We start from the raw sequence: 129690 nt of genomic DNA on the forward strand, positions 1-129690 counted from the left end.
ATGTACACAACTATTTTATGTGAACTTATGTAACAACTTTAACTCGTGGCATCTCTGTAAAGTCTAAAGGGTTATCTACATTCATCTGAAGGGACTAGACAATGTCTTTGTTAAATCCATTCTTAAACACAGATGTAAGTTACACAATATACACAAACAGATATCTTGCTGTTCGATGGAAATTTCTTCTTCAAGATATTTATTCTGATCAAACTAAAGAAGGTTTAAAACAATATCAAATTTCACAATGTTATTTACTGAATATATTTCATTCTTTGTTAATTTAAAAAAACAACTTTTCTTAAAAAAAAAAATTTATCTTGTACACTGATTTTGCATTAAGACAAGAATAAAAATCTGCCAGTTACCCATTCTACACATTCCAAGCATTATTAGTGGCTTCATGACTGTGTACTTGGTTAGACCCATAATTGAAAGAGACAGTTTGTTCATCTGTGTCACACAGAAGCCTGGTCACTTCATCAACTTCATGTGGAAGCTGTACCAATCCAGTGCTTGTTCCAATCCTCTTACGAGGATTTTCTCTCTGTATATTTTGGTTCAGTTGTTGATTATCACTTTCAAAGTCAATTAAAAATGGCGGAGGCTCTGAATCATACCGAAGCCTGCAGGTTCCATCATGGTCATTATTTTGATTGACATCTGTATCAATAAGAGGACTGTCATCTGTCTGCACAGCACTATCAGAAACACGATTCACATGCTCTTGTTCATGTGGTACTACCTCTGGTGCTCTGTATAAGAATTTAAATTAATTTGTAAAAAAGGATATATCTTAAAACACCATTTCTACTTTTGATCACAAAAAGCTCAACAGTAACTAAAATAGTATAGCATGAATGTTCTAATGCAGCATCCTCCATTTTTCTAAGTGCTGGTTTATATATCAATACAAAATATGATACGAAAAAAGTGCTTGGCAGATTTAGCTGCACATATAGAGAACAAATATTTCAGGTCAAAATAATTATAAGGTTACATGAACTTCTTTAAACTACATGTTTCTGAGTTTGAAGTGAATTCCTTTGATAGTGTATTGAAAAATGGAACTTGGCAAAAAAAGTGACTTTGCTAGAATGAATTTTTGGATTATTAATCCTTTCAAGATGAAGTCATATGTTTTGATAGTAAGCCTGCTTGTTTAGCTTAATTGATTAACTTTGATAGTTCCAGAGCAAATGTTCCTTATCAAACAGGTTGAGTAGGGGGAAAAAATCTAAGTCAATTAAGGGGCATGACTTAATGTGGTCCTTTCATGATAATAAACATGGATACTGAGTTGAAAGCTTTTCTAGTTCCTAAGAAAATTGATCTTAACAAAAAGGTAACCAACACCAATGAAAGGGTCATGACAATAGCTCACTTTATTTTCGAAAAGTGGAGGTGAAAACATATCATAACTGCATTATTGTGTACATGTAATATAAAATACTATATTCATGCCGAGTGAGATTCAAACATCATTCAATCTATTTCAGTACATGTTAAAATCACAATAAATCAAACCTAGAATTAAATTGATTCTGGTGTTAAAAATCTTATTCCACCATTTAAATGTCTAAATATTCAAAAAATTGTTTAAATTTGACTTGACATATTTCTGCCATATAAAGAAAGCATACCGTAAAATTCCTAATAAACGCCCCTCCCCTAATAAAGCCCCCCCCCCCCCCCCCCAGGTCTTTTTGATAATGAAAATAATCTACTCATCAGTGCTGAACTCATAATTAAATACATAGTATTATTCAAATCATTCAGAATCCATTTTATTTTATAGTAAACACAAATATGTATAATATGAACTATAAAACCTTTATACTTTTTAATGTTATTACCAACACTTGCTAACACTAAATGTATTTACAGTGATTTTTTCGATTTAGGAAAAATGTATTTTAATAATAGCCCCCTTTCGGAAAATGTTTAACTCCCGGGGGCGTTTAATAGGAATTTTACGGTAATATTGTTTTATATAATCATGCTGTATATGTCCAGTTCAATATATTCAGATACTGTATATACATGTATACCTAAAATGGCTATACATGTATAATCAAATTAGTTTAAGACATCAAAGAGAATAATTGCAGCATTGCATACTTTAGAAGATATGTCTATTTCCACAACTCTTTCATAAATAATTTAAGGAAATGATGGGTAGAACCACTTGCTTTCGACAGCCAGACCTTTAAACACCGACATATTGAATCCACAACAATAAATTGGTTCTAAGGGCAGGAGTACTGACTTCTTGAATGTGGAGTCTCAACAATACTAATACCTGACCTTCTCTACCATTAAATAGCCAGACTCTTCACTGTTCACCACTCAATTTAGAAATTTGAAAATTGAAAATTACACTATTACCACTATTTACCATTATGTATTTTTCCAAAATAAAAACAGGACAAGTTTATTACAAAAATTGAGTAGTATAATGATATATGAAGTTGGAACTCACCCTGTATCATAGATATATATGGCTGGTATCATGATACAAAGTGCAGCCACACTGAGCCACGTGGACAAGTACGCATGTGGATGCCATTTTAGTGGATTTTCATCAAATAGTGTGAAGAAAATGAAAACAACTGGTGTCTGTACCGCCTGAAAAGTTAAAAACATGTACTTTAACTTGTACAGTGTTACTACAATAATTAATAAGCAAAGGAAAGTGTCACAAAACTTATATATGAAAAAGCTGCAAAAAAGACTTTAATATCCCCAAAATGATTTAATAAAAACACTCAATGATATGCACAAGTTCACTTAAAGACAACAGTTCTAAGAAACAAAGAAGATTATTTCTCTTTCAGAAAAACTGTTAAAAATTGATGTGTTTTTTTCCAACATATTAAGCATGAAATAAAAAATGTGGTTCATAACTTTTTACTAATTACTGTGTAAAATGTTTTATAAAGAAAACTTAAAAAATCCTCTAATTTTCGAGCAATGAAAAAACTTCCCGTATATAACTAAAGTATCATATACCATGACTTACAGTTATAATGGATAGATAGTTAGCACCTTCAAGATATCTCAAGAAATAGGAGTTGGTTATACGATTCAATAACAGTAACACCACACAGGTTCCAGATATCACGTTAATTGTACCTCTACAACCCTCGTAACCAAAAAAACATTTAACATTGAACCAGAATCTGAAAATATATCAAAGAGTAAATTATCCATATCAAAGTTTGTTTGGTGTACAACTGAAGGCTGTAGAAAATAAATTTTCATAACCTAGTGGTGGTGACTTTTCTTTTACATTCTGCTTTTGTAAAGAGTAACTTACATGTACATGTAGTTTTAACTATATGAATAACTAGAAATGTGTCCATAGGACACGGGTGCCCCCACCGCGGCACTGTTCTGTCAATCTTATGACTCTAGGTCAAATATTTTTTGAAAACTAAAATTCTTTTCTAAGTAAAGGGCAAGAACTTTACAAATACTGAATAAATCCACAAGCAAACCCCGAGGTGCATAAGTACACATGCTGACCAACATTCTTGTAAACTTTCAGGCCTACAAGTGAAATACTTTTTGAGCTACGCATGAACAAGTTGAAAATTGCAAATTCATACTACTGTAAGTCAAGGGCAATAACTCTAACAAAACTGAAAAAAATCCACATGCAAAATCCCAGGTTCATAGCTTCACAGTGATGTGAATCATTATTCCTGTAATTTAGTTATGTTGAGCATTATATTCCTGTAAAGTTGGTTGATTTTCTAACTCAAGCACTCAAGGAACAAATAACAACATAATGAAACGGTTTTTACTAAGTCAAGGGAAATAACTCTACAAATACTGGATAAATCCACAAGTGAAACCCCAGGTGCAAAACTAAATATGCTGAGCAACCTTCCCATAAGGTTTAATGACTAATGTCAAATCTTTTTTGAGTTACATGCGACACAAGTTGAAAATTGCATAAATTTTCTAAGTCAAGATCAATAACTCTAAAAATACTGAATAAATCCAGACAAAAATACCCAGGTGCACAACTAAACATGCTGGTCAATGTTCCTGTAAAGTTTCATGACTCTATGTCAAATCCTTTTTGAGTTACATGCGACACAAGTTGAAAATTGCAAAATTTTACTAAGTCAAGGGCAATTACTCTAAAAATACTAAATAAATCCAGACTAAAATACCCAGGTGCACAACTACACATGCTGACCAACATTCCTGTAAAGTTTCATGACTCTAGGTCAAATACTTTAGAGTTACGTGCAACACAAAAGAGAACGGGCGGACAGGCCGGACGGACAAGGGTAAATCTAATCGCCCGCCACTAAAGTGGGGGCACAACAAGAGTCAAGAACGTTCCCACCACCAGCACCTTTTATTTTCCTTAGTGCTTGACAGTTCCTACATAATTACAGATATAACTTGAATTCCAAGTAACATTAACCAATGATAATTTGACCTGTCAATAGATGTAGGAGGTAAAACTCATCAAAGTACATCTATATACAAAGTTTGAAAGTTCTAGGTCAAAGCATTTTGATCTTTAAAATTTCAAAATTTCAAAATTTTAATTTTCTAAATTTCATAAAACATGAAAAAAATTATCCTTACAACAATCATAAATTGTTAAAATTTTAGCACTAGTTAAGGAGAGGTTCTCCTTTAAAATAGTTGTTGATATACAATGTTTAGGCAACAGGTCTGACAACGGTGAACCAAATTAACAAAAACATTATAGCCTACATTCTAAATTCTCTTAATTGACAAACTTTACATTTTTATGACAATATTATATATACCCGGTTGAAAAATCTACAATGTTATCTGACATTCCAAATCCAGGGATAATGTCAGTCCAAAACAACAGCATGAGTGAGAGAAGACTGAACAAGTATGACCAGAACAGGAAGTAGGCGATATTGATGTCCATATCATCATCATTGGGCCGTCTCTGTGCAGGTAATGATGATTTTACTGTTTTCTCAATGATAATCGAAACTAAAGCCATCGGAATCTGAAAATAAAAATTTAATAAGTAATATCATGTAATAATAGTTTTACCTTCTAATGCAAAAGCAATAATTTTATACTGAAAGTAAGTGGAGTCTAGTCAGATTGCATTCAAGTACAGACTGGTCCGACATTTTAATAGAAGCATAACTCTTGATCGCTGCTAAAACTCAAAGAATTTGAAATTCCTTTCAGTTATTATTATGTAATGCTACTGTCATCATATCACACTCCTGAGAAGCAGATCGGTGGTTCATTGTTAACATACTGGACTAGTAAGCCAGAGGTTGCTGGTTTGATCCATGGTCCTCCTCTATCAATACTAATTATCCTTTTGATGAAACTTCTAAAATTAGGTCCCATGTAAAAGAACCTGGGTTGCCTTTGAAATAGGGCAACTGTGGATCATTTACCTTACAGGGTTCGTACAGACATCCAATGCCAAAATTCAAGGACTTTTTAAGCACTTTTTAAGCACGTTTTCCCATTTTTCAAGCACATTTGTTGCACATAAATCAACAATCTTCATTCTAATAAGGATAGTTTTTTCGCCAATTTTTGTTGAATACGAATTTTCTGGCCACAATTTTAAGGATGTTATAGAAGAACTACAAAGGGCATAGCAGATAAAGATTAGTTCGAAACAACTGCAATTTTTGTCCACTTACTGTTACTTTGAGCAAACATTTAATTGATTCTGATACTAAATTGTATATTTTTTTATTTTGTTAACTGTTGATTTTTATCGACACTATGTCATTCAATCATTTTTAAGCACATTTTCAGCAAATTTAAGCACTTTTTAAGCACTTTTCAAGAGAGTAATCAAATTCAAGGACTTTTAAGCACTTTTTTACATTTTTAAGCACTTTTTAAGAAAGGGACTCAAATTTCAGCACTTTTTAAGACTGTACGAACCCTGCCTTACTATGTCATAAATGACTAATTATTTCTGTACTTAATTGTACTTTTTCCATGGCAAAAATATTAATACACCAGTTAAGCTTTCATGTATATAATGTGTTATGCTAAGTTAAGAAAGACATAGTAAAACTTTCATCACAGCTTCAGCATATAACAAATTGTCATGCTATAAAAAATTAGCTATTTTCTTGTTATATTTTATATTGTGTATATTAAATAAGTAAGTAAAATATTTGTATTAAATTTCATTTTAAATTCTATTTTGTATTTTCTAATTTTAAAATAATATACACAATATAAAATATAACAAGAAAATAGCTAATTTTTTATAGTTGTTATATTTTATATTGTGTATATTAAATAAGTAAGTAAAATATTTGTATTAAATTTTATTTACTTATTTAATATACACAATATAAAATATAACAAAAAAATAGCTAATTTTTTATAGCATAACAAAATTATAAAATCATTTGTAACAGTAGATATACATATAACAGAAAATGCGTGTATTTAAAACCAAGAAATCTTAAACACTGTATGTCTTAAATGCTTGCTAATGAACAGTTATTTTAGTTTTTGTTATTCAAGTCTTTCATACCTCAAAAGAGTTTAATCTATTTCACAATGATATCATTAAACTTACAAAACCAAAGAAGAAGCATAAAGGCCAAAGTATTCCAGGAGCACCTAGAGTGCCACCTTGATCTTTCCGAGCTTGTTGACTCTCTAGGCCAGGGAATATGTCCGGTAGTAAAGCTGTAAACTCCGCAAATAACACCAATACAGCGCAGAATGTTTTACGACAAGTGGGACGCTTTCTCAACACAAGGAATCTGTAAAATAAATGTAACATTAACAAATCATATTAATATACTATAAGGTGAAATAACATTAATATTATAAAGCTAGTATCAACCAACAAAAAACCTTACTTACAAAACAACACTATGATATATATCTGTCCTATAAAATTTCTACTCAAAGTAATAACATATCAAGTCATGAAAGTAAGTAGTTTTCAAATTGTAGCAAGTGTTTCAAGTTGTAGCAGTCATGTTTCAAATTGTAGCAGTCTTGTTTCAAGTTATAGGAGTTGATTTTCAAGTTTAAGCAGTAGTATATAAAGAATTGTTTCAAGTTGCAGCAATCTTTGGTTATTTCATCAAAATGTTTGTTATATATCATTTACCTCTGATCAACAAAATATAAAAATAGTAAAAACGAAAAATAAAAATGAGAAATATATAATTTACCTTATTATAAATGTGACTGGTACAGAGAAGTTAGCTGCTAATGACTGGAGGTATGGAGCAGTGCGACAACCACTACTGGCATATACAAAACAAATACCGGACACTGTGTCAGACACACCAATCAATGCAAACTCTTTCTTGTTATACTTAGTCTCTCGTTCAGTGATCAAATACGGACACACAAACTTTGTGACCAGTAGAACAACGCCAAAAAGCATGACAAAGATGAAATTAGTAATGAACATGATTGTGTAGGCGTCAATTTGGTGATCAGAATTTCTGGTGTCACAGCTTGTTGTAACATTGTCTGTATGATTGTTTTCAGCATCTAACCATAGTGGTGTTAATATAGAGGTACCAGATCGTGATAGAATAGAAAAGACAATAAGGAGGCAGGCCCCTACTGCAGGGATATGTCTGGACCTACTCGGATGGTTGTCTTCATCCATCTTTCATTACCCTGTTTGTGTCATAAATCCCTGCAAAAATATAATAAAATTTTCCATAATTCAAACAGCCTTAAATTTATGAGAGAAACTCTGAAATTGGAAATGATGCAAACCTTCTCTTTAATATTAACAGTGTAATGTCTGCTATATCAACAAGCATGGGTAGAGAGATTAAACAATGCAGCCGTCTGGTTTCTAAATCTATTTACTAATGATACTACAGAGAGGTGATGCCAGGTGAATTTAGGCGGGGTTATCAGCTAGTGGCTAATACTAGCTGACCAATAGCGAGTCAATATATTACAAACAGCATTTGTTCTTCTTCTAAATGTTCATTGGTATTTTGTAATATTAAAGGTTGAAGAGGGAAAAGAAAAAATGTGCAAGAAGGGACAAAAATATTGAAATACAACTTATACGAGTATATTAAATTTATAAATGCCTCTTGATTTCTAATTTGCACATTAAATGATGCTAGATATCTTACTGACATAACTATATACAACTCAAAATTTGCTAAGGATCACCTTTTTGACATTGCATATTTCAGTCCTATTATCATCATATTAAAATCATATTTCCGCTAACGATACACCTGTACAGGGACCTCATAATCGTGTACTTAAGTTATTGATTTGTCACGTACACCTTTCACTTAAACGTGTACAGGCAGCAAGACTTTTCGGTTTTATTGTAAAAATGTGTTCGAAATTAACAAACTATGGCTAATCGACATGTTCGACGCCATCTTAGTGAAGATGAGATGAACAGGGGTAATGGAATGTTGGAGGCTGGCCGTTCACAAAGACACTTTGCCCATGTCCTTGGGGTATCCAAGAGCTTTGTCTCCAGTCTGTGAAATGATTCCTTGAAATGTCTTGCAGGGCCACGCCTGAGGTTAGGAACGTTCAACGACTCAAGCCCAGGACTGATTTATTGTCCTTCAGGTCAGGCGCCAACGGTTCTTGAATGCAACCACCTTACGTAACGACTTCCAGAATGCAACTGTGCATGTAAGCACACAAACTGTTAGACACAGGTTGCATGATGCTGGGTTTGAGTTCACGGAGGCCAGCAATTCGCATTCCTTTGACACAACGCCATATTCAAGAGCGTTTGCAATAGGCACAGACTCATGTCACACGGACTGTTAATGATTGGACTCTGGTCCTCTTTGAACACTGATGAGTCAAGTTTTTGTGCGGACTTCATGGACAGATGGGCTAGGGTTTGACCACAAACTGATATCTTGGAGAGACAACTCTAGTCTGCATGGATCGGCCAGGGAGGTCCCCGGATTTAAATCCAATTGAGCATGCTTGGGATATGCTGCAGAAAGCCATTTCTTCCTGCCACATCCAATCAACAACAGTTCAGGTGCAATCATAGAGGAATGGGCTCAGATTACTAATCACAAGGTCCGCAGCATTAAGCGGCAATGCCAGGCCGTAATTAATGCCCGCAGACACCATCCTTGGTATTAAACACCCTACGCCAACCATTTCCTGATTTGCAAGATTTTTTTTTATTTCATTATGTGATCTCCAAAAGGTTGATTTTCATCCAGCACTCTCTTTCCGCAAATTTTGATTAGTATATATAGCTTTATTTGATTTTTATATCTGAATTATCCACCCAAATTGCACTAATATTAACTACACTTCACATGACTAAAGTTGGACAGGTTCTGTATAAGTTCAAAATGTAAGAAGAAAAACAATCATCACTGATTTTTTTTCAAATTTTCAAAACAACCTATAGCCTTCTGAAGGGGAGAATATTAAAAGCATGAAAAATCAGAAAAGGTAGAAAATTTGAAAATGGAATATACCTACACTTCTAATAAAATTATCAATTTTAGTTCAATTTAACATGCATGGTACATAGCTTAGGCTATCTATAGGGACAGCTTTCTGTCTTTCAGACAATAAAATTTATCGAGTAGCTGATAAAAGTCAGCTGCTGTTAAGTCATGGTTCTGGCGAAGAATGTGCATAGGGCATTTCAGGAGAAAAGATACCTGTTTTGGTCTAGGGCAAACAGCCTTTATTCAGCTGTAAAATATAGGGGGAAAAATCACTGAATCATTGCCCTTCTGTAATTCTTCTACCACTTGCCATCGTTTGCCATGGCAAATAGAGTGGCAAACAATACAGTATTGAAACAAGCATATTTGTGGCATATTATGGGGGGGAAGTGCTGTACGTGGGATGATACATGTAGTGTTACGGTTCAGAACTGTTCAATTATTAGGGGAGATATTGTGTAAGCGGTCGGATAGCTCAGTTGGTAGACCCACAGTATGGTATTCTAACGGTCCATGGGTTCGAGACCTGGTCAGGCTGCACATTTTTCTTAACATGTGACATTTGGCGCCCAACTGGGGACTGTGATTTTCTATGCTGAATTTTTCATATATAACACGTTTTAATAGTCAAAATGAACACAGTAGTTTGAACACTGTTGATTTTATCATGTATTGATACACTATATCTATATATGTATAATGTACTTTACAAAGCAGAATGTATCAATACATGATAAAATTCAACAGCTAGTGTTCAAAGATGGGGAGGAACTGTCTGCTTATTTGCAAATATGCAGACGGTTCTCCCCCAAAATAGGGAGAGAACCGTCAGGGAGGAAAGTCAGGAAAGAAACTGGTAAGGGAGAGAATAGTCTGACTACCTGTTCAAACTACTGTGTACATTTTCTTATTTTGACTATTAAAAACGTGTTAAGTCTTGTTGGATATTTAATGAATAGTTACCCTATTAATAAATGTCTAATTTTTGGAAAAAAATAAATAAATTTAAAAAAGGGTAATAACTGGGTCAGAAAATTATCTGAAAATAAGCACTGATAAGCTGATAAGAATGATGAATTATTGAACACTGTTGAGTATATACATAAGTTGAACAATGTTTACAAGACCAGAATCAGCTGAAGGTAAATGAAAACACATTTAGTTTTAATATGAAAGGCTACGTCTTGGAGAAGCACAGTTCTTGAACAAAATGGGTTTACCTGCTCAATTTCCGTTGTATTTCTTGAAAATCCAAACCGAAAGTAAACTATTTTGGTAACTGGCGTACGCTCTTTGCCACCTTTTGAGAACGAGAACCAATATTTCAAGGGGAGCAACTCTTATGAGCCTGTCAGTGGTGCGTTTCACAACCAATTTTGGAAAATGAAAATAAAAAACAGGAAATTCCAAATTTCGATTTCATTCGGCGGATTGTACTTGTGGCAAAATGATAAATTGAAAAAGGTATATGTATATGATTTTATTTTAATAGTCTGTGAAGTTTTTCAAAGTCATGGCAGGTGTTTTTTATTTTATATTTTTATCAGTTATTGAGTTAATCATATTGAACAGTTGAACTGTTGAAGAAGATATTTATCAGGTTATAGTAGCGCTGTTTAACAGAGAATTTGCTCCATATATTTGTCATTTATCCAAAAATGAGTCAGGAAATTGAATAATTATATTCATACAGTACCACTTGAACAAGAATGGTGAGGGGGTAGCATCCAAGTCGTATTCCAGAGCACAATCAGCACATGTGACGATGTGTTTTTGCACTTGGTCACACTGTCAGTACTACTTGTCAGAGCCATCAGGATAATTTTGACTGGCAATGTCTTTACCAACGGCATAATAGCACTGTAAAATGGGTCATTCCTGTTAATTCCATCACAAGGCTAACAGAAATGGCATTATAATATGGTAAAGGGTGAGTAATATCTTGGCACGGGTCAATTGTCGAAATTGGCCACGGAGCTATATTCAAATGGAGATGAAGCTATGATGTCATACAATTAAAATCTGTATCAATGATTTATTATCACACAAGTTCACATTTTTGTGATATTTTCCGAGACCATGTTAGGCAAGAGAAATCTTACAGATACGTGTACATGTTTATCCTCTGGTGGCCATGAATCGTTACCCTAAGCATTTTACAGTGCTAGTTTGACAGACTATATTTCCTTATTATCCAAGCGCTCTATGATAAGAAATTTTGCAGATACAATATATTTACTTTTATGTATAAAAATATACGACTCCCTGTTTTCTTTATTAACGGACATTTGTTGAGACTTTCTAACATACACAGTAAGGGTGTTGACTTTATGACAGGGACGAATTAAGGGCACCGACAATAAATGTATGCTGCCAAGTAAACTGAAATTTGTTGTGGTAATCTAAGAAGTTGCAAAAGTGTATTTAAAAAGTAATACAGAACAAGAAGATGTAAATTATTCTCTGTAATACTGATAGATGAACATGTAAGCAAATTTGGTTATGTAAAACAAGATGTTGGAAACTGATCAACTCCAATTAAGGGCCAATGAATCTGACATGCAAAGGATTGTGGGTCAGAATTTGAATTCTTTTTATATTTAGCTCTACTATTCGCAGAATAATCGAGCTAATGCAGTCACCCATTTGTCGGCGTCGGCGTCCCTGTGGTTAAGTTTTTGTGTGTAAGTTGGTATCTCCATAACTACTGAAGGGAATGGATTGAAACTTCACACACTTGTTCTCTGTGATTATCTAAGATGATTGGCACAAGTCCCATAACTCTGATTTGCTTTTTTACATAATTATGCCCCTTTTTCAACTTAGAAATTCTTGGTTAAGTTTTTGCGTGTAAGCTGGTATCTCCATAACTACTGAAGGGAATGGATTGAAACTTCACCCTCTTGTTGTCTGTGATTATCTTAGATGATTGGCAAAAGTCCCATGACTCTGATATGCTTTTTTACATAATTATGCCCCTTTTTCGACTTAGAAATTCTTGGTTAAGTTTTTGCGTGTAAGCTGGTATCTCCATAACTACTGAAAGGAATGGATTGAAACTTCACACACTTGTTTTCTGTGATTATCTAAGATGAATGGCATAAGTCCCATAACTCTGATTTGCTTTTTTGCATAATTATGCCCCTTTTTTGACTTAGAAATTCTTGGTTAAGTTTTTGCGTGTAAGCTGGTATCTCCATAACTACTGAAGGGAATGGATTGAAACTTCACACTCTTGTTGTCTGTGATTATCTAAGATGATTGGCACAAGTTCCATAACTCTGATTTACTTTTTTGCATAATTATGCCCCTTTTTCGACTTAGAAATTCTAGGTAAATTTTTGCTTGTAAGCTGGTATCTCCATAACTACTGAAGGGTTTGTACCTTTTCGGACAATTTTATGTATTCATATAGGTAAGCATTATTATACTCAATAAAAAACACCCTTGTGACAACTTTTCGAATAGTCGAGCGTTACTGTCCTCCGACAGTTCTTGTTAGAGCTTCTTATCCCTCTGTAATAAAAGTCTCTGACTCGGCACAGGTCAACTAGACCTTATAACATAAATTTATTACCATATCAGGGTTTTAATTAGGAGGCAGCTAGCGGCTGATTTGACTGACTAAAATGAAATTCGGGCCGCCTCAAATTTGCAAAAAAAAATATTGGTCACCAGCAAAGAGAGACTGTCAACAACAATCTATTTATATGATTTTATTCAACTTGTTCAATAAATTTAGTATTAAACCTACACTCATTCAGTATCCTACTTTTTAGCTCACCTGAGCATGCTCAGGGTGAGCTTTTAGGATCGATGATTGTCCGTCGTCCGTCCGTCGCCCATTCACATTTAGTTGTTAACACTCTAGCGGTCACATTTTTGCCGCAATCATCATCAAACTTGCTCAGGATGCTTATCTAGTTGATAGCTCGGATGAGTTCGAACATGGGTCATCTCGGATGAGAAACTAGGTCACAAGAGCTAAAAATAGAAAAACCTTGTTAACACCTAGAGGTCACAGTTTTGCCTCAATCATCATCAAACTTGGTCAGGATGTTTGTCTAGGTGATAGCCCGGATGAGTTCGAACATGGGTCATCTCGGATGAAAAAGTAGGTCACCGGAGCTAAAAATAGAAAAACCTTGTTAACACTCTAGCGGTCACATTTTTGCATCAATCATCATCAAACTTGGTCAAGATGCTTGTTTAGGTGATAGCTAGGATGAGTTCGAACATGGGTCTTCTCGGATGAAAAAGTAGGTCACCGGAGCTAAAAATAGAAAAACCTTGTTAACACTCTAGCGGTCACATTTTTGCATCAATCATCATCAAACTTGGTCAGGATGCTTATCTAGTTGATAGCTCGGATGAGTTTGAACATGGGTCATCTCGGATGAAAAAGTAGGTCACAGGAGCTAAAAATAGAAAAACCTTGTTAACACTCTAGCGGTCACATTTTTACATCAATCATCATCAAACTTGGTCAAGATGCTTGTCTAGGTGATAGCTCGGATGAGTTCGAACATGGGTCATCTCGGATGAAAAAGTAGGTCACCGGAGCTAAAAATAGAAAAACCTTGTTAACACTCTAGCGGTCACATTTTTGCATCAGTCATCATCAAACTTGGTCAAGATGCTTGTCTACGTGAAAGCTCGGATGAGTTCGAACGTGGGTCATCTCGGATGAAAAACTAGGTCACAGGAGCTAAAAATAGAAAAACCATGTTAACACTCTAGAGGTCACAATTTTGCCTCAATCATCATCAAACTTTGTCAGGATGCTTGTCTAGATGATAGCTCGGATGAGTTCAAACATGGGTCATCTCGGATGAAAAAGTAGGTCACCGGAGCTAAAGATAGAAAAACCTTGTTAACACTTTAGCGGTCACATTTTTGCATCAATCATCATCAAACTTGATCAAGATGCTTGTCTTGGTGATAGCTCGGATGAGTTCGAAACATGGGTCATCTCGGATGAAAAACTAGGTCACAGGAGCTAAAAATAGAAAAACCTTGTTAACACTCTAGTGGTCACAATTTTGACTCAATTGTCATCAAACTTGCTCAGGGAAACTTGTCTAGGTCATTGCTGGGAATAAATTGAACATGGGTCATCTCGGATGAAAAAGTAGGTCACCAGAGCTAAAAATAGAAAAATCTTGTTAACACTCTAGTGGCTACTGTTGTGATCCAAAATATTCTGTTAATTGGTCTGAAAGTTTGTTTTGATGATTTCTAAGTCAAGTTCGAACATGGGTCATCTTGGATGAAAAACTAGGTCACACCGCCCAAATATGGAAAAACCTTGTTAACATTCTAGTGGTCACATTTTCAACTCAACTATCATCAAACTTGGTCAGGATGCATGTCTAGGTAATTGCTTGGATGAGTTCGAAATCGCATGTGAAACTAGGTCACCGGAGCTAAAAATAGAAAAATCTTGTTATCACTCACTCTAGTTGCTACTGTTTTGATCCAAGTATCCTGGAAATTGGTCTAAAAGTTTGTTTTGATGATTTCTAGGTCAAGTTTGAATATGTGTCACCTGGGTAAAAAACTAGGTCGCACTGCTCAAATATGGATTATCCTTGTTAACACTGTAGTGGTCACATTTTTGACTCATCTGTCATGAGACTTGGTCAGAATGCTTGTCTAGGTAATTGTTTGGATGAGTTTGATAAGTCAGGTGAGCGATCTAGGGCCATCATGGCCCTCTTGTTTTAATGTATGATTAACTGGGAGTTTCCACTCATGCAATTTAAACTATGCTGTAAATGTTAAAGGAAATTGCTCAAGTAAAATAGGACCCAAAGTATGTCTCAGACTAGACTGACATATTTACTTCTTTTTTTTTTTTTTTTAATGCGTTTATTTAAGGTCGCCGCCGGAAAGCCCATATGGGCGACCGTACACTCAAGTCGGGCCATCCTAGAGCGTCCCGCCGAGATTTTTTCGTCGATTTTTTCCAGCTTTATTGGTGGAGGAAGACCCCAGGTGCCCCTCCGGGCATTATTTCAGGCACAAGTGGGCACCTGGGTAGAACCACCGACCTTCCGTAAGCCAGCTGGATGGCTTCCTCACATGAAAGATTTCGACCCAAGTGAGAATCGAACCTACAGCGGTGAGGGACCTGTGATCTCAAGTCAGCGACCTTAACCACTCTGCCACGGAGGCCCCACATATTTACTTGAGAATGTTATCATAATTATAATGATGCCTAAAGCTAAATTTAATCAGTGTCATAAGATAATAACAAATGGCTTGTGTGGTACAAAGAGATTGGCAATTATTTTTCTAACTTAATCAAGCCATAAGGTGTGAAAATTACAAGGTAATATTGACTATTTTGACATGTTTATACATGTATATTGTTAAAAATAGGATCAATTGAGAATTTCCATAAGTTATGAATATCAGAAGATTTGATAAAATCTAAATAAGTATAAAACAATAAAATTGAATATTGATATTATCAAAATTATTATTGTATGCATCAGCAGGTAATGCCGTGTCATGTATGCATATTCTAAAATAATTTCTTTTTAAAATGCATACAATATGTTAGCTTGAACCAAAAGAAAATAGGAAAAATAAGCAAAGCTATTTTAATATTCACTTTAAAAATATTTCGTAATGGTAATAGAATCTACACATATCTAAAAGATATTTTTTAGAACTTGTCTTTATCAGAAACTTTTTAATAGGAATTTGAAAGACTCTGCTTTCATGATAAGCAGTAAATGCCTGTACTTAGTGGAAATTTTATGAATTTCAAATTTTAACATGTTTTTTTCTTCTTTAATTTCAATTAATATCCAGTATCTAATTTATGTAATATACAACTGTTTAAAAAAAAAACACACACACAAAAGAACACTTTCGGCTTCAATGATAATATTGAAGTATACTGATATTTGTTTTCACTCTATAACAATGTCAGTACCCATTGGTGAGCAAACACAGAAAATTTATTTTAAGAAATTAATGGTATTAATACAGTACTTTTATATATATTATATCTTCAAATATTTCAGCAAATTTGTGTTTTTACAATTTCATATTTATTCTGGAATTATATTTAAGTTTCTTTTTTTTTCAGCTTTCAAGTTGTTACATTTGTTAAGAAGATTTCTAACTCCAAATTCTCATAGATCTCATTTGACTAGTATCAGTAAGTGATTGTTATTTCTTAAATTTTAAAGTGCATATAAATATTTGAACCTTTAATCGGCTTGATAAGTCTTTGCCGGGAAACAGACAAAAGCGCTCTCGGACATTCTCACAGGAGGGCATTTGTCCACCCTGTCATTTTCAAGGGTGGGCTTTTGTCCGCCTTGTCATTTTGAAATCTTCCAGGAATTAGATCTTCTCCCCTGAATATTACCTTTCAAAGTCATATTTTTATGCCACTGCAGCATCTGTGTGTGTGTGTGTGTGTGTTATATAGATTAAATAGTGAACTTAAAAAATCTTCTTGTGAATAACCACTAGTCAAATTTCAACCAAACTTGGCAGGATTGATCCTTGGGTGAAGGGCTACCAAAGTTATTCAAAGAATTCCATTCCATGCAGAAATCTGGTTGCCATGGCAACCAAAAGGAATTATAAGAATAAATTTAAAAAATCTTCTTGTAAAGACCCAAAAGGCCTAGAGCTTAGATATTTTGCATAAGGCATTGTCTGGTAGACCTCTAACAACAACAACAACGACAACATGTTATTTGCATACATGTTATAACAACATTATAGCCATAAAGTATATACATATAATGTAAACAGTGATACAAGTTCAAATATAAAAAGTACAAAAAAGTTAGCACGGGAAGTATAAAAAACCAAGATTGCTCAAATTATAGCCCCGGGGTCACAATCGGCCCCGCCCCGGGGGTCATTGATTTTCACTGTAAGTGCATATAGTAAAAACTTAAAATACCTTCTTGTAAAGACTTAAAAGGCCTAGAGCTTAGATATTTTGCATAAGGCATTGTCTGGTAGACCTCTACCCAGATTGTTCAAATCAAAGCCCTGGGGTCAAAATCGGCCCGAGGGTCATTGGTTTTCCTTATATGTATATAGTATAAAACTTTAAAAAAAATTCTTCTAGCAATTGAAAAATGCTAGAGGTTAGATATTTTGCATGAAACATTGTCAAGTGAACTTCTAGCAAGATTGTTCAAATTATAGCCCTGGGGTCAAAATTGCCCCCCGCCCTGGGGGTCATTGATTTTCAATATAAACATGTAGTAAAAAATCAAAAAATCTTATTGTCTTAGAGCTTTAATATTTGTTAAATGATATCATCTATAGGTACTGTACCAAAGTTGTTCAAATTTTGCCTCTAGTGTCAAAATTAGCCCCGCCCTGGGGGCCATAGGTTTTCCTTATATGTATATAGGAAAAAGTTAAAAAATCATCTTCTCTAAATTTACAAAGGCTAGAGTTAAGATATTTTGCATGAAACATTATGTAGTGAACCTCTAGCAAGATTGTACAAATTATAGCCCTGGGGTCAAAATTGGCCCCACCCCCAGGGGTCATTGATTTTCACTATGCACATATAGTAAAAAATTAAAAAATCTTCTTGTTTTAATTATGCTCCTAGTGTTAAAATTGCCCTGCCCCAGAGGCAATAGTTTTCCTTATATGTATAAAGTAAAAACTTGAAAAATCTTCTTCTCTGAATTGAAAACTTCTCTGAATTGAAAAATCTTCTTCTCTGAATTGACAAAGGCTAGAGGTTAAATATATGGCATGAGACTTTGCAAAGTGAACCTTTACCGAGATTGTTCAAATTATAGCCCTGGGGTCAAAATAGGTTCCGCCCCCAGGGGTCATTGATTTTCATTATGTACATATAGTAAAAAATTAAAAAATCTTCTTGTTTTAATTATGCCCCTAGTGTTAAAATTGCCCTGCCCCAGAGGCAATAGTTTTCCTTATATGTATAAAGTAAAAACTTGAAAAATCTTCTTCTCTGAATTGAAAAATCTTCTTCTCTGAATTGACAAAGGCTGGAGGTTAAATATATGGCATGAGACTTTGCAAAGTGAACCTTTACCAAGATTGTTCAAATTATAGCCCTGGGGTCAAAATAGGTTCCGCCCCCAGGGGTCATTGATTTTCATTATGTACATATAGTAAAAAATTAAAAAATCTTCTTGTTTTAATTTTGCCCCTAGTGTTAAAATTGCCATGCCCCAGAGGCGATAGTTTTCCTTATATGTATAAAGTAAAAACTTGAAAAAACTTCTTCTCTGAATTGAAAAATCTTCTTATCTGAATTGACAAAGGCTGGAGGTTAAATATATGGCATGAGACTTTGCAAAGTTAACCTTTACCAAGATTGTTTAAATTATAGCCCTGGGGTCAAAATAGGTTCCGCCCCAGGGGTCATTGATTTTCATTATGTACATATAGTAAAAAAATAAAAAATATTTTTGTCTTAAGGTACAAGGCATAGAGCTTTGATGTTTGCTATATAATATCATCTATAGGTCCTCTACCAAAGGTGTTCAAATTTTTCCCCTGGTGTCGAAATTGGCCCTGCCCGGGGGCAGTGATTCTCATTATGTACACATAGTAAAAACAGAAAATAAAACAAACGTTTTCTGAATGGGAGAAAGCTACAGCTTAGATATTTGACTTGAAATGTTGTTTGGTGCACCTGTATCAAGATTGTTTTGAATTAAACCCTTTGGTCCAAAATTTTGCCTTGCCCAAGGGGACAGTGACCTACTTTCTTGTCCAATGAAATTTTGACCATGTGCACAGTTTTAGTTGTAAAATTGAACTTTGTTATCAGGTGACCTAGATTTTGATGATGTGACCTACTTTCTTGTCCTTTGATGTTCAGCTATGAAATTTGAACCATGTGTACAGATTAAGATGTAAAGTGAATTTTGATTTCAGCTGACCTAGATTTTGACAAAGTGTCTTACTGTGTTGTCCTTTGATGTAGTCATGAAATTTAGGCTGTGTGAAATATGACCTTCACCACCAAATTCACTAGACTCGAGTGCATTGATATATAACTACTCTGATCTTTTTTTGAGTTAACAACAGATTTAACCACTAATCTGATAAGAATTAGATAGGTCAGGGGTCTATGCATTATGACAATCTTCAAAATTGTATAGAAACCAAAAAAATCTGTTCCTACACTACTATTTAGTGTTGTATTAATGCGGTGACATAGCATTTTTCTCAAATGCAATCTTGTTAAAAAAGTATTATTCAAATACAACAAAATAGATGAGAAAAAAGTAACACATTATTGTTCTTTTATCACAGTAGAAAAGATGTCAGGAGAAAATTCATCAAATTCTGGTTTTAAAAGACCAAACTGTCCAGAAAATTCACCAGCCGGTTGGAACAATGGTCGAGGATATCCAAATAAGTCATCTGACAACTACAGAGGTAGGGGAAATCACGGACGTTCTCCTGGAGGATGGAATTACAACAATGGTCCGGCTTCATCGCCTGATAATCATTATGGATTTCGAGATGATGAAAGAAACTCTAATTCCAACTTTCATAATCCAAACAGAAAAGAGCGAAGACGGTCACAATCTAACGAAAGACAAAGAAGTGGTTCAAACAGCAGAGGTGGTTCTAATGACAGAAATGGAGGCAGCAGTGGACAAAATAATTCACAAGACCATAAAAGAGACAGGTCAGGTTCTAGAGACAGACAAAACCAGGACTGGATGTCGCCTCAATCGGGAGATGATAGTGGTTACTGGCCACAGAACTCCCCACAACATGGCCATGATAGGGGTGGAAATAGATATGGTTCACCGCAGAAGCACAATAGGGGACGGCAGCAAGGTGGATATGGTAGTAGCGATAGTCAAACACCAGGAAGATACCAACAAAGATGGGTAATTTTCTAAGATAATAATTTTACTTTTTTATGAACCACTGCTCTTTGGTATATCTTTTTGCCAGTTTGAAAAAAAGTATCAAAATATGAATCATTGTAGATATATATTGAAGAAAAATAGAAACTATAATTAAAAACATTTGTATATTACAACAGCACTGCATTTGCTTCCACTCTTATTTTGTATAATAGGACTTATCCTGTCTTAAATAATTTGGATCTGTTAATTGCTAATTTAGGTGTTTCAGATTAAAAATATATGCAGCCAACAGTATAAAGTCTGGTCAGTTTAAATAGAGGAGCAGTCTGGCTTATCTATGCTGTTGGCATTGAATTGCTTTTGTTATCACCAGCACTTTAATAATTAAGTTTTCAACTATCATTTATATTCAGGATGAAGACCCAGATGTGTTTTTGTCAAAAACATTATCATCCATCTTGAGACACAATGCTGAAAGATTTGGATTCCAGTTGATGAAAGGTAATGCTTCATTTACATTTCAGATGTTCAGCTAATTACAAGATGTTTTATAAAAACAATAGATTTGCTATTCCAAATAAACTTTGTGTATAAATTATTTCGCTGTTTCAGATAATTCATGTTTTGGACAAATTTCAGGAATTGGCAAGTTCTCTCTAAAAGAAATGTTTTATTATTATTTCCCAAAAAAATTTTCATTTGGACATAATTATTGTTCTGTCTATGCCATGCTCTTTTTATTAATTCTATCAACAGATTATGTCAATAGGGCATATTTTGTCATTTTCTATTTATTTTATTTGTAAACTCTGCCCAAAGCCCCATCCAGTTTATGATGAATAGTTTGAATATTTACTTTGGTACCAGCAAAATCTTGAAATCTTGGTATAATTCCTGCTCTATTGATTAAATTTCATGTTAATTTCCTTACCTTTTGAAACTGCAATTCAGACTCTTTTTGCTCATTATTTTGAATTGTATGACATATTTTATTCAAACCAATGCAAATATGAACCGAAGCAATATACAATATTTACAATAAAATATGAGGTAACATCTGTCTGTTATGATAGGAATGAACTTCAGCAAATTTTCTGTTTTGATATAAGCAATTTTAGTTCAGTTGGGAAAAAAGCATGATAGCCATTGGAAATGGTTCTAGTAATCTTACTTTTGTACCTGTGGTGACACTGCGATAAAGCATGTTATCTCAAGCTAATTTGGGGACAAAATGTAATGCTGCATTGACCTAGAAGTGCTTAGAGCCCTGGAAGGTTAAACGGCTAATTCATGCCGCTATTTCTACTTCCCTTTGTGGTTGGGGGGCTAGAGATACAAATGACTGATGCAGACAATAAGGCATGTAAACCACTTGCCTTTGCCAGATGTTCACAAATTTTGGGTATTGAAAATAGTACAAAGAATGCTTTTCTCTTTAATTACTTTAACAGGTAGATGTGCTAAATTATAATAATCATTGATGCCTGTCAATGTATAATGAATATATGTAAAGTTCTATTTCAAAATTTCAGGTGGATTTTTGTATGTCGATGAAATACTAAGATATGTTAAGAAGTTAAATGGTTTCAAAATTGAAGATGTGATAAGAGTAGTAGAAAGTAATGACAAGAAAAGGTTTTCCCTGGAAAATGAGGAAGGAAGGCTGAAAATTAGGGCAAACCAAGGCCATAGCATAGAGGTAAAATTTGTAGTTGCAATAATTGGAGCACCTAAGATTGTATTTTTTGCTTATCTGTTTTGAAGAAAAAGTAAAGCTGTTATCATCGCTGCACAGTTGTGGTCATTGTTGTGCAAAAACTTTAATAGACTAACTCCTGAATTAAGAATATTTGGGTTTTTCCCAGCTAATCTGTAGGTAAAAACCAACTTTTACAGTTACAGCTTTGAAAATATGAGCAACAGGTTGACTAATGTATTGTGACAGGTAGTGCACTTTGGAACTATAACAGTAAATGTTTGTTTGTACCGACAGGTTAGCTGGGGGAAAACCCACATTTGCTGAGTTCTGGATAACATCTATCTAACCCATTATTTTAACACATTAAAATGAGACCAGTTGCATTTGTTAGACAAGGGCATAGTTCTAAAAGTTTTATTTTTGGCATTGTGCCTTTTTTTAATTCGATCAATTGATCATTGGATTGATTCAAGAATAGTTGGGCTATCCTATTCACCAGGCATCTTCATCAACTCGGCATAACACAAGGTTTAAGTTTCATGTGCAACTTCTTGTACAACATTATACCTCATCAACCACTAAAGGTATTGGCTTGTAACATTACACACTTATTTAAATCATTATAGATGGTCACTATCCAAGATCCATAACTCTAGCATTGACTTTGACATTATTCTGGCCCTTTGTGAACTTAGTAATTTCTTGGTAAAAGTTTTGCAAGCAACATTTATCTACTAAACTAATGGAAGTATTCACTTGAAACTTAATACATGTCTTTTATAATTACCATAATTATTGGAGGACACTTTCCAAGGCCCATAGCTTGCACATGAGATTGACTTAATTATGGACCTTTGTGAAGTTAAAAAATTATTGGTTAAAGTTTACATCAGTCTTTTAAGGTAGCTCGCTACTTTCCGACCGAAATATGACAACATCTCAGATCTTGATGATTTTTGGTATGCAAACATATAAATATGTAAGCTTTACTTCTGCAGTATTATTTTATAAATAAACAGCGTTACTATGACGTCAAAGCGCCCTCTATCGGTGGCGGTGAAATTGCGTCTTTTTTTATCAATAAACCGGTCTGTTCTTATCAATTTTCATCCGATTTCCTTCATTTTAATTTTATAATGTTCAGTAAATTTATGTCTTTGTAATGATGTCTTTCTTTAACATTAACTTAATAGTCTGCGATTTTACGTCATTTTTAGCTCGACTTTTCTATGAAAAGGGGAGCTATCCTACTCGCCCCGGCGTCGGCGTCGGCGTTGGCGTCACACCTTGGTTAAGTTTTTCGTACCACCCCACTTTATTTCAGAAGTATTACAAGTATGGCTTTGAAACTTACCATACTTGTTCACCATCATAACCTCCATCTACAGACAAGAGTACATAACTCTGTCAAGGTTTTTGACAGAATTATGGCCCTTTTTTGACTTAGAAAGTGTATTGAGCTTGGTTAAGTTTTTTGTACCACCTCACTTTATTTCAAAACCATTGGAGGTATTGCTTTGAAACTGACCATACTTGTTTACCATCACGACCTTCATCAACAGACAAGAGGACATAACTCTGTCAAGGTTTTTGACAGAATTATGCCCCTTTTTGACTTAGAAAATACATTGAATATGGGTAAAATCCACTTATTGCCTTAACCCTTTGAGATATTGCTTTGAAACTTTTAATGCTATTTCACATCATTACCCCATCTGTACGCAAGAGAAGGTAACTCTGTCAAGGATTTGTTTAATACTATTAAATTTATTTAAGGCTCAACTCAGTTTTTTTTTCTTTCTTACCAGCCCTCTTTTGACTTAAACATTTCAAACTTTGCTGCAGTGTTCAAGGGTATCACACAATTCAGTAAAATAATTCTTCACTAAATATCTTAATGCTCATGGCCATTGTTCACTTTAAAAATACAGAGATTCTTGTATTGCCTTTTACTGCAAAAACTTTTTTTATTGGCAAGCAATAAAAAAGTCGAGCGCGCTGTCTTACGGACAGCTCTTGTTCTCTACGTTCTGACGTCCATATTTGATGCAAATATCGCGCGATATCGCATTAAAGATTGTATAATAAAAAGAATTCAACACGGTGAATTTTGCTATAATTTTCCGAGCGTGTAGTGAGATAGTAAAGGAAAATATTTATGCAATAAAAATATAGGGTCAACGCGTAAGATATTTTGCTATTACTGTTTTAAAATAAAATAAAGGGTGAGTGAAACGTTATGATTTTGGTGACGTTAATAGATGTTGGCGTTCAAAGAATAATACCAAATAACAATTTTCTTACGTCAAACATAACGATAGTAAGTATAAACAACACAGGGACTTGATGAAGTGTACTTTTTAAATTGTTGATTATTTTCTCATTGAAAGCATGCGCTAGATGAGCACATTTAGAATGTTTAATCCAAAAATCCCTATATAAATACTTTTCTAATTTGCAGGACACAGTCTCATACATCTTTTAATTCTATATTTATAATGTGATGTTGTTAAAGTGTTATATTATTATATGAATTAACTAGTTTCAGCCCAAAAAATAAGATTCACATATTGCTGTATGAATGAAGTAAGAATATTAGGTCGCTTAGCTTATACCCGTAGAATATTTATTTTACGTTACATTCAGCCTTTAAACACTTTCATAAAATCACATAAAGGCAGATGAGCCTCGGGTGTCAAAACACATCGTAAAAATACAATTAAAATAGATATGCATACAAATGTGCCGAAATAAGTGATAAATAAAAACTAGAAATAATATTCAAATATGTTAAAGGGACTCCACTGAGGCTTTTTGACATGATGGAACTGAACAAAAATTTTTTCCAGATAAATGTACCATTTGATGTAGGTTTAGACCATTAATCTTTGTGCAAAATTTCAGAGCATTCGCCGCACTTCGTTTTTCCAGAATAATTATTAAAAATGAAAAGCGTTGTAACGCTTTTCACGGCCGAATCGGGCTAACAAAAGCCATAAAAAATACGATTTTCAATTTATTTCAAAGTATATTTCCTAACTATCTTCGCATATATTTCTGTTTAAAGTGCCCAGCTCATTTATGTAAGAAATTCAAATGTTATGTGTTTGGCTTTTCAACCTCAGTGGAGTCCCTTTAAGAATATTTAAAAACAAACTGTACAAGAAACAGAAACCTTTCTTTTATTTTTATTTTTGCTTACCATTTTTAAGTCTGTGCAATACATAGATTATATAATTATAATCTAATTAAAATGTCATGATAATTAGAAAATGAGCACTTATGTGACAAACTATAAACTATTTTGGAAGCAAATGCATACTGAATAAAACATATATAAGCATATTCGCAACTGCAGACTCGAATGTGAAACACCCAATATAACCATTACTCAACTCGGAATCATTACCGTTTTTTCATTACTGTACAGTATAACATAGCGGCCCTCAAAGTATTATTTATTTCTAAAGAGTTCCACTACATTTTACCTCTGTAGAGCAACCACTCTAGGCAACAAAGGGCATTTTTCTGTAGAGGTTATACTGTATATTTTAATTAAATACAAAATATAATTATTAACTAATTCGTGCAATTTTTGTTACCACTGAATACGAATAATGTATTATGTTGACGTTATCTAGTTCATTTTTTAGTACAATACAGTTTGCTTTAAAACAAAATAAAAAGCAAGAAAGAAAACAACAACCTCAAAACACACACCAACAACACGTGTTTATGATGTTAGCAATAAAATGGACTTCTCCCTTATTAACGGAGATCATAATCAGGTTTTTAACTTTGAATATTCTTCTGTTGCCACGTTGTAATCGGTAAAATGGTCTTACGCTGAATTCGGAAGGCATGGATTCGAGACACGATTGCGTATTGTACTAATAGATTATCCCATAGAATTGGTTACTGTGTATGAAATGTTTCAAAGGTCCACCTCGGACTCCATTCATTCATTTCCAAAGAGAAGTTTGATACTGTGAGAACACTGGTTTCGTTAAATTCCCTCCGCTTTAATTGAAATACTGTTGAAAGCGGCGTTAAACCCAATATTTTAAAAAAATAAGAAGATAAAACATAAATGCATAGTTCATTATTTTCATAGGCTCTACATAGCACTGCATTATGTGCAGACAAAAAACGAGCTTCTCCACAACCAAACTCACACAAATTGAGAATCCTACATAATCGCCTTCAATACAAGGGGAATCTGTATTTAATATGCAAAATTCTCCGCTTTCTAAACATACAAAATAAATCAACGGATCTTTCGCCTCTAATCGAGAAATGATCGCGGCTTCATGTCGACTCAACGATGCGCTAGTTAAACGCATACCGCGAGTCAGCTAGTTTAAATAAATAAGAATATCTCTATAATTATGTGAAATACGTGAGAAATTAAAGCCATAGATAGAGCGTGATTCCTGCTTTAAAATCTTGAGTCTCACGCTTAGTGCAGGGTATTTAGCTGCGAGAGAAAATAGATAAACTGATGGCTGTTTAATAAATAAATTTTTATACGTGTTAGAAATTTTTTTAATTAAATGTCTGCTAGATTTTTATAATATAAATAAAGACTACTAGTGAATCATGACTTTCGTACAAATCGTTGCTACTTCCAGTGATCATACATTTTTTTGAAACGTAAATTTGATTCATTTCCTACCACAGACATAGATGTTATTTATGTCTCTGTTTTACGGATATATACAATCCAAAAATTGTTACATATGATAAACATGGAAGTTTATGTTGTTGCGACTGCACCAGCCTTTTCATTCTTTTTTCTGACATTCTTTGCAAAATTTATGTTTTGTATAATTTCCTTTTAGGTGGCCTTTTAATTATATCTTTTCAATATTCTGAATTGTCTTTCAGTCCTCGAGGTATTTATATCCATTCGTTGCAGTTTTTCAGCGATTGATACCAACTTTTGCAGACAGTTTATACCCTGATTTGTTGTACATGTATATAATTGAAGATATTCATCGAAAAAGCAGGCATCTGACAGGACTTTTAAAAGAACATTTTTACGGAACATGTCTACATACTATTGTTGTTGATGGTTTTCACACATTTTTACTCCTGTCAGTATGTTATTTATCGAAAAAGTCGTGAAAATTTCCTTGAGAAAATATTTGACGTCACCAAAATCATTACGTTTTACTCACCCTTTATTTTATTATTCAAATAGTAATAGCAAAATATCTTACGCGTTGACCCTATATTTTTATTGCATACATATTTTATTTTATGACTTCACTACATGTTAAAAAAATTTATAGCAAAATTCACCGTGTTGATTTTTTATTATTTCACAATCTTTATTGCGATATCGCGCGATATTTGCATCAAAATATGGACGTCAGAACGTGAGGGAAAATAACGTAGAATCGCAGAGTATTAAGCAAATGTTCAAGAAAGACATCATTACAAAGACATACATTTACTGAACATTAATAGAATTTAAATGAAAGAAATCGATGAAAAATGATAATAACAGACCGGTTTATTTGAAAAAAAGACGCAATTTCGCCGCCACCGATAAGAGGGCGCTTTGACGTCATAGTAACGCTGTTTATTTATAAAATGATGCTGCAGAAGTAAAGCTTACATAACTACATGTCTGTATACCAAAAATCATCAAGATCTGAAATATTGTCAAATTTCGGTCGGAAAGTAGCGAGCTACCTTAAACAACTGAAGGTATTCATTCAAATTAAGTACATGTTCTTGTTACCATAATTGGAGGTCACTTTCTTAGGCCATTATTTTTGATGTGAACTTTGACTTAATTTTGGTCTTTTATGAAGTACGAACACAATTGGTGAAAGGTTTGCATGCAACTACATCTTCAAAAGTACTAAAGGTAGTCACTAGATACATGTCTTTGTATTGATGGGTAAATGAAAAATGAAGGGAGGTAATGTGGTTTCTATTTCGTAAAAATTAATTTTTATAATATCTAGATAAAATATGATATACATGAACAGTGTACTATAGCTATTGATATTCTAACATAGGATTGCTATTTCAGGTAGAGGACTTGGATTTAAAACCCATTCTATCAGCAGATGAAGTTCCCATGGTGATTCATGGAACTTATTACTCATCATGGGAGCTTATAAAGAACACTGTAAGTTTTATAACATTATTAATAGTCATTCAATAGTACATGTCAATAATATTCACAAAGCATAAAAAGTTGTAACCTTTTTACTGCCAGAACTGTATTTTAATCAGTGTACTTGTCTGATTTCTGAGATTTACAGAAATGTACAACATACATATTAACAGATAGATGCCTTTTTTTACCTAATGCAAATAAAATATATAAGAAGAAAATGAATAAGTTAAGTTATAGTAAAATGATTTTCTTCAAGCTTAAACCAAGAATATGATAAAAATATCATTTAAACCCTCCTCGTGAATTTGTCACTAAAAACAAAGTAGAAAAATGTGTTAACAACCAACAAACACTAGATAGGGACTACATGTATATGCGACTGTTTTTTTTCTCCCTCCGTTAAGATACATGTAGTTTACAAATCCTTCATAAGGCAATAATACTAATTATGGATATTTTCAGCTATTATTATGTCTTCTTTTCATATTATGCTAAAATAACATCTCAAATACACAAACATCACTGGTTTTATCCATAAAACTATCAGTTGATAAATTTTATATAAGAAAAATCTGCGCCAGTTCTTAAGCAGCTTAATGACCTCATCCTAAGAATGCAACTCATTCATAAAGGTGCCAGAATGACATCATTTTAAACCTGTATGTGTGGTGTTAAAAGAATGATAAAACTTCCAACCCAGTGTTAAATAGATGGTAAACACTGCTGAGACCAATTTAATTTCTTATAAATTTACAAATGAAAATATCAAATAAACTGTATTCATATCCCGTAAACATGTGTACCTGTCTTGTTGGAAAATAGATGGTATTGTGAGAAGCATGGGAATACCCTACTTATAGTCATCAAAGGCGTAAAATTAAACATTGTACACCATATTCTAAAATTACCTGGTACATTCCTGTTAGAATCTCTTACTGGCTTAGCAGGGACAGTGACTAACACTAGTTGAGTCAGAAAACACATTGATAATCTACACATTGTATGTTTTGTTTTATAGTTGCAACACAGATTTTTGGTATTTAGACATATATACCATCAGTATAAACTCATGGACTATTTTGTTATTGATTATATTGTTTATTGTCTGCACATACTTTTTGAATCATATTGTCTACGACTCTGAGAAAGGATACAGGATCCACCCTTGTGAAGTAGTTTGGCATTTCATTTTCACCGTCTGTATTTTCCCAGTATGAATAGTGGAGATCCCTTCTTTGTGCTATTACCTCAAACAGCTTATAGAAGTGAAAGGTTTTCCGAAAGTTTTGCGGAAACAGTTCAATTAGACCAGATGTTTTTGGTAGAAACAGTGCATGTGTTAATCCTGCACCGTGCATGCCTATAAGAATATCGGTCTTGTGTATAAATTTTAGTTGTTCTTTCATTGGTACAGATTCCAAAAGTAAACCATTTATACAAACATTTGAATATTTATCATAAACAATCTTATAGATTTCAGCTTCATTAAATATTTTCCTCTGCACTGTCCCTTTTAGATTTCTTGGATGCCAGATTTTGTCACGCCTCCAAATGAAAGTAATTGTTAATTTTCTACAGCTGAGAAAATGATTTTCATTCAGTGCATACTGATTATATACAAATGTTCGAAATTCTTCTAAATGAGGTAATGAATTAATCCAATACTTTGATAAAAGATTTTTCCCCTCCTTAAGTGAAAGAACTAAGTTCTGAAATTTGATGTCTTGTTTAAGTTTTGTCACACGTATTAGTGGCCCATACAGAGTTTCAATCATTTCGTCTATTTCTGCTTGCGGATGTGCATCAAGAACCAGAATGGTCATGTTTACTGGTTGTTGATGAAATACCATCAACATTACAAATATACTATGCATATGTAACATAACATGATAGAAATTGGCGTAATCCTCTCTCTGAATAGCCACTGTAAACTGTCTCTCATAATCATACCCTGCACTTATTTCACTCTTATTATCTTCTTTGTGAACTCTATCTTCTCTATGTACTGTTAAATACTTCAGCATTAATACATTTTCTAATGTTTTATTGTCAAATTGGACAGCATTTTTGCCAGGGCATTGCATACTAAGCAAGCCATTGACTGGTTTAAGAACTTCAGCTTCATCTGTTCTTAATTCATGGCTTTTAAAAGTGTGCAGTTTCTTCCCAGCTTCTATAAGTCCAGTTGCTTGCCATTTGTACACATGTAATGTAACCTCGTGAAGAATTGCGAAATGTCTACAATGAATTTCTATTTTGCCGTCACATTTAAAAAGAGTTTTGTTTTCTTTGAAAACTGAAAAAAGACTGTTGTTAACCTTGAAATCTGATTGTAAGAATTTATAACTTGGTAGTTTGTAAACTTCTAATCTGTCATCACAGTTACTCAAACATTTATCCGGATGTTTTTCTACAACACCTCGCAGAACTTTATTTCTTTCTTCTACTGCATGTACAAAAACATGCTGATATGACATATTGTTCATTCCTTGATGTTTTGGCTTGCTATCTTTAGAACCATTTAAAGTTCCATTCTTCAGTGCCAGCTGATTCATATAAGTTTGATCCAAAACATTTCCAGTGTAGTGGCTGCTACTGTAGTCTTCATTAGTTGGATAAGAAGAAGTCATGTGAACATTTTTTGTAACAAATCTTTCCAATTGTCTATATTCTTGTTTTCTATCATTGAGACTAGGTTTATGTCTATACATATCCCTTACATATTTCCATTGTTGTGTAAATAAATACATGATAACAAGTATGAAAATGTTTAACAGTACTAACAAAATAATCCAGTGCTTTTTAGAAACCATTTTAATTTATAAAAAGAAGTTTTACATGTAAATGTGAAGTATTAAGTGTAATACATATATGAAAGGTATAGACTGTGACTTAAAATAAAACCAATATGTAATTTGATTCTTCTTTGTCTTATACTGATCATTTGCACTGAAGAAAAGACTGTGCTTGAACAAATATAAAAGAAATTGGTTTAAATTTTAATTGTCTCATTGAATTATTATTGTTATTATTATTATTATTATTATTATTATTATTATTATTTTTATTATTATTATTATTATTATACTTTTAAGGATATTGGAGCTATATTTTTGACTTATGGAAACTCCAATGAGGTCAGAAACCTTAAAACATAAATTTCGAATTTCTTACATAAACCATCTGGGACACTAGAAAGGATAAAAAATATATTAAAATTTGTGCAAATCTTGGCCAGATTTAAGTTAAAAGCCCTTAAACCTTTTTCATTTTTCACAATTAAAATAATTATTCTTGAAAAACATGCATGATCTGAAATGATGCAATAACATGTTAATAGGTCAAGACCTACAGAATCTCCAAGAAATACCTGCAGTCCCGTCTTGTAAAAAAAACCTTACTGCAGTCCTAATAAGGATTCATTCTAATGCCCTACAGGACTATATCTACTAAAGGTTTTATTAGTTTAATGTTGTTATGTTATAGTTGTGCTGAACACACTTAATAGCTTAACTTTATGTTTATTGACTTTATTCCTATTGATTACACAATGTAAATTACTTGTAAATGGATGCCCTCTATGAAAGGGAATAAGTTTAGTTCTAGTAAATGTGTTAACCTGCTAGAACAGAAAGTGAGAGGTCTTTGCCAAATTCAAGGCAGGGGTTCTGAATGGAGTGTTCCAAATTCAAGGCAGGTCAGGGCAAATCCATTATACAAATTCAGACAATTCTGTCTGTATCCACACCTACAATATTCTCTACAGTTGAGTAACCACAAAAAAGCATCTTGTTATTTGTTTTATGTTTAATACAACTACAAATGTGTGTCTTATTTATTTGTTTGTGTTTTTTTATGCTCCCCGAAAAATTTCGGGGGAGCATATAGTCGGCGCCTTGTCCGTCTGTCCGTCCGTTGTCTTGTCCGGAGCATAACTTGAAAACCCTTGGAGATAATTTGTTGAAACTTCATACAGTGGTAGAGGGCATTGAGGGGGAGTGCAGTGTCAAAGAACCATAACTCTATTTTGCCCAGTTTTTTAATTATCTCCCCTTATGGAAAAATCTTGTCCGGGGCATAACTCTAAAACTATAAGAGATATCAACATGAAACTTTGTAGGTGAATAGATCTCAATGGGTAGATGTGCAGTGCATAAGAACAATAACTCTTTTTGTCCTAATTTTGGAGTTATTGCCCTTTGTTTATTTTAACACTGAACTTTGTCCGGAACATAACTCTAAAACTATAAGAGATATCAAGATGAAACATTGTAGGTAGATAGATCTCATTGAGTAGAGATGCAGTGCAAAAGAACCATAACTCTGTTAAGCCTCATTTTTGAATTATCTCCCCTTTTAGAAAAATCTTGTCCAGGACATAGCAGTAAAACTATAAGAGATATCAACATGAAACTTTGTAGGTAGATATATCTCAATGGGTAGATGTGCAATGCACAAGAATCATAACGCTGTCTTGCCTAATTCTGGAGTTATTGCCCTTTGTTTATTTTTACTTTTTGAAGTTGTCATGGACATAAGTCTGAAATCATAAGAGATATCATCAAGAAACTTTGTAGGTTGATAGATCACATTGATTAGAAGTGCAAAGAACAGTAACTCTGCCCTGCCAAATTTTGGAATTATTGCACTTTGAACTTTTTCCATTGACATAACTCTGAAAGTAAAAGAGGTGAACTTTCCTGAGTCCAAAACCTATTCGGGGAGCATCACCCAGCTCTTGTTTTTTTCATTTTTCATCGTTTTTGTGTTTCAGGGTTTGAATAGAATGAATCGTAACCACATACATTTTGCAGCTGGAGTACCAGGAGAAAATGGTGTTATTAGTGGTAAGGATTTTGAAATATAATTGCCTACATGTATTTTAAATTTTGCAATAATACCTCAATAATTTTAGCCAAGTTCCACATCAGGTTAAACAGTAAATAGCCATGACTTTTTCTCTCTCTATTTAAAGTCTAATTCAAGGATTCTTTTCCTTTCCATTCCATGCCAGTCTCAGAACCCTGAAAAGAATTCTATTAAATACAAAAAAAAATCAATTTTAATCCACATTTCAACAAAATGTCTGGAAGAGACATAGCAACCTGCACTGATATCAGTAATAAGTATACATTTTTCAGGAATGAGGAAAACTTGTGAAGTGATGATCCACATAGATTTGGAAAAAGCTTTAAAAGGTAAATACAATCATAGCATACCTGAGTGTCGGTGTAAAGATTTTTGTCAAGACAATAGCCCAATCTTTACCAGTAACATTGTTTTTGCTTGCACCAAAACAATGATTTGTCTCTCCCTAAAGTGTTGAAATGGAATAAATTTTCATATGAAGTGATTTGCAACTTCTTTGTACAACACTGACTGGCTTTCTTAAGATTGAAATAATCTTAAAACAAAATGATTATTATTATGCTGTATGTAAAGTGACAATCGCTGACATTTCAGTTAAATAGGTTTTTGTTGTCCAACATCAAGTCACACTGACTGTACTATTAAGGATGGGTGTGGTAAGAATGACCTTAACTTCCCTCATTTTTTATTTCATAAAGTCTTATTTATTTATTATTTCATGCATTGATTAATAACGAGGTAATGGTAACCAGATAGAACCGTCAACCTGCAAGCTCAGACAAAATTTTTGAATTCCGTTACATTTTCAGAAACATTTTACAGAAAATTTTTTTTTTTGATATTTTACTGTATTCTTTTTTATTTATAAACCGTTGTGTTATGTTTTAAAACAGGGGTTTAAAGTTCTTCCGCTCACCCAAACAATGATTTTTGAGCCCCCGGTGTTGAGAAGGAATTATTCCCTTTTACTTCACTGGAGCTGTTGACAGAAGGATGAGTAAGTTTGTTTAATATAAAAATTATCTTGATTTTAAAAGAAGTTCACTGTTTAGTTGTTATTAGCTGCACAATAGTTTTATTTTTATAACATTATTCTATGGTACCCTGTTGTTGTTGTTGTTGAACTGTTAAGACAAATCACTTAGACTAAGTTGAGAACGTCTTACATTTGTTGCATCTCTTCTCTGTTTTTCAAATAATTTACACTTACATTTTTAGCTCACCTTTAACAAAGTGACGTGTTGAGCTTTTGTGATCGCTTTTCATCCGGCGTCCATACGTTTATCTGTAAACTTTTACTTTAAACGACATCTCCTCATAAACCACTAATCCAATTTCATCCAAACTTCACAGGAATGTTCTTTTGGCAGTCAACTTTAAATATTTGTTCAAAGAATTTAATTCCAAGCAAAACTCTGGTTGCCATGGCAACTGGAAAAAACCCTTAAAATATCTACTTCTTCTTTGAGAAAACCGAAAGAGCTAGAGCTTAAATATTTTGCATGAAACATCATCTAGTCATTGTCTACCAAGTTTGTTCAAATAAATGCCCTGGGGTCAAAATTGCAACCCCCCTGGGGGTCATTGATTTTCCTTATTTGTATATAGTAAAAACTTAAAAAAAATCTTAATTTAAAAAACCCAAATAGCTAGAGCTTAGATATTAAGCATGAATCATCTTCTAGTGTATGTCTACCAAGGTTTTTTCAAATAAAAGCCCTTGGGTAAAAATTGGCCAGCCCCAAGTGGTCATCGATTTTCCTTATTTGAATATAGTAAAACCTTAAAAAATCTTCTTTTAAAAAACCAAAATAGCTAGAGCTAAGATATTTAGCATGAAACTTGTTCTAATGGGTGTCTACCAAGTTTGTCCAAATAAGGGCCCTTGGGTTAAAATTGGCCCCAGCCCAGGGGTCATTGATTTTCCTTATATATGTATAGTAAAAAATCTTCTTATAAAAAAACCCAAAGAGCTAGAGTTTGGATACTAAGCATGAAAGGGGGGGGGGGGGGGGGTCATTGTTTTTCCCAATATGTATATAGTAAAAACTTAAAAAATCTTCTTATAAAAACCCCAAAGAGCTAGAGCATAGATATTTATCATGAAACATCTTCTAATGGGTGTCCACCATGTTTGTTCTAATAAAAGCTCTAGGTTTAAAATTGGGCTTGGCTCAGGGGCCTTTATACAGGTGAGCGATTTCAGGGCCATGTTGTTAATTTTGAGTCTGTTGGCAGCAATAGATTCCAACTGTGCTAGTACCAGTGCAGACCAAGATCAACAGGCACATCTGTGGCCTCTAGTCTGCCAATTTAGCTCAAGAGAGAGCATCAGATTAGTAATTCAGGGGCCACTGGTTCAATCCTTGTGTCAGACAGAATTTCTCCTTTGACATTTGATCACAGACATTTAGTCTCATGGTCATTAGTGTCTCAGTGTCTCACTCTGTAGTCATTCAAGGTGGATCAACCACTGAGATATCACCAAAAATGTGTTAGAATCTTTGTAAAATCGATAAAAACATCACACTGTTCAGTCTGATCTTGGTCTGTACTGCTTTTGATATTTCCTTATAAATGATGAATAGTTTTGTCCAGATTGAAAAATTTACAAGTCTGTGTAAGATATTTAAGATCCTGTATGTTGTAATTAAGGATGTATCAACACTTAATTAAATTTTATATATGTATATAATTATTCTTTAAAAAACAATTTTCAAACATCCAAGAATATGCTAGATATGTACTGCAAATGTTTGTAATCATTAAAATGTATGCATTCATTTTCTTATTGAAAAATTTGGCTAAGACTTTATAGAAAATAAATGTCTAATTACCTCCCTTTTTACATGAAATGTAAATTCAGTAATATCTTTACAAATACTTACAATATTGATAAAATCTTTAATTAACTGGAGCATCATATTTATGATAAAAACCATAAAAGGATCTTTTAAGTGTGGTAAGGTAAACTTTGCAGATAGTAACATATATACGTCTAGGTTACCTCTGTACATCAAGATTGTACAAGTTTTTATATAACAAAGAAACCAAAACTTTGTATTTAACTTCACTGTTCTTGAAATATTAAGAAAAAACAATATTATCTTTATGAAGATGGTCATAAACAAGATGTTGAAACTATGTATATGTTAATTATTTTATTCTGATACAGATAAAGAGAAATGTTCTTTACCCATAAGCAGGTTGTTATTCTTTTTGTTACAGATTTCAGACTAGATTTTGATTCAACAATCAGCTCTGCGAAAAATGTAGATGCAGGGTGTTCGTTTGACCCGAAACCAACAGAAAACAAAAAGAGGAAGAAGAAAAATAAAGGAAAGAATAAGCAAGAAGAAGACAAGGAATTCAAAGAAGTAAAATATGAGGAAGAAGCAAAAAAAGAATCAGTAATGGAGAAAAAGACAGAGAAAGAGGCAAAAGAAATAGAAGATGGAGCAACAACTGATGATATGTCGCTACCTGCAGCTAAAAAACCACATCTCTCCCAGCCTGAAAAGTCAGAAACTCCTAAAGCTGAATTCTCAGGAAAGAAGGAAGTGGAACAAGAACCAACCAGAAATGAAAACCATGAACTTGCAAAAGAGGAAGGTAGTGTGTATTGGACTTGACTTACCCATTTTTGCCCTAGTAGCTTTTGACTGTAGTTAAATCCTAGCATGATAGATGTTATGTGATACCATTTAGTATTAGTTTGTGATAGGGCTTGATTTATAGAGTGTCTTAAAAAGTGTGCCATTATTTATGATCTTTATTTATTGTAATGTTACCACTAACCTATGAATAATCCATTTTAAACATTTGGTTTAGCAGCTGCATTCATATTTCATTGAATAAAATCGAACTTAATGTACATTTCTTGGGTTTTGAAAAAAGGCAATGAAATATTTCAATATTTTAACTTACATTTACATTTGTATATCCATTTTGTTGGATGTTTTTATAAGGAGTCTGCAGAAATTTTGTTAACTACTGTTTTAGCTAGCTTTGTAACATTCAAAAAGAATCTGAATGTCAAACTTTGACATGAACTGCTAATTTGAAATCCAATCAAATGTTTAACTACATTAGTATACAATTAACCCTGTGGTTAATAAATACAAAATCTGTGAAATTTGTAATTAAACAGCCACTTGTTAAATTAACTGGTTGAATAATTAAAGTGCTAAATTACTTTATTTGAGTGACCACCTGTCAGGAACATAAACAGTTTACATTTCCAACAACAGTTGTGATTTATTACACACGCTTTTCTGTATCTTATTAGCACATCATTGCATAATATGTTATTTATCAAGTATATTTATTTGTATTATGTATGTATCATTTAAAGTACTGCAAGTTTTATTGTAGAAAGTGTGTGTATTATGAATTATGTTTAAATGATAATTCTTTACTGTGTCTCTATAGTGTTTAGTTTGTATAACCTTTAACCTGCTCTGAATGCTTTGTGAAATGTATTAGCACAGTTCTACATTTGGAACTGTCCATTCAAAGTTTTAGGGATTTGAATATCAAAGTACAAAAATTGAGCTATTAACAGTATAGAGGCTAACTACACTTCACAGATGTGCAGAGTAGACTGGCCTAGCTTTATACTGGTGACAAAGACAACTAAGTTCTAGCGGGTTACAGGTCAAAACTTCAAGCTCAAAGTAGCCATGTTTGTTTACTTGCCTTGGGAAAATGGCTAAAATATTCTTGCATGGTTGTCTCCTATTTTTTTGTTAATAATCACTTTAATGCTCAAAAGAAAAATAAATCTTTTTCAAAACTTAGTCTGTATTGTATTTTCATTTATCTTTTTAAATTATCAACAGTGAAATCGAAGAATTGGTCCGAACCACAGGAAGTTACCACTGTTGAAGATTCTAAATCATTAGTGAATCGTTTATGTGAGAACCCACCAGACCACATATCCGTCTGCTGCGTTGGAGAAAACCTTGGTACTGAAAGCAGTAAGATAAGAATGATTGTGATTTCTTGTCATCCTGAATCTTATGTATACCATCTAAAGGACGAGACCAGAGGTTTGGTAAAAGATGGACTTTTGGAAAAGTTGCTTCTTGACAAGACAATAACTAAGGTTCGTTGATATAGTTTGCTAGTATAGAGATATTCCCTAGAACAATAGAAATTAAAGATTTTTTTTTGTAATTTCCCCATGGAAAAATGGTTACTTGAGTTTCTACATGACAAATGATATTTGACTCTGAATCTAATGGTCATTTGTCTCTCACCACTGATATGACCAAAAAATGTGTTAAAATTTGCAAAAATTTAAAATTTACTAAAAACCAACAATAAATAGTTCCTCTTACTACTTGGATGGATTAATGTTCAAATAAATTGTTCTAAGCAACTTGAGGCACTTTCTGAAAAACCATCTATAACCTTTCAAAATGTATTCAAGACAGAATAAAGCCTTTGCTCTGTGAGAGTAAAGATATGGTAATAAAATATATTGTCTGCTTCAAAGATGTACTGTCCATCAGACCTTGAATACTTTAACATTACTAAAATTAAGGTTTGCATTAATATATTTTCTATGCCTCTGATTTTTTGAAAATTTGTTTACTCATCTAGAAGTGTGCACTTTTAAACTTTATTTTAGTTTTATTGTAGCTTTGTTCTTTAAATTTAAGACTAAAATTTTGTGTTTTCTGTACAGGTTTATCATGACATAGGTCCTGTCTCAGCTAGTCTGATACATGAATATGATATTCTTATGGATGGTATACCAATATGGGACATCTCGGTAAGTATATTTCTTTAGATATATCTTATCTTAACAAAACTCAATTTTTTGGGGGGTTCTTGTACAATATTTCTGAGCCACTTAGCTCAGTAGAGGCAGTTAAATTTACAAAGCTTATGGGTCAAGTTGAAATTCTTGGTAATGCATGTTTAAATATAGAAACATTTTAAAAGTAAACTTACACATGTTCAGGTGCGGTTGTTTTCTTGATAATCAGTGTTGATTTTCTAATGTTATTATTTTTTTTTTTCATTTGTGCCAACTGGTGTAATATTAACTGTCTTGATGGACATCATTTTACTGTCTTTATCAATTAGTTGTGTACTAAGTTAAACATCATTCTGCCTTTAGATCAAGTTTTTTCAATGCATAATTATACCACTTTACAAATAAAAAAAAAACATAAAAAAGAACAACAATATCAAATAGCACAGCATTGTTGCCACTGTAAACAGATATTTCTGTCTGCACTGGCATCCAGTGTTAGATTCCTATAATATACATCTTAAGCTGAAAACAGATTATTTTAAATGTGACCATGATTTCTAAGCTTTGCCTTTTTGAAACTATCTGATTATTTAGAAAAAGTGCAGTTTATTATTCTGCACTGAGAAAAGTAGAGCGTGCTGCTCCTCTGACAGCTCTAGTTTTATTTAGCAATAATTATACATCTATGGTTTAATTAATAAGTACTTTGTTTGTTTTTAAGATTTTGTTTGGAAAGATATGTCTCTCACAAATGGACACAGATGAATTGGGTGTCAGTAATAAAGGACCGTTTAAGAAGTGGACAAAACAGAATGAAGATTATGGCAAGGCAGTGTCCAGCAGTTATGATCCTGATATTGTGGGCATGCTGTATGAGAGAGGAAAATTAATTTCAGATTTATACAGAGCTTGTATAAAGTAAGTACACAAATGTCTATAATTCTTTGAGCTGCTCTAGTGATATCATTTCTCTTTGATTCATGACAGGTTTTTGGAGGGGGGGGGGGGTCAAGTTTTAAGTTACACAATACTATGATACTGAAATTTGTTTTGCAACTGGGATTTTTATTCGCAATGATATTGAATATGTATGTATAAAGTTGACTTTCCAGCTCAATACTGGTTGAGTCGAAATCAGTACAGAAACCGCTTTAACCACATTTAAATTTGACTTTCACAAAACCATTTTTGAATTTAACTACAAAACAATACATCACTTTATATTTCTGTTGTTTAATTTCATGCTTTCTGTACAAAAAGTAGAAAACAAAAAGAATATATCAAACATATCTGAAAGTATTTTTGGATGTTATAAATGGCCACCAGTTTTGGTCACTTACACAGGTTATCGGCGTGGGACCAAGCCCTACCCCTAAGGTACCACCCCCCAGGACCCTCTATACTACCCAAATATTCTTCTACATAGTTTATAGTATCAGTATTATATTTTTAGCTCGACTATTCGATAAGAATAAGTAGAGCTATTGCAGTCACCCGAGCGTCGGCGTCGGCGTAACCACTTATGTTAAAGTTTTTGTAATAGTTCAAATATTTTCAAAGTCCATTGACATATGGCTTTGAAACTTTGCACACTTGTTCACCATCATGACCCCAATCTGTAGACAGGAGGAGGTAACTCTATCAAGCATTTTGACAGAATAATGCCCCTTTTTCGACTTAGAATTTACGTTAAAGTTTTTGTAATAGTTAAAATATTTTCAAAGTCCATTGACATATGGCTTTGAAACTTTGCACACTTGTTCACCATCATGACCCCAACCTGTACACAGGAGGAGGTAACTCTATCAAGCATTTTGTCAGAATTATGCCCCTTTTTTGACTTAGAATTTACGTTAAAGTTTTTGTAATAGTTCAAATATTTTCAAAGTCCATTGACATATGGCTTTGAAACTTTGCACACTTGTTCACCATCATGACCCCAATCTGTAGACAGGAGGAGGTAACTCTATCAAGCATTTTGACAGAATTATGCCCCTTTTTCGACTTAGAATTTACGTTAAAGTTTTTGTAATAGTTAAAATATTTTCAAAGTCCATTGACATATGGCTTTGAAACTTTGCACACTTGTTCACCATCATGACCCCAACCTGTAGACAGGAGGAGGTAACTCTATCAAGCATTTTGACAGAATTATGCCCCTTTTTCGACTTAGAATTTACGTTAAAGTTTTTGTAATAGTTCAAATATTTTCCAAGTCCATTGACATATGGCTTTGAAACTTTGCACACTTGTTCACCATCCTGATCCCAACCTGTAGACAGGAGGTGGTAACTCTATCAAGGATTTTGACAGAATTATGCCCCTTTTTCGACTTAGAATTTACGTTAAAGTTTTTGTAATAGTTAAAATATTTTCAAAGTCCATTGACATATGGCTTTGAAACTTTGCACACTTGATCACCATCATTACCCCAACCTGTAAACAGGAGGAGGTAACTGTATCAAGCATTTTTTTACTATCAAGCACTTAGAATAGTCGAGCGTTGCTGTCCTACCGACAGCTCTTGTTTGATAGAATTGTTTGATTTTGTATTGACATGTATTTTGAATGTATTGAAGTATATTTGGGTAGTATAGAGGGTCCTTGGGGGTGATACCTTAGGGGTAGGGCTTGGTCCCACGCCGATAACCTGTGGTCACTTATATACCTATGGCTTTGAAAGTTATACTAAAGTAGCTAATGGGATTTTATTTAATAACAATAAATGGGACTGAATATGCTGGTATTTATTTACAGAAAAACTGACGAGATTGTCTGGAAAACGGTAAAGAAGGAAGTTTTTCAAGCTGCAATTCCGTCCAATGAAACCTTCTTAGCAGAAAAAGTAAAACAACTTAAACTTGAGAAGAAGGAAAAGAAGCAGGCTGAAAAACCGCAAGCTGCTGCTCCCCAGCAGTCTCAACAGCAACAGAAACAACAGGGAAAATCTAGCAAAGGGAAACAGGGAAAAGGACGGAAAAAGTAGGGTTGTAGCAGTGAGAAAAAAACATTGTGTTAAAGTTATGTTAATGTATATTATAGTTTTTATAATGATAACAACTGTACAGACATTTGAAATTTGATTTCACATACAGTTTGGATATTTATGTCTGTTTTAGGAATGCTTTAAGCATTTTTCTTTTCATCCTTTTTATAAACAAGTTGTTTTGATTGCATCACAAGTTTGATTATTGTAAACAATAGTTATTGGTATTATTTTATACTTTTTAAAAGCTGGTTTTAACTGAAGACTTTCTTAAGATTTTAAATCATATTATATTCTGTGATATTGGAAAGATTTTACCCTGAATATCAAGATGTTGTTGTTTTATTGTTGTTGTAGTTTAAGGCATATATTAAGGCTTTTTACAAGAAACTTTAAAGCAGCACACCTCCAGATTTGTGTTAATAGTTAGGTGAATTTAAAAATTGCTGTTCAAGAGTAAAATAATGTGGTCAGGTGTACACATTTAATGATATAACTAGTGAATGAATATCTGCATTTAACAGAATTTTTTTTCTTCTTATGTTTGATTTTTTGAATGATGAATCATTTATTGCACTGATCTGGAGGCAGGCTGAGATATTTTTAAAGTATTTTCTGTTAATGATGATTTAAGTCATGAATACAAAATGTTAATGTTGGTGTATGATTTTTATCCATTTGAACCATTCGAGGTTTTGTTATGTTTAATAACTTATAAGATATTACTTTATCTTCTCGTTCTATATTTTACTAACTATAAGTTTGTAAAATTGTAAAGTTTTTAAAGTTTGTTTATCTGCTTTTAATACTTCTTTTAACACATCAATTTAAACTTATTCAGATTTTTAATATAATGTTAGGCTTTCACTTTATTGCACACCTTCCCGTCTTTAAATAATAAAGGTATTCTGAGTTACATGTGTAGTGGTCTATATAGCAAACACTGGATTATTGAATGTTATCATTGTGCTTATAACAATTCTCCCTGGTTATTCTTCCATGAAATTATGTTATTGTAACATCATAATGTGTACCGTTTTAATTTAGGTTGTCATTTGATAGTCAATGTTTGATTTTTGCTAGTTTTAAGATTAAGTTTGAAGTACCACTTTTTTCTTAATTACAAATTTAAGGTTGCGAAGGTCCATTACTCTAGCTTTTGTAAGAGTTATCTCCCTTTGCTGCTATTAAAATACAAATGCAGTTCTAGAAATGTAAAGTTACAGTTGAATAATAAGAAAACAGTCTAAACTGCACTAATGGCCTCTGGGAATAAATAACTTTTTTAACTCAACAACAGTTTGAGAATCTTAATATGTTCTTTTCTAGTAACAAAAAAACCCACCTTATGTCTGCGACCATTATTGCTAAAACTAATTTTTTGCTTTTCCCAATTCATCAAGGTAAGAATTAAAAAAGTTATGTTTTTGTGTGTAATTAAGAACTTCAGTGGAACTCCTTTACAAAGAAATTAATTGTTATCTATCTCTGGCTTGACTGTTAAACGAATCGGAAGAGTTACACGTATCTAGAAACTTGGGTATTATACCTTCGTTCAGTCTATTTTTATTACCAATTATTCTGTTTTTTGTGTGTTTTTTCTTCTAACATATTGATGTATTTGCTTTGAAACTTAGATAGAATACTTGTTTATATGACCTTTAACCCCCTATTGCATGCAAGAGAATGTATTGTTATCTTTGATTTGGACAGGAATTTGCTTTCAAAGACTTGGTCTTTAATCCATTATCAAGCTTTTGAAATATTTGTGCACTGCTTTTGTTCGTAAATATTGGTGCCTTTTTGAAAGTGATTATTGTTTTTACTAATTCATTATATAACATAATTTAACTGGGATTTAAAAATACAAGTAGTAGCCTGCATTAGTCACTGGGGTGTCGGGATGGTGGCAGTGCTTTGATACACTGGTGCAAAACAGCAAGGCATTGTTATCTTTTTTGTGATATCTTTTTTGTGAACAAAAAATTTAAATTCACAAGAATAATATGTGAATTGCAAACATATCAGATCCCATTTGATGAAATTAAGAAATGGTATAAGTGGCTCATTATTTTTAGAATACTGTCTTTTGTTAATAAAAGTAGTTTATTGTTTTACTTTGTCAAAAAGTGAAATACATGTATTTTGAAGTTGTTCTCTGCCAACGGCTACATGTTGACAGTTCAAGGAACCAAATTAAGTCAGTTTGTTTTTTCGAAGTGTTCTTATCGTTGTTTATATTATAGCTTCCACTTGACATGACTAATGATCACATCTTATGTGCAATGATCATTAATGGTTTTTGTTTTGTTTTTTGCTTTTCCCTCTTTATTGTAAATAATTTTTAATCAATTTATATACTTTATCTGTATATTTTTATTTCAAATGATTACAACTTTTTAAATTGAATTTACATTATCTTTAATGAAGAGATTTTGTATAAATACTTCATAATCAATCCTGGTTTAGTTTTTACCTGCATGTTACTTCAGTTTTTGCTTGTTTAAATATACTGTTGTTAAGTGGTGTATTTGTTTGACCAATACAAGTAATTTAATGCTTAAATCATTTTCCACATTGGTAATGATTTTTTAGCTCACCTGAGCATGCTCAGGGTGAGCTTTTAGGATCGATGATTGTCCGTCGTCCGTCGTCCGTCCGTCCGTCGTCCGTTCACATTTAGTTGTTAACACTCTAGCGGTCACATTTTTGCCTCAATCATCATCAAACTTGGTCAGGATGCTTATCTAGTTTATAGCTCGGATGAGTTCGAACATGGGTCATCTCGGATGAGAAACTAGGTCACAAGAGCTAAAAATAGAAAAACCTTGTTAACACTCTAGAGGTCACATTTTTGCCTCAATCATCATCAAACTTGGTCAGGATGTTTGTCTAGGTGATAGCTCGGATGAGTTCGAACATGGGTCATCTCGGATGAAAAAGTAGGTCACCGGAGCTAAAAATAGAAAAACCTTGTTAACACTCTAGCGGTCACATTTTTGCATCAATCATCATCAAACTTGGTCAGGATGCTTGTCTAGGTGATAGCTCGGATGAGTTCGAACATGGGTCATCTCGGATGAAAAAGTAGGTCACCGGAGCTAAAAATAGAAAAACCTTGTTAACACTCTAGCGGTCACATTTTTGCATCAATCATCATCAAACTTGGTCAAGATGCTTGTCTAGGTGATAGCTCGGATGAGTTCGAACATGGGTCATCTCGGATGAAAAAGTAGGTCACAAGAGCTAAAAATAGAAAAACCTTGTTAACACTCTAGAGGTCACATTTTTGCCTCAATCATCATCAAACTTGGTCAGGATGCTTGTCTAGGTGATAGCTCGGATGAGTTCGAACATGGGTCATCTCGGATGAAAAAGTAGGTCACCGGAGCTAAAAATAGAAAAACCTTGTTAACACTCTAGTGGTCACATTTTTGCATCAATCATCATCAAACTTGATCAAGATGCTTGTCTAGGTGATAGCTCGGATGAGTTCGAAACATGGGTCATCTTGGATGAAAAACTAGGTCACAGGAGCTAAAAATAGAAAAACCTTGTTAACACTCTAGTGGTCACAATTTTGACTCAATTGTCATCAAACTTGGTCAGGAAACTTGTCTAGGTCATTGCTGGGAAGAAATTGAACATGGGTCATCTCGGATGAAAAAGTAGGTCACCGGAGCTAAAAATAGAAAAATCTTGTTAACACTCTAGTGGCTACTGTTGTGATCCAAATATTCTGTTAATTGGTCTGAAAGTTTGTTTTGATGATTTCTAAGTCAAGTTCGAACATTGGTCATCTTGGATGAAAAAAACTAGGTCACACCGCCCAAATATGGAAAAACCTTGTTAACATTCTAGTGGTCACATTTTCGACTCAATTATCATCAAACTTGGTCAGGATGCTTGTATAGGTAATTGCTTGGATGAGTTCGAAATCGCATGTGGAACTAGGTCACCGGAGCTAAAAATAGAAAAATCTTGTTAACACTCTAGTTGCTACTGTTTTGATCCAAGTATCCTTGAAATTGGTCTAAAAGTTTGTTTTGATGATTTCTAGGTAAAGTTTGAATATGTGTCACCTGGGTAAAAAACTAGGTCGCACTGCTCAAATATGGATAATCCTTGTTAACACTGTAGTGGTCACATTTTTGACTCACCTGTCATGAGACTTGGTCAGAATGCTTGTCTAGGTAATTGTTTGGATGAGTTTGATAAATCAGGTGAGCGATCTAGGGCCATCATGGCCCTCTTGTTTTATGTACATTAGGTAGAAACTGAAAATAGTAGTTATTTCCCCTTTGAACTGAAATAACCACTTTACAGCAAGTTCTCCTTTAATCTTTAGTACAAAAATTTACATTATTAATAAAAATTGCAATTTACATTCTGAACTATAGGTGAAATACTGTATTTAAGATAGTAAAGTATGTTGAGTAATAAAATTTTCTAACTGGTAGGAGACTTCTTAAAAGGACATTATATTGATTTTATCATCTGTTAATGTATTAACCCATTACCTGCTATATTTCTAAAATGAATCTCCTCAGCTTTAAATTTTGAAACAGTCCATTCAAAGTTCAAGGGATTTCAATATCAAAATACAAAAATTGAGCTGCCAACAGTATAGAGCCTGGTCAGACTGCATGGATGTGCAGGCTGGCCTGGCTCTATACTGGTGGCAAAGGCTGATCACTTTTGGTTCCAGCAGGTTAAGGGTTAAACTACACTCATGTCAGATTTCATATCATTTGTCATTGTAATTCTTAGCCCTGTAATTCTTGAGACATTGCAAGTCTATAGATGATAGGGTGATTCAATGGTTAATAATGGTTATGATTATCATATGTCACCAGGAAAGACCCAGGTCAGTCTGTATGTCCATGCAGTCAGTCCAGACTCTGAACTGATGGCCTTCCTATCATAAACATTGGATATTTCCAAATTAAAAACAGGTCATAAATGAGCTAGTTATGGGATTTGTGTTTTGTGGGTATAATCAATACTTCATTGGTTTCACTCATTTTAACAAGTGTTAAAGAAATACATATTTCAACTGCAGTTAACTGAATAGCAGAATATTAACATCATGTAAATGTTGTATTGGTGAATGGATGTCATAACAAAAATTTCAGTTTATTGTGCCTGCAGTAAATAAATATTCAAATTTGATGCATATCTGTTTTTCTTTATGAAAACCTACCAGCATTGTTCTAAAAGCTACATATATATATAAAGTTGTGAAACATATTTTGCCTCTCTTCCTAAGCCAAACCTTAAATCCATTTATGATGTGTGAGGTGATAATTTACAAAGTAAAATAATATACCACTCAGTTTTATGAATGAAGTAAATTGTGGGGTAGGGGGGGCTTATTTTTCTATTTAAAGTCACTATGACTTACAGCCAATGGCACTTTGGGTCTTCTTTATAAAATCCATTATCTATGGACAAATGTTTTGTTATACTGTAACTAGTTGACAAATGTATTGTTATACTGTAACTAGTTGACTATTCTCAGTTCTTGATTCCTGAATAATGTAAAATTTTACAAGTTTTAAAAGGGCCATAATTTTGTTAAATGTGAAGTTTTAACCCATTCTCTACAGAAGTTGCGGAGATACCAGCTTGCATGCAAATTACTAGCATAAAAGCAAAACAAGAGATATGGGACTTGTGCGGATCATGTGAGATAATCACAGAGAACAAGTGATATTTAAGCTTTAACCCATTCCCTTCAGTAGTTTTGGAGATACCAACTTGCACTCAAAAACTTAACCTATGTGTGACATCAACATCTTGGAGATACAAGTACAATAGCTCTCTCTATTCTTTGGTTTTACATCATTCCAACACAGCAGAAGACACCTGGTGACTTTCCAGCTTTACTAGTGGAAGAAGACATCAGCTGCATTATTTCTATAACAAACAGGCATCTGTTTTAAACAGGTACTAGTAGGCACCTGTCTTAAGCAGGCACCTGTATTAAACAGGTTCTAGTACAGTCATCAAATTTAGCGGTAGCCCAAGGCCTGTGAAAATAAGTTCGGGCCAGTGAAAATTTTAAGAAAATTTAGTTATATAGTAGAATAAATTCAAAACTGGAATTCGGGCTCAGAAATTCAAAATCTTAAATTCACTGACTGCTAATAGGCACCTGTCTTAAGCAGGCACCTGTATTGAACACTAGTAAAATGTAAACTGTCAGATGAGGAAAGCAGCATGGGTTTACTACAAAATTACCTGTCATTAGTTGGTGATTCACTGATATATTAAGTTTGCAAGACTCTAGTATAATTGTAGTTATCATAATGTATATGTCTGTGAATTTTGTGTATTAGTAAACAAATATCCAACATACATGTATCCTCTAAAACAAACTCAAACACAGGAATGAGAATTCAATTTTATTTATCAGGTCAAGAGAGCCTGAAACAAACTTTAATACTCAATGAATACATTATGATAATTAAAGTGTTAAATGTGGTTCTTCATATTTTCACCAATTCCCTTCTTATGATTAGCAAATAAGAATGATAATAGATACACATTATCAAACAAATTACCATAAATCAAGCCAATGGTTTTCATGTTTATATCACTTTGCATCTGAACTGAACCTGTGCAATATTTTAAGGTGATTTATCAAATATAAAACACAATGTCATCACAGTAACTTTATTATTTATAAAACTATCAACATACATATTTAAAACAGTAAACATCCTTTTGAAGAAATAGTTTATTGTGGAAGTTTATTACTGGTCCAGTGATAAAACAATAAATGCTTTCCACTATGTGAATTAACTCCACAATGAGAATTCAACCTATGTTTCCTGTATACTTTCTCTCTTGCTTGGTGCACATTTCTTCTCATTCATGAAGGCTTACTCGGTTCTGAAATTGAAATTTTTTACTTCAAAATATGCATTGCTAAAACTTGATTAAGATAAAAACAAGATGGCCCTGAATTGCTCACCACAAACAACTGTTTTTCAGCTTTCCATATAAACATGTAGAAAGACAAGTCCAGCTCAACTTCAACTTGCCTCTCTAGTTATAAAGTTTCCCAACACTGTTTTTTTGTTTTTTTTTCCTTTATAGTAAAAATGATAGGAACCTTTAACAAATATCCCAAGTTTATTGTTCCTGTTCATCTGTTAAGTAAAGCATATCAACTCGTGCAACTTTATTTTTGTGCCCCCACTTTACTACCAAATTGGGACCATTTGTTGACAGACCAAATTTGAGGTAAATCTGCCCAGTAGTTTCAGAGAAGATGAATGTTGACACATGACACGGGACGCAGGAGCATTCCCCTTTGATACTTATTGTTCACCCTAAACCTTCCGTTCTGGTGAGCTAAAACAAAAAAGGCCATGTGGACACTAAATCACTCACCTAAGTTACATTGCTTATGTTTGATATTTACACATATTAAAATTCATTTTGCATCAATTTATGTTCAAATCAAGCAGGCCTTTTGTAAGATCAATAAAGTTTTCTTTACAGTGATCAGTGTTATAGATGGCCACAAAGCAATGCTACATGCCAAATAACTAAGCTCTAGGCATTGTAGTTTTGCACAGACTCAAATGTGTTTTCCTTTATATATAAATCTACATAAATCAAGTGACCCCCTCCCCCCACAAGAGATGGGGTTAATACTGAACTAAGGGGTATGAGTAGAGGTCCACAAGGCAATGCTATATGCCAAATATCTAAGCTCTAGGCATTGTAGTTTCACACATTCAACAAGAGCCATTGCCTAACAGGAGCCAAGCTTCACTTTTTTTTATTCCTAAAGTCAAACACATGGAGGAAGCATACTGTAGTAAAGAATACTCTAAGGAACCACAAATTTGACATGAATTACAGATTACTTTAGGTCCATTAGGTAATGTGCCACAATTTAAATATCAGCTCTATGCCAAGTACTTTGAAAAACTAGAAATGTGTCATCATGCCACGGGTGCCCCCGCATGCAGCCAAAATTTCAGATGTTATAACATTTAGTTCCAAATTTGTTTGCACAAATTATTGTTTTCATTTTAACTTAAGTTCAAAGCCCTTAAAACTATTCAATGTTAACACAAAACAGTTTTATACAATGTTCAAGGCACTGAAATTATTCAGTCTTAACCTTTTGTAAATTGCATATTGCATATTTGTAGCCAAAATAATGGCTACATACATTTCCACTTAAGTATGAGTGCTGAAACTGAAAATTCAAAATTTTTCCAACATTCAAGAAAGATAAGTTTGTCCAAAATCATTGAACCACAACCAAATTCAAACTTGAACTGCTTATTCTTAAGACGTATCTATATGTCAAATTTGAGTTGAATGTGTACAAACATTGGGGAGATAATGAACGGAAACTTAAAATTTCTGGGTTTTTTTTCGAAGTTTAAGAGGGATAACTCTGTCAGCTTTCATCAAACCATGATTAAATTCAAAATTAACTAATGCATTCTTATGACATATCCATATCTTTAATTTGAGTTGAATATGTTGGGGAGATAATGAATGGAAACTGAAAATTTTCTTTTTTTCAAAGTTAAAGGGGCATAACTCTGCCAAAAATCATCGAACCATGACCAAATTCCAACTTGACCTGGGCATTCCTTTGACATATCCATATGTCAAATTTGAGTTGAATATGTAACACCATTGGGGAGATAATGAACAGAAACTGATGATGACGGAATGACAGAAGGACGGAACAGGGTAACACTATATGCCCGGGCCATTATATGGCGGGGACATAAAAAAAAAAAATTAATGTGTTTCCAATTGGGAAAAACCTGTATTTTGGCCTATTTCTTATGCTAACAAAGTCAATGCTCAGTAGAAAGAGCTTTAGGTCTAAGGATCTCAGATCTGCTAAGTGAACTTAAAGTTCTGGTCTTAATGTTTTCATGACGAGATATGGTAGACAATTAATGTTATATGCCATTTGTCCACAATGGCTCATAGTTATAAAAGTGCAAGAAGATGCACAACCAAAATGCACAGTAGATTGTTGCTTGCAAATAGAAGATTCTTGGAAACAATTTAATATGCTCTTTAACTAAAGAAAAATATTTCAAATTAAGGGGGAAAAAACATAATAATATATTACCATCTGAAACTGTTATACTGACCTGAAAAGAAAAATACAAAACCTCATGATTCTGATTATATGAAATGCCAAGTAAATACATTCAGCAAAAGAAAGTGAATACCTTCAGAAGTTAAGATCCTGCATGCAAAACGCAAATCAGGAAAATTTATAAGTTAATTTTAAGTGCAATAATTCAGTAAACTAGAGGCTTTGATGGCCATTAATGGCTCACCTTAGCAGATTGTTCAAATAAACAAGATAGCAGTATTAAGACATTGGCAGAAAAACCAATTTAAAAATTTTAGTTTGTACTTATTAGGGTTGGTGTATTAAAAGAATAAATTTAGGGTGGATACCGATTAACGGTACTTAGACCGTACCAAAAACTGTTTCATAATTTATCAGTAAATACCGTTTCAAAAAGTTCTGGTTTTTTTTTTAACAGTGTTTTATAAAATAAAAAGCAAAGAATATTTACAAAAACACAAAGGAAAACGAATAAAATCAACGATTATTTACATCAATAATATCTAGGGCTGCTGGGAACAAATAAGGAATGTGATGTTCAAATATTCGTTTTCCATATTCGAATATATTTGAATATTCGTTTTTTAACAACATTTGTTCCAATATTTCTCTTTGATGTATACGTTTCCGAAATTGATTGCGTTAAATACTATACAACTTTAATATGCTTGTAATAATCGATGATTAAAAATACCTTTATTACTACGTCAAAGTTTTTTTTATTTCATATATTGTAAATCGACATATATGTTTACAATTTGAAATAAATTCGTAATTCGATTGCCTTTTGTTCAGTTAATCCTATTTGTCTTATTAACGGAAGGTAACTCAAATGACTTGATTGACAGTAATATGAATCATCGTAGCCTCTTGGCCCCAATAACAAATAATTATATTGAAGCGTAATATCTACGGAATAAACATATTCTGACGGAAAATAGACACTTCCTGTTAGTGGTGCAACGATATACCGGTATACCGGTATATTGCAATACAGTCTCGGGTCGATACGTACCGCGGTGCAGCTGCCCTGTATTGCGGTTTTTTCTTTAATATTTATGCCGAAATAACATGAATGTAGAAACTTCAATTTTGAATCAGTAAGCAACGATTTACGACATCAAAAACAAAACATCAATGAAACATGAAAAGATTGCCGACACTAGTCGATCCCTGTGATGTATAAAGAAACGCCGCCGCGAACTTTTCCTGACGAAGCTCTTTGATCTTACCGCGCGAGCCGAGTAGCAGAATCGTGTGACGTCATTTTCAGAGTGCGGCTTTGATCACGCTTTATTAAATTACACACAGTTTACAGTTACGCAATTTAAGTTAGGACTGATTAAAATTGTCGATTAACTGAAATAAACAAGAGCCCAGTTTGAGCCGGGTGATGCTCCCCGAATAGGTTTTGGACACAGGAAAGTACACCTCTTGTAGTTTCAGTGTTATGTCCGTGGAAAAAGTTCAAAGGGCAATAATTCCAAAATTAGGCAAGGCAGAGTAACAGTTCTTTGCACTGCACTTCTAATCAATGTGATCTATCAACCTACAAAGTTTCTTGATGACATCTCTTATGATTATGTCCTGGACAATTCAAAAAGTAAAAATAAACAAAGGGCAATAACTCCAGAATTAGGCAAGGTAGAGTTATGATTCTTGTGCACTGCACATCTACCCATTGAGATTTATCTACCTACAAAGTTTCATGTTGATATCTCTTATAGTTTTACAGCTATGTCCTGGACAAGATTTTTCTAAAAGGGGAGATTATTCAAAAATAAGGCTAAACAGAGTTATGGTTCTTTTGCACTGCACCTCTACTCAATGAGATCTATCTACCTACAATGTTTCATGTTGATATCTCTTACAGTTTTAGAGTTATGCCCCGGACAAGATTTTTCTATAAGGGGAGATAATTCAAAAACCAGGCAAAATAGAGTTATGGTTCTTCGACACTGCACTCCCCCTCAATGCCCTCTACCACTGTATGAAGTTTCAACAAATTATCTCCAAGGGTTTTCAAGTTATGTTCCGGACAAAGTTCAAGTTCATAGTACTAAAATAAACAAAGGGCAATAACTCCAAAATTAGGACAAAAAGAGTTATTGTTCTTATGCACTGCACATCTACACATTGAGATCTATTCACCTACAAAGTTTCATGTTGATATCTCTTATAGTTTTAGAGTTATGCCCCGGTCAAGATTTTTCTATAAGGGGAGATAATTCAAAAACCGGGCAAAATAGAGTTATGGTTCTTTGACACTGCACTCCCCCTCGATGCCCTCTACCACTGTATGAAATTTCAACAAATTATCTCCAAGGGTTTTCAAGTTATGTTCCGGACAAAGTTCAAAGTATTAAAATTAACAAAGGGCAATAACTCCAAAATTAAGATGAAAAGAGTTATTGTTCTTATGCACTGCACATCTACCCATTGAGATCTATTCACCTACAAAGTTTCATGTTGATATCTCTTATAGTTTTAGAGTTATGCCCCGGACAAGATTTTTCTATAAGGGGAGATAATTCAAAAACCGGGCAAAATAGAGTTATGGTTCTTTGACACTGCACTCCCCCTCGATGCCCTCTACCACTGTATGAAGTTTCAACAAATTATCTCCAAGGGTTTTCAAGTTATGCTCCGGACAAGACAACGGACGGACAGACGGACGGACAGACGGACAAGGCGCCGACTATATGCTCCCCCGAAGTTTTTCGGGGAGCATAAAAAATGGAAAAAGAAGATTTTGAACTAATTGAAAATGAGAAAGCTAAAAGTAAAATATGGGTGGAATTCAACTTAAAAAAAAGAAAATCTACAGGAAAAATTGAGGACGGCATAGCCGTTTGTAAAAAATGTAAGATGGATATTCGCTACAGCGGAGGGACCACAAATCTAAATACACATTTGACTCGACACCACAAAATCAATCTGCAACAAAGTGCATGCAAGTCTGGTACTAGTTTGATCGCGGCAACAGCGTCAACTGTAAAGCAGCCGACAATTATGAGTTCTTTTGGGCAGACTTCCAAATACAAGCCTACAAGCCAGCGGTATAAGGACATAACGCAAGCCGTCGGAAAATTCATTGTTAATGATCTTCGACCGTTTAGTGTTGTCTCAAATGATGTATTTAAGGATATGATTCGTGTTTTAGACCCTAGATACGACCAACCGTCACGTACGTACTTTTCTGAAACTGTTATACCGAACATGTACAATGAACGCGTGGGGTATGTTGATATTTCTTAAGAAAAACATTTAAAAAGCCTCGAGGACACAGGGTACTTATTCATTCTATAGATACATGTATGTGTTCTAAAAGAATAATAAGAAGAGTTGAAATATAGCTTACGTTTTACTGTTTTCTTTAATTATTTTAGTATACACTGTACCACAATACGTATCGCAATACAGGCTGTCTATATCGCAATATATCGCAATACGGGTTTGGCTGTATCGTTGCACCCCTACAAGTTCCTGTGCTGATTTATTCTTCTTCACAAAATTTAAGACAATTTTTGATTAATTGGAAAGATTATAGCACAGAAAACAATAAATAAGATGGTTAAAATCGGAAAAAAATACATTCTAAACTGTTAAACAGTTAAATTGCAAACAGTGAAACAGGACCCCTTTTGATCAACTAGACCCCAAAGTTTTCACAGTTAATTGGTGATAAATGTTGACACGCGTCATACAAACGTGTGAACACCTGGTCAAGTAAAGGTCAATGGTTTAACTTACGATCTTAATTGAAATTTGAAAGTAATAACAAAACAAAAAACATTTTTTTTTTTTGAATATTCGGTAGTGTTTTGAATATTCGAACATAATTCCCGACCCTAATAATATCACAAAAAGAATGCAAAATGGCCGTGGTCCGAAATGTCTGTAATCAAAGTCAAAGGAGATCACTAGGTGTAAGGGCAGATGTTGTTTCAGTAAAATATTAATGACTGACGACAGACACCATATGCCGGACAAAAGGGTTGTTTTAGTAAAATATTAATGACTGACGAAAGACACCATATGCCGGACAAAAGGGTTGTTTCAGTAAAATATTAATGACAGACGACAGACACCATAATTATGCCGGTCAAAAAGGTATCACAATAGCTCACCTTGATCATGCTGTGCTCAGGTAATGCAAGAATCAACGACAGAGATATAATTCTTGGATACTGACTTTCAGTTTATGATGTTCTCAAACAAGAGGGCCAAGATGGCCCTAGATCGTTCACCTGAACAATCGAACTCATCAGAGCAATTACTTAGACAAGCATCCTGACTAAGTTTGATGACAATTGAGTCAAAAATGTGAACACAGTGGTGTTAACAAGGTTTTTCCATATTTGGTCTGTGTGATCTAGTTTTTGACCCTAGGTGACCCATATTCGACATTGACCTAGAAATCATCAAAACAAACTTTCAGACCAATTTCCAGGATATTTGGATCAAAACAGCAGCCACTAGAGTGTTAACAAGATTGTTTTATTTATAGCTCCTGTGACCTGTTTGTTTGTTTGTTTCATTTTACGCCTTTTTCCAACAGTATTTCAGTCATATAGGCGGGTAGTTTCCTCACCATCGTTCCTAGAGAGTTACACCAGTACTAGACTACCTTCCTCCGCGCTAAACTACCAAAGCATCTCCCGGGGATTGAACCAACACCAGAGAGGTAACTGGATTAGAAGTCATCGACTCTAACCCCTCGACCACGGATGCGGTTCTCCTGTGACCTAGTTTTCATCCGAGATGACCTATGTTTGAACTCATCCGAGCAATTACCTAGACAAGCATCCAGATTTGATGATAATTGAGGCAAAAATGTGACCACTAGAGTGTTAACGAACAAATGTGGACGGACAAAGTTCAATGTTCGACGGACATTCAACAATCCTAAAAGCTCAACCCGAGAAAGCTCAGTGTTTAAGAGGTATGCAGTAATTGTAAATTGATAGGTAACACATTTTTAGGGGATAAAAGTTTTTAGGTTTATCGATAAACTTACATCTTTCTCGTCTATCATATGAGGACTGGCATCAAACACGTTATTTATTGTTTCCCTATCATCAAACTTGACTAGACATTTTCCAGTGCCTACTCCTCTGTACCTATCCTGAAATACACACATATTAATGATACAATAGCAATCTTTCTAACATTTACTAACATAAAAAGTCTTGCTGAACAAATTGATCGACTTTATTCAGCCTGATGTCACCATCCTTTTTGTGTTATCTTCCCCAGAAAGTTGATTTTTTTGGGGGGTTTTTAGGTCACTTTCAGGAGCAAGTAACTCAAACAAGAAGGCCAAGATGGCCCTAGATCTTTCACCTGACACATCCAACTCATCCCAGCAATTACTTAGACAAGCAACCTGACCAAGTTTGATGACAATTGATTCAAAAATGTGACCACTAGAGTGTTCACAGGGTTTTTTCATATTTGGGCAGTGTGACCTAGTTTTTGACCCCAAGTGACCCATATTCAAACTGGACCTAGAAATCATCAAAACAAACTTGCAGACCAATTTCCAGGATATTTAGATAACAACAGTAGCCACTAGAGTTTACAAGACTTTTCTTTTTTTAGCTCCTGTGACCTAGTTTTTCATCCGAGATGACTTATATTTGAACTCATCCGAGCAATTACCTAGACAAGCATCCTGACAAAGTTTGATGATGATTGAGGCAAAAATGTGACCACTAAAGTGTTAATGAACAAATGTGACAGACAACCGACGATTTCCGACGGACATTCATGGATCCTAAAAGCTCACCCTGAGCAAGCTCTGGTGAGCTAAAAATAGAATAAACCCTATGTATGAAATTTTTTAGCAAATTTTGCATTATTACAGTGATTAAACTTACATTTGAACACAAAACTTAAAATAAAATAAGTTGTTGCTTGGCACAGTATTCATTTATCTAATTTCACTACACTACTGGTTTCCTAGCAGTTTCCGTCCCCTGGCAGTTTTCCGGCCGTTTATCATTTTCGTCCAGTACAGTCTATTTTTACCAGTAAGTCATCCACATTACTTCATCAATCAGAGAGACATTTGTTTTCTATGCTAAATAGCATTTAAAATAGTTCAATGATTTATATGTTTTGAAGTTTTGCCTGTTATTTAAATTTACATAAGAGGACTTGTGACTTTCAAAAATAAGCAACATCTGGGGAATTCTAGTTTGAATATCCATGTGCAATAACTAAAACCCCATTTTAGGTAAATCAATACTTCGGAAAATATTTATGCAGACAACACGGAAAAGGTTGGGAAGTTCTGTTTGTCTGATTAAACCATCTTAACATTGCTTTATGGTACTGAATCATATTCAAAATAAAAAAGGTCCGGAAAACTGCTATGAATTTTTGAATAAAGGTGAAAAAAGGTGTTATGTTTCAGGCCTATATTCAAATTAACTAGAACTGTGTCCAAAGGACACAGATGCCCCCACTGTGCAGATGTGCTCTAAACAAGAGCATGCATATCTGTATGTAACATTTTTATGTGGAACTTTTTATTCTGCAGTTGCAAAAGAATTTAGGAGTCCTGTATATTATTAATGTTGTTGATTCATTTCAAAATAAGATATTTTATACAAGGGCTGTCACATGGACATCATGCTTGAATACTCTTAGTGCTTAATGAAAAAATTAACAAAGGGCCATAATTCTGTTAAATTTGGTTGCAGCAAATTTCCTTCATTTACTACCATCTACACATTAAGGTTGTTCATCCCTGGAAGTTTAAGCAAAATCTGCCATCCGGTTTAAGAGGAGTTGCGTTCACAAAATTTCTATATGGTATATAGTGAAAAAATCAACAAAGGGCCCTAATTCTGTTAAATTTGGTCGCAGCAAAAATTCCTTCCTTTACTACCATCTGCACATTAAGGTTGTTCATCCCTGGAAGTTTAAGCAAAATCTGCCATCCGGTTTAAGAGGAGTTGCGTTCACAAAATTTCTATATGGTATATAGTGAAAAAATCAACAAAGGGCCATAATTCTGTTAAATTTGGTCGCAGCAAAAATTCCTTCCTTTACTACCATCTACACATTAATGTTGTACATCCCTGGAAGTTTAAGCAAAATCTGCCATTGGGTTTAAGAGGAGTTGCGTTCACAAGATTTAGGGACGTACGGAAAGACGTACGGATGGACAGACGTAAGTACGGGGGGCATAAAAAGTAAAATGGAAGTTCAACATTAAACACATGGCAATGCTGGACAGGTACCTAACTTTGTCCTGTCAAAGTTTTGTACCCCTCTGTAGACTGATTTTTATTTTATTTGTTAAAAAGTGCGATTTTGTGGCCTGAAACTGCTAGGAAACAAGTAATCAGCTTGATGTCACCTATCAACATCCTTTTTCCAAGAAAATGGTTAAGTTTCCATGACGCTGCTACTTTTTTTAAATGTTGCAGAAATTAACTTTTTGTATTTTTTAGAACTGCCTTGGAAACCAATAATCATGATGCTATAAAACCTGTATATCTGGATAACAAGATTTGGTATTCAAAACATAAATATGCTTGGGACAAGTGTAGGCTACCTGGCATACCTAATTTCGAGAATCTTGAATGAAAATCAAAATTATGCATACTTTCTGGATAACACTTGTACATTTTTGAGGAGCAAAATGAAAATATGTAAATTAATTTTTTAGCCCAAGGGTTCTTTTTGGACATTATGCCATCATATTAACCTGTAATCATTTCAAGCTCTGAAATAAATAAAATTTTATAAATAATTACCATTAGTACAAATACACCTTTTACACTTCCAAACTTTTGAAAATACCGTTGCACACAATCTGAAAAACAAGAAGAAAATTTAAAACGTAAATATCTCAACAAACAGGAAATGAAAATAACCCTCTTCCACAAAAACAATATCCATCTATTTTTAAGGTATTAGCACCCTAATGCATTACCTCCGCGTTGAAGAGTATTCAAATAGGCTAGAACTACTGTTAACTACATTGAAAATGAGGGCCATGGGTTCAATCCCCAGAAGGGTCAACTTTTTTTTCTTTCTTTTTTTCTTTTAACATTATTTATGTCCCATTTGGAGAGAAAAAAGTGTTTAATTTTGATTTTTTAATTTATATAGGTATTTATTAGCTAAATTATGCTAAATCTAGTAATAAATATGATACCTGATATTTTCAAAGTGTAATATAATCAAAACTAGACGGTAAAAGTATTTCATATTTTACAAGATCAACCAATAAACTTTTTTAAAAATTTAGGGAAACTTTGAAAACAGGCACTCATTTGAGTAAATTTTGAATTTTTTTTAAATTAGGCTCCCAAGAAGAAAAATGGTCAGACACGTGGTAAAAATGGGTGGGGTAGGGTAACATTTTTATACAGATTTCATAAATTTTATGTAGAAACCCCAATTTTGCTTATGTGGATTGTTAGCTGAATGGTACTATTTGTTTCTTACCAATTATTAATGGGAAAACATTTTTCATTAGAAAGTTATTGCAGATTATTTAAAGGTTCCTCATTTCTAAAAAAGGGGCCTCATAACATCCTAGCTTGAGTTCAGAAAAGTGGCCATAACTTGATTTCCGTACGGTAAACTTTGTTTAAATTTTGCATACAGGTGTACTTTAAGGTATACATCTGACCTATGATGTCAATTTTTCAGTACCTTATAGTGCCCATTAGGGTCCTAATACCTTAAAAGCATTACAAGTCAGAAATTATAGAGTACCTGCTTAAACTCTTCATAACATAGCAATTGCCATGAAAAATGGTAACACACTTAAATACAATCATGTATGAAATCAAAAATGAAGTTTTTCAATTATCACTTGTAACCTGGTACATGGTTCATACCAAATTCTCAAATCAAAATTCAAGGACTTTTCAAGGACTTTTCAAGGTAAAATTGTCATTTTCAAGGCATTTTTTCCCCGATTGATCTTATTTAAAATTATACTTTTACAACCATATCTGTGATATACATTTTTATTGCAATTGATCTTATTTAAAATTATACTTTTACAACCATATCTGTGATATAAAACATGTAAATAAAACATGTGTATTTCAATTTAAGGTTCAAATGACTAGAATTGCAAAACAGTGACTATATTTAGAAAATCAGCACAGTCAGTAGAATATATGAACACCAAAACTGTAACATATAGGTGATTGAGTAAATTCACACAACTCTATCTAGTTTTTCCTTTCTTTTTTGGATTTCTCTTCCAATTTCCTCAACTTCCAGTTTCTTTTCTTTGAAGCCCTTTCTTAGAATGTTTGATTCAGTCACAAATGTTATTTTTCCAGTTTTCTCAGCCTTTTCCAACAGTTTTTCAGATTTTTCTTCTAGAATGGTGATATCAGTTTGAAGTCTTGCCTTCTTTTTCTTGAGATCTTCAATAGCATCAAGGTCAGACTTCCTCTTCAATTGCCTCTCAGCTGCCATCTTCTCTTCTCTTTGTTTATCTAAATACAGCTTGTATTTAGATGATGCAGCAGAGACTGATGCCATTAGCTGCTGAGTTAATGGCACTTCCAGGACACCACCAACATGTGTTACATGGTCGCAGATTATCCTCTGAGCTACAAGAGACTGTTGCTTTAAGTTCTCTACTGTCATCTCCTTGTTAATCGAGAACCCTCTCTCGACATCTGCTTGACCATGGCAGATCACCAAGACAATTTTCAGCCTTTGAAATGAACGTAGATATTCCTGCTTGATTACTGGATACACAGGGGACATTTTCTTGATTACTAGAAGTGGGTGGGGGTGGTATTGTCATGTCATGCACAGTTTCCGTTGTGGATTTGGATGGCACAATGTTATTATTTGAATCAGATCTACTGCAATTTTCAGTTTTGACATTTATAGTTCCTTCCTGTCTGACAAATGCAAGGCCACACTTCAACAATGACGACTTGATGTCTAGATTTTTTAGGTGCTTTGCACCCCTCGCATGCGATGTTAATGCACTCTCTCCCATTTGCGACAAATCGATGGTTTTCATACACATGGTACATTGTGCTTTTCGTGGGTCTTGTATAACTTGTTTTACCCAACTGTATTGTTGAAGCCATTTGAGATGAAACGTACATTTCTTAGTGTATTTTCCCATTTTTTACTTCGCAATGGAAGCTGACATTTTGTACACAATTTGCGATGACGTCATACACAAGTGCTTGTTAAAATCCGTGCTAAACCGTAACGCTGGCTAAACACTACTAAAACAGATCCAAATGGGCGCACTCGATCGGCTGCCTACGTTCACATGTCCGATTTGTAGCGGAAAATTTGCCTGACCTTTACAGCGACAGGTTTTATACCCTTTTGGATTTTCAAGGCATTTTACCGAAATTCAAGGGGGTTTACTGAAATTCAAGGACAATTTTAGTGTTTTTTCAAGGCAACCCTGAATTCAAGGACTTTTCAAGGTTGAAACCAAATTCAAGGACTTTTCAAGGCCCGTGCGAACAATGCTGGTAATTAACCCCCTTCAAAAGTAATTAAACTTCAAAGAAATTTAAGCGATGTGTAAAAAATAATCAAAAGTTAATGACCCAAACTGTTAAGATTTTTATTGTTTTTTTCTAGCGTTACATTAAAAGATATCAGAAATATCTTTCTACAGGCATTCAAATAAAAAGAATAATTAAGATATACTAGTGACATTAAAAAGGCCGGAATCGAGCAGACACACAAGAGTATTTTACTGTTACGATGATTGTCTACTTCACTGCACAGACATTTGAAAACAGATTTACAAAAAATAATAATGATATAAATGATGAATCAATTGAATAAAATTTTAATATTCAATGAATATGGCAATATTGACAATCTCGGCAATATTTTGTACTAAAAAAAAAAGAATAAATTTTCATCACGTGTTGAGCGAATTGTAAAGCCCGCAAAACATTACATGTAAAACAATTGTGCGTTAATAAATTTGACTACATAACCCAATAAATCTTAAATATTGCATCTTTGATCATCTGTAAATAATTAACATCGGCTTCTTTTTTATTTTGAAATTGAATTTATTATGTTACCATAATAATAAATTTCAAATACCTGCTTTTTATATAAAAAATGTTAATTTACCGTGGATTTCGTCAAGTTAATTTTTTAATCATCGTTACGGACAGATACACTGTACCTTTAAAAAATAAATTAGATATTTGAATTAAACAAGTATTTTTCTTCAAAATAAACTTTAAATTTCCAAAATCGGATAATAAATGGAAAAGCTATATATGGTATTTTGTAAAGTAGGTATCCGTTGCGAACAGGCATTTACGCTTAGCACCTGTAAATTATCGATCGATGTACCTTTATCGGTAGTCCAATAGATTAGACGTTACAGGCTTGTTATAGGTTTATGTTGGTCAAGCCTGCGACTAATAGTTATTGCTTAGAAACGCGTAGCATTTGGAAAAATTAAAAAAATGTCTGTTGACTTGCCTTTCAAGTTTTATTCAAAAGCTTATCTTCTGTTCTTTCTATTGCATGGTCTATCTTTAACAAAAACTTTCAAACAATGTACTTATCAAATAAAAATAAAATATAAATATCAGTCAATTCGCTCATCGGCCATATGGTACTGGTTAAGTAAAGCGTTTTACAGATTGATTCCAATTTTTTGAACGAACACACTGATGGTGCATGGGCAATTATTTCGTTGAAAAAATATTCCGTTAGAAACTTCTGGACTCATTTAAACGCTTGCATTTGAATTAGCCAATCAGATTTCGCGCACCGTATGGCGGCCATTTGTATATCGGCTGTACAAGGAATTTAATTAAATGAGAGGATTTAATCATGACTTTTCGGATGTGACAGTTCAATTATTTTGTTAAAAGGTATTTATTTTTTAGTTTTGTTCATAAATAGGTCAAAATTAATGTAAAAAAACGCTGTTTTAATTGTTTAAATTCATTAGAACTAAACTGATGTATAATGTCAATTTTTTTGCTACACGATTTTGCAAAGATCTGTTATGACCTAACGTAACATGTAAAATGAAAAATGAAAATTAATTTTCGTACCTGAATGTTGCATACCTTGTCTATAATAATATAACAGTGAAAAGAAAATATTTTTTTTTTTAAAATATTGATATTTTATTGTATAAATAACAAGGTCAAACACATTTTAGGTCAAATCAATGCCACTAGCACCTGTGGTTTAAACCCCAGGGTCGAATCCAGGATATAGCCTATAAATCCGTGGTAGATCTACAATTTACGATACAATTAGCCTATATCTGTATATAATAATAAACCAGATATCTCTTATTTTATCATTGATAACATTTTTTTGCCTTTAAAACATGCAGGTAATCGAAAAAAGTTAATATGTATATAATGTTGTTTTTTTTTTTTGTGGGCCGAGTTGACCCGGGCCGAGTTGACTCTTAAAGACTACCCACTCAAGACTTACATCTGCTAGTATACCACTTCATTCCTGTAACTAAAATTGAATTTTGCGAAAATCTCGCCTTCGTTCCATATCTAGCAGCCTTTGCTGCACCAGACATCCTTAATTATTCGTTGTTTTTCTAGTGCCGAGTGTCCTTGAACTTTTTTTAGTCGCATGTGAAACACATTTGGGCACGAACTAAATTATGGACGATCAGCGCGACATAGTTTAAAATGCCGACTTGTAAATGTCAGCCGTTTCACTTATTCCACTTTGTCATTTGTAGATACGTTTCAATCCATAATATCATATTGATTAGAGAATTTAACAAATTTACTTTAATTTCAAATGTATATTTGTTTAAGTTTTGAATTTTAGAGTTCGTGTCTTGTAGTTAAGAATAATTGACTGCACAAAAGAGAAATTTATCTAATCTAAATGATTAGATAAATTTCTCTTTTGTGCAGTCAATTATATTAAGTGAATATAACATAATGATAGTATATTCATTTCGTTCATATTAGTGAAATAACAAATTTACTTTAATTTCAAATGTAAATTTGTTATAAAGTTTTGGAGTTTGAGTTCGTGGCTTAATTACAGCCGTGTCAGATCCAAGCTGGAGCTCTCGTTGATCAGATTTAGTCTGTGCAATGTCGTGCTCCCCGTTTGGCCAAGGACTACATTCGTGCATTAAGTGGTTCTGTCATGCTTGATTCTCTGAAATGGGGAATCCTAGAGCAAATATACATAAATCAGCCCTTAAATTTTACGCTTCACAACTTCATACAAAATAAGGTTGTCATTCCCCTTCCAGACTACGTCACCCAAGTAACAAGACCAAATCGAAATTCACATTGTATTGCTTTCAAAAAATTAAATCATACAACTAAAGACTACAATAAGACTTTAAGCAAGACTGAGCATGTCTCGCATAAATACACACCTGCCCTACTTTTCTTTAATTTATTTCACTTATAAACCCATGTTTTCATCCTACTACTGACGCGCAATATCTACAGTAGGTCCAAGCTAGGTTTTGACTAAGCTAGGAAGTTAGATAAAAAAAAATCTGGAATAAAAAGTGATCCATAGGCAGCATTAATAACAACACAGTGACATGAAAATTGTAGACCTGGTTTGATTGAGTTGTACGTACATGAGGGATACTTTGATACCTTTCGATTATTCGAAACACCTCTACATGACCACTTTGACTCAGCCAGAAATCTGTGAATTCGAATATATCTTATATTTGATACAATTGCATATAGAGGCAACATGTATGATGTGTTAATTTATATCGCTAGTCGTATATGACACACATGCAACTATAGCTTTTGGCTATTAGAATATAGGCAAGTATGGTTAGTCATTTCCAAAAAGGTTGATAAAAAAGAATTCGAAAGTACAAATGTATTGAGATTTAACTACATGTAATGTAACCGATCATTTAACATTTTGCACCCCAATAGTGTACTATGAGCAGATGCTTTCTACTGGCGCTTTTCGTACACATGAACAATAGCCATGACAATGCTCTGTACAGTACATATGTTGATTAAAACCTTTATTACATTTAGAATATAATCCTGAAAACTGTTAGACTGTTGCGATTTTTTTCTACAAAACTTTTAGTAGCCCTGACATACATTATAATTGAACAAATTTTTCAGGTGTTTAAATGTAGGTTGAAATATTCCTGGGAATAAGCAGAGGGTCTCGACACAGTGTTGGAATACAGTAGTGTAAAAAGTTATTCTAGAAAAAAATACTGTCTATAAAAAAGTAATTCTAGAAAAATAACTGTATATATACTTGTATGTATATTTTTTCTAGAGTTACTTTTTGCACTACCCCAACAATGTGTCGAGTCGCTGTGGGATTAATGAGCTAAATAGGTCATGTTGTATTTATTTATCTATTTCTAAACAAGATCAAGGCATGTTGAAAATGTTAAAATCTTTAAAAAAAAAATAGCTTCATTATTTGAATATTGGTTGGTCTTGAGTACGTAGCAATTGTAATATTGTACTGGTCGGAGAGATAACTCCGACGCATAGATAACCCCGACACTTGAAAAATATAATTGTTATAAATTAGTTTAAAAAAAAAGCATATGGTCATCTTGTTGTGTAGGAGCAGGACAGAATGTAATGATTTTTTGTAAGTTAATTGTTTTAATATTTTTCATGGATCCACGTATTTATATTACATGTAATATAAATCCGTGATGGAACCTAATCTTTTCGTTGGCAAAAACTGCTTCAAAACGTTTTTACTAAATTATAATAAGGTAGTAAGAATTGTATAGACCACAGGTCATTGTCATGGGAAAGATTTTTTAAAAAATGTTTTTATATCAACAACAATTGATAAAACATTTAAGATGTAAAAATAAAATATTGATGCTGATTTTCATGTCATTATTTACTTAAAAAATTAATTGCTGACTTTATCTACTATTAATTGTGGGATAAAAAGACCATGTTTTGTATACCACATTTAGGACCTTAAAGAAGTACCAGTTTCCCTTTCATACATGTATAATTTTTGTGATGTAATGTAAAGTCATTGAACTGAACTTTGTTGAGGTGGCTCTATATTTAAAATATACAGTACAGGATGATAATTAAGATATTGAAAAAAAAAATGTGATTTAGTGTTGGAGTTATCTTTCTGACTAGTATATGTTGATCTTAGAAACATAATTTTTTTTTACAGTAATATTTTCTTTTTTAAGGCGTCCAAAGAAAGGGCACCACGCTTAAGTCACGTGATCAATGGTTAGACATGTTTTGTGCGCTCTGAAAAAAATGGATTAAAAAATGGATTAAAAGTTATCTTCATGAAACAATCTTGTTATTTTTGTTGCTAGGATAATGTATTATTTTGTGCTGAATGTTTTTGGATTATCTGTTTGTGAGTTATGACTGGTAAAAAGGATAAGAAAAAGAAAAGAAAGTGCAGTGATGGATCTTTGAAAAATGGCGGTGAGCGAAAATCAGGTCGCTTTACGTCTACCCCAGACGAAGTTGTGGTTAGTAACATTTTAAAGGAAACCAACTGTGTCCTTTTTGATAAAGAGGATAATTTTGCCACAAATACAACTTTGAACTTAGAAACATTATTGAATTCATGCACAGACTCAGGCTCTGAAACGGATGAAGTGAGTGTAGCAAACAACAATCCAGGTATGGCTAGTATAAACCCTTCAAATTCCGATTTACTGGAGATTCTAAATAAAATTAATAATCGCCTTGAGTCAGTTGAACATAAATTATGTACATTAGAATCATTAGAAAAAAAAGTGTGTAATTTTGAAAAGGATTTGGCTAAATTATGGACTTGTATAAATGACCAAAATAAAAAGGCTATGGATAAAATACATGAAATTGAAGAGAAGGCGGAAAGCACTGACTACAACTTAGGGTTATTTTCATCAAAAGTAGAACAATTAGAATCAAGAAGTAAACAGTTGGCTGATGATTTAACCTATGTGCAATCTCAATCAATGAGAAATAACTTGGTGTTTGGAAATATTGAGGAGGCGCGCCAAGGGGAAAGTGAAGATACAGAGTTAGTATTGCGGGGATTTCTTGTGGAAAAGATGAAAATTGCTAGTGATTTAGTAGCTCAATTGAAATTTGAAAGAGTGCATAGGATGGGCGAAAGGCAAAGAGGAAGGGACAGAAAAATAGTGGCAAAATTTAATTTGTTTAAAGAGAGAGAACTGGTTCGTAAAAGTTGGAAATCATTAGACAATACCAAGTTTTTTGTTCACGAGCAGTTCCCAAAGGAGGTGATTGATAAGAGAAGAGCGTTAATCCCGAAAATGAAGGAGGCTAGGACGAAGGGACAACGGGCCTGGTTATCTTACGATACATTGTATATTGATGGTAAAGCACAGCGAGACGACCGAAGATAGGGATTCGATGAGGATAACCTTGGAATTCTCTCCTGGAATGTTAATGGTCTGACTGCTGAGAAAATAGAAGACGATGACTTTATTAACATCTTAAAACAATTTGGTATTATCTTTTTATATGAAACCTGGGCAAATGTGAATTCAAATATTAATCTAAGTGGTTATGTATCATATAATTATTTTAGAAAATTTCAACACCGGAACTCTAGAAGGTGTAGTGGTGGGATCGCTTTACTGTATAGAGAATCGTTAAAAACTGGCATAGAAATAGTGCGTAACCATTTTGATACAATCTTATGGATTAAACTTGATAAACATTTTTTTACTTTAGAAAGAGATATATACATATGTGGAATTTATTTATGGTGTGAAGATTCACCAGCGTACAATGTATGTGATGTCGATTTGTTTAACGTCATTCAAAACGATGTGTATGAATTTGAAACGGAAGGAGAACTGTATTTAATTGGAGACTGGAATAGTAGAGTTGGTACGAAAAAAGATTACATTGTTTGTGATGCATTAAATATTGATATTGATTATGATGTGTATGACCCAGATGTACCCCTGTTTCGGGCCTCACTTGACAATACGTGTAACACTTTTGGTCATCGTTTAATTGAATTTTGTAAAAGTACAGGTTTACGTATTATTAACGGTCGAATAGATCACGATCGTAACGGTAATTTTACGTTTATTTCGAGACAGGGGGCGTCTGTTATTGACTACTTACTCACTTTGAATTGTAATTTTTCCAGAATTAGTAATTTTACAGTTCATGATTATACCGTATGGAGTGACCACTGTCCTATTTCTTTTAATTTATTTTGTAATAAATCACAAAATATTGAAAAAAAACAATGCAAGGAAAATTTTTGCAAATATGTTTGGTCAAATAACCTAAGGGAGGAATTCAGAGCAAAGTTAATAACTAAACTGCCGGTTTTTAATACGTTGTTAAATAATGTAGATATTTGTAGTAAATTATCTATAAATGCGCTAGTTTCTGATTTTACCTGTCTGATACAAGATGTAGCTAGCCCTATGTTTTGTAAATCTTATTGTGTAAATAATAGTGTTGATTTTTGTAATACATTTAATGATAAAAATAAGGTTTGGTTTGACCAAGAATGTGTGCAGGCAAAACATGCATATTTAAATGCTTTACGTAACTTTAACAGAGTAAAAAGTTATGAAAATAGGGATGAGCTTTGTCTTTTAAAAAGCAATTATAAACATACTGTTAGATTAAAGCGTCGACGTCATATTGCTTTAAAGGAGCGTGAAATCGAAAAGTTACGTTTTTCCAATCCTAGAGAATTTTGGAAATATTTTAAACATAACACTAGTTCGAAGAATAATATTTCAGTGGATGAATTTTTTGAATACTTTTCGTCTATTGGAAACGACATTTTTCAGTCAACAAATGATGAATCTGAAAATTTTGAAACAATGTATGATTTTAATAATACTGACAATGGTGATGAAATTTTAGATAGGAATTTTACTATTGAAGAAATTACAGCGGCTGTTAAAACATTGAAAAGGAATAAATCTCCTGGGAATGATTTTCTTTTAAATGAATACTTCATTGAATCTATTGATATATTAGGGTGTCATATTTGCGATATTTTTAATTGTATATTAGATAGTGGTTTTTTCCCCGAATCCTGGACTGAGGGTGTTATTATCCCACTGCATAAAAAGGGAGACGTAAATAATGCTAATAACTATAGAGGTATTACACTAGTTAGTTGCTTGTCTAAATTATTTACAACGATTTTAAATAAAAGGATTATGGATTATTGTGAACAAAATAACTTGTTGTCTGATGCACAGTTTGGTTTTCGGAAAGGTAATTCAACTGTAGATGCCCTGTATATTTTATTGTCTGTTATTCAAAAATACCTAAATGAGAAAAAGCGTCTATACTGTGTATTTGTGGATTTCAAAAAGGCCTTTGATAGTATTTACAGAAATGCCCTATGGCTCAAGTTATATAATATTGGTATTAGAGGTAAATTGTTACGTATTGTTAGAGATATGTACGATAAGGTTAAATCTTGTATAAAACATTGTAATTGTTATTCTGATTTTTTTGAATATGCTGTAGGTCTCCGTCAAGGGGAGGTAATTTCACCGATAATGTTTTCTCTGTTTATTGATGACGTCGAGTTATTCTTAGAGCAGGATATAAACAGTGGACTTCAATTAAATGATATTATACTTATGCTTCTACTTTTTGCTGATGACATGGTAATTTTGGGTGATTCACCAGAACAGATTAACAAAAGTTTAAATCTTCTCTATTCATATTGTGAAAAATGGAGTCTGAATGTTAATATTGATAAAACTAAAGCAATGGTTTTTAGAAAACGTGGTGGGTTGTTATCTAATGAGGAATTTTTGTATAATGGTGAAAAACTCGAAATTGTTAGTAATTTTAATTACCTTGGAGTTGTTTTTAATTACACGGGTACGTTTGTTTTAAATCAGGAACAGATAATAGGAAAAGCCTTAAAAGCATTAAATGTTCTACTTATAAATTGTAAAAAGCATAAACTTAATCCCAAAATATTATGTCAGTTATTTGATGCGTTTGTCGGATCCATTCTTTGTTATGCCTCGGAAATTTGGGGAAATAGTAAGTCAAAAGAAATTGAAAGAATTCATCTTAAGTTTTGTAAAAGAATACTTAATGTTAAAATGAATACATGTAATGCAGCAGTTTATGGTGAACTGGCTCGTTATCCTTTATACATTACAAGATATTTACGGATAGTACAGTTTTGGCTTAAATTATTACAAACAGACAATATCATTCTTAAAGAAATTTATAATATATCTTATGAAGACTGTATAAATGGTAAGAAAAATTGGCTTTCAAGTGTTAAAGATTTATTATCGTCGTATGGTTTTATGTATGTATGGCATAATCAAGAGGTTTTATGTAGTAAATTGTTTTTACTAGAATTCAAGCAGCGTTTAATTGATTCCTTTGTACAAAGCTGGCATGCTGATATTGTAAATAGTCCTGTTTTATTGTTATACAAGGAGATAAAAAATGTGTTCCAGTATGAAAAAATATCTGGATTTATTACCTAGTAGCCTTAGGCATTATATTAGTAGAATAAGATTATCAGCACATCCGTTACTTATACAGTCTGGTCGTTATGGTTCAAATAGGATACCAAGAAATGAACGTTTTTGTATATACTGTAGCTTACATGATATTGAAGATGAGTACCACTTTGTTTTGGTTTGCACTTGTTACAATGACCTTAGAAAGAAATACATTAAGAAATTTTACTACGTTAGACCTAGTATGTATAAATTTTTAGAATTATTAAATAGTGATAATAAGATTATTTTACGTAACCTTGCTTGTTATATACGAGAGGCATTGGCTATGAGAATATCAGTTACACATCGTTGAATTCACGGTTAATCCTCTGTGTAACATAGCGTAGATAAATAAGTATTGATTGCATAATGTCTAACTTTAAATATAGATTCCATTTTGCTTTGATAATATTTTGATATGTTTTGTATTAACGGAATTATAAATTAAGCAATAAAACATATGCTTTGCTAACATTTGACTATGATATTATTATGTAATGTGACTTATACTTACATATATTTAATTGTTTGTATTGTGTAGACGATGTATTTTGTACAAGTCTGAAAATAAAGTTTCTGTTCTGTTCTGTTCTGTTCTTATAGAAATAAGTTTAGATCGGTATGCCTAAAATACGAAAGTGAGATTTTTGGCGAAAGTGAGCGAAAGTGAGCGAAAGTGACTTTTAAAATAGTAATTATAACATTTTAATAGACTTTTAAAACAAACTTGCAGTTTGTAGACGTATATTATTAGAAAATAATTATATTTATTAACAGAAATAATCATAATGATGATTTAATCGCTACTAATTTGCATAATTTCTATACACAAGTTCTTATATCTTCCTTTCGCTCACATTGAATAATACGAAAGTGACTTTTAAAATATTAAATATTCTGTTTTAATTGAAATTTTTACTAAAATTACAATTTGTAGATGTATATTATCAGAACTTGATGATACCTATTTTCTTAAATAATCATTATGATGATTTAATTGCTATTTATTTGCATTATTTTTATACACAAGTTCAGATATCTTCCTTCGCTCAGATTGAAAAAATACGAAAGTGACTTCAAAATATCAAATATAGCGATTAATTTAAATCTATATTAATATAACAGATTGTAGACGTATAGTTTTGGAATTTGATAATATCTATTTTTAAAAATTATCATTATGATGAGTTAATCGCCATTTATTTGCATAATTTCTATACACAAGTTCAGAAATCTTCCTTTCGCTCACATTGAAAAATACTTAAGTGACATATAAAATATTAAATATACTGGTTAAGTTGATTTTTTACTAAAATTGCTCTAAGTAGACGTATATTATCAGAAATTGATAATATTCATTTTCAAAAATAATCATTATATATGATGATTTAATCGCTATTTATTTGCATAATTTCTATACACAACTACATAGATCTACATAGTGACTTTATAAAACATTCAATATACCGTATATTTTGAATTTATATTATATATAACAGTTTGTAGACGCATAGTTTCAGAAATGAATAAAAAAAATACTTAAAAATCATTATGAGGTTTTAATATTCATGCATTTTCATTATTTCTATATAGCAATATCAGAGATCTTACTTTCGCTCACTTTCGTATTTTCAATGTTAGGAGAGTAAGCGAAAGTGATTTTAAAAATATCAAATATAGCGTTTAAAAATTGCATTTAATATTAATAATGCTGTTTGTAGACGTATATTATCAAAACTAGTATCTTTAATCAATATGATTTGATCTTCATTTATTAGCATAATATTTATACACAGGCTAAGACATTGATCTTCCTTTCACTTACTGTGAGCCTGACGAAAGTGACTTACAGAATATCAAATATAGCGTTGAAATAGAATTTCATGATAATATTGCAGTTTTGTAGACGTATGTTATAAGCTATAGTAACTATCAATTTTTATAAAACTAAATATGTTAAGATGAAAAAATGAAATTTATCATGTAAACTATAATTGGCAAAAACATGAATTATACAATTTATGCGTTAGGGCCCCGATTTACAGTTCTCTATTTCTTACATCGTTTTTTTCGGGCAGTTTTTAATTTTTGATTAAAGATGGTGTTACCTAACATTTAATATTCTGTTTATATATTATATTGTAATTATACTGTTTGATTCTAATCTAACAGTAATAGGTCTTGAATGTGTTTCTCATTATTATAATGTCTCTTGAAATTATTAAATGGAATGGTCTTACGTAGGTTTTATGTGAATAGTTGTATATACATGTATGTTTAAAAATGCATGTGTACGAACACGGACTTTAATTGACAGATATTTTAACGTTTTATATAGGTTTACTAGGAGTGTCCGATCCCTGTAATTTAAATCCGTGGTACGAATGAGACAAAATAAAGTATGAATATGTTTACACGCAAACACGTGTTGTCATATCATTATCGCATCCACTTTAATTGATAGTACACACGACGGTGACCGCATGACGCTTTAATCCCACTAAAGTATTATTATAATCCAATCATAGGTATGTAACTGATGACACTTGCCCTTGTTGTTTATTGAGTGGACAATTGAATTAACCTTTCTTCTGCACAACCATAGATATCTTGCACGGATTAAAGTGGCAGTTATTATGCTCATCCAGGTGTAGATGAGCAATGTACATGTTAATTTGAAAAATAATTTGGAATTTCCCATCATTGTTAAAATAATATTTCACTATGGAAAAAAGGAAATAAGTAATCCACGGAATTTTCTATAAAAATCGTACTATATATATCGGTAAAGTTCAATCTTTTTATAAGTTAGGATTTTTTTTTTATATTTTGTGCTAGTCATTTTCATCATCAGTTATAGGTCAATCACCATGAAAACATGCATGAATAGTAATGAAAATGACTCATTTATTTTTTTATTATAAAAAACATTAATATCGTGAATATTGACATTGACTTTCGTCCGATTAAGTCACTTTCGTATTGTTCAATGTGGGCAAAAGTAATTAAGATATCAGAACAGGTATACAGCAATTATGAAAATACATGGATATTAAATCATCATAATGATTACTTTTTAAAATATATTTTAATCATTTCTGAAAATATGCGTCTTTCAGCGCTATATTTGACATTTTTGAAGTCACTTTCGTATTTTTCAATGTGAGGGAAAGGAAGATCTTTTAACTTGTGTAATGCAAATAAAGGGCGGTTAAATCATCATAATGATTATTTTTAAAAATAAATATAATTGACTTCTGATATTGTACGTCTACAAATTAATTGCAATTTTAGTAATAAATTCAATTTAAACAGTATATTTGATATTTTGTGTGCCACTTTCGTATTTTTCAATGCGAGCGAAAGGAAGATCTCTGTATATAACTTGTGTATAGAGATTATGCAAAATAAATGGCGATTTAATCATCATAATGATTATCTTTGAAAGTAAATATTATCATTTTCTGATATTATACGTCCAATTTGTGCAATAATAGTAAAAATAATTTCAATTTAAACGGTATATTTTATAAGTCACTTTCGTATTTTTCAATGTAAGCGAAAGGAAGATATAAGAATTTGTGTACTGCAGTATATAAATTATGCAAATAAAAACCGAATAAATCATTATTATGATTATTCTTTATAATAAATATAAGTAATTTCTAATAATATACGTCTACAAACTGCAATTTTATTGTAAAAGTCTATTAAAACGTTACAAGTAATATTTTAAAAGTCACTTTCGCTCACTTTCGCTCACTTTCGTCAAAAATCTCACTTTCGTATTTTAGGCAAACCCAGTTTAGATTATTCATCTTATAGCCCAAACTCCTCACAGTGATTACCTCCCTTGGCAGAATTGTAACGCCGAAGAATTAAGGGGAGATCACTGTGTGGAGATTGCTTATAGCCTTGGTTCCAGTCTGTCGATTTTTTATGTACTTCTGTTCGGCAACGAGTTTGAAATAGCGTGTATATCATAAATAAACAAAAAATATCAATGCCTGAACCCCAGGCTATTCATCAAGTACCAAATTAACAAAAGTTGACGATGGCGCCGTGTTTCTCAACTTCATTTAACGATCCGTCATAATTTATACCTCTCCGGAATAAGATGGCGGCGTCCATAGAGAAGTGCACAGATTCGCTTGTTGACAATTTTAAACACGTATACAAGCGGTATAAACGTCGGGATAAACCTTTAGATTTAAGTGGAGTCATTGATTTTTCTGATAAGCAGTGTGGTGAAATTGTGAGTATTTGGAAATATTGACAATATGGTCGGGAGTCAAAAATGTCACTTCGGCCCCTAGCCTAATTAATTTGGCGTGAACGGTTTGACCCATTTTACAGACTTTTTTTTTCTTACTGTCAAACCGTTGAAAAGACAGCGCCCGTCCAAAATTATCTCGGTGTCTCTTTGACAAGTCTAATTAGTTGGACTATTCGGCCCCAAGATGTATCGGCCCCAAATGGTAAAGTAACGATTCGCCACACTAACGTTTCGCCACATAACGATTCGACACAGAGTAATAACGATTCGCCACAGTTAAATAACGATTCGCCACGTGTTCAAATACAAACTTGTTCACACCTGTTTTCAAATTGTTGATGGAAAACTTTTTTATATTATATATTTCATTTGTTAATTACATAAATAAATTACACTGAATAAAGCTTTTATTGAATAAAAAACACACGAAAACCAGATATCTTATTAACAAAATTACATAACACATTTTATAACTTCGTTATTGATATAAACTGGAAAAATATACTAACAACTTTTATAGAATAAAAACACATGAAAATAAATATTTTATTACCAAAATTATATCACAGATTGTAGATGAGAAAAACTTCGTTATTCATATCAACTGGAAAATTATACGAAAACAGCTTTTATTGAATAAAGACACATGAATATTTTATTACCAAAATTACATTACACATTGTAGATAAGTTAAACTTCGTTATTTATATAAACTGGAAAATTAAAAGAAAACAGCTTTAATTGAATAAATGACAATAAATATATTTCATTACCAAAATTACATTACACATTTTAGATAAGTTATTTATATAACTAACATATTTTATTACAAAATTTACATACATAAGCTTAATTGCCGCATTGTTTTGAAATCTGCTCACATTGTCAGATAATTAAAGGATTATTTCGGCGTCAATTAAATATTTCTACAATTTAAGGTGATTGGCTTGTTAAAATAAAAGGTGTGACAAATGTTTTAGATATGCGTTCTTTAATCAATTATCGTAAATCAATTTTCGTAATGATCACATGTTTTTGCAATATCTTTTTTTAAATATTTGACATTTATATAAATGAATGATAATGATATTGTGATGTTCTTTGTTCCTTTATTTGCAGCTGTCTGTTCTCCGTAAGAATGTCATCAGTTAAAACTTTTTATGTTCTTCTTATTATTTTTTTCTTTGCTTTTGTCATGTGACCACAGAATTATTATATTTGTAATTACTGTATGTAACGAGATAATAATGTAAATGTATAAGTTACCGAAATAAACTATTTCTTCTCTTCTTTTAATATTAATTGACATTTATGTTTATGATTAATCAACATATAATTACTTTCTTGTAAATGTACTCCTGTCATAATGTTACTTTAATAAATTGAAAATCCGCAATGGGGGCTTTAAGTTCATGTTACTTGTATTAAGAAACATTATTAAATTATTGTCATTGTCAAATTATTAAAACAAAAGGAAAAAGTTTGGTGATAACTAAAAAAATCATTGTTAGATCTATAACCATACTGTGGCGAATCGTTATTTAACTGGCGAATCGTTATTACTCTGTGGCGAATCGTTATGTGGCGAATCGTTAGTGTGGCGAATCGTTACTAATTCCCCCAAATTACCCAAAACGTTTCGGCCCCGGACGTTTCGGCCCTTAGCAAACAGAATTTTATCTGTTTATCATCAACAAGTATTTTTTTTTAATTTGAACGATTAAAAAGCAAGACACAGAACAATACATTTAAAGTGACAGATTTTCAATCAGAACGTTACAATAATAACTCAGAATATTTTCAAGAAATTATAAGAAATCATAATTTAAAAAAATTCTTTGATATGACTAACCCCTTATTAGCAATAAGCTAATATGAAATTAGGCAAAGCCTATGAACGGGGAAGTCGTTAAAAAAATCCTTTCATTCTTTCCGTTTTAAAGGTGTCATTCGATATTACATACACTGCTTCCGTTTTCACTCGGAACACTCGACGATTATTACTAATCCGAAAAGTTGAGATTTTTTCCGTTATCAAAATACCCCGCCTATTATCATTGACATACATTGTAAATGGCGGCGCCCGACTAGAACTGACACTGAAAGTTTCATTGATAGGTATAGAATTCTATAGTATATATTTTTTAATTGTTTTTTATTTGATTTTCTTTTAAATATTCACATGTAGTCTATAGCCGGGCAAGCCAAAGCCCGGACCCGCTTCGCGGGCCCGGTCTTTGACTTCCCCGTATAAATGATTAATTTGTTGCACCTTGAAAAAACATATATCTTAATAGTTAAATAGCTGTTAAATGGTAAATAGAGATCAAAAGATAATGATTTTTGAGGTATAATTGTAATTAACTTTGTTTATCAAAACGTTTTTGCAGTTTGTCAACTGTATTATAAATTAAGGATTAAGTGTCTTTTATAGTTACACTTTGAAAAAAATATCATTTATTTCAATAGTTAAATTAAGTGATCGATAAATCTATAAAGGATTATAAATTAAGGATTTTAGTGTCTTAATTAATTATTTGTGTGCCATCAATCAATCAATATAGTTACTACAATTTTAACAATTTTCATAAAAAAAGCCAAAAGGTCTTGCGGAAAAGTGCCGAAACGTCTAGGGGCCGATTTTTGCAAAGGGGCCGATTTGGTTTGGGGCCGAAACGTCCTGTTTGCGCAAAAATACATTCATTTCTCACATAAAAATAGACAATGAGTTAAACTACAAATTAATCTTAGAATCTTATTATCACAGAAGTTTTGCATTATCACAGAAAAAAGGTGGAAAAATTACTCACTGGATCCGTATCTTAACACTTATATGCTATAATATGAAATAAGGCAAAGTCTATGAACGGGGAAGTCAGTTAAAAATCATTTATTTTTCCATTTTAAAGGTGTCATTCGGTATTTCATGCACCACTTCTGTTTTCACTTGGAACACTCGATATTTATTATTAATCCGAAAAGTTGCGATTGTCTGTTATTGGAATACCTCACCTTTTATCATTGAGTTACATTGAAAATGGCAGCGCCCAACTAGAACTGACACTGAAAATTTCATTGATAGGTATAGAATTCTATAAACGGTATTTTTGAAATTTTTTTTAATTTGATTTCCTTTTAAATATACATGTGTAGTCGATAGCAGGGCAAGCCAATCCCGGGCCCGCTTCGCGGTCCCGGCCTTTGACTTCCCCGTATTATCACAGTAGTTTTGCAGTATCACAGAAAGATAGGCACAGGAAAACATAAGATGACTAAAAATATAATAAAGTTTGGCATACTTATGTCGCCACTCAGTAATATAATCAAAGCACAGAAGGCGCTGAATATGTTTGGATCTCAGAATGTCAGAAAGGTGAAGGTTGTGAGATTATAAACCAATTTGTTTTTGTATAGTGCCACCAATACTTTTCAGCGGTTTAATTGTAGTAAATTGGCTATCAGACTTATTGCAACACTGATATTCAATTCAATGTTTATTTGACTTAAGCAATTTGAAAAAAAAAAATGAGTTGCCTTAACTGGGATTTGAACTCCAGACCTCTCGCTTCCTAAGCGAGCACGCAAACCCCTCGGCCACGGTGAATTCATATGTGAATGACCTGAAGAAAACCATATTATTCTAAATTAGGGTTTGTAACGACGCTAATTGTTGTTTAACACAGATGTAAATAATCATGGAGCTTACTATAAGCATGTATATGTAGAAAGAATAAAACAATATTAGAAATCTTCGACCATTCAGAAATTATTTTGCTTGAAAATTAATGCGCCTGTCATTTGACCATCTTAAAGCAGTGATCTCCCCTGAATTTTTCGGTGTTCATAGTTTAGTGTTCATATAAAGGAAAGTAACCGCTTCAAAAAAGCGGACTACTTTCGGCAATTGCAATTAACAGCATTAGAGTCTGAAATTTTGCTACCATTATTTGTTTGGTCTGACGACCCAAACAAATAAAAATTCACTTTGATGTTTGGTAGGGAGCAAAAATACATCCGAAAACTAGTCCAAAATATTTTTTACAGCCAAATTTTTATCAGGCGTTACAGGCTTGTTATAGTTTATGTCGGTCAAGCTTTGCCAAGAACAAATCATATCTAAAAGCGACGTCATATTTATAGGATCATCCGAACCACCAATAATTGGAGGACAGTCTGTCAAATTTTTTTATGTGTTTCTGTTCGGCAAAAAAACATACTGGGGAAATACAATTTTCAACCGAAGAGCCACCTAGTATTCACCTGAAAACTACGGATGTCATTTAAAGAATGATAACTCTTGTGTGCAACTTCAAACTAGTTTCTAAAAATAGAAACAGAATTTTCATGAAGTGACCCGAAACTCAACAAATAGTCATGGAGCCACGCTTTCAAAACACCAATTCCTATTAAATATTAAGAGTTTTGACACTCGTTGACATAGTTTATTGCATGAGTGAATTTGATCAACATGTTTGATTAGTTAAAGACCAATTCCGTGTGAATAAAGTCTGAGAGCTCATCATCAGAGAAATGTGCTAGACTCAATTTATAATAGTAAATGGCGCCAAATTTTTATCTTTCAGCATATTTGCCTTGATTTTGATTTAGTCCGGTGCTTTGTTGGTCACATGCTTATCGGTCTACATGTATAAATAGGATTATCATTTGTTGATAAATTACATGGGAAGCCCCGCAGGTTTCCCCAAGCGTTGATATTATCAAAACACGATCAATTATAAAATAGGGCTTATGTTATGAATAAGGAAAAAATATTAACGCCTGAATCCCAGGCTAGTCTAATAGTTGTTTCCATTTCCAGATGGATATAAAAATCCTGTAGATAGACATGATAGATGTGTTTCATAAGACTGATCATGTGTTCACATCAAAACTTTTCACCCCCAAAGTTGGTCAAACTTTTCAAGACTTTTCGCTGCCTTTTTCAATTTAAGGACGGAGCAGACTGTGGGACAGGGTGGACCATACCAAGGTAGACCATAGATTCAGACAGTGTGGACTATGACTTGAGATGATGGGGACCATGCTTTTGTACATTTGTGTCAAATTCAATATTTAAAATCATAATTTCTACTTGATATTATCATAAAGATGTCTTTATTACAGCAGTTGTTATTTTGAAAAAAATGTACCCCAAAAAAATCATCAATCAAATCAACACTAGCCGGTAGAATTTGAAATAACTGGCACAAATGTTCAACATCATGATATGGTGTGTTGTGTGCAAGAACCCTGTGGCTAGGTCAAAGGCAAACTTTATGGTCAAATACAGAAAAATGGTCACAAACAGCTTCTCCGCACCATAATTCTATCACTAGATGGTGGAATTTCAAATAACCTGGCATATATGTTCAACATCATGAGCTGGCCTGTCGCCCATGAGAACCGTTTGACTAGTTTAGAGCTCAAGGTCATAACTCAAGGTCAGATATGAGTAATGTGACAGCGGGCTTGACAAACTGCCTTTGGGCATCTAGAGTGATAAGTAGGTGAATACCTTCAATGGTCCTCATACTTTTTGTGGAGTAAGGGTCTATGGGGTCAAGGTCACTGGTGTAAAAAAAAATATACATATTACAGCCTTTGAATTTAAACTGATGTCTTTCATGTTTAATACTGTTATAACGTTATTATAATAGCAAAATTAGACCATGAAAAATTGTATTTATAATTTAGGCAGTAAATTCTGAACTTCCACTATTTAACATGAATGGAACACTTAAAATTAATGTGTAAGTTACTTGAACTGAAAATTTGTTTTGATAAGCAGCCAAAATATTTTTTGATTAAAATTTTAGATTGTACCTGTCGAGCTTTATGAACCAAAAGATTTGCAGGCATTTCCTGGCCTCAAACCTTTAAAGGAATGGAAAGCTTTTCAGCTGAAAGAGTGTGAAGGTAAGGATAACTTTAGCTATCAACTTTTTCCCTCACTTAAAGACTTCTCCTATAACTTAACACAAAGCATTTTCTTCTTTAGAGCATTAATTGTTGTGTGTCAAACATAGATGGATTTATATTTTCTATAGCTTTGAAAAAAAAAATTTCATTGTATGCATAAAGCATACAATGACATTCTTTCAAAGCCATAGAAAATTTAACCTTTAAAATAATAACATGTATATGTGTGTGTATGTATGGATGGATGGATGGGATGCATGCATGCATACATCTTATTGTTAAGTATGAAGGTAAGGATTTGATGCAGCATATGAAGTACAAATGTACTGTTTGTTTTTAATCATCATCTCCAAGTTAGAAGAATGATACATATGTGGTAAAAAAATAACCTTTTGAAAAACAAATTAAGCTACAACTACCTTGAAAAGTGGCATACATGTATTTACTTAAATTTCTTTTGTGATGGTCCTCGCTTTCCAGTGCATTTACTAACTATATATTAAAAAACAACTAATTAGCTAATAGGTTAGAGCGAGTGTCATCCATTGGTGTCAAGATCATTAAAGTGTTCTAGCAAAGAAATCATACTCTAGGTTTTTTCTTATTTTATTTGAGTCACAAATTTTTATACCCTTGTTTGAAAAACAGGGCGTATTATAGTTTCCACCTGGCAGACTGTCTGGTTGGTAGGCAGCGTCCAATATTTTGTCTGGAGCATATCTCATACACTCATGGAGGAATTTTAATGAAACTTCATAGAAATGTTCCCCACTATGAGAAGCTGTGTCCCACACATGAACCAGGTCTCTAGGTCATACTTAAAGGGCATTGAAAAACACTTGTCCAGAGCAAAACTTGCATGTATATAGGGATTTCAATATAACTTACCACACAATGTTAACCATTGTGAGGGGGAGTGTCATGTGCAAAATCTAGGTCCCTGCGGTCAAGGTTACACATAGGGGTCAAAGTTCAGATAAAAATTTGAAAATGTGTATTCAGACCATTTAGTCATCATTAATTGAGGGATTGAAAAGGAATTGTCATGATGATGACTACTGGTGTGTAATATGAGATTAAGGTTAATATCTGCAAATTCAAGGTCACTAAAGATTATGGTCAAGGTCACTAAAGATGATAGAATATAAAGATTTGTCCAGAGCATATCTCCTACACACATGGAGGAATTTTAATGGAACTTCATAGAAATTTTCACCACAATGAGAAGCTGTGTTGTGCACATGAACAGAGCTCTAGGTCAAAGGTCAAGGTCACACTTAGAGGTCATTTAAAAACACTTGTCGGCAGCAAAACTTCTACATGCGTAGAGGGATTTTAATATAACTTGACACAAATGTTCACCAATGTAAGGGGGAGTGTCACATGAAAATTTAGGTCCCTGCGGCCACGGTCAAGGTCACACATAGGGATCTAAGTTCAGATAAAAATATGAAAATGTGTATTTGGACCATTTAGTCATCATTTATTGAGGGACTGAAACACAAATGGTCATTATCATGACTACTGGTGTGAAACATGTAATGTAGGTTAATATATGCAAGGTCAATGTCACTAAAGATGATAGTAAGTTAAGGTCACTAAGGCTGATAAAATATAGAGATTTTGTCCAGAGCATATTTTCTACACATATTATGGTGGGATTCTAATGAAACTTCATAGAAATGTTCACCACAATGAGAAGCAGTGTCACATGCATGAACCAGGTCTCTATGTTAAAGGTTAAGGTCACACTTAGAGGTCATTGAAAAATGCTTGTTCTACATTCCTTGGGGGATTTTAATGTAATTTGGCAAAAATGTTCACCATTGTGAGGCTTATTGTGCACATAATCCAGGTCCCTGCTAACAAAGTCAAGGCCACTTAGAGAGGTCAAAATTTAGTCATCATTTATTGGTGGATTGTAACACAAATGAAAACTATCATGACTATAAGTGTGACACATGTAATTAAGGTTAGTATTTTCAAGGTCATGGTCACTAGAGATAATAAAATATCGAGATATTTTCCAGATATTGCACAGAGCATATCTCCTACATGCGTATTTTTAGTATGCCCACATCTCTGTCAAAAGCTTTTGTGACAGGCGTATTTTGCAACAATTTTGCTCTTGTTCAAAATAAATATAACAATTTCAAGTAAAAGATATAGAGGATATTTGTTCAGTTCTGTGTAAGATCGGAATATATTTCACCAAGTGAGCACCAAAAGGTATATTTCACGAGTGGCACAGCCACAAGTGAAAAATGAACTTTCGGTGTTCACAAGGTGAAATATATTTCGATCTTACATTAAAGTAAACAAATTTTCTTTTTATTATATGCAAAGAAACGTTTAAAAAGACATTTTAACACAGTACTAAATGAAAAGGGTGCCAAATAATATTACAATATCAAATTGATAATTTCACTGTTTAAAACAATGAAATTATCAGTTTTTATTTCACTGATATATTTCTATAAACCACCGAAAAGCATGTAAAAGTGGGATTATTGTTACTGTAGGCTTAGTTATTTGTAATTGAATGCCCATGTGTGCCGTGTGGTTAAGATTGATGACTACTTATCAGATCTTCTTACTGCTGTTGGATGAAATACCACTAGAGATCTTAGATTCATTCTAGCTAGCTTACAGGTCAGTGATTCTTCTTGGATGTTTTCTTGTGCTTTAAGTAATGAGATCTTTATCCTCTAGTAAAGCTCTTAGATTGAAAGAGCCCATATGACCATAACAATGCTATTAATGAAACTTAAAAATTCAACAAACAAACAAATATTTCAGATTAAATCTTTGCATGTATGATTTTCAGGATTTATTGTCATACCAAATCCATTTGAGCCTAAGTATCAACGTTATTGGATTGAGAGGTGCCTTCTGGACTTTCCAACTAAGCCAAATCGGACAAATTTAGATGCTCACATGGTGCGACCCTCACAAGTTTGGCATCACTGTGTTACTGATGACAGGTAGAGAAATACATGTACTTCTTAGTGGAAATTTGAGTGTCTTCTTTGGAGTATAAGAGCATGAATCACAACAGTTTGATGGTTGTTATTTAGCTAATAGTTGTATATATTTCTAGAAAGTCAATCAGCCTCAGATAAAGCTAGGTACAGGTGCCAATTATGAAAAGCATAAAAGATATATTTAGCTCAATGATAACCAAAAAAAATCCCTTGAACCTAAAGTCAGTTGGCATTTAATGCTTTATAGGTCCATTGTATTGATCTACCCCCAGGCAAGAGTTAAATATAAGTATTTGTATTATGTTTAAGTTAATAAAAAAATGTATTAGATGGATTCGCTGCTAACAGGTAGTTTATAATTCTATAGTCTGAAATTTTACAGAATTATTTTTATATGATGGAATATATGGTGTATATTACAGGCCAGATCTGGGAAAAGACAGTTTACTGATGAAACTTAGATGGGCTACACTTGGCTATCAGTATGAATGGAATACTAAGGTGAGATACAACTTTCAGCTCCTATCTTAAACAGGTATAACAGATATTCTACAAGTATAGAACAAAAATCATACACTTTTACTAATTATCAGCTAAATGAAATAATGCTGGTAATATGCATATTTTTAAAGACAAAAAAATTGTCTGAAATTTATGATTTTCATATGTCTTGCGTATAACAATTTTGTATATAAACCGAGTTAGTAACATACCCAACTTGTATGTACCTTATATAGACAGTTCAGACAATATTCAGATGTACCAATATTGTTTTGCAAAGCATTTGAATATTGATATCAGCATTTTGCGACTTCAGTAAGGTTATCTAAATTTACTATTTTTCAAATTTACGTAACCTTAAGGTCTCAAAGGCTGTTTAGTTCTTTAACAAAAATTATGCTGTATGTTTAGTTGCTGTATGTTAAGTTGTTTGATGTTTGTCTCTTTTGCTGTTATTTTTCAATATTTGATGAACAGCTTGTTACAAAATGATTAAAATCATACATAACCTTTCAAGCTTATACCATATTTCTGTACAACTTGTTTCAATTGCTAAATTGATTTTGGCTATTTCTAAAGAATATAATCACAATTTAGCTTTCTTTACAAAGTTGCTTTAGTGAAAGAAGTTTGTAGTATATACTCATATGAATTGTAATCATATGATTGCTTTTGATATCCCCTCGATATTTTAGATAATTAATTATTTTTTGCTCTATCCTGTTGCAGTCAAAGAAAATTCATAAATAGATATTTGCGATTATACATGTACTGGTATTTAATAACAACATTTAATTGTCTTGGATGTATGTAGCAGTTTCGGAAAGCTGTTATATAATTACCAATTCCATTCCATTGCATTTTATAGCTTTCACACAAAGAAAATGTATTAAAATTTGTGTAATAAAATAAATATTTTAATGAATATTTTACAGGAATATTTTGCTGACCGTATCCAGGCGTTTCCAGATGATCTGCGACATATATGTACTTATATTGCTGCAGTGTTGGGCTATGATGCTTACTCATCAGAGGCTGGTATAGTCAATTATTATCGTATGGAGTCAACATTGATGGGTCATACAGATGTGTCCGAGCTTGACAAGGCTGCACCACTTATATCCTTCAGGTAAAGCAAATAAGAGGAGTGATGGCAGAGTGATTTCTCAGTAAAATATCTGCCTCTCAACTGGTATCATCGGTTTAACCCTTATTTGTGTCACAAGTACCGTATATTTCTTTATTGTACACCAGTACTGGAAAGTACTAGGACTGGAGGTTATAAAACTTTTTCAAAAATTCTGTCTTAAATCTCAGGATTTTCATTGGTCAGTGTACATTTTGTGGCAGTTTCTGACTAATCAAATTCTTTCTTTATAACCTTGGACCCAGGAAACAGATTTGTGAGTGGTTCAAAACTAGACTATTAGCTTTTAAACTAAAGCATAAAACTAAAGGATAAAAAGACAAGGTTATAGTTTTTTTATAAGATGATAAAGTACATGTATATTGTAGTTAGATGTATGAAATTTTTCGAACTCATTTTAATCATACCAATCTTTTTGCATCATCATGTATTTGTGGTTGGGGTGTCCACTTATTAAAAGCTTTTAGGAAATTTCAAGGTAGCATAATTATAATCACTATAATTAAAGTTTTTCCTACAGGTGTTCCTGTTTCTAGTAGTGACTTTATTAGAGATAAGTGTTTAGTTAATTTCACTTATATCACTTAATATTGTCATATTTTCAAGCACTTGGGAAATTGGAATGTGCTGATGGGAGACTGGTCTTGTTTTGTTGTTAATAAGTCATTTTTTGATGATTTTTTGTGTAATATATTTCAGTTTTGGCTCGTCCTGTATATTCTTGATAGGAGGCCCTACCAAGGAGACAGAGCCAATTCCTTTATTTCTAAACAGTGGGGATATATGTTTGATGACAGGCAAGGCTAGACTCAGTTACCATGCTGTTCCTAGAATTCTTCCTGGAAAGAAAGACCATTTAAGATCCTGTTTCTTCGGCAATACTGAAACTAATAATGTTATCAATACTAGTCGGTCAGAAATCGATGACAAAAATAATTCATTTTGTCAAAAAGAGGATTCGGATATTGAAGATGATCCATACAGTGGAGGAACCAATCAGAAACCACCATCTATAAATATCGTCCAATCAGACATGACAGAATCAGATGAAAATGTGATAGTGACTCCTACAATAAAAGGAAATAATTGTTCTACTAAAGAACTTGGTACTATAATGAAATCAGTTATAGAGAAAACTAATTGGGAACCGTTTGACATGTATATAGAAAGGTCAAGGATAAATGTCAATGTAAGGCAAGTTTTAAAACAGGGACTATCTTTGGGGGTAAGTCCAGAGAAAATAACACCATGTCAAAAGTCTTGTCAGAAATCGTAACAAAAATTCTGTGAATTTAGTAACCAATATTTGCAAATGTTCTTACCATTTCATATGTTTCATCATTTAGGTGTTTGGGGAATTGGGACAATTTGCTGCAGTAACATTTTGTTGTAAAACTGTATCAACATGGGTATGTGATTTGTTTTACAAGGTCATTTATTATTGTGAAAATATTCTGAAGCAGAAATGAACATATCTCTCAAGATATACAGTTGGTCCATTTTCAAATAAACTGTCATGTCTTTTCACTTCAGAATTGGTTTACTTGACCATCAAAATGTGCAATTTCTTGCACAATGGCTGGCATTCTATTCGCATATCATTGTCTTGTAGACTTCTGTAACAGTAATGAAAATCATGCACCAGGGGCCAATATTAGCTCACCCATGGGTCAATTACTTTTTATAAACTTATATAAGTCTTCTTGTGTAAAAACTAAAATACTAAGATATTTAGCGTGTATCAGTGTCACTTGCCAAATAATTATTAAGCTCTTGTCAATGACAAGAGCTGAATAATTATTTGGCATGTGGCAATATAGATCTTAGCAAAATTTACATGAATCAGTCATGTACCTAGCGTGATGTCAGGTCTCTAGGGTATACTTAGTATCATATAAGGACTTGTTTGGTACAAGTTTAATGAAGAATGGATCTCTTCCTAATAGTAATTAAAATGCCAATATAAAAAAGAAATTACTTAAATTATTTTCGCTTATATTGCCCTGCCTTTCTGGTGCTATTGTATATATTTTAATTTAAGATTTTTATTTGGATAATTATCCTCTTCTTATTTTTAATTTTCTGTTACGTTATGTCATACATGTATGTCTGATTTTAGAATATGTATATGTTTTACATCTTGTTGCATAGTAATGAATAAAGTATATGTAAAACTGAAACGTATTTCTCTAATATTTAATTCTTATTAAATAAGAAAAATTAAGAGTTCCTTCTCTCTAACACATACTCCCTAATGTCTTTGAAAATTAAATGTTGGTGTTTCTGTTAAAGCCGTTTTCCGGAGTATTCATATAGACATATAGGCAAAATTAAAACTGTTCAATAGAATTTCTTTAAACTTGACATGTTGTTAGAATATGATAACAGAAATATTTTAAGCGAAAAAAATTGGGGTCACCGTTCTCGTTTTTGAGTTATCTGTCCTTGAATTGGACTTTTTTGTTAAATTCAAGGGCAGATAATTTACAATGAAGGGAATTAATACAATTTTTTTCTTATTTTCACGAAGCTTACCTTCGTTTTAGTTGTCATTCTTAATTTTCATGACACAGCTTAAATGACCAAGCCCTAGACACTGGTAATCAGTATTCTTTCTGCTTTTATATTGTCCAACAAATTCAGGGTCCAGCAGTCTTGAGTTTGATCCTCCACTTCTCTGATCCCCACTACTCCAGCTTAAATTACTAAGGACTCTTTCTGATATTAGCTGTGAATCCATAACATTGATTTACTCGAACACAGTTGGGATATGTTTAAAAAAGATGAAATATTTACCGTTCGTGAATTGTGTTTTTACACCGACATGTATATATTAGTACGGCTGTCGACGAATGAACGATTGTCTGTCCATTTGATTGTAATGTGTGGTGATTGCAATGTTCAGTCAAAGGTTCGAGTAAGCACGTCTAGTACGAGCTGCGAGAATAAACATGAGCTTCTTGGCTCAGTCTGCAAGGACAGGAGATAGTTCAGCTAATTATAAGTCACGCTCGATTTAAGATACAGAGGGTATTGAATGAGTGTAAGTTAAATACTGAATTTATTGAAACAGTCGAATAAAATTATGTTATGCAGCATAATATAATATTATTCAACTCGTTCAATAAATTTAGTCTTAAACGTACACGAATATAATATTTTATTTAATTTTACCCATGAAATATGGTGCTATATCAGTCAAATATTTTCCATATTTTTAAAAAATAAATATGAAATATAAATATGAAAGTGGGCGGAGTCAAAACTCATATTTATTTTAAGGGACTTCTTTCGCCGTTTTGTTTGAAAAATCTGATGAAAACAAAACAACTTTTTCTTGAATATTGTTTTGAAAACTATCTAGCATGATAGAAAATGGTCTAACTAAGAAAATTAATCCGAACACCAATATCTTTAATTCAGTAATTAACGTTGTACAGACGTTTAAAGAGTTGTTTACATGACGTCACAATGTAGCGCCAAACAGCGCGTGCTTACGCATAAATTACTGCGCGCTGTACAATTGCAGTTGGTAGCAAGTAAGGGGATTCGTTACCATTTTCTTTGATAATGAAATTAAATAAAAAGGTTATTTTTTCGTTTTTCGTGAAATATGGTATATGTTTTCACTCAACATGATAAAATGCCACATATTTTCACTCGCCGTACCGGCTCGTGAAAATATGTGGCATTTTATCATGTTGAGTGAAAATACATTCCATATTTCACGCAAACGAAAAAATATCCTCTTATTATTTAATTTTATCCATGAAATATGGTGCTATATCAGTCAAATATATTTCATATTTTTTAAAAATAAATATGAAATATAAATATGAAAGTGGGCGGAGTCAAAACTCATATTTATTTTAAGGGACTTCTTTCGCCATTTTGTTTGAAAAATCTGAGAAATACAAAACAACTTTTTGTTGAATTTTGCTTTGAAAACTATCTAGAATGATAGAAAATGGTCTAACTAAGAAAATAAATCCGAACACCAATATCTTTAATTCAGTTATTAACGCTGTACAGACGTTTAAACAGTTGTTTACGTGACGTCACAAGGTAGCGCCAAATATCGCGTGCAAGACAAGACGTAATAACATATTGCTGCGCGCTGTACAATTGCAGTTGCGTAGCAAGCAATAGGTTTCGTAACCATTTATCTTTGATAATGAAATTAAATAAAAAGGTTATTTTTTCGTTTTTCGTGAAATATGGTATATATTTTCACTCAACATGATAAAATGCCACATATTTTCACTCGCCGTCCCGGCTCGTGAAAATATGTGGCATTTTATCATGTTTCGTGAAAATATATTCCATATTTCACTCAAACGAAAAAATATCCTCTTACTATTTATCACATCAGCACATACCCAAAATAAAACCTGTTAAATTGAAAAAGAAACATTTTTCATTGACGCACCTGTAGTATAACGCTAACATTTACTGCGTCTTAAAAATATATGCACGGTCGTGCAATACCGTATTTTAGGAGTCGCAAAAGCGGCACGGATGTACGATAAACATGTTATGTGCTATAATGTTCAGAATCGCTTCTAAGTATTGCCCTGCCATACAAAATTTTATATATCACGGCCCGGGGGAGGAACTGTTACACGAAGGATGGGGTTCTTATGATAACTTGTTTGGAGTTCTTATGATAACTGTCACGGAGTTCCTAGAAAACGTTACGGAGTTCTGTGGAAAACTTTTCTATATACGTGGAGAACTCACGTAAAAAAGGGTCATTTTTACCTTTATAATGCGGAGTTTGAGGTGCTATATTAAACTTTGATAATTAAGCTTGCCCTACATATTGTATTATGCTTCAGAAAACCCTTTAATCCATTTTTCATCGCCTTTTAAAATAAAATCGTGTAGTTTTGAGTAAAATATCCAAATAACCATTTTTCACGTGAGTTCTCCAAGTATATATAGAAAAGTTTTTCACAGAAATCCGGACTCCGTGACAGTTATCATAAGAACTCCAAACAAGTTATCATAAGAACGCTGGTCCATCCTGCGTGAAACAGTTCCTCCCCCTTGAATATATAAAAACAAGATTCTGACCCAAAATATACATATTTAAGACACAATTTTTTTTACTTAGGAGAATTCTTTTTCAAAAATGCAATGGGACCTATGACCGTCAAGTTACAGTAAAGAGTTGACTTTATATAGACGCGCTCTACATGACTGTATACTTAAATGATCTTTGAGAATTTTTGAAAAATTTCAATATTTGACCATCCGTTCAGTCACGTTCATTTACAAGTACCAGGTGAAGTCTCTTAAAAACATTTGCAATGTAAGCTCAGCAATAAATGTAATTTATTATAGATTTATACTATTGAACATACAGAGTCTAGTGTAAAGTTCTCTGTGGATTCAGAGATATAGATAAATGATATCTATCTATCTATATATATATATATATATATATATATATATATATATATATATATATATATATATATATATATATATATATATATATATATATATATATATATATATATATATATATGTCTCTGGTGGAATTGATTGTAAAACAAAATAGAACATAATGTAAGTTATATAGATATCTACGAATTTTAACCAAAGTGAGAAAATGCCGCGCAGCAGCGGCCCTTCACTATACTCATTACTGGAGGAAGAATAATAATAATAATTAGAATTATGGTGGTTTCGTCGAACTACCGGTTCGGCGAACTTAATTTATGAAGAGGTGCGAAAGTGGTTTCGTCGATCTTATGTTATGCACAGTAGACATGGTTCATATATTACGTTGTGTAAAAAAATTAGGTTTTACTCAAACAATGTACATGTATATATATATTCAATGATGTTGTTTGTTCACCGAGATCTCTTACATATTGTGTTATGCTTTTATGTAAATATTATTAATTACTATTATACCTGGGACATAAGATAATCTTATTATCTTATGTCCCAGATTATACTAAAGTAAATTATAAATAATAGGTTTAAATTTTCAATACAGTATCTTGTTTTTAAATGCATGAAAATGTGTGATAAACCACTCATTACGACCCGCGATAATTGACGTTCCCAACAACCTGTTTTAGATCAGTTCGCCGAACCTGTAGTTCGACGAAACTACTTAGATATACCATGAAATATGACTCATGATTGGTACTGTATAAACTTTATTCTATTCATATGAGTACTTAACTTTTTTTTTCAGCCATTTTTGCTTGACTGGTATGCAGACACAAGAAAAATTAATTAAAACTGGCGCATACCAGATCTAGATTTGGATAAGGTCCAAACATGATGCAATAAAACGTTTCCATGTGTGCGGCAATTTTTCAGCGCATGCGTCGACTATGGTATTTTATTTGCAGGTAGTTCGAATATATGATCTAAGATACTTTTACGCAATTTATTTAGAAGAAATCAAACTTTGCTGATGTTTTATTTAAAATAATTTAGCATGTATGGTTTTATCCTTTAAGATATTCTATATATTGTGTTTCTTACGCAATTGAGAATTCCATGAAACCCACCACCCCTTGTATCAATAATAAGCCCGACGTTCTGACGTCAGCATAGCACCGGAAACGCCTTGTCGGAGGACTTATTTTGCGAAGGACAGAGAGAAGGAGAAAGGAAATTTTCAAAAATAATACAGATATGAGTAACGAAAACACTAATCACCCTGATGAAAAGCAGAGTTTGAAAGAGGAGTATGATGATTCTGCAACAGCCGATGATCTTGATGACTCGAAAGCAAAGTTTTTGAACGGTAAAAGTGGTTTGGACGACCAGTGTGTGATCGAAGTCGGCTCCGAAGCTTCATTCACTGGGTTGGGGAAAGATGAGTTGATGAAATATGCCAGTGATCCATTTTGGGTTCGTACTCGGATGATTTTATTTGCCCTCTTCTGGATAGGATGGGTTGCTATGCTTGTTGCTGCGATTGTTATAATTGTTGTGGCACCGAAATGTCCGAAAAGACCAGACCAAAAATGGTACCAAACAGATGTGGTGTATCAGGTGAACGTAAAATCATTCAAGGACTCGTCAAAAGCAGGAACAGATGGTGCAGGAGTTGGAGATCTGTCAGGTATAAGAGGCGTTTATAATTTTTTTTCTCTGTAAGTGGGTCAACTTGTATTGGATGATGTAATATTGCATTGAACATTGCATTTCGGTCTCCTGATTTGGGAGACTATCTAGCCAAATAGGCTATATCCTGAATTGACCATGTCTCTAGTGTGTACTATCTGGTGCATTCCATTTTCTTTAGATCTAGTTTATTAACCTTTTTGAAAAGCTACCTTACCACCGTTTTACGGTACATTACAGATTTACTCATTAAGCTCTGGGAAATTTTACCTAAACTTTGTGACTACTTATTGTTTCTACATTTTATTATCATTATACTGTTCCCTTAATTTCACAGTGTCAGCGGGACTTCAACCCCGATTATAATATAAACGATAATTCAGGTTTTTCCCAGGATTTTGGGACCCATGGATTGATGGAATCGGGAATTTCAGGGATGTTTTGTTAAAAATTGGGGGAAATGCTTAACTTAAATTTTGCAGTGATTAAATGAATGCAAAGATTCACTATGAACATTTAAGCACCATAACAGTAAAGAAGCCCTTATTTTCAAAGATTTAAGAATTTGTTTTTTATTATATATTTATTTTGAAACTTTAAGTTGGGAATGTTTTCCTGTGGATTGGTATTATTTTCAATTGGGAATATGACCGAATATCGACTATAAGATAAGCTAAAAAATCCCTGTAATTTGTTAGATAACAGTGTATTCTTCAAACTTTTACAGGAGTAGCAAGTAAGGTGGAGTACCTACAGTCTATTGGTGTGAATGCATTCTGGCTGAACTCTATCTACAAATCTGGTGACAATTCATACGACAACAATGACGTGGTGGACCACAAGCAGGTTGATGAATCATTCGGAACTATGCAAGCATTTGATGACCTTAGGAAAGATACAAAGAAAAAAGGTACTTGCATGCAGCTGTTTACATATTAAAATTGCATTTATATATAAGTGTATACCAGTATGTTCTGGCAGTTGAAATAAAGAACTAAACTTAAAGGGCAACATAAATACATTTGATCGATGAGCATAAATATAGGCATAGAATATTATTAGTGAGGTCAGTTCATTAAAAAAATTGTTAGTTCATTGTGATGCTAAGATTCTGGATTCCCAAGCAACCACATGTATTTGGCTTTATTTGTGCAGTCATGCTAAGCTTTTACTTTTGAGATTGTTGTACAATCTAAGCTTCCATTTTTTATCCCTCCCCTTAACCAGAGACATCTATGTCTCTGCCTTAACGGTGTCTTGATAAATGTTAAATTGTATTCTGTTGTATAGGCAGCTAAAACTGTAGTCGGATAAGCATCATTCTTAAACATTTTAAGATAACACCATTTCAGTTTAAAAGTTTGTATTGAAATTAATATTCTTATATAAAAGTTTGTATTGAAATTAATATTCTTATAAAATGAGCTCTCATTTTCCCAAAAGTTGCCCTTTTAAAAAGGACTTGTATGAAATAATTGATTCGTGAATTAATTATTGAGTTTTCCACTTTCACAAATTTCAGGAATGAGACTTGTTCTGGACTTTATCCCAAATCATACTGGTAAGAAACATGAATGGTTCACAAAGAGTGAAATGAAGGAAGTTGGGTTTGAGAACTTCTATATATGGGCTAAGGGCACGGGTTCAGACCCATCTGTGAATCCACCAAACAACTGGGTAAGTATTTTACTGTTTCATATAGTTAGTATACCTTTCAGTCTTTCAATGTATACAATCTAATCAGCAGTATTAAGAAAAAATGTTTGTCTACTACATGCTTGTTTAAGTAAATGTAAATAGGAGTTCATATGCTATGTTAAAATTAATTGGCTTTATTTTTATATATTTCTTGAGAGAATATTTTTGAACTTCTGGACAAAATGGGTTTTCAATATTTATACCAATATTTTATAAAGTAACACATCAGAGTCAATTTGACAATCTTTTCAGGTGACTGTCTATAACACCCCTGCATGGACATACAGTACAGATAGGAAGGAATGGTACTATCATTCTTACTTGCCAGAATATCCAGACCTTAACTTGAGGGATGAGAATGTACTTGCCAATCTTGATGTAAGTAACACGTCTCTTGTCAAATATTGCTACTGTCAAAATTACATATGGAATATCCAAGTGGGATTTTTTTTCTTAAGAAAATTGTTATTTTTGCACTTTTCATTATTTCTGCTGGTGCATCATGTAGTGACTGTGTAAATTTCGAATGTTTATTAAATGTCTAGATTTTATTTATAGGGAGTATTGAGGTTCTGGTTGGACAAGGGAGTAGATGGATTTGCTGTTCAAGGATTACAGAGACTGGTTGAGAACAATGAGACTAGTACTGACGAGGGCACAGCGGGAGAACACACTGTAGATCAACCAGAAAACCTAGGATTGGTGGAAAGATGGAGAGGAATAATCAACTCTTACTCTGACAAACCAGGAAGAGAAAGGTGATTGGCATTTCATTTTTTTCCCAACAGCATATCCACTGATTATTCTTTTTCAAGATCTAGTTTTCCTGTTTATTAAAATAAAAACTGAACTGATTTAGAGATTTTAATAAATGTATTGTTAACTTTGTTTGTTTATGTTAAAATTAGTAGGCACAAAAGTCATGTAGTATGTTTGACCACTGTCCAATGACATTTATAAGTCAGTTATGATGAGGTTAAATTTGTCATGGTGAAGATTCACAGGGTGGTAATGAGAAATTGATTTAGTTTTTTGTGTGACAGTGAATTTATTATACACCAATAAAAACAGATATCGTTCTGTTAAACACTATTTGAATTTTCTTAGTTTTTGGAGTAAATAGACTTTAAATGTGATATTTAACTACTTATATTTTGTTATTTTTTACCATTTTCAAAATAATAAACATGTTGTGTGTATTAATTGTATAGGGTGCTGATTGCCAACATTGAGGAGAAAGGAAACAACACGTTAGACTATCACAATGCTGGTATACACATTGTGATTTCCGATGTTCTCATCGGTGTTGATGACTCCTGTGACCAAGAGTGTATGAAGGACAAATTAATGTCAACTACCGAGGGATGGAGAGGATGGCAGGTATGTTTTGTTTACTGATGTTTTCAGTTATCTTTACCTTGGCGATATTTACTTTTTGTGCTTGTTATGTTTTGACATGTTCAAGAAAAACTTGATTCGTTTCATCCTAGGTATTTAGATAATTTTTTCTGTTCAGAAAATGTATTTATAGTATTTATGACTTTCTTATTTATGCTCGACAATGAATACAGATGATACTATAATGATACTGGAACAGGTTCGTGAGTTTATTATTTTTGATCTTAGAAAATATTTGCCTTTTCTTTAACAGGTTGACAATGAGAACAGTCCTCGCTTTGGAAGTGTTGTGAGTGAAGCTCTACAAAAAGCTTGGCAAGCATTCCACCTTTTGATGCCCGGCACACCAATTGTTTACTATGGTGACGAAATTGCAATGAAGAATGGCGTTATTACCAACAATTCAGATCCTGTAGCTAAATTACCAGGACAGGTCAGTTTGGTTAAGTCCTCGCTCTGGTGTGAATTTATTCAATTCCTGTACTATTCTGTGTTAAAAAAAAAACTGCCGGATTCTTTCTTTTTAATTAAACAGACTCTTCAATGGTGTCATTCTATCTTAAAACATTTTCAGAATATTTTGTTACTTCAAGCTTTAAGTAAACTGTAGATATTTTTGAGATTAAAAAAGTTTTGATCTTTTTCGGACTCTCTTTATATGTGTACATGTAAACTCATCTGACAGCATCTTATTTCACTATTTTAGATATCAAGAGACCCTTACCGTACACCGATGTTGTGGACCTCTGACTTAAATGCTGGTTTCTGTGCAGCAGATGTGAAACCATGGCTACCAGTCAACACAGATTACTCCTATAGTAATGTAGAGGTAAGCATTAAGACAAAAAAAATGTTTCCAAGATATTTATTTTCTTCATACTATACAATTGCTTTCAGTTTGACATTAAATACACATGTAGCTTTTTAAGCTAAGAAAGAAGAAAAGTTATCCTGTAATTGAAAAGGTTGTTACTGAAAATTTCTTTCCCAGTATTAATCATTATTAAAATAAACTTCTTTATACTTGCAGTTCAACCGAGCTCATTTGGTTGGGTATACTATCCTAAATTCGTTTGAAGATCTGGTAAAGCTGCGGTCTAAGGAATCATTCCAGTTTGGTAATATTGAGATCAAGATTTACAATGATATTCTGTACTTCACACGTAAAGCCGAAGGTTTCCCAGGCTACCTAGTGGCTGTTAACAGAGGATCAAAGACAGCTGGATTCAAGGACATTGCAGATAAACTTACCCTGGTCTATGATTCTTCAGGAACCAATTCTGTTGGGACTGTATTTGATACCAAGTCTGCTCCAATTGGCTTTAATGATGGAGGAGTCTATGTTTTTGAATATTAAGAAGAAAAAAACACTGTCTTTACCTTACAAGATGAATTTGAGATAAATAATTCAGTGATAATGTGGCCTACTCCAGTATTTTGACCCATAATTCTTAAAGCTTATGAAATTACCATACATCATATAAATGATAATCACTAAATCAGTAGCTTATTTATTATACAATAAGTTGTTTATATCAGAGTAGCAAAGTTAACTTTTAACATGTTAAGATCTTTAAAAAAATAGCTTTAGTTTAAACATATGCTGATAAAACCTGAAGAATGCTATCCAAATTATGTTATCTATGAAGGTTGTTTACTAAAAGGTTTATCAGATTTTGGCAAAGGACCACATGTTTGACATTAAAAAAAGGTGTTTGTATTGCTGCATTATTTATCTGTTTTTGTTAGCTGTTGGAAACTTGACAAAGAATGTGTCCTTGTTAATATATTGACTCATATATCAAATTACTTGATGGTATGATAGCATCTTACATTACAATAACCAGTTTTAGGTCAACCTCATTGTTTAAACCAAATGTCTTTTTAGATAAGTATGCTTTACGAAAAAAAAATAAAGTTTCCTTTTAAAAGGAAAGGCTTGCACAGTTGTGCCTTCATCCCAACCCTTTAAAATTGTGTGGTTTTTTTGGTCTCAATTTATTATCACATTTTTTTTTTGAATTACGGTATTTGTATTTCATAAAGGGTTTATTTAGTTGGATTTTTTTTTGGAAAACCGAATATTTTTTGTCAAAACGACTTGAAATCTATTCTCTATTGTATAAAACTAATAAAGAAAATGATCAATCGTAAAAATACTATATAACGTGATACTGAAGGAAAACAAGTGTGCACATTTCATTTCCCCTTTTTCGCATCGAAATCATTCCTTTGCTTTATAGACAAGTAAATGCACTAAAATACTTCGTTACGTGGTACCAATTAATAAGCATGTATCAACTATGTTACACGATCACAAATAGACGATATCAGCACCAAACTCCTCACAGCTGTTACGTCACGCTTTGCTACTTTAACTGGAGAGGGGTGGGAAGGTTAATGATATGCATGGGCTATTTTTAGATTACCTCACCATTACGGTTTAAACCGATAAATCAAGTAAAAATAGAAATCCTACTTATATAAACAAACTGGGATTACCGAAGTAACTAAAATAGCTTAGATTTCCGTAATATTACTTCGTCTGATTCCGCAGTATGACGGAATCGCCCAAATTGTCACGATTGCAATCGGAACTACATCGGCTATTATCATTAATCCGAAGAGTGACGGAAAAGGCCGAAAAGTTGCGATTGGCACGATTGGAGCTGGTTTTCCGTTCAATCATGCACCAACAGATGTAAGCAGGAAACCACCTAACCGGAACAAGTTTTCCATATGAAATGGCTTGCAGCCGTGGCTGCAAGCCAAAAAGAATATAGAATAAACTTGAACTTGTTTTGAATGGTTAAGATTTTATTAGTTTAAAAGCACATTATGCCTTACAATTCCATTTTTATTTGATTCTTTAGAAATGTCAAACATGAGTTTAATGTTTTAATTACGGATTTAGAGCATGTTAGATGTTTAACAGCTGAAGATAGTAGAACGGAATGTGCAGTTATGTCCGTTAAGGTAGCAAAATGTAAACTAAAGTAGTATATTGATTTCCATACTTAATACTTATTCATTATACAAATTGCCTACAAAGCTAGATAGTTTATCTATATGGCAAATGAGTATTTTTTGGAAACTAACAAGATACCAAAAATAAAAAAAATAATAAAAAATGAAAAGCATTTTTGAGGCATAATGGGCCTTTAACAAGAACTTAATATATGACATGTAGTGTTTTAGGGACTGTTTCCAACAGTTAACAAACTGAAAAACTACTTCTTTTATCTTTCTCTTTCAAATTTATACACAAATTGTGCGGCATTGGGTTCTAATTTGGCTGTTTAATTTTGATTTATTTCTGTTCCATAAAAGAAAGAAAAGAACTCAATAAAAACAAGAATACTTAAAAACTGCTACAGTGTTGTTTATATTCTGACCCTGACCCCTAATTTCTTGACAGATTATATTGCGCATATTTTTATAAGATGGCTGATCATACTAAAACCCCCTAATAATTTGGTATTCAATAAATAAAGCATAGTGACATTGCTTCCGTATTTCTAAAGTAAGCTGCAAGATAAATGAAATTATTATCCCCCGCCGAAAAGGCGGCGGGGGATATAGAAATAGTCTCCTTCCGTCCTTCCTTCCGTCCGACATTTTTGTCCGGAGCATATCTCTAAAAGTATTTGAGTTATCAACTTGAAACTTCATAGGTGGATAGACCTCATTGAGGAGGAGTGCAGTGCACAAGACATGATAACTCTACAAGCCCTGCATAATTTTTGAGTTATTGCCCTTTGTTTATTTTTCAAAAAATTGATTTTTTGTCCAGAGCAGTAACTCCAAAAGCCTATGAGATATCAACATGAAAACTTCATAGGTCATAGATCTCACTCAGGAGGTGTGCAGTGCACAAAGAATGATAACTCTACCTTTTCATACAAATTTTTGAGTTATTGCCCTTTGTTATTTTTCATACTTAATTTTTCACCTGAGTGGAGCATAACTCAAAAAAAGTGTTTGAGATGATCAACATGAAATGTCATAGGTGGATAGATCTTATTGAGGGGAATGTTGTCGCGCAAGAATGATAAGCTCTTCCCCTAACCATTTTTGAGTTATTGCCCTTTGTTCTTTTTTCATGCTATTTTGTCCAGAGCTTTATCTCAAAAAGTATTTGAGGTATCAACTTGAAACTACATAGGTGGATGTATCTCATTGAGGAAGAGTGCAGTGCACAAGAATGATAACTCTACCCTGCATAATTTTTGAGTTAATGCCCTTTGTTATTTTCAAAATTAATTTTTTGTCCAGAGCATAACTCAAAAGGCCTTTGAGAATATCAAAATGAAACTTCATAGGTGCATAGATCTAACTCAGGTGTGCAGTGCACAAGAATGATAACTCTACCTTTCATAATTTTTGAGTTATTGCCCTTTGTTATTTTTCATACTTAATTTTCACCCGAGTTGGAGCATAACTCAAAAGTGTTTGAGATGTCATCAAAAGTGTTGAGATGTCAACATGAAAATGTCATAGGGATAGATTTTTATTGAGGAGGAATGCTGTGCACAAGAAGATAACTCATTGTACAATTTTGAAGATTGCCCTTTGTTCTTTTTCATACTATTTGTCCGGAGCTTTTCTCAAAAAAGTATTTTGATATAACTTCTAGGTGGATAGATCTCTGCAGAGTAATTGATAACTCTACCCTGCATAATTGTTTAGTTATTGCCTTTTTTTTTATTTTTCAAAATTAATTTTTGTCCAGAGCATAACTCAAAAGGCCTTTGAGATATCATTATGAAACTTCATAGGTGCATAGATCTAACTCAGGAGGTGTGCAGTGCACAAGAACGATAACTATACCTTTCATAATTTTTGAGTTATTGCCCTTTGTTATTTTTCATACTTAATTTTTCAATTCATTTTTTTTCTCAAAAAGTATTTGAGGTATCAACTTGAAACTTCATAGGTGGATAGATTTTACTGAGGAGGGATGCAGCACACAAGAATGATAACCTACCCTGCATTATTTTTTTGTTATTTTCAGCCATCAGTATTCACATAGGTTTCAAATCTGTTATCACTATAGCCATCAGTTTTCATTACCAAATGACCTCTTAAAATGGAATTATTCTGCTCTACTACATATACATTCTTCCAATGAGCAAACACATTCGGCGGGGGATGGCCATGTTGACATGGCTCTTGTACATTTTACATAGATACAACTTGTCAATGTAGACCACTAATGGCAGACTGACCATAATTTAGATTAGGCCTATTATCCCTTTGGTATAAAGACTGACACCCGAGTTGTTGCCCATTCCGTAAAAGACATTCGGCTATTAAATAAATGAGATTAGCCCAAAGCGTATTTTGAAGTTTGGTTTTTTTTCATAAAGAAAACATTTTAAAAAAACGTTCATTGATTACTTCACAGTAAATATAAAATAAAAATCCTTTTACACACATTTGTGTTATGCTTTAAATTCGATGCACTTTGGACTTTAGGTAACACGATAAGAATACATGTACATAGGACTTCATTAATGATTAAACATGGCTTATTTGTAGAGAATTCTGGTTGTGCAGTCTCATATTCAGCTTTACCTGCAGATGATCATTTATATATATAAATAAGCGTTTCAAAAGTAAATGGCTGTTAAGGTGTGAAGGTTCATCCGCCCTTTAGGCACTGAGTTATGTTCTTTATACTGGGTATAATGAATATCTAATAAGGAAAGAGATTTTATCGAAATGGTCTTAGTGGTCTGGCTTTGATTATACATGTAGATCTACTTGGTAAGATGACTATCTTGGATGAAATCATGTAACAGTGGGGTATGAGGCAGGGTAATATTAGATAGATATCTGCTGCTGTGATATTGATTATCTGTCAGTCGGGATTAATTGTCGTAATTAATGAAACACCACCCGACGGCAATATGAGGTAATATGTCGGTATATGTTTTACACATATTGATATTGAGAGCTTTTGGATAGCATGCATTTTAGCGGACATTTAGTGCGAAATTTACAGCGAACGTTTCTAAATCTCTCGTATCATTTTTAGATGTAAACGTTTCATTAGACGAAAACAATATTATTCACACTGATATACATGTTAAAGAGACAGACAATCATCAGTATTTAGAATACTCTTCCTGTCACCCAGTGTCTTGTAAAAATGGTATTCCGTACAGTCAAGGAAAACGTTATCGCCGTATCATTTCTGACGATAATGTTTTCAACGATTCTTTACAGAATTTACGTACATACTTCAAAGCAAGAAATTATCCTATCAATGTTATTGATAACGCACTAAGTAAGTTTCATGTCTAACACAGGATATGAGGCCCTGTGTACTAACAACAAAAACAAGTGATGCAGTGTTATTCCCTTTGTTGTTGAGTATAACCCAACTTTACCTAACATTAGTAATATAATTAAAAAGTATTGGGATTTACTTAAACTTTCAAGTAAATGTTTCTGTGCAAAGCTTCATGAAAGTAAACCTTTGTTGCATTTAAAAAGACCTAAAAAATCTAAAAGACATTCTTATTAATACTAATATTAGGTCTAATAACAAAAATACGAAATGTTCATCCAAATGTAATAGAAGTAGATGTACACATTGCAGCTCCATTATTGAAAGTAATATATTTATTAGTACTTATAGTCTTAGTAGGAATTATCATGTAAATAATAATACTGATTGTTCTACGAAATGTTATATATCTTGTCACATGTGATAAATGAAGAGCAATATGTTGGTCAAACGAAGCAACAAGTGTCTTAACGCATGAAAAGCCATAGGTTTGATATCAACAAGTTTTCCGATCCGTAATTTTCTACCAATGTCGCTACACACTTTAATAAAAGGAATCATTGTGTTAAGGATTTTAAATTTATGCCTATAGAGATTGTCTCTGATGATATGGAACGCTTATAACAAGAATCATACTGGATTCATAAGCTTAACACATTATCTCCTAATGGTATGAATGCAAAAGCTTTGTGCAATGTATGACTTTGTCATCTTTCAAGCATATTATTGAGCCGGTATACATATACATGTAGTATGTTTTTTTTCTCATATCAAGGTTTTTATTATCATTAATTTTTGTATCAAATGTGCAGATTCATTTTATATTTATAATTGTTTGTATATTGCTTTATTTTATATTCATGAAAGATTCTGTATTTATTGGACAAAGTTTTTATTCCCGCGTTAACGTCACGTTAAATCTGTTTAGCGTATAGTTAAACGGACGTTGCGTCATTTGTCATTTGTTATTTTATAAACGTCAATTTTTTCTGAAAAAGACTAAACGTCGAAAGCTTAAGAAAAGCGTTTGTTTTTATTGAACTGATTATATATGTAAATAAAGATAAATTCATACTTATCAAATCGTCACTGACAGAGATAAATTCTTCAAAACATAAAACAAAACTATTTGTTATAACTTAATAAATATACAGTATAGATGACAAGATGCATAAGCAACAATTTACGCAGCAACGGATTTAGGGGGCGTGAGAGATGTTGCACGTATTTATTATCCCTCAACAGACTCAATCAAACCGAGTCTGCGATTCTCTTGTAATTTGTTGTGATTAATGCTTCCGAGGGATCACTTTGTTACTTCACAACAGCAGGTGTCAAGTGCTGTGTGGCAGCTGTAAAAAGTTCACTTCAGTGTTGTTATATTTTAGGGATCACTTTGTTTCCAGATTTTTATACGCATGTAATTTATTTTAAAAATGCCACTCATCAACTACCTAACGTATAATAAAGCACCATTATAAACAAGAGGGCCATGATGGCCCTGAAGTCGCTCACCTGTATATAGGCCCCCAGAGCGGGGCCAGTTTAAACCCCAGGGCTTTTGTTTGAACGAACTTGGTAGACACCCATTAGAAGATATTTCATGCTAAACATCTAAGGTTTGGCTCGTTGAGTTTTTTTTAAAAAAAATTAAGATTTAACTATACACATATAGTTAAAAGCAATGACACCCCTAGGGCAGGGCCAGTTTTGACCCCATTTGACACTCACTAGAAGATGTTTCATGCTTAATATCTAAACTCTAGCTATTTGGTTTTTTTTTAAATCAGATTTTTAAGTTTTTGCTATACACATATAAGGAAAATCAATGTCCCCCGGGGCAGGGCCAATTTTGACCCTAGGGCTTTTATTTGAACAAACTTTGAAGACACTAACTGGAAGATGTTTCATGCTTAATATCTTAACTCTAGCTATTTGGGTTTTTTCAAAGAAGTTTTTTTAAGTTTTTGCTATAAACATAAATAAAATCAGTTTGGTTGATGTGCAGTCATTGGTTTCAGAGGAGATGTTGTTAATGTTCAAAAGTTGACGACGCACGACGATGGACGATGGACACAGGGCCATCACAATAGCTCACCCTGAGCATTGCTCAGGTGAGCTAAAACACATTCTCTTAGGGTAAAAAGTGCATATTAACAACCCGAAAATGTCTTGTTATTCAGTGATTGCGACCAGGGGAGAGAACTAAAACTGTGTATAGATTACTCGCCCCATGAAAATATTGCAAGCGTCAGGCTATATAGTAAATGTGATGTATAATAAAGTCATTTGATCTCCTGGGTATGGTGGCTGATTTGGTACATTGCGCGTTGCGTTGTCGATAGCGACAACGCAATTAACCTATATCGTTATCGCCTTTTCGTCGACAAAGTGCCAAACGAAGCGCTGTCGTCCTGTCTCTAGGGAAGCACGCCAAAGGGCGCGTTGTCTTGCGGTGCGATGTCGCCCTGTCCCTTGGCTTATAAGTCAATCCTTCAGTTTGAATCGAGCGACAATGTGCCATCGCGACAACACGCTGCACGACAACGCGCCGTTTGGCGTATATCGTTAACGACAGGACGAAAGTCTGACAACGCGTCGTTTGACGCTTTGTCCTGTTGTCGGTAGCGCCAACATGATGCACAAAAGCGTTCCAAATAAGCCACCATACAAATCAGGCACCATATTCAACAGCTACGCGAACGCTGCGCAAACATACGTAAGTCTTTATTGCGACGTAACTTAACTTTTATAGTGAAGTAATGAATATAGAAATTATACGCAAAAAATAAATATTATGCGAACATGTAGTTAGACATACATCCACTCATTATGATTTATAATGCCACAGTATTCAAAGCGTGTTAGCCAATCAAACTTCGAGAAATTTAATTGCATTATTATAAAAATATAACTTTGTGTTTTGAGGATAAGAATGTAAAAACTAAAACCATTTTTCTAAATTAAATGAAATTGAAAATATAAAAAAATCATGCGATGAGATTATATTTTTTTCTATACATGTAAGTTCTTGCCGACTTCAATTTCTTCTGTGAGTACATGAAGTACAATGTATGTATCTTATTCTTTTTTTCCTTCAAAATAAAAATATTAATTAATGAAATAGTCGGGTAAACGAGATTTTCATCAAATCTGCAAGCGAGCAGATTTTAAATAAGTTTAGATTAAACAATTAGTGTACGACACGTATTGCAGGTGTTTTTAAGTATGCATTGACCTTTTGGCATGAGATCATATATTTCAGATTAATTATTGTTAACTACTATAAATTAATTCCCAAAAGCTTGACCCTTCACAGTCTGTTTAAACCGCATTATATTGTAACATGGATTTTAATTTTAAAAAAGATCTTATATTAATTTTACCTCTCATAATGCTATAAACCTCTGATTAAAGAAATATGAGTAAACTGTAACTGTCTTTGATTTTTTTTTATATTCTAGACCCTTGTTTATAGTATTTACTGTCTTTGTTATAAATTATAAACCATTAAAACCACATGTACGTGTACGCAGGTACTTAATTACTTTTTCTGGCGATGTTTGAAGCAGTGTGTGTTTGGGGTGGCGGCGGGTGTGGGGGGAGTTGATTCAAGACATAATTTGTTACAAAGATTAAACATACGTATGACCGTTTCTATTTTTAACGATTACAAAATTAAGTCTACCAAATTCAAAACGATTTTTTTTCTTCTTTTTATTCTGTTGTTTTCATGCAATAAATAGTGTGACCTTAGTGTTGTTTTTCATCGTGATATATCACACTGTTCACAGTTGGAGAAACAAACAGACATCTATATTAATAGTGCAACAAAGTTCTTAAATAAAATGTAAAGAATAGCTCTTACCATTCTAGAATAAAAATTGAAGAAGCTCTAAGATAAAATGTAAGGGATAGCTTTTTTGCCACTATAAATGAAATTTAAAGGACAGTACTAAAATAAAATGTACAGGAATGAGGATAGTTCTTTAACTTTTAGGTTAATTTGTAAATGATTACAAAAATTATAAAGTCAAACGTAAAACATGTAAAAGGGACACCTTAAATAGAAGTTGTCTTACTTTGAAAAATCATCAATACCACTATGTTATAATTTAATTTCAATGTTTACAAAATGGGTATTTTCTTTGCTACAAGAAATAATAATTATGTCATTGTTATGCAAGCATTGCTAACATCTTTTTATACTAAAAACTTAGAAATAACATAACTTTGCATGTTAACCAGTATTACTTCGGCCGAGTATCATTTTGAAAGATACTTCTTGTTTGGTTTCCAAAAATATACTCATTTGCTAATTACCTGAATCATCTTTTTTCTTCTGCTGCTTTTTTGGTATAATTAGTACAGTTAGTATTGTGATTTAATATTTTGTATGGAAGTAAAAAAACTAATTTGTTTTCATTTTGCTTCTTTTCTGACATTTAATTACGCATCTCTAAATCATTTTTTAAACATTTTAGTATTTATGTTTGCTTTTTCTAAAAAAAGGAAAGATTTATTAGTTTCTGAGCATAATTTTCCTTTAAGTCCATTGTGACTTTTATTTACCAATAATTAGAATCTTCCTTTTTGTATATTGTATTGTTTTGTAGTGAACAAATCCGAAATCAAATTCTTTTCTGTCAATATGTTAGATTAATACTAAAGATCACGAATAATTTATCTGGGCCTCCGTATAGATGGCATGATCAATATTGCGTTAAACTTAAAATACGCATGGAATTCTTAATGTTAGCTAGCCGTCGGAGCTGAAACCTTACATTTCAATGGTGCCATCATTTAAATGGCGTCATATTTACATCTCCCTATCATGTAGTCATTCCTTCACTCATCGTTAAAATCATTCTTACAAATGAGACAGGAAATTGATAACCTTAATTTATACTTAATTTCTACCTTGCAATTAGTAAAAAAAATCTGGTAAACAATGTATTAAACTATACCTATCAAAGAATTTTAAATCGGCAGATGAAATGATTTCATAAAGTACGATGCCAACTTTAATTAATTCCATCAATCCGGATGTACCACATGCCTTCAGATTCTTGATAGTTTTCATGAAAAATTTGAAAATGTATTTAAATTTAAAAAGGAAAATATTGTAAAGTGAAAATCATTTTCACACTGCAAACGACACAATCCACGTTAATTACAATAAAGAGGCCAAAATATGCAAAAATGGCCTTCACTGCGTTAGTTACGCAGTTGAACATTGGTGATAAATACTGCAAAATCAGTCACGAATCGCACATAATATGTAAATTGTTACTTGAATCTTATATCTTTTACTTTTCGATTTTCGTGAAATATTTTGGCTTATCTCGAGGCATGCAGCTTTTAGGCTATTTTATACATCAACTATTGAAAATAAATCTAATGAGTGGAAATATGCTCCGTTTGGCATAACAGTATTTTATTGTGAAATTAATGGTACTTAACATGTAAGTACGAAAAAGTAATAAATTCCAACGCAGTTTATGTAACACTTATTTTTTTGAGAAACTGAACATTCCGGAAGTTATCGTAAGAATTGATAGACAACATCGTATAATATCATAGGAAACGTCGATTGGAGCAATTAAAGTAAGTTAATATCACTACACGGAGAAAATATTTCAATCATAGTTATTGACAAATATGACAGCACTAATTCTGTGAAACAAGTTCCGACAATAAAACTTTATTTTTACAGTTAACCACTCATTTTGCTGGAACAGGTTCCATCTTTGTAGCTCTAACTTCCATAAAAGGTGCTCCGTAATGTTTTAACATTGTGTTATTATTTTTTCTAAACGCGGCAGGTAATGCTAAGTTATTTAGCACTTTCTTTGAAATAGCACTCTGCATACTTATTCCAAAAGCAGACTTTGAATAGTGTCCTGTTTTAGCTTTTGGCATGAGCTCAATTGTCGTCTGCATCTTGTTGATTTCGTTCATTAAACTTGGTATATGACTGTATGTTTGTTCCAACTCTGTTAGAACTTTTGGTTTTTCTATAGTTTTTTTCATTGTCACAGCCTGGTATTGTTTTGTTGCTTCGGCTCTTGTCTTTATATTCACCTTATTATATCTCCTTCTTGTTGGCGGCCTTAGAGTTCCCTTCGTTGCCCCCACTGAACGCTGGCTAAGTTGGGGTAAATTCTCATCCGATTGCTTTAAGTCGAGACTTATATATTCCGGTGAGGTTTTTTCCAACCGAGAATTTTTTACCTTCGGGAATGATTGTTGTATTTTGTCATTAGTAGACAACTTTTCCTTTACATCGGTATCTAACTCTTTTATTTTAACTTCTTCAAGTTCTTCCGCACTAGTTTCACTAGTTATGGTCTCATTTCTTTTTGTATCATTTGTCGATGTATTAGCTCTAGTTCGCACATCATGAGCGTTCAGAGAACTATTATTCCTTGTATGTAGTCCACTAACAGTTCTTACTTCACTTAAATTAGTATTCTCTCGCGAAGGAGGAGGGGCACGTTTTAAAGCCTCGTAGCAGAAATCTTCATCAAATAATCCGTCAGCCGTGGTACTAGTTTTCACTCGGCGCTTATCTGAAACGCCGGAAGACCTGTAGAAATAAGGATCAGCTGACTGAGTTTCCCGCACTACCTCAGGATACATCTGCTGACCGAGTAGTTTTACCTCTGTCATCGATCTCTGTAAACTCAGTCTGTATCCATAGAAACTAGTTAAGACTGGTAACTTAGTTGACGAATCTTGGGACCAAAAATACATCTTAGGTTGGCAGGGAGCTTCCTTTTTCATTCCCTGCCCCAGTACAGACATATCCTCGTCGTGATCATGGTCTTCTCTGTTTGTTGCGTCTGCGTCATCCCAGACATATTTCAAAGGTTTCCCCAGACCTGACTTTCGATGTTTCTCCATTTTCTCAATAGCTTTATCTCTCCTGTCTTTATCTGTTATAATATAGTTCTTTTTATCCCTTATGAGTCTATTGGCAAACCGTTTTTCTTCGCGAAGTTCACTTTCTATTCTACTAACACTTCTTCTGCACTGTCTATCTATTCCTTTAAGCTGTTTACACAAAATATTACTCTCCACAATGTTTTTTGCTCTTGCTTTTATAAAACTGATATCAAAACACTCGCCTTCATTATCGTCCATTATTATAATGTATTATACCACCTTCTGAGATTATATTACGCATTGCAACATTGTTTACTAAGTAGTTAATCCATATCTAACCTTTTAGGTCTTTCAAATCACGTTAACTACAAAGCCGCATGTGAAATCATAAACACAATTGCAAGACAAACTTGGGATATGGGATTAATGTATTAATGACATTAGGGTAAACGTATAAAGTAAACATATTTTAATAAGAGCTATAACCCGCCATCATTGCAGTCTGGTTTAACAAAAGTCTTTGACATCGGAGTCTAATTCGTTAGCGTATTTCCGATTGTGAAAAGACCAGTTGATAACATACATGAAGTAATAAGTGTTTTTCTTTCTCTCTAAATATGTAATAAAAATCTGATTCATGATTAAATCGGATGACATTGATATATATTGGCAATATAAAGTACCCCCCTCCCCCTTCAATATCTTCTCACATATACTGTTACGTTTTGTGTTATATATTTCACGATGTTGCACGAATGCTTTCCTTTATACGGGCCATATTGGCTGTGCTCTAAGGCATCTGCGGGGCACATTAGAAAGTAATGACTTTGAAATACTTATATGCTGAGTTACTTGGATGCTAGCCGGTCATACTTTTTCCGCCGTATTCCTTCATCCGTGCCAGTATTCCTTTTGATATATTTCTCATTGAGACAATATTGTTAATACTTCTTGGACATAATTAAGTCGAAGGTTTAACTTTGTTATTTGATTTAGTACTACAAATGTACTTAAATAGTTATAACATGTTTACAAAACGGTTTTTTCCAAACGTAATCCAATTAAGGTTAAAATCGCCCTACGTCCGAATGAATTATAGGTAAGCTTTTAAAAATTAAATTAGACAAGAACGACGCAGGTGTTCGACCGATATAATTTGGTAAATGCTTCCTAATAAAAACTAACCAATTTAGTGTTTTAAATTATTTTTATAAGCAGTCGATTTTGCAGATTTATCAAAGTGAATGTGTTAAGATTCATATGAAATACTACAATCCATTTGGACACAAAATAATTTCAAACACTAAACATCGAAACATACGTGCATACTTTATACTTAAAAATGACGGCGACATGTTCAATCAAAACGCCTGATGATGAAATAAGGTAATTGCAAACAGCGCTAGAGACAGTGCACAAATATAAAATCATCATTATTTTTTTTTTATTTTAACGGCTACAAAACACGATTTCATCAACATCAGGGTTTACAGTTTGTGTAACATTACAAATGAACAATGACTTTCAGTTATTTTTGTCAAATTATTCTATATGTATATTATAATTTATTATGCTCGCCAGAGGCTCGCATAACATAATTTTATTCAACTTTTTCAATAAATTCAGTATTTAACTTACACTCATTCAATACCCTCTGTATCTTAAATCGAGCGTGACTTATAATTAGCTGAACTATCTCCTGTCCTTGCAGACTGAGCCAAGAAGCTCATGTTTATTCTCGCAGCTCGTACTAGACGTGCTTACTCGAACCTTTAACTGAACATTGCAATCACCACACAGTACAATCAAATGGACAGACAATCGTTCATTCGTCGACAGCCGTACTAATATATACATGTCGGTGTAAAAACACAATTGACGAACGGTAAATATTTCATCTTTTTTAAACATATCCCAACTGTGTTCGAGTAAATCAATGTTATGGATTCACAGCCAACATCTAAAGGAGCATGCAAACAAATGCAAGCTTTACTTTACTTGAATTTTGACTGAAAATAACCACACTTTCCGATGAGATGCGGCATTTTTTAAAAATGTCACAAACACATTTTCTCATGATTATAAATCATGTTTTAAGATACGATGCGTAAACGTCAACATTTCGCTATCATTAAATATTTCAAACCATACCACAAAGATATAGGGTATTTTTAAGTTTGAATGTCTTCAAAATTTGAGAACGTCATCAACCGTTCACATACACTCACGCGCACGCACACACGTTGCTGAAAACATTTTTTTCCATAAGATATACATGTAAATTACATGTGATTAACTGCACACGCGTGACCTCAGAAATTCTTAACTCATTTTGTTGATAGTTTGATTTTTCTAGCAGTTAAAATTTTAATCACAATGAATATATTCAATTAACTTTGAACTCTTTTTGTATGTCAGATATATTCTTTTTTTTAAATGTCATCGCTTGGTATTAAAACCTTAAATTATATTCGGAATTTGAGGTATGTGATACATAAGGAGTATTTTGTAAAAATATAACATCTCCAGTGGAATTATTAGGTAGGAGTTGTCTCTCTTTGATTTCAAGGGTTGTTCTAAAGATGTATTTTTGGGGGAAATACAACAACAAAACACTGCATTGAAACAGTTCGAGTTACACTATACTATAGTTATATCCTACAAATTAGCTAGGCATCATTAAATATGTTCGTATTCCATACAGAGACAAAACCCTAATTTTTATGACATACATCCATATTTTTTTTTTAAAGTATGGTGGAACTGTATACAGATACCTCCATTCTCGGTTCTTTAATGTGTATGTTTTAAAACAGCCATTAAATGAGATATCAGAAAGAGTCCTTAGTAATTTAAGCTGGAGTAGTGGGGATCAGAGAAGTGGAGGATCAAACTCAGGACTGCTGGACCCTGGATTTGTTGGACAATATAAAAGCAGAAAGAATACTGATTCCCAGTGTCTAGGGCTTGGTCATTTAAGCTGTGTCATGAAAATTAAGAATGACAACTAAAACGAAGGTAAGCTTCGTGAAAATAAGAAAAAAAATTGTATTAATTCCCTTCATTGTAAATTATCTGCCCTTGAATTTAACAGATCAAGGACAGACAGATAACTCAAAAACGAGAACGGTGACCCCGGTTTGTTCCGCTTAAAATATTTCTGTTATCATATTCTAACTATATGAATACATGCCAAGTTTAAAGTAAAACATATAGATTTCTAAATTCACACAGACAGGTATGACATAATGTAACAGAAAATTAAAAATAAGAAGAGGATAATTATCGAAATAAAAATCTTAAATTAAAATATATACAATAGCACCAGAAAGGCAGGGCAATATAAGCCCAAATAATTTAAGTAATTTCTTTTTTTAAATTGGCATTTTATTACTATTAGGAAGAGATCCATTCTTCATTAAACTTGTACCAAACAAGTCCTTATGATACTAAGTATACCCTAGGGACCTGACATCACGCTAGGTACATGACTGATTCATGTAACTTTTGCAGAGATCTATATTGCCACATGCCAAATAATTATTCAGCTCTTGCCATTGACAAGAGCTTAATAATAATTTGGCATGTGGCACTGATACACGCTAAATATCTTAGCATTTTAGTTTTTACACAAGAAGACTTATATTAAGTTTATAAAAAGTAATTGACCCATGGGTGAGCTAATATTGGCCCCTGGTGCATGATTTTCATTACTGTTACAAAAGTCTACAAGACAGTGATATGCGAATGGAATGCCAGCCATTGTGCAAGAAATTGCACATTTTGATGGTCAAGTAAACCAATTCTGAAGTGAAAAGACATGACGTTTATTTGAAAATGGACCAACTGTATACTTTGAAAGATATGTTCATTTCTGCTTCAAAATATTTTCACAATAACAAGCAATTATCATAGTATTACAAGCAATCCATAAGTCCCCTACCGGTTAGAACCCCAGCAACATTCTGATGGGCCAATTTGGCCATTCAATTTTACCAGTGAATGAATGACATGAATGAACTTAAATCTTTTGAGTTCTAAGTTTGTCTATATCACAGTAATGTGTTAAGTTTCCCTGCCTTGTAAGGAAATTATGTTTATACAACCTTGTTATATTATTATGATGTGGGATTTTAAAGTAAATCTTATAAGGAATGAAGAAGTTGGAGTAAAAAATACCAATTTCTCGAAAAAAATCTAAGTTCAAGGGGGACATAATTCTGGAAATAGTCTTGCTAGAGTATTTAACCTTCTCAAAAATGTTGAGTGATAATAAGAAACATATATATGAAGTTTGAAGTAGATACATTAGGAAATAAAGAAGTTATTTAAAAAAGATAACATTTTTTTCATAAAAATTCTAAGTTCAAGGGAGGTAATACTGATAATTTTTGTGCTAGAGTTGTAAACCTTGTCACATATGATGTGGTTGATGACCAGAAACTTATTTTTAAAGTTTGAAGTAAACACCTTAAGAAATAAAGAACTTATAGTGAAAAAGCTGAAAAATTTAAATCAGAAATCTTGAAATTCAGGCTATTTGTTGCCATAGCAACCAGAATTTTCAACATAAGCAGAAAAGAAAAAGATGTGCATAATCTCCAGACTGCCATCTACCTATATTTCAAGTTTCATAAAAATATTTTCAGTACTTTTTGAGATATCACTGGATCCAGTTTATGTGTTTAATTTGCCATATTTTCAGACTATTTGTTGCCATAGCAACAAGCATTTTCAACATAGGAACAAAAGAAAAAGACGTGCATAATCTCCATACTGCCATCTATCCATATATCAAGTTTCATAAAAATATTTTCAGTACTTTTTGTGTTATCGCGGGATCCAGTTTTGTGGACTGACGGACAGACAGACGGACAGACAGACGGACGGAGGGTAAACCTAAAGTCCCCTCCGGTTAAACCAGTAGGGGACTAATAAATGACCTTGTAGAACAAATCACATACCCATGTTGATACAGATTTACAACAAAATGTCACTGCAGCAATTTGTCCCATTTTCCCAACCACCCTATGAAATGGTAAGAGCATTTGCAAATATTGGTTACAAAATTCAAAGAATTTTTGTTACGATTTCTGACATGACTTTTGACATGGTGTTATTTTCTCTGGACTTACACCCAGAGATAGTCCCTGTTTTAATACTTGTCTTACATTGACATTTATCCTTGACCTTTCTATATACATGTCAAAAGGTTCCCAATTAGTTTTCTCTATAACTGATTTCATTAAAGTACCAAGTTCTTTAATAGAACAATTATTTCCTTTTACTGTAGGAGTCACTATCACATTTTCATCAGATTTTGTCATTTCTGATTGGACGATATTTATAGATGGTGGTTTCTGATTGGTTCCTCCACTGTATGGATCATCTTCAATATCCGAATCCTCTTTTTGACAAAATGAATTATTTTTGTCTTCGATTTCTGACTGACTAGTATTGATAACAGTATTAGTTTCAGTATTGCCGAAGAAACAGGATCTTAAATGTTCTTTCTTTCCAGGAAGAATTCTAGGAACGGCATGGTAACTGAGTCTAGCCTTGCCTGTCATCAAACAGATATCCCCACTGTTTAGAAATAAAGGAATCGGCTCTGTCTCCTTGGTAGGGCCTCCTATCAAGAATATACAGGACGAGCCAAAACTGAAATATATTACACAAAAAATCATCAAAAAATGACTTATTAACAACAATACAAGACCAGTCTCCTGTCAGCATATTCCAATTTCCCAAGTGCTTGAAAATATGATAATATTAAGTGATATAAGTGAAATTAACAAAACACTTATCTCTAATAAAGTCACTACTAGAAACAAGAACACCTGTAGGAAAAACTTTAATTATAGTGATTATCATTATGCTACCTTGAAATTTCCTAAAAGCTTTTTAATAAGTGGACATCCCAAACACAAATACATGATGATGCAAAAAGATTGGCATGATTAAAAATGAGTTTAAAAAATTTCATACATCTAACTTCAATATACATGTACTTTATCATCTTATATAATAACTATAACCTTGCCTTTTTATCCTTTAGTTTTATGCTTTATTGTGTAAAGCTAATAGTCTAATTTTGAACCACTCACAAATCTGTTTCCTGGGTCCAAGGTTATAAAGAAAGAATTTGATTAGTCAGAAACTGCCACAAAATGTACACTGACCAATGAAAATCCTGAGATTTAAGACAGAATTTTGGAAAAAGTTTTATAACCTCCATTTGGAAAAAGTTTTATAACCTCCAGTCCCAGTACTTTCCAGAACTGGTGTACAATAAGGAAATATGCTTGTGACCCGAGTAAGGATTAAACCTATGATACCAGTTGAGAGGCAGATATTTTACCGGGAAATCTCTCTGCCATCGCTCCTCTTATTTGCTTTACCTGAAGGATATGAGTGGTGCAGCCTTGTCAAGCTCGGACACATCTGTATGACCCATCAATGTTGACTCCATACGATAATAATTGACTATACCAGCCTCTGATGAGTAAGCATCATAGCCCAACACTGCAGCAATATAAGTACATATATGTCGCAGATCATCTGGAAATGCCTGGATACGGTCAGCAAAATATTCCTGTAAAATATTCATTAAAATATTTATTTTATTACACAAATTTTAATACATTTTCTTTGTGTGAAAGCTATAAATTGCAATGGAATGGAATTGGTAATTATATAACATCTTTCCGAAACTGCTACATACATCCAAGACAATTAAATGTTGTAATTAAATACCAGTACATGTATAATCGCAAATATCTATTTATGAATTCTTTCTTTGACTGCAACAGGATAGAGCAAAAAATAATTAATTATTATCTAAAATATCGAGGGGATATCAAAAGCAATCATATGATTACAATTCATATGAGTATATACTACAAAAACTTCTTTCACTAAAGCAACTTTGTAAAGAAAAGCTAAATTGTGATTATATTCTTAGAAAATAGCCAAAATCAATTTAGCAATTGAAACAAGTTGTACAGAAATATGGTATAAGCTTGAAAGGTTATTGTATGATTTTAATCATTTTGTAACAAGCTGTCCATCAAATATTTTGAAAAATAACAGCAAAAGAGACAAACATCAAAAACAACTTAACATACAGCAACTAAACAATACAGCATAATTTTGTTAAAGAACTAAACAGCCCTTTGAGACCTTAAGGTTACGTAAATTTGAAAAATAGTAAATTTAGATAACCTTACTGAAGTCGCAAAATGCTGATATCAATATTCAAATGCTTTGCAAAACAATATTGGTACATCTGAAATATTGTCTGAACTGTCTATATAAGGTACATACAAGTTGGGTATGTTCTAACTCGGTTTATATACAAAATTGTCTATACCCAAGACATATGAAAATCATAAATTTCAGACAATTTTTTTTTTCTTTAAAAATATGCACTATTGGCATTATTTCATTTATGATTAATTAGTATTAAGTGTATGATTTTTTGTCCTATACTTTGTAAGACAATCTTGTTATACCTGATTAAGATAGGAGCTGAAGTTGTATCTCACCCTTAGTATTCCATCATACTGATAGCCAAGTGTAGCCCATCTAAGTTTCATCATGTAAACTGTCTTTTTTCCCAGGTCTGGCCTGTAAATATTACACCATATATTCCATCATATAAAAAATAATTCTGTAAAATTACAGACTATAGAATTATAAACTACCTGTTAGCAGCGAATCCATCTAATACATTTTATTATTAAACTTTAATATACAAATACTTATATTTAACTCTTTGCCTGGGGGTAGATCCAAAATACAAAGGACCTATAAAGCATTAAATGCCAACTGACTTTAGGTTCAAGGGATTTTTTTTGGTTATCATGAGCTAAATATATCTTTTATGCTTTTCATTAATTGGCACCTGTACCTAGCTTTATCTGAGGCTGATTGACTTTTCTAGAAATATATACAAACTATTAGCTAAATAACAACCATCCAAACTGTTGTGATTTCATGCTCTTATACTCCAAAGAAGACACTCAAATTTCCACTAAAAAGTACATGTATTTCTTCTACCTGTCATCAGTAAACACAGTGATTGCCAAACTTGTGAGGGTCGGCAACCATGTGAGCATCTAAATTTGTCGATTTGGCTCATTTGGAAGTCCAGAAGGACCTCTCAAATCCAATAACGTTGATACTTAGGCTCAATGGGATTTGGTATGACAATAAATCCTGAAATCATACATGCAAAGATTTAATCTGAATATTTGTTTGTTTGTTGAATTTTAAGTTTCATTAATAGCATTGTTTATGGTTTCATAGGGGCTCTTTCAATCTAAGAGCTTTACTAGAGGATAAAGATCTCACATTACTTTAAAGCACAAGAAAAACATCCAAAGGAAGAATCACTGACCTGTAAAGCTAGCTAGAATTGAATCTAAGATCTTAGTGGTATTTCAGTCCAACAGCAGTAGTAAGAAGATTCTGATAAGTGTCATCAATCTTAACCACACGGCACACATGGGCATTTCAATTACAAATAACTAAGCCTACAGTAACCAATAATCCACTTTTACATGCTTTTCGGTGGTTCATAGGAAATATATCAGTGAAATAAAAACTGAATAATTTCTTGTTTTTAAACATGTGAAATTATCAATTTGATATTGTATTATTATTTGGCACCCTTTTCATTTAGTACTTGTTGTAAAAATGTCTTTTTTAAACGTTTCTTTGCATATAATAAAAAGAAAATTTGTTTACTTTAATGTTTAGTCGAAATTTATATTTTCACCTTGTGAACACCGAAAGTTCATTTTTCACTTGTGGCTTGTGCCACTCGTGAATATACCTTTTGGTGTCTCCACTTGGTGAAATATATTCCGATCTACACAGAACTGAACAAAATATCCTCTATATCTTTTTACTTGAAATTGTTTATTTATTTTGAACAAGAGCAAAATTGTTGGCAAAATACGCCCGTCACAAAAGCTTTTGACAGAGATGTGGGCATAATAAAAATACGCATGAGGAGATATGCTCTGTGCAATAATCTGGAAAATATTCTCGATATTTTATTTATTCCTTCTTAGTGACAATGACCTTGAAAATACTAACCTTAATTACATGTGTCACACTTATAGTCATGATAGTTTTCATTTGTGTTACAATCCACCAATTAAATGATGACTAAATTTGACTCTCTAAGTTGGCCTTGACTTTGTTAAGCAGGGACCTGGGATTATGTGCACAATAAGCCTCCATGGTGAACATTTTTGCCAAAATACATTAAATCCCCGGAGGATGCTAGAACAAGCAATAAAAAAAAACACACAATTTCAAGGACCTTCTAGTGTGACCTTAACTTTAACATAGAGACCTGGTTCATGCATGTGAACTGCTTCTCATGTGGTGAACATTTCTTATGAAGTTTCATTAGAAATCCCAACCATATATGTGTAGGAAATATGCTCTGGACAAAAATCTCTATATTTTATCAGCTCTTAGTGACCTATTACTATCATCTTTAGTGACATTGAACTTGGCATACCATTAACCCCATACATTACATTGTTCACACCAGTAGTTGATAATGACATTTTGTGTTATCAGTCCCTCCAAATAAATGATGACTAAATGCGTCCAAATACACATTTTCATTTTTTATCTGAACTTTGATCCCTATGTGTGACCTTTGACCGTGGCCGCAGGGACCTAGATTTTCATTGTGGCACTCCCCCTTAACTTGGTGAACATTCTGTGTCCAGTTATATTAAAATCCCTCTTACGTCATGTAGAAGTTTTTTGCTGCCGACAAAGTGTTTTTAAATGACCTCTAGTGTGACCTTGACCTTTGACCTAAGGAAAAGGGGGCTTCTGTTATGCTGCACAACACAGCTTCTCATTGTGGTGAAAATTTCTACTTGAAGTTCCATTAAAATTCCTCCATGTGTGTGAGATATGCTCTGCAAATCTTTATAATTCTATATCTTTAGTGACCTTGACCATAATCTTTAGTGACCTTGAATTTTGCAGATATTAACCTTAATCTCATATTACACACCAGTAGTCACATCATTTGACATTCCTTTTCATCCCTCAATAATGTGACGTAAATGGTCTGAATACACATTTTCAAATTTTTATCTGAACTTTGACCCCTATGTGTAACCTTGATCGCAGGGACCTAGATTTTGCAAGTGACACTCCCCCTCACAATGGTTAACATTTGTGTCATAAGTTATATTGAAATCCCGCTATCTGGACAAGTGTTTTTCAATGCCCTTTAACTGTGACCTAGAGACCTGGTTCATGTGCGGGACACAGCTTCTCATAGTGGGTTACATTTCTATGAAGTTTCATTAAAATTCCTCCATGAGTGTATGACATATGCTCCAGACAAAATATTGGACGCTGCCTACCAACCAGACAGCCTGCCAGGTGGAAACTATAATACGCCCTGTTTTTTCAAACAAGGGTATTTAAAATTTGTGACTCAAAATAAAACAAGATTATGTTTGTAAAAACATGTATGCCCCCTATCAGCAGCCAATTATTCATGTGATAAGGTTTACTTATGCATGACTTCTGAACCAAGTTGATCAAACAATTTTAATAAGGGTTATCAAGTTATCTTTCTTTGGTCGATGACCTTGACCTTTTTGCACCCTTTGACCAAAAACTCAATAGGGGTCATCTGCTTTGGTCACGACCAAATCATCAGACCAGAAGTTTGAAAGTTCCAAGGCCTAAGCGTTTTTAGTTAAAATTGATCAAAACCGTTTTTTACCTACCCAAGGTTTCAATGTGGACCTTGACCTTTGACCGCAAAAATCAATAGGGGTTCATCTGCTGGTCATTGACCAATCACCATGCCAAGTTTGATGTTCCCTAGGTCTAACGGGGTTCATTTATTAATGATCCGAAACCATTTTAACATACAGGTTCAATGTGACCTTGACCTTTGACCCCCAAAATCAATTGGGTCCTCTTGCTGGTTCATGACCAATCACCATGCCAAGTTTGGAAGTTCCTAGGCCGAAGCCTTTCTTTAAGTTATTGATCAGAAACCGTTTTTTAACTTACAAAAGGTCATTGTGACCCCTTGACCTTTGACCCTCCCCCCTTGATTCCCCCAAAATAATAGGGGTAATCTGCCTAGGTCATGAAAAATCACCATACCAAGTTTGAAGTTCCTAGGCCCTAAGCTTCTTAAGTTATTGAATCAGAAAAACCGTTTTTTACTTACAAGGTCAATGTTGACCTTGACCTTTGAAACCCATTGGACCCAAAAAACTCAAATAGGGGTCATCTGCTGGTCACGACCAATCTCATTACAAAGTTTTGAAGTTCCTAGGCCTAAGACCGTTTTTTAGTTTAATTTTGATCCGGAAACCGTTTTTACCTAACAAGGTCAATGTGACCTTGGACCTTTGGACCCCTTGACCCCAGAAATTCAATAGGTTCTGTCTGCTGGTTAAAACTACCAATCCCAAATTACCAAGTTTGAAGTTCCTAGGCCTAAGCGTTCTTTTAAGTTATTGATCGGAAAACCTTTTTACCTTACAAAGTCAATGTGACCTTGACCCTTTGGACCCCCAAAATCAATAGGGTTCATTTACTGATCTGACCAATCACATACCCAAGGGTTTGAAGTTCCGCCTAAAAAGGTTCTTAATTATTGTCGGAAAAACCTTTTTTTACCTACAAGGTCAATTGGGTTGACCCTTGACCCTTTGACCCCAAAAATCAATAAGGGGTAACCTACTGATCATGGGACCCCAATCCACCATACCAATTTGAAAGTTTCCTAGGCCCTAAGGTTCTTTTTATTGATCGGAAACCGTTTTTTTAAAAGGTTCCCAATTTGACCTTGACCCTTTGACCCCTTACCCAAAATCAATAGGGGTCATCTGCTGGTTTCAAGACCAATCATCATTTACCAAAGTTTGAAGTTTCCTAGGCCCTAAGCGTTTTTAAGTTAATTTGATCGGAAAAACCGTTTTTACCTACAAGGTCAAATGTGACCTTGAACCCTTTGACCCCCTTTGACCCCAAAATCAATTAAAGGTCACTGGCTGGTCACTTCCCAAATCACCATTACCAAGTTTGAATTCCTAGAAACCTAAGCGTTCTTAAAGTTATTGATCGGAAACCATTTTTACCTACAAAAGTAATTGACCCCTTGACCCTTTGACCCCCAAAATCAATAGGGGTCATCTTAGTGATCATGACCAAATCACCCATCCCCAAGTTTGAAGTTCCTAGGCCCCCTAAAAGGTTTCTTAAGTTTTGATCGGAAACCTTGTTACCTACAAGGTCAATGTGACCCTTGACCTTTGACCCCAAAATCAATAAGGGTCACCTACTGATCATGACCAATTCACCATACCAAGTTTTGAAGTTCCTAGGCCTAAAGGGTTTTCTTAGTTATTGATTCGGAAACCGTTTTTCTTAAAAGGTCAATTGTTGTGACCTTGACCTTTGACCCCTTTTAACCCCCCAAAATCAATAGGGATCATCTAGCTTGATTATGAGCAATCACCATACCAAAAGTTTGAACTTCCTAGGCCTAAGGGTTCTTTAGTTATTGATTGGAAACCCGTTTTTGCTTTAAAGGTTTCAATGTGACCTTGACCTTTGATCTTTGACCCAAAATCAATAGGGGTCATCTACTGTTTTTTTTTTCATGACCAATCACCATACCCAAGTTGAAGTTTCTAAGGCCTAAGGGTTTCTTTTTTTCACTCCGGAAACCATTTGGTCTACGGACCGAGGGGTACCGACGGACCAACAAGTGCAAAGCAATATACCCCTCTTTTCGAAGTGGGGGATAATAAGAAAAAACCTAAGTCTATTTTTTTTGCTAGAGCACTTTAATATCTTGACAACAAGGATGAACTCGCTCTAACCTATTAGCCAATTAGTTGTTTTTTAATATTAGTAGAAATGCACTGGAAACAGAGAACCATCAAAAAGAAATTTTAAGTAAATACTGATCCACTTTTCAAGGAGTTGTAGCTTAAAAATTTTTTTTTCAAAAAGGGGTTACTTTTTACCACATTGTATCATTTTCTAACTTGGGATGATTGATAAATTAAAAAACAAAAGTACATTTGTACTTCATATGCTGCATCAAGTTCCTTACCTTCAACTTAACAATAAGATGTATATCATACTAAAACATTACTACATACATACATACATACATACATATACTGTTATTATGTTAAAGGGTTTAATTTTCTTGGCTTTGAAAGAATGTCATTGTATGCTTTATGCATACAAAATTGATTTTTTTTTTTTTTTCAAGCTATAGAAAATATAAATCCATCTATGTTTGACACACAACATTAATGTTTCTAAAGAAAGGAAAAATGCTTTGTGTAAATTATAGGAGAAGTCTTTAAGTGAGGGAAAAAGTTGATAGCTAAAGTTATCCTTACCTTCACACTATTTCAGCTGAAAAAAGCTTTTTCCTTCCCTTTAAAGGTTTGAGGCCCAGGGAAATGCCTGCAAAATTTTTGGTTATAAAGCTCGACAGGTTACAATCTAAAAATTTTAATCAAAAAATTTTTTGGTTGCTTATCAAAACAAATTTTCAAGTTCAAAATTAACTTACACATTAATTTTAAGTGTTTCCTTCATGTTAAATGGTGGAAAGTTCAGAAAATTTACTGCCTAAATTATAAATCAATTTTTTTCATGGTCTTAATTTGAAATTATAATAAATTTATAACAGTATTAAACATTGAAAGACATCAGTTTTAAATTCAAAGGCTGTAATATGTATATTTTTTTTTACACCAGTGACCTTGACCCCATAGACCCTTACTCCACAAAAAGTATGAGACCATTGAAGGTATATTCACCTTACTATCCACTCTAGATGCCGAAGCGTTTGTCAGCCCCTGTCACATTACTCATATCTGACCTTGAGTTATGACCTTGGCTCTAAACTAGTCAAACGGTTCTCATGGGCGAAGGCCAGCTCATGATGTTGAACATAGTATGCCAGGTTATTTTGAAATTTCCACCATTCTAGTGATAGAATTATGGGTGCGAAGAAGCTGTTTGCTGAACCATTTTTTCTGCATTTGGACCTTAAAGTTTGCCTTTGACCAAGCCACGGGTTTCTTGCACCACAACAACACCATATCTGATGTTTGACATTTGTTGCCAGTTATTCAATTCTTACCGGCTAGTGTTGATTTGATATGTTTTTTGGGGTACATTTTTTTTCCAAAATAAAAACTGCTGTAATAAAGACATCTTAGATAATTCAAGTAGAAATTTATGATTATTAATTATATTGAATTCTGACAAAAATGTACAAAAGCATGCGTCCCCATCAATCTCAAGTCATAGTCCACACTGCTTCTCGAATCTATTGGTCTACCTTGGTATGGTCCACCCTGTCCCACAGTCTGCTCCGTCCTTAATTTGAAAAAGGCAGCGAAAAATCTTGAAAAGTTTGTACAACTTTGGGGTTGAAAAGTTGATGTGAACACATTATCAGTCTTTGAAAACATCTGATCATGTCTATCTACAGGATTTTTATATCCATTCTGGAAATGGAAACAACTATTAGACTGCCTGGGATTCAGGCGTTAATTTTATAACTAAGCCCTTATTTTTATAATTGATCGTTGTTTTTGATAAATATCAACTCTTGGGGAAACCTGCGGGCTTCCATTGTGAATCAACAATGATAATCCTATTTTTACATGAGACCGGATAGCATGTGACCAAAAAGCATGTCAGTAGCTGAAAGATAAAAATTTATATTTATTAAATTTTGCGTCTAGGCACATTTTCAGACTTTATTCACACGGAATTGGTCTTCTAACTTATCAAACATTTGTTGATCAAATTCAACTCGTGCAAATAACATATGTCAACGAGTTCAAAACTCTTTAATATTTAATAGGGATTTGGTGTTTTAAAGCGTGGGCTCCATTTGGACTATTTTGTTGAGTTTCGGTCACCTCCATGAAAATTCTGTTTTCTATTTTTAGAACTAGTTTGAAGTTGCACAAAGAGTTATCATTCTTTAATGACATCCGTAGTTTTCAGGTTGAATACTAGGTGGCTCTTCGGTTGAAATCTGTATTTCCCCAGTATGTTTTTGCCCCTAACAGAAACATAAAAAATTTTGACAGACTTGTCCTCAATTATTGGTGGTCGGATGATCTATAAATATGAACGTCGCTTTTAGATATGAATTTTGTTTTGGCAAGCTTGACCGACATAAACTATAACAAGCCTGTAACGGCCTGATTAAAAATTGGCTGTAAAAAATATTTTGGACTGAGTTTTTCGGATGTATTTTTGCTCCTACCAAACATCAAAGTGAATTTTTATTTGGGTTTGGGTCGTCAGACCAAACAAATAATGGCTTAGCGGGAAATTTCAGACTCTAATGCTGTTAATTGCAATTGACGAAAGTTAGTCCGCTTTTTTTGAAGCCGGTTACTTTCCTTTATATGAACACTAAACTATGAAACCGAAAAAATTCAGGGGAGATCCACTGCTTTAAGGATGGTCAAATGGACAGGCGCATTAATTTTTTCAAGCAAAATAATTTCTAATGGGTCGAAGATTTTCTAATATTGTTTTATTCTTTCTACATATACTGCTTTATAGTAAGCATCCATGGGGTTATTTTACATCTGTGTTAAACAACAATATTGCGTCGTTACAAACCCTATTTGAATAATATGGTTTTCTTCAGGGCCATTCACATATGAAAAACACCGTGGGGCCCAGGGGTTTTCCGGGGGCCCCGCTTAAAAGGGGAACGAAAAGGGTCTTTGGGGTTCAAAATTTCCCCTTAAGGCAACTCATTTTTTTTTTCAAATTTCTTAAATTTAAATAAAACATTGAATTGAATATTTAAAGTTTGCCCAAAAAGTCTGATAGGGCCCAAATTTTCTACAAATTAAAAACCGGGGTTTAAAAGATTGGGGGCACTATACAAAAACAAATTGGTTTATAAATTTTCCCCAACCTTCCCCCTTTTCTGAACCATTTTGAGATCCAAACATATTCAGGGGGCCTTTTTGTGCTTTGATTTTTAAATTTCTTTAAATTTGGGGGGGCCCTAAATATGCCCAAAATTTTTTTATATTTTAGGGGCAAACTTTTTTTTTCCTGGGTTTCCTATTTCCTTTTTTTGTGAACTGCAAAATACTGGATAATACGGGGAAGGGAAAAGGCCGGGACCGGGGGAAGGGGGGCCCCCGGGGTTGGGGTTTCCCTTTCTTTTCGACTACACATGTATATTTTAAAAGGAAAAATAAAAAAAAAATTTTTAAAAATTAAAACCCCTTTTTGAATTCTATAACCTAAACAATGGAAAAATTTTTAGGGGTCAGTTCTAGTTTTGGGCGCCCGCCATTTTTAAAGGAACTCAATGATTAAAAAGGTGAGGGAATTTCCCAAAAACCCGGGCAATCGGGGAAATTTTCGGGTTAAAAAATAAATAAACGAGGTTTTCCAAGTGAAAAAAGAAGTGGTGCAAAGAAAAAACCAATGGGGCAAAAAACCCCTTTTAAAAAAGGGGAAAAAAAAATGATTTTTAACTGGGCTTCCCCCTTCATAGACTTTGGCCCTTTTTTCAATTATAGCATAAAAAGTGTTAAGATACGGATCCAGTGGAAATAATTTTTTTCCCCCTTTTTTTCTGTGATAAAAGGGGGAAATTTGTGAAAAAAGATTCTAGGGGAATTAATTTTTGTAGTTTAAAATCATTGTCTATTTTTATGTTTAGAAATGAAAATTTTTTTGGGGCAAACAGGAAGTTTTGGCCCCCAAAACCAAATCGGCCCCCTTTTCCCAAAAAACGGCCCCTAGACGTTTCGGGGATTTTCCGCCCAAAATTTTGGTTTTTTTTTTATAAAATTGCTTAAAAAATTTTTAGTAAATTTTAAATTTATTGGGTTTTATGGACACAAATAATTAATTAAGACACTAAAAACCTTAATTTATAATCTTTTTTAGATTTTATCGATCACTTAATTTAACTATTGAAATAAATGATATTTTTTTTAAAAAATGTAATTAAAAGGGCCAACCCTTTAAAACCTTTTTTTTTTATTTAAAACAGGGTTTAAAACGCAAAAACAAATTTTTTTTAAACAAAGTTAAATTACAATTATACCTCAAAATCATTTTCTTTTGAAAACTCTTTAATTTAAAAAAACCAAAAATTTAACAAAACTAAATTTTTAACTTATTAAAGGAATATTTATGTTTTTTTAAGGTGGGAACAAATTAATTTATTTATACGGGGAAGTCCCAAAAACCGGGGCCCGGGGGAAGGGGGGTCCGGGGTTTGGGGTTGCCCGGGGTATAGACTAAAATGTGAATATTTAAAAGGAAAAACAAATAAAAAACAATTAAAAAAAATATACTATAAGGGAAATTTTATACCTATCCCTGAAACTTTCAGTGTCAGTTCTAGTCGGGCGCCCCCATTTACAATTGTATGTCAATGATAATAGGCGGGGTATTTGATAACGGAAAAAATCTCAATTTTCGGATTAGTAATAATCGTCGAGTGTTCCGAGTTGAAAACGGAAGCAGTGTATGTAATATCGAATGACACCTTTAAAACGGAAAGAATGAAAGGATTTTTTTAACGACTTCCCCGTTCATAGGCTTTGCCTAATTTCATATTAGCTTATTGCTAATACGGGGAAGTCAAAGATCGGGCCCACGAAGCGGGTCCGGGCTTTGGCTTGCCCGGCTATAGACTACACGTGTATATTTAAAAGAAAATCAAATAAAAAATAATTAAAAAATATATAGAATTCTATACCTATCAATGATAAAAGGCGGGGTATTCCGATAACGGAACAAATCTCAACTTTTTCGGATAAATAATAAACGTCGAGTGTTCCGAGTGAAAACGGAAGCGGTGCATGTAATACCGAACACAGGTGCTAGTTGCATTGATTTGACCTAAAATGTGTTTGACCTTGTTATTTATACAATAAAATATCAATATATTAAAAAAAAAAAATTTTTTTTTTCACTGTTATATTATTATAGACAAGGTATGCAACATTCAGGTACGAAAATTATGGGTACGCCGGTTATCTGTGTTAAAATTTTTCACCGGGCGGTAATATCGTCGGATTTTTGCATGGAATCAATGCACAATATATTTTTCTATTTACAATTTACTATTTACAGATCGCCCAAAATTAACCACTACTTAATGTTTTAAAGCCCGAAGTAAGAAATCACCCCAGGTCCGAAAGATGAGAACCGTCATGACATGACATTGTAAAGCTGGTATTTACGCTTGAAAAACATCAACAAAAAGATCAAACGGGTCGAACTCACATGCAACAACTGGATTTTACATACTTTTAAATGGTTATCCTCCACGAGTGGCACTAAGTCCTATGTGCCCGTATTTTAAGAAAAATTCTACATGTATAAGGTAATTCCTAAATCGGAAGTGTTCTCCCGCAACATGTGCTTGGTTCCCTGTTCCGCTCTTTGTCAATGTATGTGAAACGGAAGCCGGAGAATACTTCCGGTGGGAATTACCTTCTAAAAATATCGTCTACATGTAGGATATTTCTTTAAATACAGGCTTATAAACATTAACTAGCGGTTAATTGGGGATCTGTAAATAGTAAATTGTAATAGAAAAATATATTGTGCATTGATTCCATGCAAAAATCCGACGATATTACCGCCCGGTGAAAAAAATTAACACAGATAACCGGCGTACCCATAATTTTGTTGCATACCTTGTCTATAATAATATAACAGTGAAAAAAAATTTATTTTTTTTTTAATATATTGATATTTTATTGTATAAATAACAAGGTCAAACACATTTTAGGTCAAATCAATGCAACTAGCACCTGTGATACCGAATGACAATTTTAAAACGGAAAGAATAAAAGGAATTTTTTAACGACTTCCCCGTTCATACATGTCATAGGCTTTGCCTATTTTCATATTGAGGGGTTAGTCATATCAAAGAATTTTTTTAAATTATGATTTCTTATAATTTCTTGAAAATATTCTGAGTTATTATTGTAACGTTCTGATTGAAAATCTGTCACTTTAAGGTGATTCCGCTTTGTCAGCCATGTTTGTTTTCACAAAGTCTGTCCAAAGTGAAAGTAGGCCAAAATTCATATAACAACAAAGCTCTTATTGTAAAATGATGAACCATTTGAAAGTACACTTCCAGGTTTATATTTTAAGGACAATTATAAACAAAAATAAAAATGATAACAATAAGAATATTTACCTTGAATGTGCTTCATTTCTGAAGACCAAAAACATTCTGTTGCAAAGTTTTATGCACATTTCATGAATGGCAAAATCCTTTTTTAAGTCTGTTTTAGTGCCTACAAAAGCTATTTTTTGCAGCAAATACAAAAATCTTTCAAAACTTAACTCCAAATAAATCCATATCTCATGTCCTTCTAAGCACATGGCCTCCATTATTTTTTGTAAAAAAGTAGTGCAAGAAAACAACCATCATTTATAGCCTTATGAACTACTATTAAAATGAAAACACTATCAAACTTCAAAATCTAACCTTTTTATGTGTAACAGTGAAGTGTGTCTGTTTGTCATGTACACAAGAGATAGGTAAATGATGTTTATTTTCATGGTACTACTTTTTTACACATGTCATGGTGGCCATGTTTTTTCAAGGTCAGATAAACTACGTTTATATTTTTTAAAGTTTTTTGTATTTTCTGCAAAAAATAGCTTTTGTAGGCACTAAAACAGACTTTAAAAAGGATTTTGCCATTCATGAAATGTGCATAAAACTTTGCAACAAAATGTTTTTGGTCTTCAGAAATGTAGCACATTCAAGGTAAATTTTCTTATTGTTATCATTTTTATTTTTGTTTAAAATAGTCTTTAAAACATAGAACTGGAAGTGTACTTGCAAATGGCTCATCATATAACAATGTGAGCTTTGTTGTTATATGAATTTTGGCCTACTTTCACTTTGGCCCCACATAGTGAAAACAAACATGGCTGACAAAGCAGAATCACCTTAAATGTATTGTTAGGCTAGGGGCCGAAGTGACATTTTTGACTCCCGACCATATTGTCAATATTTCCAAATACTCACATTTTCACCACACTGCTTATCAGAAAAATCAATGACTCCACTTAAACTAAAGTTTTATCCCGCGTTTATTACCGCTTGTATACGTGTTTAAAATTGTCAAACAAGCGAATCTGTGCACTTCTTATGGACGCCGCCTCTTATTCCGGACAGGTTAAATTATGACGGATCGTTAAATGAATTGAGAAACACGGCCGCCATCGTCAACTTTTTTTAATTTGGTACTTGATGAATACCTGGGGTTCAGGCATTGATATTTTTCTTTATTTATGATATACACCGCTATTTTCAAACTCGTTGCCGAACAGAAGTTACATAAAAATGCGACAGACTGGAACCAAGGCTATAAGATGAATAATCTAAATTATTTCTATAACCCGTGGTGCCCTTTCTTTGGAGCCTTAAAAAAGAAAATATTACCTGTAAAAAAAAATTATGTTTCTAAGATCAACATATACTAGTCAGAAAGATAACTTCCAACAACTAAATCACATTTTTTTTTCAATAATCTTAATTATCTCCTGTACTGTATATTTTAAATAAAGAGCCACCTCAACAAAGTTCAGTTCAATGACTTTAAGCATTACATCAAAAAATTATACTGTATAAAGGGGGAACTGGTACTTTCTTTAAGGTCCTAAATGTGGTATACAAAACATGGCTTTTTTTATCCCACAATTAATAGTAGATAAAGTCAGCAATTAATTTTTTAAAAGTAAATAATGACCAGAAAATCAGCATCAATATTTTTTTTTTAATCTTAAATGTTTTTCAATTGTTGTTGATATAAAACATTTTTTAAAAAATCTTTCCCATGAAATACCTGTGGTCATACAATTCTTACTACCTTATTATTTAATTAGTAAAAACGTTTTGAAGCAGTTTTTTGGCCAACGAAAAGATTAGGTTCATCCGGATTTATATTACATGTAATATAAATACGTGGATCCATTGAAAAAATTAAAAACAATTAACTTTACAAAAATCATTAC

General features: G+C 33.1%; 7 protein-coding genes and 1 long non-coding RNA gene across 11 annotated transcripts; 5 read left to right on the forward strand and 3 right to left on the reverse strand.

Annotated features, from left to right (window-relative positions):
- Nucleotides 1-310: 310 nt before the first annotated feature.
- On the reverse strand, nucleotides 311-10776 carry LOC132715756 (uncharacterized). 4 transcript variants are annotated; one of them, XM_060698819.1, is made up of 7 exons: nucleotides 10667-10776; nucleotides 7191-7669; nucleotides 6581-6770; nucleotides 4800-5014; nucleotides 3023-3182; nucleotides 2483-2628; nucleotides 311-755 (listed from the first exon to the last, which is right to left on the reverse strand). In XM_060698819.1, the coding sequence occupies exons 2-7, from the start codon at nucleotides 7637-7639 to the stop codon at nucleotides 374-376; spliced, it is 1542 nt and encodes a 513-aa protein (XP_060554802.1). In that variant the 5' UTR covers nucleotides 7640-7669; nucleotides 10667-10776; the 3' UTR covers nucleotides 311-373. The 4 variants fall into 4 exon arrangements, with proteins under 4 accessions (XP_060554802.1, XP_060554803.1, XP_060554805.1 ...); XM_060698820.1 differs by lacking the exon at nucleotides 10667-10776 and adding an exon at nucleotides 10549-10631; XM_060698822.1 differs by lacking the exon at nucleotides 10667-10776 and adding an exon at nucleotides 10569-10593.
- Nucleotides 10775-33487, forward strand: LOC132715759 (uncharacterized). Its single transcript, XM_060698824.1, has 8 exons — nucleotides 10775-10910; nucleotides 16549-16620; nucleotides 19740-20329; nucleotides 20725-20812; nucleotides 21844-22010; nucleotides 28057-28155; nucleotides 32921-32993; nucleotides 33288-33487. The coding sequence occupies exons 3-8, from the start codon at nucleotides 19748-19750 to the stop codon at nucleotides 33470-33472; spliced, it is 1194 nt and encodes a 397-aa protein (XP_060554807.1). The 5' UTR covers nucleotides 10775-10910; nucleotides 16549-16620; nucleotides 19740-19747; the 3' UTR covers nucleotides 33473-33487.
- LOC132715762 (uncharacterized) lies at nucleotides 11006-46025 on the forward strand. Its single transcript, XR_009623729.1, has 2 exons — nucleotides 11006-14581; nucleotides 45296-46025. It is a non-coding gene; the product is annotated as an uncharacterized LOC132715762 (long non-coding RNA).
- LOC132715760 (uncharacterized) lies at nucleotides 33982-43732 on the forward strand. The gene is made up of 6 exons (XM_060698825.1): nucleotides 33982-34012; nucleotides 36244-36627; nucleotides 37857-38122; nucleotides 38708-38794; nucleotides 39504-39700; nucleotides 41540-43732. The coding sequence occupies exons 1-6, from the start codon at nucleotides 34009-34011 to the stop codon at nucleotides 41766-41768; spliced, it is 1167 nt and encodes a 388-aa protein (XP_060554808.1). The 5' UTR covers nucleotides 33982-34008; the 3' UTR covers nucleotides 41769-43732.
- A 2407-nt stretch (nucleotides 46026-48432) lies between the features above and the next one.
- Nucleotides 48433-63537, reverse strand: LOC132715761 (heterogeneous nuclear ribonucleoprotein A3-like). Its single transcript, XM_060698826.1, has 5 exons — nucleotides 63358-63537; nucleotides 58674-58732; nucleotides 55922-56029; nucleotides 50893-50914; nucleotides 48433-48665 (listed from the first exon to the last, which is right to left on the reverse strand). Exons 1-5 carry the CDS (start codon nucleotides 63452-63454, stop codon nucleotides 48646-48648), a joined length of 306 nt encoding a protein of 101 aa, XP_060554809.1. The 5' UTR covers nucleotides 63455-63537; the 3' UTR covers nucleotides 48433-48645.
- A 10782-nt stretch (nucleotides 63538-74319) lies between these two features.
- On the forward strand, nucleotides 74320-87394 carry LOC132715757 (nucleic acid dioxygenase ALKBH1-like). The gene is made up of 6 exons (XM_060698823.1): nucleotides 74320-74642; nucleotides 80480-80579; nucleotides 83410-83566; nucleotides 83989-84067; nucleotides 85003-85196; nucleotides 85914-87394. The coding sequence occupies exons 1-6, from the start codon at nucleotides 74505-74507 to the stop codon at nucleotides 86488-86490; spliced, it is 1245 nt and encodes a 414-aa protein (XP_060554806.1). The 5' UTR covers nucleotides 74320-74504; the 3' UTR covers nucleotides 86491-87394.
- A 4404-nt stretch (nucleotides 87395-91798) lies between these two features.
- LOC132715763 (alpha-glucosidase-like) lies at nucleotides 91799-98779 on the forward strand. Its single transcript, XM_060698828.1, has 10 exons — nucleotides 91799-92310; nucleotides 93040-93222; nucleotides 93835-93989; nucleotides 94263-94388; nucleotides 94569-94768; nucleotides 95222-95390; nucleotides 95662-95841; nucleotides 96115-96237; nucleotides 96439-97325; nucleotides 98185-98779. The coding sequence occupies exons 1-9, from the start codon at nucleotides 91878-91880 to the stop codon at nucleotides 96763-96765; spliced, it is 1896 nt and encodes a 631-aa protein (XP_060554811.1). The 5' UTR covers nucleotides 91799-91877; the 3' UTR covers nucleotides 96766-97325; nucleotides 98185-98779.
- Nucleotides 98780-111815: 13036 nt separating this feature from the next.
- LOC132715764 (uncharacterized) lies at nucleotides 111816-115219 on the reverse strand. Its single transcript, XM_060698829.1, has 2 exons — nucleotides 114993-115219; nucleotides 111816-114252 (listed from the first exon to the last, which is right to left on the reverse strand). Exons 1-2 carry the CDS (start codon nucleotides 115199-115201, stop codon nucleotides 113676-113678), a joined length of 786 nt encoding a protein of 261 aa, XP_060554812.1. The 5' UTR covers nucleotides 115202-115219; the 3' UTR covers nucleotides 111816-113675.
- Between the last annotated feature and the right edge of the window lie 14471 nt (nucleotides 115220-129690).

This window comes from Ruditapes philippinarum, unplaced genomic scaffold (genome assembly GCF_026571515.1).
Source record: "Ruditapes philippinarum isolate M1 unplaced genomic scaffold, ASM2657151v2 ctg1998_1_1_1_1, whole genome shotgun sequence".
Lineage (NCBI taxonomy): Eukaryota > Metazoa > Mollusca > Bivalvia > Venerida > Veneridae > Ruditapes > Ruditapes philippinarum.

What these genes read in the sequence shown, in the direction of transcription:
- LOC132715764 (XM_060698829.1), bottom strand. Translation starts at nt 115,201, where the DNA reads ATGAATATTTTACAGGAATATTTTGCTGACCGTATCCAGGCATTTCCA. An exon ending in GCACCACTCATATCCTTCAG is followed by an intron (nt 114,253 to 114,992) that starts GTAAAGCAAATA and finishes AATATATTTCAG; the next exon opens with TTTTGGCTCGTCCTGTATAT.
- LOC132715761 (XM_060698826.1), bottom strand. Translation starts at nt 63,454, where the DNA reads ATGTCTGGTGCAGCAAAGGCTGCTAGATATGGAACGAAGGCGAGATTT. An exon ending in AAGGTGTATTTGTACTAATG is followed by an intron (nt 56,030 to 58,673) that starts GTAATTATTTAT and finishes TGTGTATTTCAG; the next exon opens with GATAGGTACAGAGGAGTAGG. An exon ending in CAGTATAACAGTTTCAGATG is followed by an intron (nt 48,666 to 50,892) that starts GTAATATATTAT and finishes TTTCAATTTCAG; the next exon opens with AACCGAGTAAGCCTTCATGA.
- LOC132715763 (XM_060698828.1), top strand. Translation starts at nt 91,878, where the DNA reads ATGAGTAACGAAAACACTAATCACCCTGATGAAAAGCAGAGTTTGAAA. An exon ending in GACAAACCAGGAAGAGAAAG is followed by an intron (nt 94,769 to 95,221) that starts GTGATTGGCATT and finishes TTAATTGTATAG; the next exon opens with GGTGCTGATTGCCAACATTG. An exon ending in TAGCTAAATTACCAGGACAG is followed by an intron (nt 95,842 to 96,114) that starts GTCAGTTTGGTT and finishes TCACTATTTTAG; the next exon opens with ATATCAAGAGACCCTTACCG.
- LOC132715759 (XM_060698824.1), top strand. Translation starts at nt 19,748, where the DNA reads ATGTCAGGAGAAAATTCATCAAATTCTGGTTTTAAAAGACCAAACTGT. An exon ending in GAAGATACCAACAAAGATGG is followed by an intron (nt 20,330 to 20,724) that starts GTAATTTTCTAA and finishes ATTTATATTCAG; the next exon opens with GATGAAGACCCAGATGTGTT. An exon ending in TGGATTCCAGTTGATGAAAG is followed by an intron (nt 20,813 to 21,843) that starts GTAATGCTTCAT and finishes TCAAAATTTCAG; the next exon opens with GTGGATTTTTGTATGTCGAT.
- LOC132715757 (XM_060698823.1), top strand. Translation starts at nt 74,505, where the DNA reads ATGGCGGCGTCCATAGAGAAGTGCACAGATTCGCTTGTTGACAATTTT. An exon ending in CACTGTGTTACTGATGACAG is followed by an intron (nt 83,567 to 83,988) that starts GTAGAGAAATAC and finishes TGTATATTACAG; the next exon opens with GCCAGATCTGGGAAAAGACA. An exon ending in AGTATGAATGGAATACTAAG is followed by an intron (nt 84,068 to 85,002) that starts GTGAGATACAAC and finishes AATATTTTACAG; the next exon opens with GAATATTTTGCTGACCGTAT.
- LOC132715756 (XM_060698819.1), bottom strand. Translation starts at nt 7,639, where the DNA reads ATGGATGAAGACAACCATCCGAGTAGGTCCAGACATATCCCTGCAGTA. An exon ending in CCAGTCACATTTATAATAAG is followed by an intron (nt 6,771 to 7,190) that starts GTAAATTATATA and finishes TTTATTTTACAG; the next exon opens with ATTCCTTGTGTTGAGAAAGC. An exon ending in ACTATCTATCCATTATAACT is followed by an intron (nt 2,629 to 3,022) that starts GTAAGTCATGGT and finishes TTAACTTTTCAG; the next exon opens with GCGGTACAGACACCAGTTGT.
- LOC132715760 (XM_060698825.1), top strand. An exon ending in TGAACTTGCAAAAGAGGAAG is followed by an intron (nt 36,628 to 37,856) that starts GTAGTGTGTATT and finishes AATTATCAACAG; the next exon opens with TGAAATCGAAGAATTGGTCC. An exon ending in TTATACAGAGCTTGTATAAA is followed by an intron (nt 39,701 to 41,539) that starts GTAAGTACACAA and finishes ATTTATTTACAG; the next exon opens with AAAAACTGACGAGATTGTCT.